The sequence below is a fragment of the Leptidea sinapis genome, chromosome Z (genome assembly GCF_905404315.1).
Source record: "Leptidea sinapis chromosome Z, ilLepSina1.1, whole genome shotgun sequence".
NCBI classification, from domain to species: Eukaryota; Metazoa; Arthropoda; class Insecta; order Lepidoptera; family Pieridae; genus Leptidea; species Leptidea sinapis.
Window position 1 is genome coordinate 17,984,240 of NC_066312.1, and position 115,563 is coordinate 18,099,802.

General features: G+C 33.1%; 3 protein-coding genes and 1 long non-coding RNA gene across 5 annotated transcripts; all 4 read left to right on the forward strand.

Annotated features, from left to right (window-relative positions):
* Positions 1-4,566: 4,566 nt before the first annotated feature.
* On the forward strand, positions 4,567-15,796 carry LOC126978844 (paramyosin, long form). Its single transcript, XM_050827942.1, has 16 exons — positions 4,567-4,732; positions 4,807-4,863; positions 6,056-6,142; positions 6,765-6,931; positions 7,097-7,334; positions 7,420-7,539; positions 7,635-7,901; positions 7,993-8,239; positions 9,113-9,240; positions 10,335-10,447; positions 11,727-11,916; positions 12,222-12,356; positions 12,483-12,677; positions 12,981-13,076; positions 14,698-14,979; positions 15,097-15,796. The coding sequence occupies exons 1-16, from the start codon at positions 4,622-4,624 to the stop codon at positions 15,292-15,294; spliced, it is 2,631 nt and encodes an 876-aa protein (XP_050683899.1). The 5' UTR covers positions 4,567-4,621; the 3' UTR covers positions 15,295-15,796.
* LOC126978861 (paramyosin, short form-like) lies at positions 10,461-11,714 on the forward strand. The gene has a single exon (XM_050827975.1). It carries the CDS (start codon positions 10,800-10,802, stop codon positions 11,667-11,669), a length of 870 nt encoding a protein of 289 aa, XP_050683932.1. The 5' UTR covers positions 10,461-10,799; the 3' UTR covers positions 11,670-11,714.
* A 5,808-nt stretch (positions 15,797-21,604) lies between the features above and the next one.
* LOC126978836 (FH1/FH2 domain-containing protein 3) lies at positions 21,605-111,425 on the forward strand. Of its 2 annotated transcripts, XM_050827924.1 has the most exons (21): positions 21,605-21,751; positions 37,139-37,206; positions 38,637-41,605; positions 42,357-42,390; positions 93,717-93,826; positions 95,964-96,022; positions 96,383-96,567; positions 97,765-98,246; positions 98,330-98,430; positions 101,764-102,123; positions 102,277-102,555; positions 102,661-103,179; positions 103,693-103,901; positions 104,098-104,220; positions 104,293-104,550; positions 106,206-106,423; positions 106,590-106,782; positions 107,415-107,545; positions 108,576-108,691; positions 109,092-109,146; positions 110,446-111,425. In XM_050827924.1, exons 2-21 carry the CDS (start codon positions 37,189-37,191, stop codon positions 110,471-110,473), a joined length of 6,447 nt encoding a protein of 2,148 aa, XP_050683881.1. In that variant the 5' UTR covers positions 21,605-21,751; positions 37,139-37,188; the 3' UTR covers positions 110,474-111,425. The 2 variants fall into 2 exon arrangements, with proteins under 2 accessions (XP_050683881.1, XP_050683882.1); XM_050827925.1 differs by lacking the exon at positions 101,764-102,123.
* Positions 44,284-46,515, forward strand: LOC126978870 (uncharacterized). Its single transcript, XR_007732721.1, has 2 exons — positions 44,284-44,661; positions 45,174-46,515. It is a non-coding gene; the product is annotated as an uncharacterized LOC126978870 (long non-coding RNA).
* Positions 111,426-115,563: the final 4,138 nt, after the last annotated feature.

Genomic DNA, 115,563 nt, shown 5'->3' on the forward strand with positions numbered 1-115,563 from the left:
GTTACTATAGCATTGAAACAAACAAAAATATCTCATAAAGCAGAACAGAGAGCCACAAACAATGATGATTTTGATCTTCTTTGAAATCAATTTGGATTTAGGGCTAAAAACTAAGGAAAAAACGTCGAGAATATTTGCATGAAAAAATGGTTACTATGGTTAATTGTTTTTTTCTTATGCCTCTATGGTCCGATAGACAGATGGCTATTTACGACAAGTAATTCTGTACCTGCTTCTGAACAAACTCCTTCCCAATCCATTACGCAACCACCACCGTAACCCGCCGATTCACACATAGTTAAGAAGCGTTCTCCTTGTCTCCGCTCTACCCTTTCTTGACCTTGGATATCTTATCCTGTTGGTCGATTGGTGCATTGTGTAGCTGGCATGTTCTTGATTCGACTCCATGACACTTGCAATTCAGGGGCACATACCGAATTCCAAGCGAATTAATTTCGTTCCTGCATTTGTCTAACTGTACGCTCGCTGACGACCACACCGTGGTTTCAATAGCGTCCAGAAAACGGTCTATCCAAACGGTAAGTCTACCACTTCTTGATCTACGCGTTTGAAGACTGCTACCGCGAAACCTTTAACGATCATGCTATAACGTCGTACGAAACACATTAAGGGGTAAAGTCACTTCACGTTGGTTTACAAAATTTCCTGTTTGAAAACAACTTTCTACATGAATGTACATGAAGGGTTAAAATAGACCGAAGATTAATAATATGAGTACGAGTATCTAGACGTTCACTCCGGCTCTGTAAATATAACATGACATTTAAATCATTGCTCCTAAATCTTGGATGCACTAATATTATTATAATTTACAACCCTAAAAAGTCTAATATTTTATTTCACAAATATTTATTCGTTTTCACATTCACTTTCGAATATTCAGTTAAAATTTTTAAATTATTTTTCACACTAGCACTGGATTAAACGATAATTGCGTAATATAATTATAATCACACACGGTATGAATATAATTTGAACTTGACTTTAACTTGACGTGAAAATATAGAATATTTAGTTGTTGACTAACAGAAGAATTATGACATACGAGACAGCAACCAGTTTTACTTAAGATAATTGTTAATTTTATTCATTAATTAATATAGAAATTTATAAAGTACAGTCTAAAATAATTAAGATAAGTAAGTAAAAACAATTTTTAATAAGATTGAACGGCTGTTGTCAAGTCAAAGTCAAAGTCAAATAAACTTTATTCAAATAGGCTTAAACTAAGCGCTTCTGCATCGTCACTATTTCTTTTAAATTACTGAATTTACAATATATCCGTAAAAAGTTGAGTTCGTGAGAAGAACATATAAGAAACTCTTTTAATAGAATAGAGTATTTTATTCTGTTGAGCGGTATTTTACAATGCCTGTAATATACATAACAAATTAGTTTGTAAGATGCTGCATCCAATATATGAGTCGTGTTTGAATAATATATTATTTCATGAAAAGTAATAAAGAATTAAATGTATAAATGTAAATTATCGTATATTAATGGATGCATCAAAATTTAGAGTTTGAACTCAAGGATGCTTCGTGAACATGATGGTCGTGATTACTGTCACAATTAGTAATTGCATCCAACAAATACAATGATTCATTACCTATAACAGGTCGACCTGGCTGCTGGCACCACATGCAACACCCGTTCACGAGTTGACGCATGTTCCCTTAGCACATATTTGAGGGAAGGAGACGACCCGTCACACGACGCCGCCGCAAGCAATGCCATTCAGAGTAAATGTTTTTGTATTTTACTGAGTCTCGTTTTTGGAATAGCGATTTTATTTTTATTTCTTGAATTGATAGTATATATATAGTATATCTTTATTTTGAATGTATTCATTATTTGCTCTGATCGCCATTTTTTTTACTCTTCTCCAAAAAGCAGGATTGTCATTAATCTAGCACCTCCATTAATGTAATGTAATGTAATTTAAGTTAAGATTGTTTGTATATCTATGGGTGAAATGCCTGAAAATAAATGTTTTATTTTTATTATTATTAAATTTTGACAAGCCACATCCTAAATATTTGTAAACCTTTGTATGCACTGTTTGTATGAAATATTTAAAATACGTTGTGCGTAAAAAATTGAAAACATCTATAACCCAAATACTCAATAAAAAATAAGATGTATATAGTAAAAACATCAAATAGCTCATTAGTGTGATTGGCACGAATAGATGTTCCATCGACTAAATTGATTCATGTATTGCTTTGCTTAAAATTCTTTTAAAATCATAAAAATAGTTAGGTTACATTTGCACAAAAAAGATTGAATGACAATTGGTGGACTGTCAGTGTCTAATAGAATGATAAAACAGTTAACAATAATATTAGCGCTAAGCTAGTACACGATGTCAAATAGAATGTTATTTACTTCGTCCTAAAAAAATGCCTTCTTTTCACCTAGATTATGAGTAAAGTGTTAGAGCTTTAGTTGCAGATGCTTTGTTTTATTGTCTACAAGGTGGGGCAGATCATTTATGTATATAAGGAAAAGGAACGGTCCAAGAATAGACCCTTGTGGTGACCCCCATACCTAGAGGAGTCCCAGAAATCTCCCGCTATCTACATCAACTTTCTGAAATTAAATATCACGTCAAGCAATTCCTTTTATGCCAGTTGCGCAAGTCACTTTCGGACATAAGATGTTAACTCGAAATACAATAATGTTTGCAGATTTGCTTGACGACAGAATATGGCAACGCTGTGGTGCTCACCTATCCGGCATCATGTGCAGGGAACCTTCCACTATAATTTATAAAGTTTAATTATATAGAAAATAATATTTTTTATATAGAAACTAGCAGAGTATCAATTACGATTAATTTTACGATAAAATATTTTTTATTACCTACTTATTTTCTTTAAAAGCGTGACTTATACTTTTGTCTAACTATTATTTAAAATGTTTATATTTTAGATAGATAATACTTATAATATTGTATTATTATTTAGAGTCTTTAAACCAGCGACGAAATCGACCTAAACCTAAACAAGCAGTATTTTATGTTAATTAAATAGTATCTTTATGATGTAAAGAGAATATTGTATGTAATGCGCCTTATAGTCTTTCGCCATCTCTCTGTTAGAGGTCTTCGAGTACACTCATGCATGGGGCCGCCCACAGCAGATTGATCTGGTCGGTCCATCGCATAGGACCTGACCTTCGACGCGGTCTAATGCCTCGTCTCGATACATGCACTATGGCAGATAAACGCTATTTAATACTAAGTTCCTGAGTACCAAAACGTTTGTGCGATAATCGATCCTCGATAGACGAAGCAACAAGCGTCTCTCTTCTTCTTTTCAACCCTTTTGCAATGTGCACGTTTCTGCGGGATACACAAAAATATAGGTTAGAATTGCGTTCGCTTAAGCCTGATCCTTGTAGCTTTTGTAATGTTTCTGATTCTCCATATTTTGCTCATTTTGTCCAGTACAGTTGTTATAGCTATACCTCTAAGTATTTCATCAATGAGTGCATTGTTCGAGAAAAATGTACCAAGATATAAGTAAGATTGGATTACTAAGCATTTCGCAATTTGAGTGACTGCTCGTAAATTTGTAAATACTGCGGTCAAAAGTCATCATCTTGATTTTCCTGCGATTAATGTCCAACCCGAACTCGAAGCTTAAAAATAATAGGAGTTTTGTAAGGTAATATGTATTTTTAATAATATTTATTAATTTATATTTAGTGAGAATAAAATATATAACAGTTATGCTATCACAGCTCAATACCGCTTGAACCAATGTATCATAAAATCTTTTTCTACCTTAAGAAGTATCGATCGATAGGAGATTATTCGGAAATTAATATTACAACAATTACTACCCGTCTTGTATTATGTTCAGCCATTGTTGCTCCTGCCTACACTTGATTGTCTGAAGATCTAATTAATTTTAGCACCTTGAGCAATAGGTAATAAATCATTAAGTTTAAATATAGCTTTGATGAATGTTTGTAAACATCGTTCACCGTTGAAATGATATCAATTTAAGAGTTAAGAAAGTTCATTGTTAAGTTCAGCCAATTGGTGGCATTTTGTGTGGGAGGGTATGGCGCCTGGCAGCAATCGTCAAGAATTCTTCAGCAGATGCTTATAGTTACGACCCAGCATGTGAATGAAAATATCAAGGAATAACTTGTCAGCGTTAACGGTGCAGTCCTGATAGAACCACTTATTAGTAGAACTGAGTAAAATAAATGAAAAAGAAATTAGTTTGTTAGGAGACGGCTTCTAATTAATGAGCAAAAGAAATAAAGACGAAGGTACTACAGCAGTCTAGGTGCTGGGCTGAAAAATTTTGGCAAAACAAATAAAAATAAGGTGTTAGGGCGGGCGTGTCTATAAAAGGCTGAGAGAGGGGGGTGTGCGGGGGTGGTAACACGATCCGCGAGCTCCAGCCGGCGTAGTGGACTGGAAGAGCAGCGGTGGCGCCGCGGTCGGGAGGAGAGGGGGAAGGTTACGGGGGGAGTGCGGGAGTGTTGTGCGCGGACGCAGCCCGGTCCCGCTCTCACTAGTCGAACGGTGCCCGACCGGTAACCTAGCGCCGACTGCCGACCGACAGACGAACCAGCGACAATGTCCTCCGTGGCGAAAACCTCCAAGTACACCTACCGCAGCAGCGGCGGTGGTACCACCGACGTCAACATCGAGTACAGCGCCGACCTGAGTGCTCTTTCCAGGCTGGAGGTAGCACCCGATCAATCAGTGCAGTGCTTGTGAAGTGTTTTGGGATACATGATAGAATATGTTATATTTTTCAGGACAAGATTCGTCTCCTCCAAGATGACCTGGAATCCGAAAGGGAGCTACGTCAGAGGGTAAGTGATCGTTGGCGCGAAATGTGATATGCGCGAGTGGCGTAGCCTTTACGGGCGCGACGCGACGCGCAGGTGTGGGCGGCCTGAGCGCTCGTTACCTCTATTAATACCGCGGCCGCCCTGCATTTTTCCGCCTAAGCTAGCTCTTACGTAAAAAATCTGTTTCTGGGCTTAAATTTGTAAGACTCAATGCTTTTCTAAAATTTTGTAATTTATATGAAAGTATTCGTATATATTTATAAAGTAATAAATTATTTAATAATAATAATATTTAACCATAATATTGGAATTTAATGATCAAGACTAATTTATGACTATGATAAATAAAAAAAATCATTTTGATTTTTCATCATTATAAGTAACTATTAAATTATTTATGAAGTTTATAATATTGTATTTTAAAATTTAAAAAATAAAGAATGCCAATGTGGTGGGTAGTTAAAAAAATAATTTATATAATAATAGATTTTTCTAAATTAGATTATAATTGACAAACTCTTAATATTAACATTTTTATAGGTATATTTATCTATTTAACTCAAAGTTTTGAGATTTTGGACATTAAAATAAATAAATAAAATTTTGATTACATTTATTTATATTATGAATATAAATTATTTTCATGATTTTATTAGGATACGAGTAACATAATTTACATTCCTATTAAGACAAGCTTTTATTAATGATTTATTCTGAAATATGTACAGTACTGAGCTGTGAGGTGTCTTGTTTCTATTTCGGTAATTGCAACTGTCGGTTCGGACGAGAAAAGCTCTCGTAAGCATGTGCTCCTCCCGTCGTTCTCGCTGTCAACTGAATACCATTACCGCCAGCTGTTATCCTACAGCTCAAAGATATATTTAGAAGTCCGGCAAAACATTCGCTTTAATCCCAACTTCTTGTTGCTGATCTTACTTTTGAAACTGGGCCAAGAGTTGTTAACCCGCTGAAAATGCCACAAATTATAAATATAATAATAGATTCTTATGCTGGTAGTAAAAATATCCACCTGAGTCACAGAACCAACCTTAAATTAGCAGAGAACAATCATTGATTTAAAACATTTTCGTATACGAATCAAAGTTAGTTTTTATAAAGAAGTTAACTTCGAGAATTTTAATTAAATAAAATTAGCTTAGGTTAAATATTTTTATAATTATGTAGTAGCTGCAATGATTTCTTAATATTTCAGATCGAAAGAGAGAAGGCAGATTTGAGCGTGCAGGTTATTCAGCTGTCGGAGAGGCTAGAGGAAGCTGAAGGTGGAGCTGAGAGCCAGGTAAATGATTATATACAAATTCATCTAAATATTTTTTTATAGTAAGATTTCCGATAATCATCAGAATAATAGCAGGATTACAAGATATAAGGTTAAATGAATAAATATAGCAGCAGAATAGAATATATAGACAAAAGAAGAGGAAGAAATAATTATAAAGGAATATAACATTGAAGATTAAGAATCACCAAGAAGATCATGTAGATTAGATTTTGTGAAATACGAAACTTTAAACAAGAAGATATATGGAGAAGCAAGAACAACTACATTAAAGTCGTAAAAGAAAAATGGAGAAAAAAGAACAATAATATGCAAACCGAACTATGTTTTTTTTAATGCATTATTATTTTAAATATACTTGCTTTGCGATTGTTTTGAGAAACATGCGAATTTATGTGAGCTATGTAAATTGTATTTTTTTCAGATAATTAAGAGAACAAAAAAGGATTCTGAAAAATTGTTAGGATTAAGTATGCTTAAATTACATGTAGATTCTATTTAAAAAAAAACTCAAACTTAGTTATTTGTCACATTGCTTTAATTTTTTTACATTCAAATTTATACCCCTAATTGATCAATAGTTGTGGGGGCATAATTTGAACTCCATTATTATATTTTGCAGTTCGAGATCAACAGAAAACGTGACACTGAGCTAAACAAGCTGCGTAAGCTTCTTGAAGATGTTCATCTCGAATCCGAAGAAACCGCTCATTTACTCAAGAAGAAACATCAAGAAATTGTTGTTGACTTCCAGGAGCAAATCGACAAGCTTACTCACAGCAAAACCAGGTGAGGAATTATTTTTAACAGGCTATATGACGTTTCTGATATGCAAAACTGCGAAATTTTTAGTAGAATTTAAGGCTTTGCGTTATTTTATCACCATTCATAAATATATTCATTGAAACTATTTTTGTTAGTGACGTCTGTTGCATTATATTCTTTTGTCAACAGGGCCGAGAAAGAAAAGTCAAAATTCCAAGCTGAGGTTTACGAACTGTTGGCCCAAGTGGAGAATATAAGCAAGGAAAAAATCACAATCTCGAAGACTTGCGAGAGACTCGAAATCACAATTAGCGAGCTTCATGTTAAGATCGAGGAATTGAACCGTACGATCGTGGACATAACATCGCACAAACAGCGCCTGTCCCAGGAGAACATCGAGCTCGTGAAGGAAGTTCAAGACCTTAAGGTATGTCACAACTTTAATACATGTGTTATAATACCATACCATTTATGTAATATATAACGTAATATTACAATTGACCTATTTACAGGTGAACATTGAGAATGTGGTGTATCTGAAGAGCCAGCTTGTAAGTCAACTTGAGGATGCACGCCGCAGGCTTGAGGATGATGAGAGAAGGCGCTCTCTTCTCGAAGCCAGCCTCCACCAGGTATGGTATATTTTAATATAATATAATAATATATTAATAAAAAATGTACTTTGTATTTTCATTCATATTAATACCACAATCTATTTTAAATCTAGGTTGAAATTGACTTGGAATCTGTTCGCGTTCAACTTGAAGAGGAATCTGAGGCTCGCTTGGACCTTGAACGTCAACTGGTCAAGGCTAATGGTGAGATCAACCACTGGCGGTCCAAGTTCGAAGCTGAGGCCGCCGCAAGAGCCGAAGAGATCGAAGAAATCCGTCGCAAATACTCTGCACGTATCCAAGAGCAAGAAGAGCAGATCGAAACTCTCATCGCGAAGATCAGCAGTGTTGAAAAGCAAAAGTCTCGTCTGCAAAGCGAGGTGAGTTAAAATACAAAAAATAAAAAAACAATAACCAAGTTAAAGTATACTTCACCAAAGTTGTTTAATTTGTTAAAAATGTTTAATATAGGTTGAAGTACTCATCATCGACTTGGAGAAGGCCAACGGAACAGCTCGGGAGCTTCAAAAGAGGACCGATCAACTGGAACGTGTCAACATTGAGATCAAGTCTCGCCTCGAGGAAACTGTGCAATTGTACGAGCAGAGCCAACGTGACTTACGCAACAAACAGACGGAGATCCAGCGTATTACTCATGAACTCGACAAGACACGCGAACAGAAGGATGCCCTTGGTCGCGAAAACAAGAAACTGGGTGGTATGTATACGTATATAGCATAAAAAGAGTTATATGGAATAGATTCTCGTCGCAACCAAGTACTTACTACAAGCTACAGATATACAAGTATTAAAATTCACACATTCATGCAGATAACTAAATTCGAAAAGAAAATCAATCCAAAACACCATCAAGTTTTAATGAAACGCGTGTGAATCTTTAAATAACTAATCTCTGTCAAAGTGTTAGTAAAGTAAATTTTAGATACTATGCCCTTCCGTATGTTCATTGGACACGTTTACCCTCGTAACAGCCTTTGATTTATTCTCCGTAAGAGATGTGAAAATAACGTGTTAGTAATAAATGATTTAAAAATTAGAAATAAATATTATACTTTAAGCCAGTGGAAGGCTTCTTTGCGCAGGATGCCGGCTAGATTATGCGTACTGTAACGGTGCCTTTTTCTGCCGTGAAATAGTAATGTGTAAGCATTAATGTATTTCGGTGTGAAGGGCGCCGTAGCTAGTGAAATTACTGGCCAACTGAGACTTAACATCTTATGTCTCAAGGTAACGAGCGCAATTGTAGTGACGCTCTGAATTTTTGGGTTTTCAAGAATCCTAAGCGGCAATGCATTGTTATGGGGCAGGCGCATCAGCTGAACGTCTCGTCCCTCATTAACATAAAAAAAACATATTAGGTAACTACTGCACACATTTAAAATGATTTTGACAAGAATAAGACAAGCGGTAACGTTCTATACACATAATTTAAAAACCTTCAATAAAAACACTATGTTTGGCGATTGTTCAATACTCTTTGTTAGTAAATACTAATCACCTGTCTTCATATAGAATTCTTATAAATCGTTAGGTAACATACAAAAAATATTGACATGTGTATATATTCCAGACGAATTGCACGACGCCCGCGCTAATCTCACTGAGTTGAACCGCCGTCTTCACGAGCTCGAAATCGAGTTGCGCCGTCTTGAGAACGAGCGAGAAGAACTCACCGCAGCCTACAAGGAAGCTGAGGCTGTATGTACATTAAACATTACACACATTGCTTATATATATTTTCTTTTCATTATTAAATGCCCACATTCCCTTTGTTATTAATTTAAAATTAATTACACTAACTAATAGCGCACGCAATTCTTAAGCTGTGACAACCAGTCTTCAAAAGTGCATGTACACAAATAATTGCAATTTATCTTAATATATATAAATCTCGTGTCACAATGGTTGTCCTCAATGGACTCCTAAACTAATGAACGGATTTTAATGGGGATTATTTCATGGAGTGCAGTTTGGTCTATTTTGAGAGATAGGATAGTTTTTATTTCGATTTGGGACCCATAAATATTTTTATTTTCAATATTTGTTTTGTATGTACATATTTTCTATGAGAGAATTCAGTGACGCACGGTTTGACAGTTCTGCTGTGAAACAATTTCATTTTAACAACAGGGAGCATTTTTTACGAAATAATTCTTGATGTTTTGAAATATTATTGGCAAATTCCTATAAAATAGTATTTTTTTATTATTATTATCTACAGAACAACGTCTGTCTGGGCAGCTAGTAATCTTATATTTTTAATCGATTTTTCCTGGAGATTACATGGTACAGATTCTATGCGGCAAATCTAGTTCTTTACTTTCTCAGTCAAATACTTATATTTGACAGCGAAGTTGATCATTAAAAGACAAAAACGAAATGTAAATATGTTTTAAAGCAAATAATATGGTATCTCGGTGGAGCGTTACCATAAGTATTTTAATTATGGTAAATTAATGTCAGAATATTCCAATATATTGGCACGCCTAATCGTATTTACTGGACTAAAATGATAGTAACCTTTGATTGACACTACACTCGTAGCAAAATATTATAATATACAAAGAAGATGGCTATACCATGTCAAGTTGGAGTTTAATATGAAAGCTATTGTGGAACAATAAAAAACTATATTAAAAATAACTGTTCTATTTCCTTTTTGTTTTAGTCTTACTGTTCGATTTTTCATAGTTAGTTGTTAGTAAGACAGTCACTTGGAACTATTTCATTCTAATAAATATTTAACTTCCTTTCAAAATTGAATAGATTAATTGATACATTCTAAATTATAGGGTCGCAAAGCTGAGGAGCAACGCTCACAAAGGCTGACCGCTGAGTTTGGTCAATTCCGCCATGATGCTGAACGACGTCTACAAGAGAAGGAAGAAGAGATCGAATCTATCCGGTAAGTAGGACTAAAACTCGATGTTCCCTCAATTATTTCGTTTATAATTACCTAAAACACGTACGTAGCAATAGTTATATATCATAAATATATAATATAGATGCTGTACTGATGCAAAGATCTTCCGCATTAATTCTGATTAGCGTCACATTGCAATAAGAATATTTTAGCGTATGCAGAATTACATTGGCATGATTCCCAATTATATTTAAAGGCCCTTCGATTGGTCAACATTAATGCATTGCAAATAGGAACATTGGCAACAGCTGATACGAATCATAAAAGTCGACTTGAACTTTGTCTACAAGGCGGACGTATTGCTTATTAATTTTTATTAAGTTTTAAATTAATAATGGCGCCAATCAAAATAACAGAAAAGAAGTGGAATAAACCTCCAACTGCAATTTATGAAAATAATTACGGATATGGAATCAATTTCTATCAACCAATGATCGATTACATAGACGCCAAAGAACGAGGCGAAACTGTAAAACCACCTCATCTGCCGTGGAATAATGAGAGAGGTTTGGAGAAATACAGATTTAATGAACCAATCAAATCGTATTCGGAGCAAGATTTAAAAAAAATGTCTCGTGAAATTTCTGCTCAAGCAAAAAAGGACCGTAGTTATTTAAGTGTTGGTGCTAGATCACCTTTTTCGGTGATTGCGACGGCAGCTGCTACAAATTTAACAAAACATATTGAAACTGAGAGTGTCTCAATAAAATCAAGAAAAAAGAAAGTGGAGAAGGACTATTTAAAATCAGAAAAACAAAATAAAATGTATAAAGAAGTGGAACGGGAACTGGCAAGGCTTGGAGCAAATGTAGAATTAGAAGCTGAACTCAAGTCCAATTCCAAACTTTATCGGGGTAAATCCGCTAGGGCAATAGCTCAAACTTTACTTGATCAAAGTAGGCTCAGTACTAACAAAGGCAAAGTTCAAATGAAAAACATTCATAATGATGAAACTATTAAGTACATCGATCAAAACAAAACATCCAAATACGGCGATGACAAAACTGCGACGGATTATAAAATTACATCAATTAAAACAATAAATGACTCATCGCCAAAAATTTGCGTCGTACAAATCGAAACAGAGATCCCTCCCATCAACAATGATTACATCGAGAAAATTAACGAATTGAAAGAAACTATAAAACTATTTGACAAAATCGATACAACTATTTTAATTAATAGAAGGTACAATAAGATCTAAGTAATCTTAAAATTGGGAGTACTAGAAACATATTATTAATATTATTTATTTTAACAGCAAACAAACCAGCATTGAAATTGAGCAGCTTAACGCTCGCGTTGTGGAAGCTGAGACCAAGCTCAAAACTGAAGTTACTCGCATCAAGAAGAAGCTGCAGATTCAAATCACCGAACTTGAGCTCTCACTTGATGTTGCCAACAAAACCAACATTGATTTGCAGAAAACTATCAAGAAGCAGTCTCTGCAGGTAAACATAATCTAAATTCATCCAAATCTGTTCCTAATATGTTGTACAATAGATAAATACGTAGTTTATACTATTAATAGAACTATACTATTCAAACAAACGAATATTTTTTTTAATTATATAATATAAAGTCGTTCCCTTTGCAAACAGTCCATAAAAACATGTCATACGAAACGATGTGCAGGTTTTGTAGGTAGGAAAGTCATTTTACCTTCCTTTCTTATAAAATTTGTTCCAGAACCTAGTGCTACAACTTGAACGTGTATTTGAGCAGTATGGTGTAATATTTATGTTTTTTTGTACAGCTTACTGAAATCCAGACGCACTACGATGAAGTCCAAAGGCAACTCCAAGTGACCCTTGACCAGTTTGGTGTTGCTCAACGCAGAATTCAATCTTTGACCGGTGAAATCGAAGAAATTCGCGGCAACTACGAACAGGTCCTAATTCATATTCTAAAATAAATATTTTAAATAAGATCAGACTAATTTACTATCGTAGGTATAATTGTGTTTATAGTTTTTCAGCTTTATATTATTAGGCTATAACGTCAATTAATTCAACAGGCTCTTCGTGCCAAGCGCTCTGTCGAACAATCCTTCGAAGAAGCCCAGACACGTATCAATGAATTGACTGTGATCAATGTCAACTTGTCAAGCAGCAAAGCCAAGATTGAGCAAGAGCTCGCCGCTGTAGCTGCTGACTATGATGAGATCACCAAAGAGTTACGTGTTGCTGACGAAAGATACCAACGTGTTCAGGTAAATTCTTGAATTCTTTAATTTGGGAAGTTTGCAGCTTGATTTTCAATACGATTATCCATAAGTTAGTTAGAGGCCAATTACAAGGACCACATATTATGGAATTAAATATTTCTAGATGTAATCCACTCTTTAATATCACTTTTTGAAAAACTATGACAATAGATTTGGATTCCAAACGAAAATATTACTTTTATTTGAACGGAATTGTAATCCGACAGAAATATTTTCTATATCGGTTTCCGTCATTAGAAAAGCAATTTCATTCATATTCTTTAAATGAAATATTCGATCATTTTTAAGGTTGAACTGAAACACACCGTGGAACACTTGCACGAAGAACAAGAAAGAATCGTCAAGATTGAAGCTATCAAGAAGTCTTTGGAAATTGAAGTTAAGGTAATAGAATTGTTTTTTTAAAGTAAAAAAATGTGTTTGTTACATAGAATAATGAGAGTGAGTCGCTAAGCTATTTTAAATTATTTTATCCCTTAGTAGCTCCACATGACGCATACCAATTACTACCGAATAGTACAACTGATTAGAACTTAGAACAGTGTCGTATTTTACGATGTAAACTTTCACCCAGCAATACTTTTCTGTAACATGTATAATGATGATACCAAACATTGTGAAGGTGTTCTGAATAGAGCTATAATACATAAAAGACAGAAAGAGTTAAATATAAAAGTAACGACTTTTAAAATTAAATACCTAATGTTATTTAAATACCAAACAATATGCTGGTCTCCGGTATTATTATTGTGATTACCACCGACTTTAAAATGTTGTAGTGAAAAATTATCTTATACTTTTTAGGTGCCTTGTTTTATAGTTTTTATTTTTTAATTCGGTCTTTTTTACAAAAAAATACTTACCACTTGTAAGGGGTGGGAGGGCTCACGTGATGGAAACCTTTGAGATAACTGCCCTTTAACATGGGAGTATCCTTTAAGCGTTAAGGACCCGAAGTTGTATCAGTTCTGCAGTTGGTAATTGCTTACACAAAGTAGCTATAGGAACAATGCTCACAAAATTTACGGTTGTAGAGTGGTAGCCGTTATTATGACACGAATGGAATTTTGCATTTTGATGTAATGTCCGGTGGCAAAATTAGGCTGCTGGTAATTAGTTTGATAAAACTAAACCACTGCTTTGAGAACTCTCCCGATTAAGTTATCAGCATCTGCAATTGTGGAAAATAATGTCCTCAAATAAAAAAAAATGCATATACATCGCACGACACGCCACAAATTGGGATATCATTCCCACCATCTGGATGTGTAGTGGTCCTCCACTGTGCGCTTTTCAAGGAGCTTTCTTCCACGTACTACAAAGCTGTGGAATGAGCGGGTACCTTGAAAACTTGAAAGTGCATACACCTTCTTTAAAGGCCGACACCACTCCTGTCATTCCTCTGGTGTTGGAAGAGAATGTGGGCGGCGGTGATCACTTCACACCAGGTGACCCATGCGCTTGTTTCTCCTCCTTTTTCCATACAATAGAAAAAAACGAGACACGCGAAAAAGTGGTAATTGTTATCAACTACGTTATCATTACAAATTATGGGAAAGTTATTTATATGTATGTAGAAAAAGTACTCAACCTCCGGCTTCATCAACAGATGGGTTCAATAGCACTAATTTCATCCTGTTTGAATTTGGTTTGTTAAACTCGCTTTACTATTTTTTCTTCACCCGTTAAATTCTTAGTTACCTTATAAAGTTGAGGTGGCCATTTGTGATCTTCATAATCAGTTTCACCTCATCAATTAATGCTTTCTGGAGTATTTATTTATTCGGGAGTATATCCTTTCAGCAAAAAAAAAATACTTAGACAAACATAAACCTGAAAATTAAAAGCTGAAGTTCACTTTCTTCAATTGCCAGTAAAGCCTAAAATTCAATCTATGGGCTACCTACCGATATAAAATACAAAAATTAATTTAAAATGAATATCAAAAATTAAATAAATATACTTAGGAGTTTTCAGCTTTTGACCACCATTACTATGTTCACAGAATATCTCAGTGCGCTTAGAAGAAGTTGAAGCCAATGCCATTGTTGGAGGCAAGCGTATCATCAGCAAACTTGAGGCTCGCATCAAGGATATGGAACTGGAACTTGACGAGGAGAAGAGGAGACATGCTGAAAGCATCAAGATCTTACGCAAGAAGGAGCGCCAAGTGAAAGAAATCATGATCCAATGCGAGGAAGATCAGAAAAACATTATCCTCCTCCAAGACTCTCTTGAGAAGTGCTCCCAGAAAGCCAACATCTACAAGAGGCAATTGGCTGAGCAGGTAATGTATATAAAAACACACAGCGTTCATATCGAGTTTCAATATAAAATAATATTTCGCAAGGGTTGTTTTATGTACCTATACAACATATCTTAACATTTGTTAATGCCTTTTCAGGAGGGCTTCTCTCAACAGAGCGTAACCAGAGTACGAAGATTCCAACGTGAACTCGAGGCAGCTGAAGACCGCGCCGACACTGCCGAAAGCAATCTCTCTCTGATTCGTGCCAAGCACCGCACATTCGTGACCACCTCGACTGTGCCTGGGTCTCAGGTGTACTTGGTGCAAGAGTCTCGTGCTCTTAGCACAGAATGAGCGACCTTTAATTAGCCCCACCTCACCAGCATTTCTCAACACCAGCAAGGGGCGCAATTCCGGTCGGGTTAAGCCTAGTCGTTCGATAAGTGATGTTTAAGTTCCGATAGATTGTACAGGTGCACACCAATCTAAGGTGCTCACCTAGTTACTCTCGGAAGTCCGGGATGCACTCTCGTTGGATGGCTCGCCCTAAAGCTATCAGCTGCCGTGTCTCCACATTGCCAATGCCATTCATCGACTGTTCATCCCATTGCCATTTTTATTGTATTTATAAACATTTCAAATAAAGGAACCAAAAATAAAATAATGCTTTTCATTAAATTTCAATGTTGCTTAACTATACGCCACCATGGTACTTACCTTGATATAACTTATATATATTTTAATGATTTTTATTTATTACTTTGTGCAATACACCTGCGTTTGTATTTGTAATTACTGTTAAAAATAAATGCTATTTATGTTAAATTTTAAAGAATAAAAAAATAATAAAAGTATACTTATACTTGTTTTATTTGGATATTTCATTTATATAGATGATTGGCAAAACGGGGTGTAAATTAACTTGGATGTGAATAGATGCATACATGGATAATGGACGATAGAAAGCAGTTAATAATCAATGAAATATAGTATAGAAATCGTGATTTAAATTTTTTTTTCTAACATGGACTGGACTTTGGGTTTTGGATGGACTGTATGTTTAGAAAAAAGGGTTTGGTAAAGCCATATGTACAATTATTATAAAAGATACAAAATTAACTAATTACTATTGACTTTGGGTACAAATATCCCGCTGTACCAGCTACACAAGAAGTGACAACTATTAAATTCTATAATAGATTTAGTACTTAATAAATGTCTGTTCGATTTTATTTTATGTCATTTATTCATTATTAATTATACTTACAAACATTACTTCTTGATGCATAATATAACTTGTACAATGTAAGTCTCAGAAGTAAAACAAAGAGGCACCTGCAATGTTATCACTAGGAAACCCTGTGCAGAGTTAACTAGTCATTACCGTCTGCTATGCAATTTAATTTAATGTTAATATGAATGTGATAAAACTAAAACTACACACTTTTTATGTTAATTTAATATATAGCTACCTTATAATAAAAAAAACTTTAAAAAATTAAATGAGTCATAGATAAAGCAAATAGTAATGAATACATATAGGTACATAATTAAATAAACATATTAAGTAATATCAATTTTTATTTGACAATACTCTATTTCATCATAGCTTAATTGTAAAACCCACTCTCGTACTGTAGATCTTACTTTGTCAGAAAAGATATCCGCAATTTTTTATTATTTGCTAGGTTATATATTACTTTTTATTATTACCGAAGTTTTACCTTTGAAGAGAAGAACTGTGTCATCGGCATATGATATTTTATTTTACAATTTGGAATATTCAGGGAGGGAAGGTCATTTATATAAATTAAAAATAAGGTTGGACCCAAAATACTACCTTGCGGTACGCAAAATTCTACTTGGTTTATGTTACTGTACTTGTGATCAATTTTAACACTTCGCTTTCAGTTTTTAAAATAGCTGTGAAAGAATAAAAGTGCATTACGTCGAATCCCTAGACATTCAAGTTTTGTCAAACTGTACCAAATGCGCGAAATTTAATTAGAAAATTTATTAAAAAATACCATCCCTAAAACATAAATCTCCTTGGATAGTATTTACACAGAAATATGCTAAGGCATATTAATTACAGAAACATTAGGTACCTTATTCGTAAACTATTGGCTCTTGCCTGTCATATATATCTTAATATATAAAAATTACGTGTCACGTTGTTTGTCCGGGATGGACTCATATACTAATGAACGGATTTACATGGGGATTACTTCATGGACTTTAGCCCACCTTGAGAGATATTAGAGTTTTTATTTCGATATAAGACCCATAATTATTTTTATTTTCAATATTTGTTATGTATGGACATATTTTCTGTGAGAGAATTTATTGACGCATGTTTGACAGTTCTGCTGTGAAAAAATTTCATTTTAACAACAGGAAGCATATTTTACGAAATAATTCTTTTTGTAATTTCTTATTTAATATAATTGAAAAAGTCATTAAAAGCAGTATTTAATTTACAGAACAACGTCTGTCGGGTTTGTAATTATATATAATAATGTGAGGTACCTCACGTAAGCCACACTAGCGACTTTGTGAATATTATAAATATTTAATTAATTTTAAAATAGAAAATGTTGAGTTTCTTGCGTACTCTTCACAACAAAAGCAGCTTAAGAATCGATGGTAATGTATTTAAAAATATTTCACTTTGTCTTAACACCAAGATCAAATGTAAACTTGTAAGTTGAAGTAGGGAGGCGTTACTTTTTCGAAGTAAATTCTTTTCGAAAATGAAAAAATCAAGAATAAAAGAATAATCGGGAGAAAAATTTAAAGAAATAGACATTTTAACTGTTTCCTCTCAATATATTCCTGATAATATTGTACATAAGAACAAAAGTAAATTTGCTAGAAACTGTCATAATCATAATGATGACACCAGGAATAAGCAAACTTATTATGCCAAGTACTTGGCTTCCATTGTAGTGGTAGATTTTGACATTCAATAAAAAACAATTATTCTACAAAATATAATGTTATTAAAAAAATAACGTGCTGTCGCTGTAGTAGTATCCTACTTGGCGTTATCTCTAGATGGCCCCAAAATATAAACAAATAGAAAAGTGTTTCCCCTCGTATTTCGATTAGCAATGTCGGCTTTTCACAGTTTGCTGAATATAAAGCGTCAGGTACTTGTAACTTACACAGTACAACACGCAGATTAGACCTTGAATTGAGGAAAATTGGTAGCGGAAAAGGTGGTTATGGTAATGGTTTGTAAAGCGAAATTTGTTTGTCAAATTGTAAGTAAATCGTTCTTCTCTGAGGAAATCTGCCTTCCGAATGAGCTGTGTGAAAAAATGACATATTTCAAGTGTAATGTAATTTACCTACGAAACATATTAAATATATTTGATTTGATTTAATAATATGTATGTATCTTTTGCAGTGAGCTGAAATATCTCAATTGGTTGAAGAACTTGACTTCCCAAAGAGATGCTGCGTTTATGCATTAAGGGACTGTAAAGGGGATGTGTAACGGGGATGTGTATTCATCTTCACAATTACTGAATCTACACGCTTTGCAATATCTGAGGCCTAGGATTGAGAGGCGTCTCTTTTAATCTGCAGCGCCCCGTAAGTGTCTTGGTAAGATTGTATAAGTTCTCCCTACTTTGCCCTAGTGCCTCATGCTCAGGCATTTTATTGAAAGCTTTGATTTTTTGAGGGATTATTGATTTTTTCAGGGTTTTGGAAAGAATTAAGCCCGGAGTGTTACTCCAGAGTTTATTATACTCTTATGAAAATGACATATCAAGGGTTGATTTACAAAAACTCCTTGGGACACTACAGAAGGGTTCAGGGCCAAATTTAGTGCTTTTAGCACCAATTCTTGCAAGTTCGTCGGCGCTGTCATTGCCTTCGATCCCTGCATGTCCTGAAACCCATCGAGCTACAGTCAAACTACACCAGCTGCAACTACTTAAGGGTAATCTCTATTTATTTCTTTTTCCAGAGTATTCAATATAATCCGGCAGTTGTCTACACGTCTTGAGACTGTTCTGTTTGTGTATATAGTTAACAGAGTCGCCTGACTATATGTGTAGATGTAAATACACTTGCCTGCGTAACTTTTGTTCAGGAGGCTTTCCACACATTCTTTTATGGCATATACCTCCGACTGAAAAACGTAGGCAAAGTTTCCCAAGTTGGCAGATTTACCATATTTTGTGTGACTTGGAACCATCCGTATACCATTTAAGGCTTATGTTTTTCTAAGTAATCATAATCATAAATTTTTCCTCTCTTGAGGGATTCAGTACTAAAGCTGCTGATGAAGTCGAATTTTGGCAACATGGCATCGCTTACCATGTTTAGTACAGGACTGCTGAGTTCTGATTTCTGCAGTGAGTCAGTTCGTCCGCGTTTGAGTCATTGTTCTATGCATGCTGGGTCTCGCCTAGTTTTGTAGATACAAGTTTAGGGGAGGCAGGTTCAGAAGTGCATTTACAGCTGCTCTCGGCGTGGACGTCATAGCTCCTATTGTTAAAGCTCATTCAGTTGTTTGATTTCTATCTTGCTTGGCTATTACGTTCTTTTGTATATTTTTTTTCTGAACTAGAACACAGCGCCATACGTTATAAGTGGTCTTACAAATGCCTACATATATCCAAAGGGCCAGTTTGGGTTTCCGGCCCCATTTTTGGCCGTCAAGAGGACTACACATACTTAAGGCAAATTTTGCCTTTTGCATAAATAATACCGTCCCCTTGGATATTCCAGGTTAGTCGCGGGGATGTGAGGTCATCCAACTTCCAGTTCCTAGTAAAGGGCACAAAAACGATCTATATTATATTATTTCAATATTTCTTTCAGATATTATTCATTTAAACAACTGAAAAACAAAAAAATCTGAATGAAACTTGACTTGCAAATTATTTTCAAGAATGACCGTTTTCTTAGCTCTCCTAATATATATAACAACTAGGAACTTATTTCAAATAAACTGAAAAAAAAATGATCACATAGGAAGCAGGTGGACATGCTTATTCGAACTAAACTTTAAAATTTGCATAAAATTAATTAAAACAATACCCAATATAAATAAAAATAAAAATACAAATGTAAAATAAAATTTAGAACCAGCAACAGTTTAGTTGTAATATCAATTAACAATTGATAGTAAGTAACCGTTATAAAATTTTGTAATTAAGCCTAATTTAAAGTTCTAGCTCGAAGTGATTATTCCGGATCAAATTTGCTGCGTTTATAATTCCTGGTTTGAGTTCTTCCGCGTACGAAACAGGCAAGACGTCGTAATCTAGGGATTACATTTGACCTCAGACATAGAAATCAATCGGTGTTAAGCCCGAACTTCTCGCAGGCCAAACAATAGGTCTTGAATGATTAGGGAAATAGCTATCGAGCCATCGCCTAACATTGACACCAAAATGTGCAGGACATCCATCTTGCTGGTATATCATGTTTTGCCTTCGAGGAGAATAATTTTTCCATAAAAAGACAGTCCACTGAGCAGCCCTGTTATATTTTAGTTGCAATTTTTTCTCATGATGAAATTACTCCAAACCTATATCTCGCGAAGTTCACGACTTTGCATCTTTATAAATTTTAGTTTAGTTCATCAGCGTTCGTCCAGAGATCCGTAATTTTGAGTGACTTGCCTTTGACATTGTCCAACCATTTCTTTAAAACTATAGTGGTACTAGTGGACCCGACAGACGTTGTCCTGTACACACGTCTTAAATTTGAAAAATCGGTCCAGCCGTTAGGAGGAGTTCACTAAAATACACATGAGCAGGAGAATTATGTAATATGGACGGAATTGAGAATCTAAACCAATCTCAAATTCATTGAAACAAACAAAAAAATCATCAAAATCGTTCCAGTCGTTTTGGAGGTAGTTTAATTGTGAATCTAAACCATTCTCTAATCCGACTGAACACACACAACAATCTCAAATTCACTGGAACACACAAAAATATCATCAAAATCGGTCCAGCCGTTTAGGAGGTAGTTCAATTGCAAATCTAAACCATCCTCGAATCCATCTGAAGACACACAGAAAGTTTCATCAAAATCGGTCCAGCCGCCTAGGAGGAGTTCAGTGACATACACACGCACACAAGAATTATATATATAAAGATAAATGAACATGCTTCTAAGTACATTTATACTACGAAAGCACCTTTCTTCCAATGTACTTCTTCATATTGATCCTTCATTAAAAGTGATTTTATTTTGTGAATTAGAACTAGAACTAGAACTAGAATTAGAAATAGCTAGCTACATATAATAGTGCTTTAATACATAATAAAATCAACAAAATCAAGAACAAAGAACAAGTTTTTTAGTCTCTTTGGGCTAAATAATGATAAAGTTTTGATGGTACAGCTGTAAACATTCCGAATTCCAAGAAAATTACAATGTCCAGTCTATTGCCGATACGTCTGGTTATTCGGTCACAACGTGGCATATATCTAAATAGTAGGAACTATTATTACTAAATAAAAATTGTTAATATATTACTAGGAGTGGTACACCAAATCGCTTCCCAACAAATGCGGTGCTATAATCAAGTATTATTGAGTAAAAGAATTAATGAAATGGAATTTAGGAATAACGACAAATACTCCTCTGTTGTACACGATTTTAACACTAATAGAACTAACGCTGCGCCAACCGAATGTTTTAGTGTGTCGCTGGCCATCGTGTCCTATTTACCTCACGTATCACCCAACTGAAGCGAGTGCCGAAAGCGAGACGAAAAAGCTTCTTCCCGCCCAGTCAGCTGCCGCCCGCCTTACGCCGCACGCGCATCTAAACTCAGGTCAGTTCATTGCATTCTAACATATTTTGAAAACAAACTCTAATATTTTGTTTTATCATGTAACACGTCACGCCTTTTAGTTTTAAAACACTGCTCGCGTATGTTTTAGTCAGTAAAATAGATAGCTTCGATCGTGGAATGGAAGCTTAAAGAATTTCTTTTCAGTTAGGAGTTTTTACACAGTGTTTTCAGTGTATACTTTATAACCCGGTATATATTTAGTTTATAATATAAGTGTTAAGAAAATATGTAAAACTAGTGTGTTAAGGCGTGTTTTGTTTATACCGTTCCAACTCAAATATTCATACTTATACAAAATTACATTGCGTAAAAGAAATGTCTTAAGACAGAAGTTTGAAAATAATTTATGGTTAGTAAGAAACACTTGCCTTTTAATGTCGCTGTGATGTTAAATTTATGAGATCAGTAACATAAATAATATTGAAAAAGATAGGATGTCAGAAATAAGAATGAAATAAACAGAGTAGTTTTGCATTATGCATGAAAACAGTCTGTTTTAAAATAGATCGACTCAAGTGCCTGTATATTGAATTTTTATACTTATTTCTTCCTCGTTTTATAGTTGTTACAAGAATTGTTTTTTAAATATTCTCATAAATTAACTTCTACTAAAATATAGCTGCCCCTGTTTGCAAACCTAATCTGAGATGAAACAATTCTTACACATTATGTTAAAGTTTTAAATTTTTTAAGTTTCTTAAGCATGACGTGTTAAACCTAAAATATGAAGGTATTCAGTTATATTGATAACAAGTTGTTACTGGAAGAGATAATTCTTTCGTAGTTATATTTTGAATGTAGCATAAAATACAATTTGACTTTTAAGCTTACGAAATATTTTATTCTCCTATTACCGACTTCGCATTTCAATCTATCCGAAAGCCAGTGTAAAAAGTTAGTAGATGTTAATTATGGTAAAGTACAATATTAAAAGGACTTAATTTGACTTAACTCTTCAAATAATATAACCGATATAATAATGAATAGTAATTAATGTTAGCTGTATTTAAAAGTTACATTTTAATATTATTTTTTAACCCGACGATTCCTGAAAGCGTAAGCGAAATTTTTAAATTTATTTTATGTAAATAAATGTGTAAAACTTGGGATAATCAAAGCAATACTATGTTATAATTTTATTTATAAAATATATTATAAAGAAAATTTTATAACAAATTAAAAAACCAGAAAAGCATTTATTTGATTAATTCTTTTTAATGAGTATTTGAAAGCATCTTCAAAAGTATTATTATATTAGAACCTGGGTAATAGATCTCGGCCCGGTGTGAATACTCGGAAAACAAGAGTTTTGAGCACAGATGAGACATACGTAGATAAGTTTTAGGCCCATATTCTCCTTACATTATTACAAACTACTCACATAATTACTTACATCGAAAACGTAAAAGCTTATTATCTATACAAAATATGTATTTGAATTTTTCGGTTAAATACAGAAGGATACTTGTTTTTTCTATTATTTATAATTTACAAATATATATTTCTTTAATAAAAATTCTGAGCATTCTGTAACAGAACTGCATCCGCAGCTTTAGCTGGATTATATATTTCCGGGATAATGTACATAGAAAACATACTTTAAAAATAATTATAATAATAACAATATTGAGTTCAAACTAATATTTTTTATATTGTTACAAATTATGTGATTTGTTTGACGTTAACGTTATAAGTCCATACTTTTTCAATAAAGAATCGTATCGGATGACTCCTTGTGTGTTTTTTTAACATTTATTAAATAGAAAACGATAAATGCAATACTTGCACAGTGTGTTACAATTTATTATCGTCTTTGACGACTCTTTTATAATGTGAATGTATAATGATGTATGAATAAGTGATGTGTCTGCGACATTATTCACTCCCATTCGAAATGATAATATTCGTATCCACAAAAGCTTTAAAGAAACTACTTAACATACTCAAGAAACTATGTCTATCTTACATAGTTTCGTAATAAGAATATCTTATGCATACAAATTAAATAAACACGTATTTTAATTAAATCAGAACATTAATTCGTTTCGCGCGTGTTTTTATGTTCTTATGCGAATTGGCAAAATTTGTGTGTTACAAAAAGTATGTCAAGTTCAATAGTAAAACGTAATTATTAACACAAATTTGTTCAGCCATTTTATGTGGCCGTTTTTCGTTCATTAGGTTTTCCGCTGAATTTATTGTCTTTCGCAAACACGCGGAAACCGGATTCTGTTCCAAACATTTTTATCATTAGTATTGTATTCTTGGCGAGCTGAAACAGTAAATATTGCATAACAATTAGTCACAGGGTGATTCTTAAATCTATGTATTTTTTATTTGACACTGAATAATGAAATCTACGTTCAATGCGTTCAAAAGAAATAACGTGATTCATCAAAAACTTTCAACTATATTTTTAATTAATGTTTATTGTTGAAATTTCTGTGTAATATGTATGCATTTTACATAAGATATAGTAGCTCTACTGAATCTGAGATATAAAAAGAATACTTAAAAAACAATCTAAATCTAAAATTGGCTTGAGAGATGAAGATATATTTTATTTATCTGCAAGTATAATAAAAATATGAATGTAAATGCCTACTGCAATAAGCTACTTACAATTTTACTTGTTTTAAGAATCATACACCAGAATAACATATTCAATAAAATTATTTTTTAAGTTTTGTCGGTTTTATATATAATAATAGACGCAAATTATTTAGTTAATTTAGATGTAATCTGAGTAAGAGTAGGTATAGTCCTATTATAAATATTTATACACACTAGGCCGAGTTTTGGATTTTGTGAAGGTAACGTAAACAGTTAAAGATATAATGTGTTAGTTTAATAAACACAATATTATTAGGAACAATGATATGATTTAAACATAACTTACAATATACTAGTCTGCATGTTACACTAGGATATATATTACACTAGGATATATATTACACTAGTGTATATATTACACTAGTTTATGTATTACAGTAGTGTATGTATTCTCTGCATACAAGTACCATACATAACAGAATAGGTATGTTTTCTTTTTGTTATCACTGTAATATAATTATTTGAATTTTTTTTAGATATTAACAGATATTGGTTTAGCCTTTCTATAAATGTCTACCATATCTATCTTTGGATATAATTAGTAAATAATCAATATATCTATATGACATATTATGCTAGATATATATACTAGCTAACCCGACAGACGTTGTTCTGTGCAAAATAACAAAAGGATTTAATTATTTATTTCAAATAACGCTGGGGGTAAGGTTACATTAAAATGTTTGTTATAAAGGTAGCTGTTAAGGTTTTTTTAATTTTTATATATTGAAATTACATCAAACCCAATCGATTATTTTATAGATTCATATAATAAAATCGTAAGTTTGATGATAATTGTCTGTACATCAAATTATTAAAAGAACAATTAACATACAATATACTTACTTATCTAAGCAGGTTGAATAAAATAGTTTTAAATTGGATTTTTATCTGCTTTTTTGCTTTCTTTGTGGAGTCTAGTCTCAGTAATGGTTGAATCTACTTGAATATGGTTGTTTCATAAGATTTTCTTACATAGAAATCGTTGTACAAATAAAAAGGTTATGTAATTGAAACAACATGCCAAATCCACGCGGGTCTACTCATGGTCGCCCGCTTATCTTTTTTCATATACTATGCGAACCCCAATCTAACTTTATCAGTGCAACGCCTAATCTCTGTTCTTTCATATACTTCCTCTCATGAATAACACAAAACTTTGATACGGTTTTGACATACTGTTTTTTCAATATGGATATTGCGAGATAAAGGTACCTCTTTGGTTATTACTCGTATTTTTATATTTTCTGCAAATCAACATAGGCGGCAAAGCCGATGGTGCGTGATTATCTACGCCCATAAATAGATTTTTATAGAACACTAAAATATTACGTGTTTGTTGTTAAATGCTGTAAATCCAGTGTCCACAATAAATGAATGTATGTGACTTTGTAATAGTGAAAACCCCTTTTTAATTAGTTAAGCAATCAATAATTTACATTTTTATTTTGTCTAATACCTAATAGCTATTAGACCTATGCTGCCTTTCACTATTTTATACATATCTAAGAACTAATATAATATCCGAATATTTTAATATCCGTTAATATCCGAGGCAAATGATGCTTTATAAATTTCAATAAACACTCTAAGAGAAAGTCGGACGGATAGGGACAAACTGGGGATATATAAAAATAATTTGTCAGGATATCCCATTGCATTGAATGCGCTTTAGTTATTTTTAACTGCCCTAACACCTATACAAATACAAACATGTACGATGAACGGGACGAATTTATTTTCAACTATCCGATATTGGTATTAAGGTTTATATTAAGTTGTTTGCATGACTTTCGCATGAATGCAATGGTACTGTCATTTTCTGTCAGACAAGTCGTGCAGAATGCATTGGACTTGTGATGACCGGTGACTTGATAAATAAATGAATCAAAGTTATATTTAATACTTGAGTCCGCTTTCGAAAAGCATAAAACTTTGTTGTGGATATTTTAGTTTTATCTTCTTCATTCTTACTATCTTTTTTATTTCACATTCAGTTAGTAGTAAATTTGCAGTTGGGGTTTGCATTTGATGTGATATCTGAGTGGTATGAATGGGGGATTCGATCCATTCCAAATTCCTCAAAATCTACTTTTAATACAGATTCATTTGCTGGCAACCGATTCTTTAGTTCTTATTTTTCTCAACTACAAATATGAAATTTTCTTCTTCTTTCTCCTAATTTTTTTACTCTTGACTTGGGTCGGTTCTATGTAACGGATTTTGCACCATATCAGTGGTTAAATGGGCTTCTTTTAAGTTTTTTTGGACTGGTGGTCTAATCTCTATAAAGTTTTACCATATGATTATCTGAGCACAAGTTTCCAAACCACTTTAAGCGTTTCTCTTTGACCTTCTCGACTATGGGTGCAACTCGAAAATTCCCTCTGATGTTACTCCTTTTAGTTTTGTTTATCTAACAGTCTGAAACCCGCAGGCGCATTTGTGCTATTGTGTTCACATAGTGCTTGTAGGTTCAACAGTCTTGATTTCAGACACAAGTTTGTTCCGGTTCCCAACGCTATCCCTGGAGACGTAAACACTGTAAGAAGCAAATGCTGTGCTGTCGTCTATAGAGCAATAAATGCCATTTGCAAGATATCATTGAATTGCAGATGAAATAGTGTAGAGGATTAAGAGGTTTTAAGTTGGAACATGCACCATCGATAACAACCTTGCTCCAACCAACAACAACGACCCATTTGCATATATTCTTGGGCACTTCATCTTTTTTTTCGCCTACAAATTTTGAAGCTGTTTGTCTCGACTGCCTCTATTTTCGTAAAGTTTCCTGGAGCTCATCTGGATATCGTACGACTACAGTATGTTTCAAGACAGGGGCATAAGCAGGGGCTCAGTAAAGCATTGAACATCAGTCTATAACAACGTCTTACCTAAATTCCGTGGTCTTATTTTTATAATAACTCTCACTCATTGATGATGATCTATGCATCAATATTTCTAACCAAAATCATAACATCTATGATAACTTTATATCATATAATATATAAGCAGTAATATGTAAGTAGTACTGTATTTCGGTCTGAAGGGCGCCTTAGCTAGTGAAATTACTGGGAAAATGAGACTTAAGGTTTTTCAATAATCCTGAGCAGAACTGCATTGAAATGGTCAGGGCGTATCAATTCCCAACGGAACGTCCTGCTCGTCTCGTCCCTTATTTTAAAAAAAGACCAAATTAAATAGCACTTTAAATAATCGAATAGTTGTACAAATGTGCTCTACTCTTTGTGGTTTTTGCTGCCTCTTTCTCATATATTATACATGCACTGGTACGAATCGACCAGCGATACTTATGTCACGCATAGAGATCATAGCTTCAACAAACACTTTGAAGTAGTTACGCATTAACTGTAGGGAAATAGCAGTCAATACCGCAAGAGTCGTAAAATATTTAAAGCCGGTCACACATAAATAACAATTATTGATAAAACAAAATATTTTATTAGATCGTGCTTTACAGGTTAATTTTAATTTCCGAAAACAAACAATTTACCAGTGGGAGGCTCCTTTTGCATAGGAACGTCAACAGCGCATATTTCTGCCGTGTAGCAGTAATGTTCCAACATTACTATGTTTTCGTCTGAAGGGCGCCGAAGCTAGTGAAATTACTGGCCAAATGAAACTTAACATCTTATGATGTCTCAAGGTGACGAGCGCAATTGTAGTGCCGCTCAGAATTTTTGGGTTTTTCAAGAATCCTGAGCGGCACTGCGTTGTAATGGGTAGGGCGTATCAATTACCATCAGCTGAACGTCCTGCTCCACCTTCCACCTTATTTTCATTTAAAAAACAAGTGTTTCAATGTAATAATTCCTACCGTTGGCAAAGAGCGGGTAAGTAGTCGGTAGGTAAAAGGCTGAATTGAATGTTTGTCAATGATTTGCTATTTTCGTGAGATAATTTACTTATATTATTTTGCTCATAAATGTGTTCAATAATGGTAACTGATAAACCAGTTTTAAATAACGGTAATTTTAAAATAACGGCGCATATAAGATCGACATTGCTTGCGTAAATATCGTTTTTGTGGCAATCTGACCAATAAACCAGATTCTGTTAACAATTTAATTAATCAATTCCCTGAAATAATTGTAGCTTTAGTTACGTACTTTGTTATAAGTAAGGCGATCAAAGATTTTTATCAAGATGGACCCAGCTGTTTCGGAGATTAACCATAACAGGTTAATGCTCATTGGTAGGTTGCGGTTTTCAAAGAACTTTCTTCCGCGTACAACCAAGCTTTAGAACGAGCTTCCTGGTGCGGTCGATACGAGATGAGTACCTCAAAAAAGCGCGTACATCTTCCTTAAAGGCTGGCGTCGGCTCCTGTGATGCCTCTGGTGTTGCAAGAGACAGAGATCACTTATCACCAGGTGAACCGTTATGTAATAATAATATGCTCGTTACTCTACTTTTCCATAAAAAAAAACATATAATTAAAAATGTATATACGTGGGTAACACTGAAAATGTTTAGAACGGGCCAGTTAGAAACATTGCTAATGAAAACTTTTTTTGAATTTCAATTTTAGAACTCTTTGGTAACCTAATGTAGTATAATAGATTCATTTGTCATTTGTTTTGTGAATTGGCGGCAAATCTAAAACTCTTGTTACACGTGAAAAAGAACCTAACGCCAGAAAATATTTCATATTAATATATGTGGGTGATTCCTTTCGAGGATCGGCCATCTAAGATAAAGAAAGGGAGAAGTCAGAGAAAAGAGATGATTGCCTCATTCTATGGTCGGAAAGGTCATTTCGCGACAGTTGTGCTAGAACATGGAAGGACAGTTACTGCAGACTGGTATGTGTATCGCTGTTTGCCTGTTGTCTTGGAAAAAAATTGACAGCAGCACTTTTAAGCAGGATCCTTCTTCACCGCGACAATGCTTCAGCGTACTCCGCAAAACGGACTGTTGAATATTTGGCTATGGCAGGTGTCGAGATAATGAGTCATCCGCCACACAGTCCTGACCTGGCGCCCTGCTACTATTATTTATTCCTAAGAAATAAGATAAAATCAGATGTAATCGCTTTACGAGCCCTGAAGGTGCGGTGAAAGCGTACAAAATTGCCATAGAAGAGACCCCTAAGGAAGAATGGGCCCACTGCTCTTCTCAGTGGTTCCATCGAACGCGACAATGTGTAGAGAGGAACGGAGATTACTTCGAAAAACAATAAAAGTATTGGCAGCTCTCTACATAAAGCCATGTTTCATTTTCTAAACATTTTCAGTGTTTTCTAAGTATAGAATAATATGACGTATAGATTCGTAACTATATTATTCAAATAGTTTTTCCCAATATTGAAATTTTAATGATGAAAGAAACGAGAAAAATGTTTACCTGATTGTAAGTAATACTCTGGCCAACACATTACATTGCAGTGCCGGTTAAGATTTTCGAAATAACTTCCCCAAATTCTAAACGGCGCCCTTTCAGTTGAAACACAATAATGCTTACACCTTGCTTGCGCTTACATATTACTGCTTGACTGCAGATAAAACGACAGCTGTGATACCCAGCTATCTGGCATCCACTACAAAGAAGACTCTCATTCTCGTTGCTGATTATGATAAATGTATCTTCTAGATTTATTAGAATAAAATACTTTTATTAATATCTATATTTTATTACTGATGAGGAAGGTGAGGGTCGCTCAGAGGGCAATGAAGACGGCTATGCTCGGAGTTTCCCTGCGAGATCCGTAAGAGAACCAAAGTCACTGACATAGCCCAGTAGTTGCGAAACTGAAGTAAAGATCAATCAAAGATTGACCAATGATCCGGTCAAGATCGCCGGAATAGGTTGGACGAGGGCAGTGCACAACCGATCTTTGGGGAACGCCTATGTCTATGTGTGTGATGATGACTTTCCACAAAATGTCTTATTTTACTGCATAATGCTTATGTTAGCTTATTTTAATTAAAAATACAATTTTAATATTTTATATAATGTAGTAGTAATAATGTCATTGTTGTGCTATTGTTAAATTCTTAAGACAAATATATGTATTCTTAAGTATTATAATTAAAATAACTTTTAATACTAGATGAAAAGAAACCATAACTCTAGCGCATGCCCAAGCTTCTACAAGAACTATATATAAATCCAGTTATGTACAAAAATATGGCTTGGCATGTAATGACCTCTCGAGATTTGGCAACAAAGTTTACATGAAGTGTATTTATTGGTGGATAATCAGTTATTTTCGTAATGACGATCTAGTTTCTCTAATGTTTTGGGTTACTATTTCGGATAGTTCTTCGACATTAGCCACGAGTTTCAGATTGATTTTAGTTAATTTAACTTAGAATAAAAACTTGTAGCATTAGAGAATTCCTGTGTCCTTTATGCGGCAATAGCTTGGTCGTTTTTTTTTTCGTTGATAGATTTGTGTGGTTTCGTTACAAAGTTCATGTAGTCACTTTCTAGATTGCTTTCTGGCATAATAAAACATATTTTAGTTACCAATATGTATGTTCTGTCTACAATTTCTAATGCTAAAACAAAATAATAATGCGGTAAATATTCATTTTATGAATGAGTGATTAGATTCTACTGTTCTACTATTAGTTCGAGAAAGGTAAATTAATCCGTTATAATTAGTAACAACATGTAAATGGACAAATAATATTGTAATATCAGTTAGCCCATCACATTGTTTCGGGTTTAAGCTGGGTGCATGTATATTGAGCCGCACATTCGAATTGTAGAGTCTTACCTGGATTAATAAACAAAATACTTTTTATTACCTAGTATGTAAAGACCATGTATTTGAACTTGCAAGCATAAGTAGCAAAAGATTCAACCTAAGTCTAATCAGTAAACACAACATGTCTTTGAAGTAACCCGAGTTTTCTACTACACGAAAGCTTATTTTACTAACAGTCGTATATTATTTGAGTACGGTACTAGCACATTTGGAGTTTTACTCTTATCTCGGTCTTGGTGCACTCCAATATCAAATCGATTCAATTGAACGCGCTCATTTGACCACTTGCAACTTGCAGCAGAGCTGTTCGAGCTGTCGGTGATGATTTGGCTTGGCGCTCACTGATGATTTGGCGTTCCGCAGGGACGTTCCTTTATTGTGTGTCGCTTTTATCAATGGGAGTATTCCAAATAGTGCTTGATCTGATTCCTGCTGCCGAATTCCACCTTCGCATGGCACGCCACAGACTTGGATATTTTCCTCACCATCCGGATGCTTGGCGTTCCTTTTCAATGTGGTTTTCAAGTACTTTCAACCATACTATGAAATGACCACAGAACAGTTTAAATCTCTTTAAACTGTTCTGTGGAAATGACTTTTCTTACACCGTGTTATGGACGTTACGCAATGGGAGGTTTTTGATTTACCAGTGGGAGGCTCCTTTGCACAGAATGCCGGCTAGATTATGGGTACCACAACGGCGCTTATTTCTGCCGTGAAGCAGTAATGTATAATATATAATAAATATTATATCTCAAGGTGACGAGCGCAGTTGTATTGCCGCTTAGAACTATTAGGTTTTTCAATAATCTTGTGCGGCGCTGCATTGCAATGAGCATTGGGCGTATCAATTACCTTTGAGCAGGACGGCCTACTCGTCTCGTCCCTTATTTTTGTAAATAAATATCGCCTTTCTTCAAACAAAAGCGTGTAGACCTACCTAAGCGCTAATGTGATTCATCTGGTGTTGCAGGAGAATATGTGTGGCGGTGATCACTTAACATTAGGTGCCCTATACGCTCGCAAATAATACTCCTCCCCTTCTACAACAAAAAATTATTGCGTATTGATACCTGAATTGATATCGGAAAACAACACATGTCGACTTTTACAGCCCGACACGTGTGCTGGCTATATAGACCTTATACTGCTGTAATAGACATCATTTTTGTAAAACGCCAAAGCTGAACAAATTTAATTACAAAGTAATTGACTGATTCCTAGAATATTGGTATCGCATCACACTAACGACAGCCGGGAAGCCGAATGCGCCCCCATTTTGGCCGAGGCAACAACCCGAGAGCAACCCGAGTCTTTGACACTTAAACAGAGAGTAGGCCATTTATTTTCGTAATGTACACTCGACAAAAATACATCTAACAGATCACACTATTTTGATTGTTAGACGCGTTACACGTATCAAATTCGTCTTGTTTTACCGATAAAATGGAACAATAATGCAAAAAAATTGACCGAATTGTACAGATTGGTATATCTAAATCAATATTCGTTATATATAGTATATTCATATGATGAATAGTACTGATATTAGGTACATATTTAAATTTCATTTCAGTCTAATAGACAAGTTAATATATAATTTTAAATAGTAGTAACAAGATAATAAATTTATAATTAAGATTAATATTAATTTTTTATTCTAAAAAACTTTTAAACGCTTGAGTACTGTATGAGCAACCAGAATAACGTAAACATGTTTTTTTTGTCTATAACCAAAGATCGGTGTTTAATACAAATGTAATTATTTACCTCCTGTAAATCTCTACTTGTGATAAAGGAAACGATTAAACTAACTGAGTATGAGTAAATAATTGTGATGTGACTAGTTGACGTCTATTTTAAGTTCACGTCAAATTAATTGTGTCATTAATATTGTCGGAAATGTTGTTATTTGTAACAGGATAGACTATTGTACTACTTACTAAAGCACCGTTAGCTTATACTTAGAAATAAGTACAAAACGCTGTTTAATTTACTTGATATTGGGTGGCGAAAAGTACCCACATTTATAATAGCTTTTGTAAAACATAATTTGGAATTTTTATTGCAGTGATAATAGCTTTCGAAGCGCTCAGCATTTAAAATTGTGGGTATTGATGCCCGATCGGTTAAAGTTGAAGACAGACTTTATTATGTAGTACCTACATATAATCATATACATCACAAAAATGGCTCAATTGATGTAAAATTAAATGAACCTTGCTAAAACAAGCTTAAATTACGGATACATGTGTAAGTCTAGTCTGAAAAAGAACTCGTGCATCCAAAATTTGGCCGTTGACTTGATCGATATGGGTCACTCCGGAAACTAAATTGAAACTGCTCTAATCGTTACATTAATAATAGCACCAGATCATAGTACAGCTATAGTAACTAACATTTTATAGCGGTTTCACATGCGCGTCCTAAATTTTTATACTATGTTGAAATAATATTATATATATTTTTCTTAATGAAGTATCGTGTGATTTAACTTAGTTTTTCATACTATGTTATAAATAGCTTTTTATTATTTAGTAGTTGTGGAAAGCTGAGTACATCAGTCATCTGCACGTAAACATAATAACGTAAGTGTATGGTGAAAATAATATTTAACAACAAAATGCATATATTACCCTTTTTAATAACTGAACAAAAGTATCTATGTCCAAGTGACTCCTTGATGTTTAATACATTATTGGGCTAAGAAGACATAGTTCGTACACTACCTTTATACAATAACCTAACCCAAACTATGTTCCTACAGCAAATCTCTCAGGCCCATCGCTGCTATGATACCACTACTATCCTTAGGGAAGGAGGCTCTTATAAACTCTACCTACATTCAGTGGAGCATATTATATTTTCCATATTATATTCTCCCCGTTATGGATAAAATCGACGCTATTATTGAAAGAGTTGAGCAAAATCGCAATATCAGTAACAACATAGTTAAAGAACTGGGAATTGGCCACAGAATAGTTTTGGTCCTTTTGTAAACAGCTAGGTAAAAGATCGATATTTGGGTGTCACACCAGTTCACAAAATTAAATCCGAACCGTGAACCCTTATGTGATTCCTTTTGAAAATACTAATAACTGGTGAAAACTAGCTCATGTATGACAAGAACGTCCGAAAAAGGTCATGATATATGTATTGCGAGATCGGAAGGGAATTGTTTATTATAAGCTTCTACCGCCAGTCAGAACCATCGATGTCTACTGCCAACAACTAATAAAATTAAAGTTTGGTGCGATAACTTCAGAACAGCGTACTACACGGTAGCCTCATGCCGTTGCCATATGGCAACGTGAGCAAACTAGAGGAAGCAAGAGGAGCAAGAATTTGAGAGAAAGGGACCGGAATTGATAGATGAATAGAAAGGTCTTCCATCTCCTTTATGCCAGATCATTCACATCTTCAGCTATTCACCGAAGATTAAGAGTGTGAAATGAGCAACCGCACCACCATGGGCCAAAAAATACATCATTGGCTTTAAAGTGGGAGTATGCTCTATCCTTCAAGGTCCTAAGTTGTACCGGTTCAGGAAAGCATCGGCTGGTAATTTATTCAAAAAAGTGGCTGTGAAACGCAGAATATTTCTTGCAAAACATGCGGTTATAGAATGTCAGATGCCGATATGATGCGGGTGGATTTTGCATTTTGACTTAAGGATGGTACGACGGACGTAGGTACTATATATAATATATTAGTATTGTATCCGGGCCTAGTTATATAGTTCATATTTCTGATACTATTGATACCCCACAGAATGGTTGAGACTTGAGATCCTGTGGAGTCTTCTTCATATATGTTGTGATATATATAATATTGTGTCCAAGTTCCAAACCTAGGTTGACCCTATTGCATTGAACTAAAGATTTGAGTGCCAAATTATTTTGTAGCTAGTAATGTTAGAATCTAGGGTCAATAAAACTACCTGGTTGCCCTACAGGATTAGATTTGTCCTATTCTTTTTGATTTTTTTATGTTGTCGTACAGAGCTGAGACTTTCTTTATTTTACGATACACTTTCCACCTTAACTAACTTGTTGTGATAGCCTAATTATCTCATCTTATCGTGGAAGAATCTCTAATTCTTCCTCAACTTTACTCACTAAAGATAATATGTAAGAAACATAATAATCATTGAGTACGATCAAATATTGATGTTGACATTGCTCCTATTTTAAAAAGATACGTTACTATATTTTTAACAATGAAATAGAATGTTCTAGAATATTATGTATAATATTATGTACACTTTTTCGGAATTTTCAATTATTAATTAACTTTAAATTAGTTAACTATTTTGTGTTTTCGGACGCAATTACGATATTTTTCGTAAAACTTCTCCGAGTTTTGTTTTGGCAAGTAAAAAGCTATCGCATGGTGCCAGTTTGAGTCAGTATCGTGAATTACTAATCTCCCCAAGACAAATATTGGATAGGCCGTCTAGTAGATTGCGACAGAGTGTGATTGAAAAAGTTCTATAAGTATAAGTTTTATAAAATAACTAGAAAATACTTAACAATTTACAACAACAGTCTTTCTATCCTCTGTCATAGAAAATATTATCTTATAAATGATTTTGATGATTTTCCTTTCCGCTTTATTTAAATATTTTTATATACGTCAGAACTTCTAAATTAATCATAATAATAATCATTATTTAAATTGTTCACTCTTACTTTTTTTATATTAAATGAAAATATCTCAATAATGTTTTTAAGATAAGGGCCTGTGTGTACGAATTAAACTTAAAAGACTTAATTGAAATCTATTCAGTAGTTTTTCCGTGATGCGCATACAAATGTAAACCTTTAACGCTTTATTTATAATCTAGATTTGATTAAATTTTCAACAGGAATTTATCTTATGGTCTAATTACAGAGAGATCTAATTATATGAGAATATAAGAATATTCAAAACTTAAAATATTAAGCTCGTAACAAGTTGTATGAAAATTATTATTAATGTATGTAAAAAGTATTATAATGGATTTCAGTATAGAATGTACAGTATATATTTAAACAACCTGCATTAATTGGACAAAATTGGAAATAACACAAATTGTCTTCTATTTAAAAGTAATTTTGAAATATAATTCCTTACATTTCTGACGTAAAAATACAATGGAGTTTCTTTCTCTTATGATATCTGCAGCCCAATATAGATTGCCGGGGGTACTTTCAGAAATATTTTTAATGTTCCAAAGTATTGATAAATTTAATATACAGTAATTTTTGATACATTTTTTTATATCTGTTTAAGATTATTTAGATTCCAGATTGTATGTCAGTCGTCAATCAATCCTGCATGTTAATCTAAATTTCCAAATCCATAAAGCATAGAAATTTTTTAAAATGGGAGATTCATAATATAAATACCCAGCTATAAATACTGATACGCCAACCCATATATGACTTGGAGAAGAGAGCTCCAAAAAGTTTTATAAATCAGTTATAGAAATGACTAAAGCAGGAAATGGATATTTATATAGATATTTAGATAGAAATATGGATATTTATATATCGATTTGAGATTGGCATTGAATGTAGATATCGGCCGTTACCTTTTTTTTTAAGATTTAAGTTTAAATGCAAATATTTTTATTCAAAATAGAGTATCACTTATTGGACGTCCAAAATCACCCGTTCCAAAATATTATATTAGATTTGTAAGTTTTACTTTTCTGTGAATGAAGTCTCTAAGTCAAATTTCAATAAGCAATTTACTACTTTAAATAAAGTATTATTTTAAAGCTACATAATATACTCACAATGGTAGTCAGACGTTTCTTGCTGACATCTTCTTTATTTAAAAAAAATATTCAATATTTATTTATTTAAAAAAAATAATCAAACAACCTAACACAAAAAATTATTTGTTCGATATTTTTATTCCTATGCAATACCTATATTGACGTAAAAGCAATTAAAAATATCGATACTTTAAATCGAATATTTAATGTTAGATACATTAAAGTAAGTTTAATATAATTTTAATCTTTATAGTTTTCAGATCATATGCAGCTGCTTTCGAAGGCGTATGAACATTAGAAAAAATGTCGTTTAGAAACTATGTAAGTAGTAATTTTATGACTTATATGACTTATTCAGAGGTATTTATTTAATTTTCATTCAAAAAATAAAACTAACACATCTTCCCAGAGAACTGTTAGATGCTAGCTAGGTGCGGGGTTTTATTACAATTAATAATTATATTACTTCACACTAATAATTATTCCCATTCAAATTAGATTACAAGTAATTGATAACTAATATTATTTAGTTCATTTTGGTGTCTTAACATGAAATGATTACTAATACAATTTAATAAAACGGAATCAGATGAGATTTACATTGCATTACTTACTTGGACATAATTCTTTCAAATAAATACTAATAATAATAATTTTTTTGTATACTACAAAAAATATCGTTCTATTCACTTGACTTGCTGTCAAATAATAATCATAAGAATTGCAATTATAGTCAATATTCCTTTTTTAACGGTTAAAAATAATATTATGTAAAATAAATTATTATAAAATATAACAGGAGCTTTTAATTATATTTTAAAATATTTAAATCAGATAACATTATGTAATAATTGTTATTTGTTATTATAGACTGATTATTAAACACAATATTATTTTGCTATGAAGATATCATGTTTAAGTATTTGCATTTCTGTCAAGGTGGAACCGAATAAATCTGTAACGTATTTTTTTCACAATAACACCCGTGTGATGCCGACATAGGTACTAGAATGCATTACCCCTTAAAATGCAAACATTTTAAATAAATTCTAAATTAAGAGTTAGTTTAAAAGTAGGTAAGACCTTAATTCAATGCATTACTTTAATAATAATTACATTGTACATCAATGAAAAATAATACATTTGCAGTATTATATCTATAAAATAGAAAACTTAGAGACATTGTAAAATATTTTTAACATTATGTTAAGCGAAGCGGATTCCTCTAGTAAAGCTTCAATTAATCAGTCTACTCTCAGTGAAGGGTTCAATAATAACCCTCTTGTACGATATCCTCGTATATATGCATTCTTGGCTGCTATTTATACATTAGTTAAAGCGAACAACTTCATATAGTATTATGGGAGTGTTGAGTGAAGATTATGTATTTACTACGATAACTTGGAGTGTTAGTTTAGCTCCGCGATTTAGTAATAGATTTTATGATGTGTGTAACAAGAACTCTTCTTATTTTAAACATACTGTTATGTAAAAGTTTAGTCCATGACTCGATGTTATATCGGTTTTAGTTGATAAAATATAATAGCTTATATTAATTTTTTTTTTGGTTAATTTGAGGTGTGATTAATTTATTGTTTTATTAGTTTATTAATTGTAATCTATATGTAAATTGATCGATTTAATTGAGTTATACTAATTAAAAAGATGAGTATGAAACTAGATAAAGTTTCTAAAATATTAATACTTACTCTTACAAATTTACTCACCTGAGCTTATATTTCATATTTCAGTATGACTCTACGACGTACAAAAGAAACAGAGACGCACCGAAGTCCAGTAGCAACATATCAACAGAACGACCTACGACTGTCACTGCCAAATATACTACAACTTCCAATTATAAATCGTCAAGCATTCCGGTGCTCTCTGACCGCGGATCTAGAGAAGAGACACCCATAAGCACAATTGCGAACAGATATGCTAATTACAATAAAACTGCTAATGATAAAACGACCACAACAAAATTCGAAAAGAAAGATTATTCAAAACTAGCGATTCCAACAATTACAACAAATAGAAGTAGAGATGTAAGCCCTGTATCAACTTCATCTAAATATAGTCTTTCAAGACATTCTCGTCACTCAAGCCCTGAGAGAAAACTAACGAAATCCTTTAAAGATAAAAGTCATGATAATTTAAACATTGGTGAACGTGACAAAGACATTCCAACAAAGACTGAAAAGTCTTCAGGCTATAACAGCCTGTCGAACTTCAAGCTTTACCCCCGTCCTGGAAACTACACTCGCCCTTCATCTAGGACAGAGCCTAAATCAGATATTAGTAATTACCCTCGTGCTTCTACCAGATCAGACATTAAGCCCGAAGTAACTGTTAACAGATATGCCATAGCTAATCGTCTGGCTACAACATCTTATTTAAGGAGTCCCACGCCTATTAAAAGATCATCACTGTCGCCTGGTAGCCACATAGACATAAAAAAAACTGTAAGTGATAAGCCAGTAACTCCAATTATAGTTGAAGAAAAACCTCAGTTATCTACAATAACAGACGTATACAAATCAGACAAAGATAATATTAGTAATAATGATGACGATGATGGTGCCGAGACAATAACAGTAGTAACTCGGCACACTTCACCTACACCTCCAGGTTCGTCATCGTACGTAAGAATAAGAAGAGCGGATTTGGCAAAAACAATAGAGAGAATTATAACGAAAAAGAAAATACCGCCGGAAACAGCTGATAAGGGAATTCAGTCTGATAGATTAGATGATACCACAAGGTCGAGTAGATTTGGAAGTACAAGTAGAACCAGCGTTACTAATTGGACTTATTACTCTCCGAGTGTCAATAATTACACAGGTTACGCAGGTCGATATTCTACACAATATTCTAGTTTAAGAGAAAATTCATATAGAGATAGAGATCGAACGAGTCGAAGTCGAAGTAAAGAACCGGCAAATCAAGAAGACCACAATTCAAATTCTCATTCAGAGAATAATATAGAATCGACAAGAAGTAAAGCATTGGCAGACAGTAGCCAGGATGTCATTAAAATATATGACAATAATAAAGATGCTGAGACGTCTGAAATCATTATAAATGTTAATTTAAAACTGAAGAAGGCAAAGAGCCCCTCTGCTGCCTCATTGTCTGACCTTGTTTCACCTGAAATAATAATATCCAACAGTCAACTTCCCCCTCAAGCACCAAAACCAGAATACCAAGTGAAGACTAAAAAAATAAAAATGCGTAAATCTAGTACAGAAGAATCTTCAGACTCGAATATTTCCAAAAAAAGTGTTAAGAAAAGAAGTAAGTCCGTAAGTTCCACTGATTCAGAAAAAAGCAATGATAAGAATATTCATTCAAATAATTGTAAATCAGGGATCTCTAAAAATTTAAAAAAGAGTGTTTCAAGTACCAAGCTAAATTTCCCTTTAAAGACTGGTCAACAAAATACCCCAGAACGTAAGAGTTCTGATTCCAGTTTGACTTTGTCGTCATCAATAAGTGAGGACGAAAATACATGTAATTCAAAAATAAACGATACATTTAAGTCTGTTGACACATCTCAAACGGTAGACATATCAACAAAAACTGACTCGTCCACTACACTACAACGAAATGAAAGTTATACAGAGGAAGCAAAATCATTTCTTATTCGAGCATTAGCACCAGTTACTAATCATTTTAAACTAAGACATCAAGAAGTTGTTGGACAAGACGTGTCCAGTAAGGACAGTTACTCTACGAAAAAACATTGTAAGACCGATGACATTGTTGCTTCGAATGACGACAACTATGTAAAATTAAAAGCCATTAGACATGTTGAATCTGGCGAGAGATCTAAATGGCTTGAGTCGGTTAAAAATAATCAAGCCGAAAGTCCACAAAAACAGCTAAGGAAATCAGATAGTAATGATTCGAGACGTTCTTCTAAAAAATCTTTCTTTGTAGATGAAGAAACTCCTTGGTGGCTTGATAGTAATGCAAACATACCTGAAGGAATCGAAAGATTAACTCCACCTCGAAAATCATCAAGTGATGATGATAGGAATGAACAGTGTACCTATTTTAAAGTACGGCATATTGAGTCTGGAGACCAAAGGGACTGGAGGTTAACAAGTATTGATAATGTATCAAAAAGCAAATCTGATTTGCCAAATAGTATTTGCAACTCTAGTTCAGATCCCCGCTCGTTTCCAATACGGCGGATCCGTCATGTCGAGTCAGGAGAGCGACCTTGGTGGCTTTCAAGCAGCAAGAACATTCCAGATGGTATTGAGATACTACCGCCTCCACCGTCGCAAGATGAATCTGACTCTTCTGACTCTGATATAGTCGAAGTATACTTGCCGTCAGCACAAATACCACCATTTCCACTACATTTGCCTGATGACGAACCTCTTGGCGATAGAAGAAGTCCAGAAGGCCTAGAAACGCCAATTGAAAATTATAACGGTCGAAGTTCACCTTACGAGAATAATAATCATAACAGGCAACGTTCCCGTAATATGACGTCTCGGAAAGGTGCACAAGTGTATATATCACGTTATACTGATATTGATGACATACTTGGAATTTCGGGGCAGATATACAGCCCTTTTACGGATTCAGTATTAACGAGACAAGCCAGCAATTCTGACGATGATGAATGTGAAGAAATCGACGCCACCCAAGTAAAAATCCATGACAGCACAGCGCAGATGCCTGTTATTAGAAAAATGAATACCAGGTAAATTATAACAATAATATTTAATGAAGTACTATAAAAATGTTCTGATTCCCGTCCATTACATCAGTGATTCACCGCCGATTAAGTTAATTATATAAATAATAAATACAGAATGAAAAAGAGTAAGACGTGATAATTTTTTTCTAAATTCCATACATTTACAATAGCGACATGCTGCTTAATATAGAGATAGAAATGCAGTTAGCAGTTTGGTAGATACCTCATGAATACTCTTGAAATACGTACTTATTTTAAATTAGATATCAAAAGATACCTTGTTGTAAGTTTTTAATTTGCGATGATATTATCATGCGATAAGTGTGGTGTCATGTTTCCATTATAAATGTATGGAAGTGGAAATTATCATACATGGTGAGGATGGTATTTCAGTTTGTCAGGTCGAACAGCTTTTGCATGGAGTACAAAGATACGCAATGAAGCGACATCTCTGCGTTACGCTTAACGTTGATCGTTAAGCAGTGTTCCTTATTCTACTTAGACGTGTGAAAAACCACTATAGTCTACATAATATAATAAAATCATATTTTGTATAATTTATGCCTAAAGTGTTCATAAAATCTTCATAATATGTGCTTGTCTTTAAGGATGATATAGTTGATGGCAGAATATAGTAAAAAAAGTTACTGACATATTGTTTTGTCCTAAGTTTGGGTGGAGCGCTACTCCTTAACACCTTTACTATTCTCTACAAATTTAATTCAATTAATAATTACATTTTGTATTATTTCAGAATCGAGCTAGACGACTATGAAAATGAAGATCAGGTAAGCGCTATATATGAATAAAAAGTTTAAATTTATCACGATTCAGTCTTAGCTGTAAGCGCAATAGCAAACAATTGCTATACAGATATTATAGATGTGTACATAAATCGTGGTATGCTATCCGTACTACGAAAACATAATTATTCTATGGATCTCAAACTGTCTTATTAATAAACGCAGTGTAAAGTTACTTCAAGTTTAAAATTAATTCTCCCAATCATGTAATCTTTAGTGACAAAGATACGATAAAGACAAAAAGTTTTAAACTTGGAGTAATTTTACACTGCGTTTATTAATAAGACAGATAGTGTGAAAAAAAAACATTATATTTGATGTTATTATGTTATTGGTCATACCTACATATATTTTGAATATATTAAATGCAATAAATATACCTAAGCACATACATACTTTGCTTAGTAATAATATATAAACTAATAGTATATTTAATACAAATACGCAAATAAATAGAGACCAAACATAATAGAAATAGTAAAAAAACTGAAAATATCTATTTTTTATTAATTCTCAATTTTCTTTTTGTCGAAGCGCTCTATAGCTACTACACTTCTTCATATAAATTAATTATTTAAATAAATTTGACGCCTTTGACGGAACATAGGCAAATTTTCTTAAATAACAGACCGTTTATTGTCGCACGTAAATTTTTTATGACGCCAGGTTCGAATCCCGGTAGTTACAAACGTTTGCATGATGAATAATAATGATTGTTTCCAAGACAGCAGGCTAAGAAAAAAAACAAGATTTGCAAAGAGTTCTTTTCTTAAAAACTTTTCATTTGTGCATTGGTATTGTTTTATAAATTGGCGCCGAATTTTTAAAGTAATTACACTCACGATTGTAGTTAAATTTTTAATGATTTGAAATAGTTTAATCAAGATGAACATGTAAGGACAGGCATATTTTTCAAAAATAAGCAATTGAAGAATACGCCGATATAGTGTTTTGTTACGGCTTTTACAACGGTAACAGTGAAGCTCCTTGTCAAGCTTAAAAAAAGCACGATAACTCAAAAATGGTTCACTTATACCTCCTAATACAATATATATAATATTCTTAAGAACAGTTAAAAATGTATCGTTATCTGATATCGTTAACTAACACGTCTAATATGTCTAGCAAATAATAATGCGTCCATTATTATTTTAATGACATAGGAAATTGAAAACGGTATGCTGACAACTTCGTCGTTGTTGTAAGCGACCAAATTTGGTGATCACTTTGCATAGTGTCATAATGACTTCGCAACGTAGCAAATTTAATGCACAAATTATTATAAGACCGGAGCCACCTGTATAAGCTAAAAAAGGGTACGTCTAGTAACAGGTTCTTCAAGATTAACAGCACCTTTATTCATTGAACGAAAAACTAGCCCATCTCACGATATCTGTAAATAGAACACCGTTGTAATGAGCTTATTTTGTCTGTTAAAATAATTGTTACTAAAAAAGCATGTCCTTATATTTACAAAAATACGCCTTAAGGCTTCCACGCAAGACCCATTGGGATCAGTGAACTGAGGAGAGCGCTGTATCCTTGAATTAGTCCCCTATGGGAATAAAGAGATAGAAAGAGATGCAACGATTTATGAAGTTCTTCGTTTCTATACATTGACATTGTAACACAGTGACGTCAGATTAACGTGAATTGGATTATTATGTTGAGCACCCCGAACCTTGAACTTACAAGTAATATAATGACATTAAATGGTATTAGTTAATAATACTTAGGTAACATACAATTGCAATCACTTACTGAGTAGATAATAATCAAAATCTGTTAACAAGTGATAATTTAAATTTAAAAAACGTAAGTTAGAAATGCTTACAGGTAAAGCTGCAGGTCCTTATACTTTCAATTAGACTCTAGGTAATTTCCATTTGTCTCTTTCTACCTGCCCATTCAGTCATTGCAATATAATTTTTGTTTCGATGGAACACAGTCGTCTTTAAGAGTCTAGCCAAGTTGAGGTCGGATAAGCGAGACTTTACCTGTTCAACGTAGCCGTGTTATATCAACGTGAATTTCGTATCATGAGTTAGTTGTCTGGAAACAAACTCTTTGAGAGTTCAGTTATACTTGTGGCTTTGTGATGGCCACTAGCTAGTCTCGAGCTCGAATGACATCTCGCTATGACGAGCGAATTTAAAAAGATGTAACAATACAGTGGTTTAAGTGAAAAATACAGTGTTACGATCTCAACAAAATGTGTTTAATATAGTATTGATCATCAATATAACATTTGTTAAGGTAGAGTTTAGGTTTTTGATTCTCTGTTTTAAATGTTTTATTTATTTACTTTGATGATAGAATTTTATTATTTACTAATATATTTGCGAAAATGTTACTACAATTATACGGTCTTATGAGCGATTAATATAAAAGTAACCCTATTACATATTCCCTTTATAGTAATAATGATTATTTTGCTAATTCTCAATCGTTTTAAGTAGTTTATTAAATTTTTAATTATTTTGTTTTTATTGTTAGCGTAACTAGTTTTCACACTCTCTTTTTTTTTATAAAGTTGTCATAAAATTTTGTAGGATTTGTTATAATTATTTATCTTAAACAATTTTTTTTTCAAAGAAAGTTCGTATAATCCTTAAATAAGTTCATACCAATGTAGAAAATTACAAGTTACATATTACCTTTATAAAGAAAAGATGTGAATAATAACTTTGTAAACAAAATTGTAAGTTTAACTTTCTTTACTACTCTTTATTTTTATTCTAATTTTTTTCTACATTTACATAATACAGCTGGTAGAGCAACAGGTGGAAAGTTAGGACCAGCTATAATCAATATCCGGAGCGCTATTCATGTGCAAACTTTTGTATTTTGTACGTCATAGTTAACATCCGTATCCTGTAAAGGACTAATAAGATAAGGCATCGGTTTTTACACTTAGCTTGTTCTGTGAACAAAGGACTGGGTTTACTCAAAATGTATTCATTATATTTTTATACATTTAAATTTTACTTATTACCTGCCTAAAGTATCTTCGAATATTTTAAACATGCTTATACTTTTGCATACATGAGGAATAAATACGATATCTAAGGTTGCATCGTAACCTTACCAAGGTATTAGAAACTGTTCTATGGATACTCAAGCGACAATTAACTCTGCGTAAAAGACATTTGAATGCTAGGTATAAGAACAAGAATTATTCACCTGTATAATATGTGTAAAAGTAGATTCAATGTATGTTTACATCTACCAATGAAATGTAATGAGCCCGCAAGGCCCCGGCTTTTTGTTTGTATAATTCAATGGCTTCGCATCGCTATTTAACAAAGAACGCTGTTATCGTAAAAAATATTCGGTATCTTCTATATTATATATTTATTACGGTTGCAAATTACGGTGTCAAAGTTAATAATAGAATACTACTTTACTTTAGTTATTTCCATAGTATTATGTCCTATGGTATATGTATTGCTATAATATAATACAATATTTGTGCTGCAGAAGAGGGCTATTCGCGCTATTTATAACCTAGGTCCTAAAGAATCATTGAGAGCAAAATTCAAAGAAATTAACATCTTGACTGTTGCTTCTCAATATATTCTTGATAATGTAATGTTTGTTCATAGGCACATAGTGGATTTGCCAAAAACTGTCATAACCATAATGTCAACACCAGGAACAGACATACACTTATGATGCCTACTACTCGACTAAGTCGACTTAGTAAGTCTTTTGTTGGGCGATGTATAAGCTTTTACAACAAGATCCCAGAAAATGTTCAAAACAAAATTATTACAATTCCTTTGAATAACAAAAGAATTGTTAAAAAACGTTTGTGTGGGAAAGGTTACTATAACATAAATTACACGATTCATTCTATAACATGAATATTATATTTCTTAATGATACCACAGATTGGGAATGGAGTGACCGCCCTCAGGCTATTAAATAATAAGTTTAATTGTATAATATTATTTTGTAAACATATTTATTCGATGAAAAAAAAGCCCGCTGAGTTTGTTGCGCCCATTCTTCTCAGGTCTGAGGCATTCATTTTGGAATGGGTGGTAGTTTTTGACTTTCGGTCAGTGATGTCACATCCTATTTTGAATAAAAATATTTGAATTTGAATAGTTTTCATTATTATTATAATCGTTATTTTTAACGTTTAGCTTCAATCTTAATTAATAGGAAATGGCCTCTAGTATCAATTATGTAACATGTAAATTTTGAAGAACTTAATCACAAGATCTGGTGGTTTTGATTTCTTTTGAATAGGACTTAACTGATTTATTGGTTTTGGTAAGCATTTGCAGTTATATATAACTTCATAATTATACCTATGAGTATGAACATATATTTTGTCACTTGAATAATATCTCCTGCTGGTTACTCACTTCTTATTTTAAGTACTAATAGTGCCCGTCATATAATGCTTTTTTTATTCTGATTATTGGGCTTAGAATCAGGCTCACAATCCTGCTTGGAAAACATATCAGTAGGTATTCTTTATCATTTCCGTGCAATTATACTTTTTACTATCAATTATATTAAATATTGTAAAAATAAAATAAGCCTATAGTATTACTATTAGCTGAATTTTACTTATAAATAAGACTGTCTCTCGACAAAGGCCTCTCATCTAGTCTGGTCCTGGTATCCATTTAAGATTATCCTCCCACCTTCTAGATTTGTACTTGACAAAAAGTATTATTTTGTACTAGATAATCTTATAGGGGAGGCTTAGCTATGTGTATTTGTTTCAAGTATTTATTTGGGTGTGTATATGTATTTAAGACTGTTAAATGTAGAGCACTCCAGGAGGTGGAGGTAATTGAAAACCGACTCCAACTACATAATTAAAACAGTCCACAACTGATGAAGATATTTAAATATGTTATTGTCATTTATATTTAAGCCTTATTGATAGAAAAATAGAGAATTTTCATATCTAGAAGGCTTACAAACATTATGTATGTAAAAGACCCTAGAGATGATCCTACCCATGAAAATTTACATAATGACGGAACGGACGGATTTTTTAAAATCAGTTAAATAAACTGTTTAGTCGGTTCGTCATTGTTGTTATTCGTTACGTTAATGACAGTTTTTATCGTGCGACCGCGAGCATAAATATTATTATAAAACGAACAACACCGAATTAATCAATTCCGAATACCTACACAGTTTATCGGCGTTTAAACGTTTTAAAATGGAATTGGTGATATCACCAAACTGAAGTATCGTGTCTGTAACCTTGAACACGTCCTTTACAAAAAAGGTGTTAATAGTTAACTTTAAATAAGCATTTAGACATACATTTTATGTGGTGTTACGTCATAAGTCATAACAAAAGAAGGTAATGAAAGACAATTCATTTTAATCTTATTTCTGACCTACTTCCACGAAGAGGAGAATATTTATTTAATATTGCCAAATCTACTTAATTATTTTAGTTTATGATATAGATCAAATTAATATGTTTGCTAATACATATATACATATAATACGCAATTCAGTTATCTGTTTATAAAATCAAAATTATCTCTTAACTCATATTTTTGATGTGAACGCTACTTTAGCGGCGTTCTTTACAGTCGTTGAAATTATTTATGAAAGTTGATTTTTCTGAGAGATAAACTTTTTAATGTAGAATAATTGTAAAAGTTCGAAACTGTTAATTTTTTTATTTTTATTCGATCATTGCTTTCTTACTTAGTAATAATTTAAACATATGCCAATATTTAGTGTGAGTTTCTACCATTTTTAATCAAAGGGGTCTTAAATCCACTACTATGATTTTTTTATTTAGTAGTATAGATATAAATGTTCCAGAATAGATACCCATCGATATCATATATACATCAGAAAGCTCTAATATAGATAATCTAGATTGGAGCTTTCTGATGTCCGACCGACTAGTGAATTGACGCAGGTTTATTTTACATTTAGACTTATTTATCTTGTAAATGTCAATAGTATGATAAATCATCTAATATATAACATTCTCGTGTCGCGGTGTTTGTAGTTAAACTCCTCCGAGACGGCTTGACTGATTCTCATGAAATTTTGCGTGCTTATTGGGTAGGTCTGAGAATCAAACAAAAATTTCATCCCTCTAAATGTTAAGGGTAAACTCGTAATTTTTTTTTATGTTTTAGAAAAAATATTTATTCATTATATTTTTATGATACATCATTAAAACATGATTACAACCCTAAATTTTCAACCCTCTACGATCAACACCTATTTTTCTACAGAGATTTTAAATTATTCTATTACATCCACAGATACGCACTAGAGTTGGCAAGATGGCAATCGAATTTAATGATTATTTTATTTATATGTATCTATGTATGATAAATTATAATATATTATTTAGTAGGTCTGCGAATCGGTCGTAATCTATTTTTTATATCCCAAAGATTTTAATTATTGAATATATTTTATTACTTTATATGGCAATACAACGTTTGCTGGGTCAGCTAGTATTATTATAAATTTGTAAGCTTTATCACACCTTGTAACTATCAACATATCAATTTTTTACGTGACATTTTTAACGTTTTGTCTATTGTCTGAACTATTTCCACGGTTAACTGATCTCTATGAAAATTCGTATTCTGCCTTATATGAACATACATATGTATATATATTTCGTTGGCAGGTCAAGGTTAAAGTTACATAAACTTAATCAACAAGCTTAAACTAATCGCTTCTGAATCGTCACTATAATATTTCTTTTAAATGACTAAATCTACCACACTATGTTCAGAAAAAATAGTGCTCGTGAGAAGAACAAGATAAGAAACTGAACGGCTACTCTTTTTACTCAATGGATTATTTTAGAATGGCTGTAATATACAGAACAAATTAGTATATTAGTTGCTACATCCAATACATGAATCGTGTTTAAAATTAAAAGCGTTTTAAATATCAAATATTTCATAAAAAGTATGAAAGAATAGGTGAGCCGGGTTCATATAGTGCATTTATAATATGCAGTACCTATTAACAGTTTAAGCAACAAATAAGGCAACGAGATAAGTTAAGATGTAGTAAATTGGAAATATTGAGACTGCAAGATGCCGGAACCAGTCTCCCGAATGGAACGGAATTACAAGTTTTTTCGCATGTGAAACCGGTCCAAAGAAAATAAAATGTTGTCAAATGTTGCCGTATTTTGCGGGGCTGCCTGTTTATATTCTCGATCATAATTATTTCTCTTCGCATCAGTAGGAATTATTTATAGCGACCGCGGCTTTTGTGCCTATTTTATTTTTTCTTCCATTGTACTTTAAAACTATGGGACAGAAAAAACTCGCAAGTCGGACATATAATGAGGACTTAATTGTCACTTATTTATGGAACATCACTTTTTACGAGCCCGTTGATCGAGTGGAATAAATGGCCGCCTCTCCAGTAACGTGTTGCTGGTTTGATCCACAGCTGGAACCAAGTCTTAAAGATCGGTTTGTGTCTGTAATTGTGTTTGGAAGGTATAGGAGGTTTTTTAAATCCCTTACTAACTGGCTTATTCCACAAGAGTTCAAACCAGAAGAGCGTACCATAAAAGGTAGAGTTTTGTTTCGTGTTGGGACTGATAAATATTACCAAACTTTTATCTAAACTGTCGACTGTCTCTATGATGGTAAAAACCGTTTAAACCCAGTTTTCAAATAAAACCTTTACGAAAACCTTAAATGAACAAAATCCATGAAATGTTGGTTATAGGTTAGAACAAAACCGATAAAGAGTACTCAAAATCTATGGAACATATGTTCAAAATTATATTCAAGTATTTTCTAGACAGTACGATTATACAATTACTTTCTTTGTACTCATTCATCGATATTGGTCAAGCTGTTTTTGAGTTGTGGAAGACGCGGACTGAAATGAAGTTGAGTTGGCTCAACAAATTTAAAGTCATAAATATGTAGAGCCGAATGATTTTTAAAGTTGTATTGACGTAATTCTATCGCCATCCTTCATGATAAACTTTTAAATGAAAAAATATCCAGAAATACCTGTTGATTTAAATAAAATAATAAGAATTAGCGCGGGCAATGAAGTTATTGTAAATACAAACGAACAATTAGAGAAGTTTAGTAAGTGAGACTTCTTATCATTATTTATGACATGAACTTCCAACGGAGTTATTAAGAGCATCCTCTCCTAAGGAAATTGTCGGCTTCATAGAAGCAATGGGTCAGAGCGATGGTTTTGAAACATGACAATAAAAAAGACGTGGAGCAAAAACAACTAGATAGAATAATTTTGACATTTACCCAGGCCAAAGAATAACTTTTTATACGCTTTCTATTAGCTTCACCTGTATGTATGTTTGTTTGTTTGTAACCGACTCATTCGGGCGCTATTTTGACCCACTTTAAACGGTCAGATTTCGTTCAAACTTTGTAGATTTATTAAGGACCGATGACAATACATGAATTTGATAAAGTTATTACATTTTTCAAATTTCAAAATTAAATTTTTGTTACATTATATCATTTTCATCTATCGTCTATAAGGCAGGAATTGGTGCTAATTTTAAATTTCAAAATAAATTTTCTATTTTTTATTTCGGTTTTCTTTTCTTTTTTAGTTTTTTTAACTACTATTATTAACTGTAAAGAAATTATGTATACAGTGTAATCTGATGCATAATTAAATAAGAAAAAGTGTCATTGTATACAAAACCATTCGTGGAAATACCTTCGTTGTTTTTCAGCTTTGCAATTGTAATCGAGTGAGGCTTGTTTTTACCAATGAATTAACAATAGAGAAAGTTTTGCTAATCAGCGATTTAGATTTCACATGATTTGTGTAGAAAGTCTTAAGGATGAAACGACCACGGTTTGATTAATATTTACTAGTCTAATATCAAAGTTATGCGGACTGCCATAAATACCCGGTTTTATGAATAAATAGCTCCTGCCCGTGACTTCGCCCGCTTTAAATTCGCTGGAACTCATAAAAATTTCTCGTTAAAATATGTAGTACATTGTGTGTGCTATATTTTATAATTTGTTCAATAGTTACGGCGTTACAGATTAACATACAAACAAGCTTTCAAACACATTGATGTTTTAGTTAGCGGACCCGACAGGGGTTGTCCTGTACAGTGTACACACGTGTTAGATTTGAAAAATCAGTCCAGACGTTTAGACGGAGGAGATCCCTAATATACGTAGGAGATTTTTTATGTCGACTGTATTGAGACTCTAAATCAATCTCAAATTCACTAGAACACTCAAAAAAAATCATCAAAATCGGTCCAGCCATTTAAGAGTCGTTCAATTGTGAATCTAAACCATCCTCAAATCCACTTGAACCCACACAGAAAATTTCATTCTAATCGGTCCAGCCATTTAGGAGGAGTTTACTGTCAACACACGTACAGAAGAACTATACAATATATAAAGATAAACAATATTTATTCAAATAAAACAAATATTATATTTACAATACTATCTATGATTAACAAGTTTTTAATTATTTAAATTATTTTTGCACTGCTATCGCAACTACCAATCAACCGAAGCTCAATAAAAAAAAAAGCTAACAGTGTCCGATTCTTATCTTAATTGATGGTATAAGAAGTAAATTCGAACATCATATAATACATTCCAATTTGCGCAATCATTTTCTCGTACTACACACAAAATTTCATTAAAATCGGTCGGTTAAAATGCGTTTAATTATAACTGAATTAAAACAAATTATTTGGTGAAAGTAATCTCAAATTAATCCCAACGTTTTATTGAGTTTCCAATATATATATATATATATATATATATATATATATATATATATATATATATATTGATATACAACAAATTTTATTACCATAAATGTAGTTTGTTTGAACTAAACAGTAACATGGGTCATATAATTTAATTTGATTTATATCATTTAGGTCTTGCCAAAAAAATATAGGATTACTCGCATATCAAATGTAGAGCGAGTAAAAAATAAAAATAAAAAACAACAGTATTTCGCAGAAAGTCCACTATAACTTTTATGGTATCCTTAATCCCTAACCAGAACTTCGAAACAGATGTTGCGAAGCAATTAACAAAAGTTGTTTATATTTTGTAACTTGTCAAACGAATAAATAACTCTTAATAATTTAATGTTTAATTTTCTCTATTTTTAGTTATAGCTAAATAGATACGCGTTGAGATCATACTGAACATTAACACGAGATATTTTAAATCTAATACATAATTTTAAGATTCATAGGATGTATAATACAATGTCAAAAATAAAAAAGAGGCCAAGTGCGAGTCGAACTCGACCATGAAGGGTTCCGTATCAGAAAGTTACATAATATAAAAGTTATTGTAACTTCTATCGATGTTTTAATAATAGTGAATTTTGTAAACATTAGTATGAGGTACTTAAATGATGAGATTTAGATCTAACTATATGCGAGCCCATATATTGAGTGAAAGGTAAATTTAAAAAATTAAGGTTTACGATTTACGACGTATTAAAAACAAGTACTTATTAGATCGCTTTCAAAACAATTTTCGGTGGTAGTTTGCATGGTAATATACATCATATATATTTTTTAGTTTTATCATTATTTTATTTTAGAAGTGACAGGGGTTGGGACTCATTTTACCACGTTGGAAGTATCTCACGTGCAATCTGTTTGGTTTAGAAATAATTATATTTGGGACTTCAATATCATTTTTGAAGACCTGTCTATAGATATGCCACACGTATGGGTTTGATTTAAATAATTTTTGAGTTTCGTTTAGAAAACATGGTGAACCCCCAAAATTTTTTGTTATTTTTTCTATTCTTGTAAATCATAATGCGGCTTACAGAATACATCTATTTACCAAGTTTCAACGGTATAGTTCTTATAGTTTCGGAAAAAAGTGGCTGTGACATTCGAACGGACAGACAGACATGACGAATCCATAAGGGTTCCGTTTTTTGCTATTTGGCTACGGAATTCTAAAAAGAAAAAATTATAGGATGATGAATATAAAATTGAACACAACATATTAAGAGCAGTGATTCGAGTAAAAGCAGGATTCCCTTTAGAAGTGAGAACTTATTTAAGTGCGTTGAACACTTTCGATAGGTGTCAAGGTCACATCGGTTCTATGCTTACCTGCTTAGGTAAGGGCCCGGCCACAACACTGCGTTACGGCATCGAATTGAAATTATCGATAAATTGGCAAAAAAAATTGTCAAAAAAGGGGTGCATCCAGTACCTTGTTTTCTTTCTCGTTCTCTGAATGCGTCTTAACGCAAGCAGAAGTGGAACACGCGCAGTGCGGTCCATATCTCACTAGAAACTGAAACGTTGGTGAGCGTCTTATCGTATGATTTTGTACGCATTTCTGTAAGATGTTGTTTTTGCGATACGACTCCGCAACGCAGTGTTGTGGTCTGGCCCTTACATTTAATCTTTAAACTATTTACATTTATAAATTAAAATAGCATGTAGTACTGATAGTTACCAGAATTAATTTCTCTTCTATCGTATTATATTCGTATGTGTATCGTAATTTTCGCTTTATGTAAATCAGGCGTCTTCAAATGGATGTAAATAGCGATCAATTATTCAGTTACGTTATTAAATTTAGCTAAATATTAGAAATATTATATTGGCATCGATCCTCGAAACGTGTGAAACTTATCACCTAAATCGGATGTCTGAAAGTGGTTGAAAATTGCGTCCAAAGATTAGTTACATATATACTAGGTAATTATCTGATTAGTAACCAGTCTTGACTCAAAAAGTATGTGTAATTTCGGTTTTAAATTACTCTCAGTGAAACAGTCCCTTAAGTCATACGGCAACTTACTTATCTGACGAGTATTTACTTTTACACGCTTTTTATTAGCATCACCTGTATGTATGTTTGTTTGTAACCGACTCATTTGGGTACGATTTAGACCCACTTTAAACGGACAGATTTCATTCAAACTTCGTAGATTTATCGAGGACCGATGACAATACATTAATATGATAAAATTATTCAATTTTTCAATTTGCAAAATAAATATTTGTTAATTTATATAAATTTCATCCATCGTCTATAAGAGAGGAATTGATGTTAATTTTCAAAATAAATTTTCTGTATTTAGTTCAGTTTTCTACAAAAAGCGTCTTTTTTAACTACTATTTATTATATTTGATCTTGCACGAATTAATAAATGTCTAAAGACTATAGAATACTTATATTATACAACCAGACCGGAATACGTAAGGGTTCCGTAGAACTCCCTATAACTGAAACATAGCTACAATACATTTTAGCAAAAGAGGTCTTAGTCGCAGAAATAAAAATCATTTTTTTTTGTAAACTTCTTTAGCCAGCATTGTAATGCAATGTACCTACCTGAGTTATAAGGATCAACGTCACTTGTATAACGGTTCAAATGCTGTCAGATATAATTTTAGGGACTTTTAAACATAATTAGATAGCTATGATTAAAAACGAACTGCATTGCAATTTTATTCAGAAAAATCCAATTGTATCCCTCCAATTTTGAATGTAGCTGTTATATTTATGTTGGCCGTTGTAATATAGGCGAAGTGAATGTAAAGTACATAAAGATATTCCTTACTGAGTTGTTAAAAATGTTATAATGGATCAAATTACCTAAAGATCAAAACCTGTTCTCTTGCAACACCTCATTTCCTCACCTCCATCCGATATACCTGATTTTACACATGATTACTTATGACAGGAAGACAAGTAACGAAAATGTAATCCATTATATTTTTTAAACATTATTATTTACAAGTATAATGCCCTCACACACTCTCAACACATTGTTTTAGGTGTCAACCCACATCGTGAATCTTAGGCAATCGCTAACCATTCAAACTTTTGCTTAGCTAATATATAATAAACAATTGACGACGGATTTATGTTCTGTAACCTTAATTATGTCCTATTTTTAGTCTAACTTGCTATTAATAATTATGCATCTGCTGTACTCAATAGCACTTGTGTTTCTTTCATTAAATATACATAAATTGCACGGAATGCCAGAGGTCGTGGGTTCGAGTCCCGCATCGTTCATAAAATTTTGTTTTCAAATTTTATTTGTGTATTAATCCTAGAAGCGAAGGTTATCACTTTAAAAATATAACAAATTGTTAAGATGCTGTAAATGTTGTTTTATGAGAGTAGCAGTCCTTTATATTCAAAATAAGCCATGTAGCCTACTTGGTAATTTGCACGAACCCAATCCCCAACCCATTTCAAAATAAGTCTTAAAAATGAATATATACCGAAGTATTTAAATAGATTTAATAGGTTTAGATGCGATTGGTCTAGGCTAGTCAAGGTCGTACATTAACTGTCGTGTATCTAAATTGACTAAATGGACAGACAGACGTTGAACCCTCGCTCAGTTCGACTCGCGTTATATTTTGTAATCAAATTATTATAGCCGAGCACTGCCCGTGACTTTGCGCCAACTATATTATATTTACGTAGCAAAGTTAGCATTCGATAGGATATTGAGGGAGTATTATTCAAATTCCAAAATAAAAGTGCGCCTTGCTCCTAAACTTACTCGTCATAACATGATCTTTTTGCCAGTGAAAGTTCTGTCGGTCCAGCCCTTTAAAGATAAGCTAAAAACATAGAAATCTAAACAAGAAATTAATAGAAATGCGGAAGGACTGGCGAATATATTACAATACAGACATTACATTGGTACGTACGCTTGAAACGCTCCGGATATTGCGGGACTTGGGCAATGTATTGCAAAATGAAAGCGAATAACATACGAATCTTATAGTGACAAATGATCGCTATATAATTTATTTGGAAAAAACAGCAGTTGGGTCAAAATAGACTTCCTCAATGAAATGTAATATTTTTATCTACATACTTGTAGCCCGTAGAGGACTTCACAGCTCCGATAAGTAATTATTAACTATTAGTATTAGTAACTATTTAACTACCTTCGCTGGTGGTCTATAAGTCACCTGTTAGGGGCATGTCTCACTTCTAGTACCGGTAAAGTGAAGGGGCCGGTAAATGTTCAAATTTACTCACTAAAAAGCTTTTATTTTAATATGATAGAAAAATATAATACATATCTTATATCCTTATATGAGCAATTCTTGTATATATATATAATCAGAATATCTATATATATACCTCGGAAACGGCTCCAACGATTTTCATAAAATTTAATAAATAGATTTCGGGGGCGATAAATCGATCTAGCTAGGTTTCAATTTTAAAAAATGTAGTGTTATCCGTGTTTTAATGAGAAACAGCTACAATAACATTAGAATACAAAGGTAAATTTCGCCACTAAATACAAGATAGCCAATTGGGTGATCCGGAAAGCAGAAGACCCCGGTTCGAATCCAGATGTCGTATTAGTTTTTTTTTGTTCAAGTTTTGTACATTCTTGAAAATCTGAGCAAGGCTCGGTCGTCCGTATATTACAAAATATATACAAACTATTTCAATATATCTATTTTTTTAAATAAGAGAAGGCAAATGGGCAAGAGGTTCACGTGATGCGATAGTGTGAGGGAACCGCCCATGAACATCCGCAACACAGGGCCCAAGAGATGCGTTGTCAGTCTTTAAAGTTAGGAGTATGCTCTACGGTTGAACTTATAACTATAACTATAACTTATAACTGTTCCAGTGTATTATTACGATGATGAACTGATATCATAACATTATTGTCTTCACTTGAAGAGACAATGAACATATCGCTAACTAAGGTTTTTACATAAACTATTTGTCGAACTCATATCTACGTGTTTATTAGCTGTATATAAACTACACATTCTCTGAAAATGCCTTGGTTATGTTGTGATACTGGACCAACAGTGCGTCATTAAAGAGCTATATGAAAATCTAGTTCTTTCTCTCTCTCTCTTCATTTGTTTTTTTTTTATTTGGATAATATATATTGGACAAACAATCATACTGGTTACAATTACATTGTAGGTACAAACATACAAACTACACGTCAGCCTTGGTCTTTTTTAGAGACGCTGTCAAAACGTCTCCTAACGAATTTCTTCTTCCAATTTCTTAAATTGAATTTAAATGTGTAATATAAATTAGTAGTAAACATCAATTCGTGAATTCAACGAAAATTATCAAATTAAAATAGTTTATGAGTTTAAAAAAATACTTTGTTAAATTTTTGTTTTATGTTGCACATTAATATATACAATACGGTAAGGGACCGTAAATAAATGTTTAAATTTAGAATAACAAATATTTTACATTCAATTTAGTGCGACCATATTTCATCTCAAGGGTCACATATTTATAACTTTAACGTGTATACCTAAATCAAAAAACAGTATATCATTAGCGTACCATTTATGAGACCAATCCCTAAATTGAGATTGTTTTTGATTTTTTTTGGTGATGAAACCTTCGTTTCGTCTATACATCTATACCTAAGTACATATAAAATTGAAAAGCTTTTGTACAATATTAAGAAAAACAACTTTTAACGTTTTAACTTGTTAAACTTTAAGGATTGTTAAAGAATGTTCAACCGTACTTAAAATGCTAATAAAATATTTCTTTTTCTATTTGTTCTGGCTTAGCTTCGATTCGGTTGGAATTATACATAGGCTTAATATAATTATAAAGCAACCACTTTTTATGAAGAGAATTAGTCGCGCGATAAATAATTAGAATAGGCTATCGACTTACGAGATTGTTAACAAAATCATATTCAATAGATAAATTATAAATATTTTACACTATTTCACACACAGTTACCTAACCTCAAAGTTGAATAATTACTATAAAAAAGGTGCTAAACATTGATTTAATATAATAATCATATTATAAATACACAAAAATCTATAATAAACAATCAAAATCATCATAAGATTTATTTCAGCTACCGGAGTTCGAACCCGGTACCTCTAGCTTAATAAATCAGGGTCAGTGGCCACTTGGCCATTATCATCATCAGCCGCAAGACGTCCACTACTGGACAAAGGCCTCACCCAAAGATCTCTACAACGATCGGTCCTGTTCTGCCCTTATCCAACGTATTCCGACGATCTGGACCAGATCGTCGGTCCATTTTATGAGGGGCCTACCAAAACTGTGTCTTCCGATATGTGGTCGCCATTCAAGGCCTTTCTGTCCGTTGAACTATGTCCCTGCCCACTGCCACTTCAGTTTCGCAGTTATTTGGGCTATGTATGATTTTGCTTGACTTTGACACTGGGCCATATAGGACATCAATTCAATAGTTAGGTTATCACGTAGGTAATAAAATACGCGAACAAAGTCGATGGTGCCAGCCCGAATAACTAAAAATCTAAACAAAAGCGTTGCTTTATTGGTGTAAATATATATAACGTGTACTTAGTAAATAATCAGAACTCATGAATCTTGTTGCTCAATAGGTCAGTGCTAGGCATATTGAATTATTCTACATCTTGTGATTCCTCTTGTGTTACAAGAGAATATGGGCTGCGGTGATCACTTGCCCGGCTCATTCGTCCTCCGCTTCAATTTTTTCTGATAGAAAACTCAATTTCCTACATGTATATCTCTTTGCTGTTTTACCTAATATAAGCTATATGTCAGTTAAAATACGATCGTAATTAATCAGCCGTTTCAGAAATTTTAAATTACGAAAGTCGACATTGTTGTGAAGTTTATAGAATAGCGTGTATTATTATATTATAATTTAATTTATTTGTTTGTGATTATAATTAAAAATAAACATGAAAAGCTCCTTAAATACATCTAAGAAAATTGAATTCAAATCAGTTGAACCATTTCTGAGATTAGCACTGTGAAGTGCACAAACAGAAACAAAATTATTAACAATTTTTTGGCCTTAAAACGGCATGCTTGCAAATTACTGATTTCATCTCTTATGTAACATTGTTTTGTTTTACTGCGTATCCTTCTAATAGGCAAGCAATCTTTCGAAGGACAGCTTTCGCATACAAAAAGGGTAATATTGACCATGCACGAAAAGCAAATGCCTGCTATCCTTTTCTAGCTACAAGATATTGTAACAAGACACAGAACATACAAAACGCTTAGGCAGATTATTTAAGTTAATACTTAACATACGTGGGAAAATAGTCTACAAGAATGTGTGGGTGTGCATTTTAGAAATTTGTTGACGTTTAGTGACAACGGTCCATATTTTTTTAAATAATCCTTATATTATAATTACATCTATTGTCCGAATTCTTAATATTAAACACTTGTCCCTTGAAGTTGTAAAAATCATACGACAAACCACACGACAGAAGAAAAAATTTCACCAAAATGGGTTTATTATTAGTTTATGAATGAACAAAAATAATTTCCCGCATTTATAACGTTCTCATTTATGTCATTTGGTCTTAAGTGTACACCGGTTTTTTTTCTTTAATTACCAGTTAAAATATACTTAGAGCTATATCCATAATTATGTGTTTAAAAGTAGAGAGTGGTGATCACGAAGTAGCTATCTACTTCTACTTCTTGCTTGCACTATGGTACTATGTACCATAGCAAAACCCATTCATACTCCATGCCTTACGAGGCCTTAGTATTGAGGGATAGTTAGATAGAGATGGATAGATAAAGTTAGACTAGTTAATGTGACGGTTAAAAGTTAGAAATATACACAAAGTTAAAAGTTATACAAAATAAACGAGACAACCAGGTACACCAGTGCTATTACCATAAACTTAGTATACCAGCGTAATAGACGAACCCTGTGTGAAAGTGAGAAAAATTATCCTACAACAAGAACCTAGGTGTGAGAAAGATATGGAATTGATGGACCGTAACACCGTTTTGAAACAATTTAGTGTCCAATAGTCTCCTGTCATATTGGACTGCGTTTTACGAATTTTAGTGTTTTTATTGAAATTGTTCTGTGTTTTAACGGATATTAATTAGAAAATATAATAGTATGGTGTTCTATGTTAGATAGTGTTGTTATATAAAGCAATAATACAAATAAAGAAACATTTCACAGGTAAACACTGATGCTTCCATACCACTTTCGTGGTGTTCATTTTCGTAGAACAGGTTCACTAAAATATTTTGTATTACATTTTATATACGCAGTAAATACTCTATTTTCTAACTATTGTATTAATTAAAAAAAATGTATTTTATACGTGAACATTACACCGTTTATCACACATAAATTTTTTAAATTTAGTCTCGCTGTAATGAGTAGAGTTTGTCTATTATGATAGAATACTAAGTTTATGCTTATTACACATACACTAGCGGTGATATGTAAATGGGCTGGATATATTGGACGGTATACTGACAGAAACTGGTCCGCATAGGAACAGGAGTCAACATCAGGATAAAATAATGTAGGCAAACCGGCAAAACGGTTTATAAATAGTTAGACTCGATCAGAATTTCGTAACAAACAAACATATTTTAATAATTTATACAAAATAATAATTTCGCTCAGCAGATAATGACTCTTACTCACTCGAGGGGTAGATAAATATTATATCATTCTTGATTTGTGATAAAAAACTTTTTTCATTGATTTTAAATTATTGGCGATGCGGAGTGAATAAATGCCTCGTAATTCAAAAATTCGCAATAGGCTTTGTTATACAAATCGATAGAAAACTGTGAATTTCACGATCAAATATGAACCCAATTATCTAACTGATTTTGCTATCTATGGAGTAAAATACAAAACCTCTTATTTCTTAGTTATCTTGTCGTAAATAATGGTAATCGTAATATATATAAATCTATTTTAATCTTTTGCCATGCTCTGAAACATTTAACGTGTGTTCGTTTGATAAAATTACCTGTGTTTTTTTTTTCAATAAATTTAAATTTAACTAAGTACACTTTTTAAAATAATATAAATAATACCAAACTTAAGTTTATTGGCAAGTACTTGCGCTTAAAAACATTGAATTATGTGTACCTACTTATCTGTATTTACTTTGAACTAATCTATAGAAGATAATATAAAATAAAAGATTACCTAAACTATCCTAAATTGCAAGCACATTGGTGGGCTCGTGGCAAACAATCTTAAATCGCGCCAACTGTCTGATTCACAACATGTAATTTGTAGATGAGGCCCTTACTGTTACAGTAATCTGGAGTGAAAATAGTGGATCGTTCTGCGAGTAATAAAATAGTAATAAATCAAAACTCAATTATCCGGGGATTCCGTAATTACATAGATATATGGGCAAAAACGTTATAACGTCGTTATGCATATTGCAACATAAAGTATTATTATAATTAACGTTGGCAATAATTTAGAGCATGTTCGTGATATTCTTCGCTCGATAACCATCTGAGTAGCATCCGTTTTGTTTGAGTAAATATTGCAAAATAACGACTCATTTAAAGTTAACTTAATAATTTATTCGTAACTATCGTTAGATGCACGTCGTAGATATAGTGGTTACCTAATTATTCTTTGAACTATCGATTCCATGTCAATCATTTCATTAATTAGACTCTACTCACATGGCTCCTTCAGGCTACTGGTGACATAAAAAACTTAAATTAATTAAACTAACGAAAAATATATCCTACTTGATACAATTTATTGAATAGAAATACTTATAAGTAGATTGACAGATTTGTGCCAATCGATTGTGGAAAATTAAGTCCATATATATGTTAACGCGCAAACCCTCAACTAGTTCAGCCTAGGTTCAACTGGTTTATCATAAGGTCGATAGGAGAAATTAGTTTAACCTAGTCTTTTTGGTATATCCTATCGCCTAAAAGCTAACCTAACCTAACCTAGTCTTTTTGGTATATCCTATCGCCTAAAAGATGAACAGATTTGGCCTAATAAAATCTAGTTTGTCCTATACGTTCTGTACAAAACCAATGCTCGTTTTATTAATGAAGTAATAAACGCTATATATTCGCAGTTAAATTTTGAAGAGTTCCTCCAATTACTGATCAGATTCTGATAATATGATGTAACCAATTCAGAAGTGTTACAATAACTATTTTGCATTAAAAAGTTTATCTCAAAATAAAAATCAACTTTCATCCATAATTTCAACGATTGTCTTACGAATTTTCGATCAGGTCACGTGTACTGACCCGAGTTAAACATTTTATACCTATCCCAAGAAAATTTTGAAGTAATAACTTCTTTTGGGAGGGTTACCGCTTTGTAACGTAACGCCTTACGGCGCTAGTCTGTCTCGCTTCCCTTTCTCTCACGCAAATGGCAGCGGTAGGTAGGATACTCCTCTCTCACTCTAACCAATTGTTACTTTTATAGGATTTAATAATGATTCAAGAATTTTAACTTTAAGTATATCATAAAAAGAGTTAAATATAATATTTTGTAATCAATAAAATATTTTATTAATAAATAACGTTTCCTTACATTGTCATATTAATATACATAAAATTTTGATAATTACCTAGGCTTTACTTAAGTTAAACAATTTCGTGAGTCATTATTAAATTATTAATTAATACGACAACTCACGTATTTGTCGGTGTAGGTACCGACTAGTTTCGGACCTTTCGGAGGTACTTAATCAGGGGTAAGTGTGGTGAGTTCGCGATAACGTCCCACCTCTTAATGACTACACTCACCCCTGACAAAGGACCTCCGAAAGGTCCGAAACTAGTCGGTACCTACACCGACAAAAACGTGAGTAGTCATATTAATAAATAAATTAAACAATTTCAATACTAAATAGTTCAATTAAGATTATTTTAAATTATCACTAATCACTAATCATCACTACTATTACTATTATCACTAATCACTATCACTTATCTGTCTGGAGTCCCGAGATACACACGTTTTTTTAATTTGTTTACTTGCAGGTAGAGAGTAGGTACCTCTCTCACATCTTTTAATATTCTTATTCTGAAACAATGGCACAATTCCCAAGTGACACATGTTTTGTTTAATGGGAAATCCCCAAGAGAAAGATATTATTGATATAATAATAATGTCATCAGCTGCAACAGCGTGTCTAATTTTTATAAATATCTATATTACATAATGCAGTTGTAGTTCTTTAATATTATGACTTTAGTATCGTATACCGTTACGTAAAGAGATTATATTGTATGCAATGTATTGTCTATGCTTGTTATGTGTTATGTAAAACAAAGGATGAAGCAAAACATTTTAGTCACGCGAGTTACATGTTTCAGCTGGTCGAAAGTTGAATGTCAATATCCCGACCATTATTTTGACCCAGTTATGCCAAAATATACCAATTATCAAAAGATCTTAGATTAAGGTTTGGTCTCCGCTGAGCTCCAACTAGATACCGCAGGCGTAGTCGAGTGGGCGTACTCGAGTCAGTCTCGAACAATGTGTGACGTCGACGTGCCACATGTTCTGTTAAACTTTGCTAATAAACGAAACTAAAATGCCAGGTTGCGTTTTTTTTATGGAATAGGAGGACAAACGAGCGTACGGGTCACCTGGTGTTAAGTGATCACCGCCGCCCACATTCTCTTGCAACACCAGAGATATCACAAGAGCGTTGCCGGCCTTAAAGGAAGGTGTACGCGCTTTTTTTGAAGGTACCCATGTCGTATTGTCCCGGAAACACCGCACAAGGAAGCTCATTCCATAGCTTTGTAGTACGAGGGAGAAAGCTCCTTGAAAACCGCACTGTGGAGGACCGCCACACATCCAGATGGTGGGTGGTAAAACTTTGTAAAAATTTTTACTACTAGAAATAAGAAAGACACTGGGATTATAATATATCCCCAGTAAGTATTTTGTGTTTTTAATTTAAATGTAAAATAACACGAAGCGTACGAGTATGTTACAAAATTTTAAAGATGCCATTCAGTGTCAAGATGCCCCACGCACACAAACATCTAATAGTTGCCGTAATAAAAAGCTATTGCTCTTAGGTAGTGCGGTATCTAGTTGGAGCACAGCGGAGGCCAATGCATAAGATCAAACATAATATTGTAAATGAAATAATTAAGATATGCATCAAAAAGTAAAGCTCGTGAGAAGAACATACAAGAAATTCAACGACCACTCATTTCCACCAGATAGAGTTTTTTGAGTATTATCTTATACCAGTGTAATTATCCAATATATGAATTGTGTAATAAAAAGTATTAAAGAATGAACTATGCAAATATAAATTAAATTGTCATACGAACCCAATATAATCGCATAAATCTCGAAACTTGTAATCCACAAATTACTTGAAATCTCACTATAATCTGTACTATTATAATAATTACGACTAGCTTTTGAATGATGGTTTTGAAGACTCAACATTAATCTCATAAGGGTTATGGCGTTTTTAATGCTCTTCTTGATTGGGTACTAGACAGTTTCAGGTAAAAGATGATGCTTGATTGGGGGCGCTAGTGGCGTTCGGATGTTGATAATTTTTTTTATATTCTGAGAAAACAACGAATTTTAAAGTTTTTTGCAAGAAAGGTGCAGGTGAAGTTGTTACATATTTATGAGGTATGTTTCGTCTTGACAGACACGCAAATATGGTAATGATGAATATTAAATAAAAATTAATAATTAGTATTTAAGTTAATTAGCATAACGTTAATAACATAATGATAATATTATTCGTAACGTACGCTCTTTACTTGTGACATCCCTCGGCCACTAGTTACCTACCATGAGAAATTCATATCCAAAATACTTATAATCCTACTAATATTATAAATGTGAAAGTTTGTATGTCTGGATGTATGTTTGAACTTCTTTAACGCAAAATCTACTGATTAGATTTTGATGAAACTTTACAATAATATAGCTTACACACCAGAATAACAAATAGGCTATAATTTATAAAACTGTATTGTGAATTATACAAAATATTTATATTTTTCTTTTAAGAAGTGTGATTGTTACTAATAAATACAACTAGCGCCATCTCTTATCAACTAGCAAGCACAAGATCAATACAATTTATATGGCAAAACAACGTTTGCCGGGTCAGCAAGTAATTAATAAATTTAAGAGTTAATTGAAATATTTCACTTAAAGCTTAGTTGTATTGATATTAAGTTCAGTTTTCTGCTACACGTCATCTTACAAGTCGTGACAGGCTGTATTTAATGTGTACCATCCAGTTATCATGTTATGTCCCATCAACCGTGTAATGTGTCACGCGTTTGTACTCGACATTCTTCAACAATTTCCCATCGGCCCCCGTTTGTCATTGTCATTCATAATGGCCCAATATCTTAGCATATTATTGTACCATGAAAAGAATAATAACTTATCTCATATAGCAGTCGTGTAAAACGTGTCACTCTACGGGACTTAAATGCATGCGTAATATAGCTTTCGATATGTTTTTTATGTGACGAGGTGGTACAATCTGTGTGATGTTAAATCTCACTATTTCAATTATATAACTTGCACACTATTGCTTGGTATCGTTGTATATGAGGCAAATTAAGCCCATCACTTGTTGGACGCTAAACCTACAACCCATCCTAAAAGGACAGATAGATAAACTCTTCAGTTTGTTAGTTGTTTACATATAAGTTTAGATTACATTGATTCACATATTGTGTTGTATCATACAAAATTTGATGTGCTGCTGACTCGTTTTTAATTTATTTATAACATTTTAGTATGAGCAATGGGAAATTGCTTAAACCTTGCTCGACGTCGAGAAGTGGCGTGCCACCCGCATTTCACGGTTTGGCCATTCGTGAACGGCTCGCTACCTCGACGGAATTTTTGAATTCAAGTCTTGTTGGTCGTACAAGAATAAACTTTAAATATGTTTGAACAAAATTCTTGTGTGGCTAAGAATATTTCTCATATGAATGACGTCCACTTCGAACTAAACACATGTACATCCACTGTACATCTAAACATAGATTAAAATCAAACTTAATATTGTTATATATATTATAAAAATTAGATTAATATTCATTCATGTTTATTAAAAATTATACGAGTACAGACAAAAAAATAAACTTTGAGATCTTTTGTCTGTTTGTCGGTTGGTCTGTGCGTTTGTAGATCTCAGGAAAGGCTCAATGCGGTTTTATGTGATGTATTATGTGCTGTATAAAAAAATTACAACAAAACAAACGATTTCAAAAACACTATTCAAAAACAATAGATATAAATGCACAAAAAATTATAAAAATAATGATTTTTTATACAATCTAATTCTAGTTATGATCATTGTTTTTTTTTGGAATCGGTGTCCTCCCGCCGCAGCCCCGCTATCGCCTCTCGCCTCCTCACGTCGCGCGTGCGACTCAAGCACATCTCACCTATAACTATGTATGTAGTTACAAACCTACCTTGAATGACACCGACTCCAAAAGTAGCAATTATCGTAACTAGAATTAGATTTATTAATGAGATTGTATAAAAATTATAAATATATCCATTGTTTTTGTAGTTGGTTGTTTTATATATTTATATTCGATACATAATATAATTATATTCGACTACGACAATTACTTGACCATAACGACGTTACGGTAGGTGACTCAAATATCCGGATAGCATAAAAAATATTCGGCCGAGTAGCGTTGATTTGTTCCTAAGAATTGAAGAGTTCTGTTACTTTCTCATGGATCCCATGATCAGAACCTAACCAAACTCTAACCAAAATACCTTTGAAGTATAAGAATCATCGAAATCGGTTGGGGCGATATTGAGTTATTCGTAAATTTGTCGTGCACATACTTATAGCAATGTTAAGATTTTATGGTTCTATCATGGATGCTATTGTCAGATTTGGACCAATTGCAATAGGACACGGGAAGCACCTGCTTTCTAATCAAAAAATGTATTATAAAAATCGTTTCACCTCGCCGAAATTTCTGAGGAAACAAACATAAAAACAAACCGACGAACAACCTCCTTTTTTGAAGGGAAAAAGATTTCAATTTTATATTATTTTTTTATTTGTATATGCTTTTGTTTATATGAAGCGAAGGGCACCGGTCACCAGCTATTTAATACATATAGTTATAATTCTATGTAAATTACTCTGGTACATTTTGCTGTAACTGATTGCACTCCCAGACAAGAACGAACTTTACATGGTGTGGGAGCCCAGTCTCATTCAATACCCAAAAATATTATAAATAAATCAAATAAAAAAATAAATTCAAAAGATAAACCGTTTGTAAATTAAACAATCTTTTGTGGGTACAATTTTGGTCGCTTAGGTGTTACTGCTTGTGGTGGCGACGTGGGACTGGTCGTTCCCGCCCTAAAATATGGTCGAGGGTGGCGATGGCTGGCCCATGCGTCATGCTCTTTAACGGTCGCTACTTGTGGTATTCTGTTACCAGAAAGTCGGCTTCATGTTTTTAAGATTAAAGCTTCTATATTTTTATAATTGCTAATGAAATACTCGCAAAATACCTTTATTTATTTGCGTTGTCTGTGGGATTATGTATCTACTGTACTCAATTGTTTTTACGTATTAATTTACGTTTACTTTTTTGACTTACTACTTACTTGAGTTGTTGACTTTTGAGTATTTTTGTTCCGTCACTTACATATATTGTAACTGAAATGATTTGCAAAAAGATGAAACTGTAAATATTGATTTAAAAAAGTGAGTTTCTTGCAACTTCTTCTCATTTAAGCTCAAACCCAACCGAATTGGCGATTAGGGTTGGTATTATATTTACATAAATAGAAACTTTGTACATTCATAAGTGTCATTTCCTTGACGTACATGAATGAAGGGAATTTGATTTGATTTGACATCATTAAGTGCTTGTCTTGCACTTAATAATGTCAAATCAAAGTTAAAGGAAAGAGGTTTTCAATATGTGTACTTCGTAAAATTGCTTTGAACCGACATCCAGGACCAGCTCAACATAATAATGCATTGTCATCTAATTTGAATCAACACCTTAAATTCCAACTCAATCGGTTGAACGTTCAATATCAGTTGCAAGCAGGGGCGTAGCTACCACCGTATCTGCCTTATCAATTATACGGGGCCCCCGGGCAACGGTAAGACGACGTGCGTAAGCAAAAATAAAAACTTTTGCTGCTTGCCGAAAAAAAGGCAAGAAGAATGAATATTTAATTTGAATTGTTAATTATGATGAATAAATATTTCTTTTCATTTCTTTACCCTTCATTAGGGCCCCCAAGCAAATTTTTATACGGGGCCCCAGCCAAGGCACGCTACGTCACTCGTTGCAAGATTTGGTACAATAGTAAACGTCATGTTAAATAAATGCTCATGTTATAACAAGAAATGTAATGTTTACATTGTATTGCCGTTTATAATACACTTAATATTTATTAAAAAAAATATGAATAAATATCGTTTTTAATATAAGAATAGTGACTATTTTCGATATCCCTTATAATTGGAGAGTTTTGTACAAAGAGTAAGTAAGTATACAGAGTGAAAATGAAAAGTAATTTCATTCGATTATTGGTTTACCTACCGATAATATATTATAGTTTTCCCCTATGTCAAAAATTATATTCTATAGTATTTTTTACTTTATGGTACATTATATTCTACAGTGCTATGTAAATATAACCATAAGCCAATTTTTATGTTCTCTACAAAAAGATTAAACCGACATTGATAAAACTTTCAAAAAAAAATCACAACAGCGCAGCGACCAGCGAGTGATCCTCTAAGAGCCAAAGAGGATGTAAATACTACGTAATAAGAGGCGGGGCTGCCTAAGAAAATTTTTTAATTTAGTTACTTATGAAACATGCAGTCATTTGACATAAGTTTCAACTAGCAGTAATTACAGTAATGCGATTGGCGACAAACTATAATCTGACTAAATATAAAAGCGAACAGTTGCATTTAAAATGTAGTGCATTTCGGCTATCTCCGTTTTCTACAAGATAATAGCCGTCATCTGTCAATCTGTCCATGACTGCACGTTTTGATACAATCGTATTACATCATATGTTTTTCTTAGAGAGTTTCGCTAGGCTGATCTAAGAGCTTGATAGCGATCGGATCGGATGGGCAACAATGAAGCGTTACATAGTTAAATTAATTATTTCCAAAAATTTGAAAGTAATACGTTTCTACTACAAGGCCACATTTTCTCTGGACCTCGCTGGAATGTGAAGCTCCACCCCGTTCCCCTATCACCCCTTCGCGCTTGTCCTGTTGCGTCAGTACGATTTGCAGTTTCATTACCGTTAGGTAATTGTTCTGATATTTTAGTGTTATTAAAGCTTTGTTTTTTAAATTAACATTCTTACGTTTTGATTTTTGTTGTTAATAGTTCTGTAGTTTCTGTTATTCTATGTCTATGTCTGTCGCTATAATAGTACTGCTAGAAAAATAGATACATATTTATTTAATCCAGATTTTGTAATTGACTTTCATCATTATAATAATTACAATCTCCATCATAACACAATATCTGAACATCAATCTGTAATACCGACAAATTAAATAGCTGTTTATTTATTAATAATAATATCCTCATGATGCTTGTTTTGCACACCGTAACAAAGCGACGATGTGACGTCATCGACGTCAGGTCCAAAGATAATGTAACCGGGAAGTAGCTTCCAAACATTTACTATTACATTTTGTGCCCTGACATATTAATCTTAGGCCAAACCTAATACTTCTTTAAAATATACTAAACTATTTAGTTTTGCTTGTTTTCTCAATAGGTACATCATCGGCAGAGGACTGTGATATCCCACAGTACAAATGCCATTCTCAAGTCTCATAAAGAAAACGAAGTTCCAAACACAAGTAGGAGGTACAATAAATACTGATATAACGGATTTTGTCGTCTTGCTGATTATTATTGGTATAGCAGCAACAGTTGCGCATATTCTGTCAAAATTTCACCTGTCTATTGTAGTTTATGAGATACAGCCTACAGACAAACAAGTATAGTAATTAGATCGAAATCCTTCGGGTATACAACGCTAATAAGGCCTAACGGCTCTAAGAGCACTCTATAGGACACAATATTCATGATGAAAAAAAATCCTGAATGACTCTGTTTTAATTCCTCATGTTTCTATATTAATTTTGTTATGAGCTAGCTTCATCCTAGCTAATTATTTTGGAATAAAATTTACGTCATTTTATAGGGAATCTTATTTTCTAGACACTAAAGCAGTGATATAGTTGATAAAAAAAAACAAATTCTAATAATTTTTAATCAAACAAAAACTACAAAATTCGCCATATCCTGCGCTGGGATGCTCAGTTACGCGTTCTCATCTATATGAAACGAAATTGCATTTTTGTTTTGCCATATGAATCCTTCTTAAACCTAAATGAAAATATTTTATGAAATTAATTGTATTATGCTATTGTGATTTAGTGAAGCTATTCAATTACTAAGCAGATTTATATTTAAGTCACGTATTAGGTATGCTTTGGATCGCACTTTCGAGTGTTTGCGACAAGGATTCTGCAGGCATCGAACTTATTACTTCCGCTATTGGATAACGGCGGGCAATGACGCCATCTATTTAAGTTTGGTTACCAATTCTAATCTTTTTATTAAAAGGGACAGAACTGCTCAATCATTGCTTACATCACTAATGATATTTTTCTTTTAAATGGGCTTCGTATCAAATAATAGTCTTGGAAGGAAACTCGAACCTCGGACCGAACTACTCGCTAGACTGGATGGAGAGAAGATCACTAACAATCTAATGTATCTGATATTCCAATGGACTCTAGGTTTGAAGAGACTTCGCACTCGCAGGCGAGTGCGGTGTTATATGTAGATATGTGAGTTTGTGATTATTAGTGAATGTGTGTATTTATGTGTGAGTGTATTGGTGTGTGAGTATTTGTGTCTAGTGTTATTGCAGGTGTGTGTTTTGTAATGTGTGTGTGAGTGTGAGTAGCGTTAAACGATTACAGGACGAGGTCTATCTAGTCGGGCTCCTAACAAAGGGTGTGGATTATATTGCTAGCGGTTTGCTGTACATGGCCGCGCATAGTCTCCGAGGGTGATGTGGTTAGTTTACTGTCGGTGTCGGTGATGGTGTTGGTGTCGCGTTTGTGATGGTAATATAGTCGTCCGGGTCGACTATGAAATAGTTGAAACTTTGGGTGCTCGGTTGCCTTATCAAAGTAGCGACGCGATATCTTCTTGAAGTGTTGAAATATTGTCAGCAGCTCAATGCCGCGATGGACATCTACGTTTCGAACGAACCATGGCGCTTCGGTGGCCGTGCGCTATCTATTCTGATTTATAGTTGGCATGGAAGAGTTATGAAAGCTGACTCCAGACCTCGTATATTACCCAAGTTTATCATTTTTGATTCATAAAATCAAATATAAAATAGTATGCCATGGCATATATAATATTATTACAATTAATTTAATGATCTCCGCTCAGGCCTAATATTATCAACATTTACTACTTTCTCATCGATTTCATTGTTCTCAACAAAAACAATGCAGCAGTGAAAACTATTTCGTTTCAAATAGAGCACTGTTCATAAAAAATGTAAGTCAAATAAGTGAAAATGAATAGAGAAATGTAAGCACGTTAGGTAATAAATTGCTCGAAGGTTTCGCGGTCAGGTAACAAATAAGATTCTTGTTGAAATTTGAGTTGTATTGCGAGCACCGTAACCACATACATTGAGTTGTAGATGCGTGAGAGAACTACTGGTTTTACGTGGATCGAGGTTCCTATTGAGATGTCTCTGGGAAATTGTTTATATTTGTTCAGTCCAGAAAATATCTAGTATTACACACCAGCACATTTATATATTTATTATCGACGTCTTAAGAATAAGCAAGTTACCTCGCAGGATGGGAACATTCACGTTCTTTGATTCGCATTTCATTCATTTTCGTATTTCGTATTCATTTTAGTTATACATAATATTTGTTTCTCTTTTTAACCCAATATATTTGTTTTGGGTTATTTACTAAGTCTAGCTTTGATGGTACTTTGAGTAAAAGATTCCGCCCTTTCTTTCCTCATATATTTATCATTTCTTTTAGTATAAATATAAATTTACATCTCCAATTATGTCATGCATGGGTTGTTGCTCTCTGGTTTTTTTTAATATTTCTCAGTTTTATAATTCTTACCATAGCATATTGGCAAATTAATATTTTATTTGTTACACTTTCGGAGTATCTTTGGCAGGCTTTCATTTAGCATGCAAGAATGAAATAAACCATTATCATCTGTTTTTGATTTTATTTTCTAGTGTTCTTGTATTTTTTTGTGCTTACCATAGATTATGTATAATGCGAGTGTTGTCTCGCCAAAAATTTGTAACACGTGTCGAATTGATTTTGAAACACGTGTCGAATTGTTTTAAAAACAAATATTGGCGGAATTAACACTAAAGAAAACTTAAATCATTTGTATAATCAAAATTTAATCAAAAGTCGTTAAATGTAGCTCATATGAATTTGAGCGCTTTTGCACTACGTCCGATCCGTACCCGTGAAAAACGGTCCGTTGTAGTCGTAGAATTATTTCTAACAGTTGACGGAAGCCGGATCTAGTGCGTAAACTATCATAAAAATAGTACTGCGACTACCTCGGACCGTATTTGCAAGGGTACTGATCGGATTCAGATCGGACGTAGTACGAAAACGCTCTTGCACTAGAATGTCAATTTAACCATATACCAATAATTAGTTTCTTGACTAATCTCAATAAATCTGCAGAAATGCAATTTTTTTCTCACTGCTTGAGGGCAACTTGCGTTTAATTACGTTCATCGTACAATGCAATATCAATGTTGTCGACCTTTTAACCTGGTTGGTTAGGTTACCGACCCTGATCTCTAAGCTAGAGTTCCCCGGTTCGAATTCGGAATTTTTCTTAGATCATTTATACGTCTAGAAAGACTATGACTGCTGTGAAAACGTCGAAAAAAATTGAGCTTAGAACTAACCTCTATTTAAAGCAATTCACGCACACTAACACAAAATGCCATACAAATCGCGAGTGTAAGACCTAGCTTGTCACGCACACTAAACTAATATTCCTGTATGATATTAGCAGAGATTTTATAGATATTTCTTGTTATAACACAAATTATATTAAAACAAAAATAACGAAAATATTCTAAACACCGGAATATTAGATCTATATTTACATTTAAATGAGCATGAGATCGCCTTTGCTGATTATTCTGATGTTACAACGTACAACAGGGTTGCGTAAGCATTGAGTTCTTAGTTTGAGATTTCGCTCGTCGATAAGTTATGTGGAATCCGCACATTAGCTGTTTTGTACACAAACTATCGAAACCCCAAAGTAAATTTTACATATTATATTGCAATTAAAATTATTTGTAAAACGATGAAGCTGAACAATGAAAATGAGTTACGTGACTCTTCTTCTCATTAGTACTATTTCCTAAGTGGTGGTAATTGGAAAAAAGTATAACTTGTAACATTCAACAACAGTGTCATTTTCTTGATCAATTGTTAACAATTATATGTATTGTGAATATATAGGTATTTCTAAGTCAAAAAAATATAGGTTCCGGATAAGTAGTCACCAATAAATCAATCAATACTAGAAAAACCTTCTCTGAAACACGCTGCATCTTATAGTATGAGTATTATGCCGATCGGTTCAGTAGTTTTCGCAGTATGACTGAAAGGAAAAACCGGCTCTCAATTGCACGCCTTGAACGCGAAGTAGCGAGGTTGTGCTTTATAACCGACCTGTGAAGGTCAAAAGATTTCCACTCTTTAATCTGCATATTTTTTTTCTTTTACTCTTACACATTATAAAAAGCACATCAATATAAAGCTGAGACACTAATGAATAAACCCTGATACTTTTTTATATAAAAAAAGTTCACTAAAAAAAATTATCGTGGACGTCCATTAGTCTGTGGTTCAAAAAAACGGCGTGGTACGGAAATCTCGAGAACGACATGACGAAATAACATAATTTTTTTTTCTCACCATTTTCAGAATCAAGCAGAGAAGGTTTCTTTCGAAAATCACTACTTTAGGCCTTCTCATTTTTTTAAAAAAACGCTCGTGATTCGATTTTCCAATTTTTTTATTAGTACAGATGGATATCTATTATATAGAGGATTAAAATATATTATAAAGTTAGGATTTGTTAAAATATGTTATTTGAAATATCTCCAGTCCAAAAATGTACTATATTAAATTGCTTAGGTAAATAGTAAATACCTAACAATATTTTTTAAAGTGTGTGTAACAAGATAGAGCTAAATTAGTCTCAATTATAAACCCTACTATTATATAAATATAGTACTCTTAACTTTTTTAAGATTAGGTAATATCGTAATACCTCAGTAACAAAAAAACAGTAGTTACGGTTTTGGCTAAGCCTATAAGATAGGTATATATAGATATTGGTAGGTATTAAAGTTGGTAGTGGATCAAATCAAAGACAATTTTTGTTACTTACCATTTTGTACTTGGTGCTTGGGGTGCTCAAACTTTACCCAACAATTTTGGTTCGATTTTCTTCTGGTCTACGTATAATTAAAAAAAAATGCCGGGTTAGCTGTTGCAATTGCAATATGAATTTTTTATGACAGTATATACTTATGAAATGAATATAATATTATGTATAGACTTACAATATACTAGTGTATGGAGAAACAAAGAGTGCAGGAGAGAAGATAATCTCTAACAGAAATACAGCAAGATAGAAGGGAAAGCGAATCTATTGTAAGCTATTTTGATTGACAAGTCGTCAACTGTCAGCCAAGCTTGAAATTTGCTCCTTAGTAGTTTGAATATTCACTCACCTACTCAATACATACCACTGGACTGGCAGCTGTCAAAGTGCCTGTTTGATTCGCCATTTTGGCGCTGTTGCTCATGTAGCGAGAGTCTGCGGTACTTACCTATACTAGTGATGACAACCTCAGCAAACATCGATAAATGTTGGGGAACTATAAACAAAAAAAATTGTACTTTATTACGTTGAATCTTGAAGTGTAACACGGAAAACGAACGAAATTAATTCAAAATGCAGAAACACTTCAGAGTATTGTACGTTCCCTCGCAGCCATTTTATTTATTATTATACGTCAAAATTAGTTCTCTGGATGCTTGCGAGTGGCGCTTCAAATAGGCACAAAAATTTGATGTCAAACATATGGAACAGCCTGTGCAGTGGTATTTATACAGGTCGAACTATCAGGTCGTCTATACGCTAGTATATTATAAGTATATGATAATATGATTGAATGCTACAGAAGTAAAAATACAAAATAGGACCCAAAGTGTTCGTCACGCCTTTATGAATGTTCAAACATGTCAAATTTACCTTCAGATTGTTTTACCTAAACTAACTAAACTTTATTAATGTTATCGCTGTAAAATAAGCATTATTGAAAGGATAGCAAATTTTATTTTCGATATAAAAATATAAAATAAAAATAATATACATATATAATATAATAAATAATAATGTTGGAATCATTTTACGTTAATAAGTTTTTAAACATTATCTCTGCTATTTTGCATGTTACCATGTAACAGTAGTAATATTAATATTTGAATATGCGATAACAGTCACCCGAATTAATTTTACACAACTATTGCTTTTATTCAAATATTTGCTACATATTTAGCAATTTCTGTATATTTAGGAATTTGTGCAAACGTTATTTAAACAAAAATGCATGTTTCCAAATTTTTAGATCCTTCGTAACAATTTTGTTTCCGTTCTCCCACTGGTATTTAAAGTTATTTTTCCTTTTTCCCGTTTGGGAAAAACTGTCAGAGTGATTTTTTACGATGCTCGCGCACACCGTCACGCATATTCGACTCCCTGACGTTAGCTGGTCAACTAGAACATTTGTATCATAATTCAGCTACCAATCCTCTTGTAACTCATATTTCCACATACTGAACCACAACCAATGGGCGAGGATTAATTTTATTTCAATTTATATATAAGTTTAAAAAAAATCTCGTAAGTATAAAAATAATTCCATCATCAGCCGGAAGACGTCCACTGGTGGACAAAGGCCCCCAAGATTTCCACGATGACCCTTATCCAACGTATTCGGGCGCGATTGACCAGATCGTCGATCCATCTTCCAGGGGGGCCTACCGACACCGCGTCTTCCGGTACGTGGTCGCCATTCGAGGACTTTACTGCCCCAACAGCCAATAATAATTTAATGATATTTAATTACACGTTAATTAACTAAATTATGCGGTATAATAATATTTTAATTGGTGGTATTTAATACCATATTTATTACTATATTGCTTTTTCTTCAAACGTTAAATAGCACGAGGCAATATTTGTTTTATGCGCTATAGTGGAATAACTTCTTGCGTACGTAAATATGTTTTTTTAAACGTTAAAATAATAGTTTAAAATAACAACATTTCTACAACGTTATTATAGTTCACTAGTTCAATAATATGAGGATAACGAAAGCGTTCACTTGCATTAATAGAGTCGGCAGGGGTCGCAGGTTCAAATACCGGTCGTCAAGTAGTGCTCTGTCACGACTTGAAAATACCTGTGACTATATCTATTAATATATAACATTGCACAATACTCACGCCTTTCCTCATAAAGATATTAAAACAAGATATTTAAGATAAATAGTTTAATTGGTTTATAAAAAATAAACAATTTAATAATGAGGCACGTAGACTTTTCTGCGTTGTGAATCAAATTTCATTACTAATTGATTACAAATTTTAATGTTACTTGAACGTATATGAGAATAGTTCAGTGTAATTTCAGAACAACAAAACTAACGGCCGTTTTCAATAACGTATCTCTAGTTACGCATACATTGCTATAATATATATATATATAATAGTTATGTCCAATATTAATAGTTATAGTCCAATACTATCTGTCGATAGGTTATTGAAATGTAAGTAAGCGTAAAAATATAGATTTGTCTACCTCTAGTATGTTAAACTAAGGATAGATAGGATATTGAAAACGGCCGTAAGGCCATTGACGTTATATCCAACCTCAAACCATATGCACAATTAATGATGATAATCATGTTTGTATTGATTGTAATAATTGTAATTAAGTCCCATCTAGTTCGAATTTTAAATTACCCGAGCGAACTATGTACTAAATACAAATTTATATGGTGTTATCTTCGATAATGACAAATTTTCATACAAATTTCCACCCCCCAATTTTTCCCCTCCAAGCCTTTTATTCGCGATAAAAGGTAACCTATGCTCTTTTCCAATCTCTTGTCCATCTCTGTACTAAATTCCATGAAAATCGGTTCAGTGGTTTAGGCGTGAAAGCGTAACAAACAAACTTACATTCACATTTATAATATTAAGTAGGGATAATATACATGACTTAGAAACAAATATTAATATGCATCATACAATCGTTTCACGTAAAGGAATCTAATCCGGGACCTCTAGCTTAGTATAAAGGGTCACTTACCATAGTGCAGGGTAAGAGGTTATCAATTATTGTAAGCGTTGCTTGATCTACTCATCTAAGTTAATATTCACTTACCTTACCCTACTTACACAATAATACTGTCTGTGCATTATATTTTAATTCTTGTAATGTATGTGTAACATGTTTATCCAGGTGTTGCTAATAATGTTATAGAATCACAATACCAAAAGATGCTACCTGTCAGCATTCCTTGAAAAATTTACGCTACCAAATATGGAGACTTAGTACTAAAATACAGACTTTGCAAAACAGCAAGCATGTTGCATCTGTTTAATTATTGGAAAGAATCGTCACGTCCCAGAAGATGTTAAGGCTTGTCTGTAAATTAATATATCTACTTAATTATTTTGTTTAAAAAAGACACTTGAAATTTTACGACTGAACAGTAGATTGACTAAACGATCAGACATCCTGAGTCTATATTTTATAGCAATAGGACATTACATTGTAGGTACAATATTGTACTATTTGTATTTTTTTTACCATAATACTGGGCAGTTTCTTCTCTCTCAGAGCGCTATTTGTTTCCGAGGCGTTGATAGTGCTTAAATTGACACCAAAAAGAATTTGAAATGAATCAGTTCTCAGAGAATATATGCCTTTTAGGTCCAGTAATTGAAATTTAGTTTCTATAAATAGTCTTTATGACTATAATAAAAAAACATGTGATTAATAAAATCATTTAATTTTTATTGCCATACTCAATTTGTTGTCCGTGTGTTTTAAGTCCTCAGTCTCTCGGAGACTACACAGAAATGAAGTTGAAATTAAAGCTGTAACATTGTTAGAAGATCTTACAGTACTCGTAGTGTACGATATACGTAAAATAAAATAATAAAATAAAATAAAGAGTATCAAAATATACTTACAAATAAAATGGTTAGAGAACATCCCTCCAATGTAGAATTACATTTGGATTATTTTAACTCTACATTGGATAGTGCATTTCAGGTTCATGTATTTAAAATTAAAGTTATTATAATAACTTATTTTCATACCTTTATATATTTATTGTGTGTGTGGATTGATATACTGGAGGAAGTCAATTACACGTAGTGTTATTGTTTATTTATTTACATAATTATTTTTTACTTTTTTTTTCTCATTATCTTTTAATTTATTTTATTTTATTTATTTATTCAATGAACAAAATTATCTTAATATTTATAATAATAGAGACATACTCGCAAAACCTCTAAGGTTTATGTGCGAGCGGTAAGTTCGCATTACAATAATTATTTTAATTACTTAAGACTTAATATAACATATAGTAGTAATATTAAAAATAAACATCATAGGTATTCCTGGTTATTAGCTTCTAGATAGTATTTTTTTAGTTTTATTTTGAAATTTTCCTTTTGCAGATATATATCTATTAGATCATCAGGTAATGTATTTAATATCCTTGGTAATACATAGTTACAGGTTCTTTTACCATATACATTGTTATATTTAGAAAAAAAACTTATTAAGGTAGGCTAGCTTCCACATATTTTGTTTTCTTTCATATTTCTTAAGATTAACTTACTTTTGTAAAGCATTGAGTATTTTTGTTGCATCACTTTAAACATATTTGTATGTTTGAAAAGATTTGTAAAACGTTGAAGCTGAAAATGTTGATTTAAAATAGTGCCAATGAGCTTCTTGCCACTTCTTCTCATTAAAACTCAAACTTTTCCGAAGTGAAGTGAGTGAAGTCTTTTTGAATGAATGATAGATTTTGACGTTCAATTAATTGTTTCAAATCCTGTTTCCAACGTAAATATTCAAATTTAATTTAATTCAATCTGTTTCCAAATAATGTGACTTGATATTCGCCAGCGAGTTTGTCACGGAAGAATGCATCTTCCATTTTCATCACTTTCCCGAACTTATCTTGAAACGTTACTACAGTATTTAACCGAAAAATTTATAAAGCTTTGAATGAGCTTACAGTACTGCTAATTGTTGATTACTAAGTAACCAAACGAGAAATATTGTACCTTAGTTACCGCGTCTTATTTTCTAGTAATAGAAAGTACTATGGCCCACAATCACGGACTAGATTTTTTCTAAATAATAGCATTCATTTACGTACTTTTCTTCTAGATTCCACATAGTTTTTATAGAAAATTAAAAAAAAAACCATATTGACCGTAAATACTCATAACTTTTATTTTGCTCAATCAAAAGTTATTGAATGTTTATTTATTTTTTTTAGTTTAAAATGTAAGCGCTCTTTTTAATTATTCTTTTCTTTAAGTAAAAATGCATTTCTCAGTTGTATAATAAAATATTTTCGTACTCACCTATTTAATATCTTCCACCATTGTAATTGAAAAATCGTGTACAGTTTTTAAGGGACTGGCAGTGCTCTTGTGATTCCTCTGGTATTGCAGGAGAATGTAGGCGGCGGTGATCACTTAACACCAGGTGACCCCTACTCTCGTTTGTCTTCTCTTCCATTCAAAAATTAAAATAGTTTATAATTTTTAAATGAATTGTTCTATTAAAATATCTGATCAATGCAGTTACCGTAGATTACTTATGTAATTATATTTAATTTATCTTATATCTTTAGAAAGCTTATAATGATTATTATTTTTAATCCTTGGTGTCCCCAATCAAAGCGTGATGAATCGTAGGAACAGGGCGGTCGTCGGAATCGACGCTCGCGCACAGTTCGTTGACCTCACGACCAACCATTTCCCGACTGCAACTTGGGAATTCTTCGTTTCTACATCGTTATCTTTTTGCGTGACATCTTCAATTTTTTTCTTCAATTGAAAGGTGAAAAGATGCCAGGGAAAGGCATTTCATTTCATTTTGTTTTAAAACTCATTAATACAAAATGCATTCGCTTTACGCGTACTATTAATGTTTCAACTGATCAGAATACATAAGACAAAGGGGCAGTCAACCAGTACTGAAATTTTAAAGAAATAAACGAATATATGAGATTAAAAATCTATACTGTCGCTTAACAAGAAAATTTTTGAAACAAATTTTCAGTCGATTTAATGCAATTTCTATCAGACATGGTGAGATAGATAATTAGTGTCTAAATCGCTCCCAAAAATATCTTTTTATTTCAGAAACAACTATTAAATAACTGCGTATAAATAACTAATACACTAACACAAACAATAAATTATCATTTAAAAAAAACACCGCGGAACATGTAGTTTCGATGTAGAAGTTTAAATATTCGCGTTGTCAATATTAGATTATATTAAGTTGGCGCTTCTAGACTGCTAAATAGCAACATGCATTATTAAATAATAGTAATAAATAATACGATTTGAATTGACATCACCAGCTTTCAAGTAAGGACTCACTTTCAAGTATATTTAATGACTATTTACAAAAAACATTTATTTTGTTACAATTATCAATGTAATTAGACAAATATAAAACATTTAATGGGAATCCTTTTAGAAACACTTAGTTTCCGAGTAACGGACTCGGTAACTAAGTGCTGTCATAACCCATTCCTGTCTGAGGAATGCATGGGGAAATCATGTTGAGAAAAAAGCCTAATATTTTATTTAAACATCAGTAATTCTATACCGAGTATTAGATTAGGACACAACAAAGTCTGTTTGTTGACGTATGAAATGAAACCCTTATTCGCTTATTCATATCTATGGCAATTTGCACTTTTAAATCATTCAATATTAATTTATTAGTGCAAGTGAGGCTTAAACAGTTCTCCCTTTATTTTAAGTTTTTTGAATGGGTACATCTGGTTGCCTTCTCTCGAGGTTTGACTAAACCGAGTACACACGAAACATTAATACAACAATCCTCTTGGACTAACAAAAATAACAAATCCATTGATATCATACACATTTCGCAAGCATCTCGTTCTAAGCTCGTGCGCACGCTATTTCGTAATAATTTTGGTCCGTTAACCTTTTATTAAATACCCATTGTCCAGTTACTCCATCAGCGACAGACGATGACTCTTAATCTTTTAGCTCAAATATACTGTCTTTTCTCATGAACTTGCTGTTAAAAGTGAAATTATTCTATCAATTCAAATTCAAATATTTTTATTCAGAATAGGATGTGACATGGCTTGTTGAAAGTCAAAAACTACCACTCATTCAAAAAATAATGCCTCAGACCAGAGAAGAATGGGAGCAACAAACTCATCGTGTTCTTTTTTTTTCATAAAAAAATATGTTCACAAAGTAATATTGTACTTTTAACTTTTTTTTTATTAGGCTGGGGGAGGTCGCTCCATTCCTAATCTGTGGCATCATTAAGAAAGTCATTTATTTTATAGTAACCAAATATATATTTTATAGTCATTTATTTTTTACCACACAAACGTTTCTAAACTATTATTTTGAATATCTTAATACTTTTGTTTTGAACATTTTCTCCGATCTTGTTGTAAAAGCATGTACATCGCTCCACAAAAGACTTACTAACTCGACTGAGCCGAGTAGTAGGCATTATGAGTTTATGTCTGTTCCTGGTGTTAACGTTATGGTTATGACAGTTTCTAGCAAATAAATTCATGTGCCTATGGACATACATTACATTATCAAGAATATATCATCATTTAATTCAACGTTGCCAACGTCTACTGTTTGTTCACCAAATGCCGTTAGTAATTATATTTAAACAAAGAAAAAGTAGTTACAAAATTTGCTTATTTGTGTTGTTATGAAATGGCAAAATGATGTGGCCGCATAACTGTCTAACTCAACGGTGGAATTTCCATAAAATTACAAATTCCAATTTCAATTGTTTCTTCGGTTTTTGTTAAATAAGTTACATATTTAATCTTTCTTATGAATCATCCTGTCTGCTTTTTCTGTTCATCGCTGAGAGACAAATAGCCACGACGACTAACATTTTTTTACAACATAGAATGACAATAAAATGATGTAATATTTCGTACATCTTAGAGAGATCTCATAACAGTATATTAAGTTCAAGGTCAGTTATATTGTGTATAGTCTTAAATTGAATGAAATAACAATTGATTGTGGCTGAGCCAATTATTAATAAACTTTACGAGAGCTAGAATTATAAACCTTGAGGCCTTGTTAAAACTGTCATTTGCCTACTTATATAGTGGTTTGGTGAACTACAAGTGTCAGTTTTAATTTTTTTTTATTGCTAACAGTTTTGTAGTGTGTAGAAATACAACAATTTTTGTTATAATTATGTGTTCGTTTGTATTATCAGGTTTTTTTAAGAACTGATAATAAAACATGTGTTTTTGTACCATTGCGATTGTAATATACACATATTATTTTATATGCTGAAATAAATTCAAAATCATATGTTGTATGTTCAAGTAGTTATTCTAACACGCAACTATGCGGTTATGAATTTACATATAATTCAATATAGATTCTTGTTTATACTTCAGGTAAAATGACTTAACTTAAATCGATTAACAAAATTGTTTTACATCGACTTTCCATATATATTAATAAAATTAATATCTATTTATTTTGTTATACTAACGGTTTTAATTCACATAAATGTTGACACAGAATTTTTATCATGAAACCAATTAAAACTTTTGTCTGTCTGTCTGTCTATAGTGGCGTGAATTAATTTGACGAGACTTTCACTGGACGTAAGCTCATATCATTTAAAAATATAAAATTAATCAAACCAAAAAATTAATGGTCATATTATCAAAAAGAAATACATGAGAAATAGCGGTCGGCCGCTTGTAAATAAATATTATTGAAGAATCTGTAATAACACTCATTAAGAGATTGTAAGTCTTTTGTCTTCGGTAACTGTGTAATTAACACTCAAATACAATTGTTTTCTTGAAATAACGGCTATTAAGCGAACGATTAGTGTAGTGTGTACCTAGCAGTCAACAGAGACTTGTCAATATAAGTGTTTATTTGCTGACGGTACCTACCGTAGACTTAGAATTTACTAGCTTATAGACGTATTGGACTGCCCAATAATGCGTGAGCAATTTTTATATGTCAATATGTGCGTTAACTAATGGTTTAATATTCAAAATACATAAATATCTAATGTTAAGCTTGGCTGACAGTTTACGACTTGTCAAACAAAATCGGTTACACTAACCGTTTCTATATTTTTGTATCTCCGTTAGAGATGTTGTTGTCTTTCGCACGCTTTATTTGTGTATACGATAGTCTTTTGTATGTCTATGGTGACTACTAATAATTGTCGTACAAAATTGAGAGTTGTAACAAAGAATAATGGACCCATCAAATGATATAACGAAAGGCACTGCGCCAATTCAATTAAAAAAAATTGGATAATGCTATATATCATATATATCTACATCGTATTTACGTCACTATGACGTTGCTGAGATTGCGGTCATTCCCCATCTAATCATGCGGGGCTTATATAAAATATCTGTTTCACTTTATCGGGCCGCACGCTACTTTGCCCACGTAGGTTTTATTTACGTGTTTATCTTATGTGTTACCTACGTAAAAATAAATCCGTTCAATTAAATTTAAGTAAGCTAAGGTATACTCCATAAAACATTAACTGTCAGTGGAATTTTCGTCTGTCTATCCAGCCAATTTAGTTTGAACAAATAGACGGACAAAAAATAAATATGGCTTTATGATATACGATACAATATATTATACCAGTGGGAGGCAGCTTTGCACAGGATGCCAGCTAGATTATGGGTACCACAACGGCGCCTAATTCTGCCGTGATGCAGTAATTTGTACAGTGTTTCGGTCTGAAGGGCGCCGTGCTAGTGAAATGACTGGGCAAATGAGATTTATCATCCTATGTCTCAATGTGACGAGCGCAGTTGTAGTGCCGCTCAGAATATTTAGGTTTTTTAAGAATCCTGAGCAGTACTGCATTGTAATTGGTAGGGCGTATCAATTGCCATCAGCTGAACGTCCTACTCGTCTCCTACCTTATTGTCATAAAAATATATATATTTATTAACATCCACATGAATTAGGAAAAATTGTTACTTTCGTATAATTTTTATAATACCCATATCATCTTTAATAAACAATAGTCGTTCTAAATAGATTTGTACCAAGAGGGTATTGCGAAATTAATTAAAAAAATATTATGTAAATATAATTCCTAATAACCTTTGCTGTTTTAATATTTATTAATAGGCATTGGTAATTCTTATCATAATTTAGACTTTCTCTATCATTAATAGTTTGCTCGAAGGGACTAAGTTAGATATCATTATAGTTAGTATGAACTGTTGCTTGTTTTGTGTAAGAAGCTTAATTAGTGATTGTCACGTCCACAGATACAATATCATGACACGCATTTGTATATTAAAAAATTAATCAAATATGCAATCTTATCTCGGCATTGATTCATATGCCACGTGTTTTCCAACGTAAAGACTTCAGTGCGTTCGCAGTCGCCTTTCAGTACAATACCGGCCGAATTTCAGACAGAATAAAACAGAGAATGAAAAACAAAACTTAGTGATATATCATTGATTAATAGATTATTTATTAGTGTTTGCAATGTGATAGTGGAAAACTGTGATAGTGTTTGAAGAAAATGATTGAATTAGTCAAAATGCCTGAGAGTAGAGTAAACGGGGCAGTGAGAGACATAGGCGGAAACACTTTCGTGTGTCGTGTACAATATTTGGATGATCTGGACCCTTTCAACGAGTACAACGTCAGAGAACCCACAAGACCTCTATACCATACGTTTAATGTAACGATACCTTTATCATATCAAATCGCTGCAGTGCATCGCTTGCTTCAAGCCCCACATAGGGTAAGTACTCTAAATATGTATATAATAATAAAAATCTGGGACGGTAAGCTTGCTAAGATATTTTAATAATTGAATTCCTTAGAACATGGTTTGAAAACAATATCTCAAAACTGAAAAGTTATTCTGCAATGATATTGCTTATTTTAAATCGTAACTAATATGTATAGCTATGAAGTTTTAGTAATTGAAACAATTAACGAAAATAGATTAAATCTACGAAATTGTAACAAGTGATAAATAAAAGTAAACAAAAATTAGTAAGGCAAGTTAGTCATCGCTGTGTTTAGCTAAAATTATCTGTTCTAAATATTTGTGTTCAGGTGAGAGTCGGTTCAGATTTAACGTTTGCAATAATCGCATCCGTACTGTAACTATAAAGATAAAAATACATTGACTTTACATGATTTAAAATTTTTTCGTTGTGTGTTTAGGTTTGTAGAGTTTAATTCTTTTATTAAGGAATCGTATAAAAAGGTTACTTATACATACGTTTTCTGATTAAATGGGGGATTTACTGAAAAGAAGTCAGATCAGGGTAATTTAGAATAATTAAAAGAGATGGTAAAAAAGGTTTGATGCGATTGAAAGAGGCTGGGGCCGCATGTCTTGGCCGTATTGTATATATTATGTAAAATCTGTTTCTAAATACAATTATTTTTTGAAAACAAGAACTTCTTGTTAGTTACAGTTATTTATATACTATTATAGTTATATATTATATTATTATTGCATTTATTATTTTATTGTAAAAGTTGTTGCTTTATTAATATATATAAAACAAAGAAATAGTCATAAAAAAATATTTAACAAAACAATGCAATATTTACAATACTAGATATGATAACATGAAGTAAAAACATTATGGGGATGTGTACCAAGGAATAGGTAGAATTTCCGCGTTGGATGGCTAGGCTGATTCCTTGGCTGATATAGCTGCCAGAGCTTTGGTTTCCAGTAGCCCTTTTGAGGCGCGTTGATCGTACTTTGTACATTTTCCGCACATCTGGGACCCACGGACCAAGTGTCTCCCTCAGAAAGACAACAAACGGCACAAATATGTAAGACTCACTGAGATCGACACATTTGCGAATTTGCTGTCCTCGGCAGTCGAAGCGACATCCCCAGTACTAACCCAAGTCGCTTGGACATGAGAGGAAACCAGAGTGTCGAACGAAGTCGTGGCCCACACCAGACCCTTCCCTGTGCCCGAGCCACAAGGGTTATTTCATAATTTAGAAAAGTAGTTGTATTTAATATTATAAGCCTCGCCTTGATAAAGTTTTTACATCTATCGTGTGTTCTTAAACACACACAGTTTATTTATGAGCTTCTTAATCTGGACCATTTCCTCTTAAGCGTTACTCGTGTCATTCACGAGTCAATCAAATATTTAATTTGCCTAAAGGCTGGGCGTACCCACCTACGTATATATAAACTACTAGCTGTTACCCGTGACTACGCCCGTTTTTACCAGTGTAACCATATTAGTTGGTGTTCTAATGCTGCCACATGCAATAAACAAAACAACCTTTTTTCTATTATTTATTTTACTCTCTCTCAGAGCGCCATTTGTTTCCGAAATGGTAGTAGTATCTAGTATATTCGAAATGACATCAAAAAGAATTCTAAAGGAATCAATTTTGAGAAAATAAATGCCTTTTAATCTCTCATCGTTATGGCAGCGTTCGTAAGAATCATTTTCGTTCTACATTATTTTCTCCGACTTACTTTGCAAATCTGAAGTAAAACTCTTTTCATTTTTCGGGTAATATAATGTACCTTACGATAGTCACAAATAATATGACTTTCTATTGGTAACATAATTTTCAAAATCGGTTCAAGTAGATCTAGTTATTATCCCAACAACCTCATAACCCTACAAACTTTACCCCTTCTATAATATTATTATAACTGTGGCAATCGTTATATAATATGAATCTTGCAACAAAGAATAATATTCAGATTAGAATTTTAATTTATTCAAGCCATTCGCGAAGGCCACACCTATTTAGAAATTGTTTCAAAAAGCAGACGCTTAAGCACTAAATTGTTTACACTTACAACGTAATCTAAATATTATATGAAGGTCGAAATCATTGAATCATACTGAATTGGTGAATATATTTTAATGTTGTTAAGACATATTTTAATTGCTGCAAACACTATTTTCTTATAAGAGCGCAAGTGTTACACGTTTAAAATACTTTTTAAAGGATTAAAATGAGCGTAATTTGTAGCTGTATTTTAATATCAAATTTTTGCGTATTAGTTACATTTTTATGTGAATTAAAAGTTGAAACAAAAGTTACATCTTTAAAAAACGATCCTACAAAGGAGTTTTAACCTAACTATAATTAAAACGGCTTACTATTTCTAACCTAGGATTAAGTTAAATGAAAACCTATCCTTTCATCTTTCTAATTTGAAATAAGGCGTGAGAAAATTACTATATACGTAATCTTGAAATATTAACAAAGAGACAGACCTTCACTTCAAGCCACCGCCTGAAACCAGCATCATTATCAGCTCGAAGAAGTCCACTGCTGGACAAAGGCCTCCTCCAAAGATTTCCACGACGATCTGTCCGTCGAACTATGTGCCCTGCGCACTGCCACTTCAGAAACCATATAAGGCCTAAATTCGGTCGCACGTGGAGTATTGTTCTAACGAGACAGAAGAACATCTCTACAACAAGATATAAAAGAAAAGCGAATCTATTATTACTGTTACCGATTTTAATTGACGAGTCGTAAACAGTCAGCCACGCTTGGCATTACCTCTTTATGAGGCTGTCAGGTCTATACGCTAGTATATGGGTAGGTATACACCAGTTCGTTTTTCAAATTTTGTAAATTGAATCAAAAAATGTATGTATGCAACCGTGCTTAGTACAGTATTGTAAAAATCAATATCGCTAGATTTTATGCTTTCATTATAGTATCGACGTCAATAGGAATACCTAAACTCCTGTCACTGCCATCAGTCTAAGCATTAAGTACCGTTGCGCATTAAAAGCACATCGTATCTGGGTTTAGAGTTAAGAAATAGTTGAGATCGTTGAGTTATGATAATAATTACTGTAACTGGTACAATGACGCGCTTCGCTTCAAAGCATTCATGTCGATTTCAATTTAGATACAAATAACGTATCTAATAAAATATGCTTTGAAGAGCTTTTGCCAAATTTGTTCATTAGTTCACCTTTAAAAGCTCTCTCTCATTAATAAATGATACAGTATTTATAACAGTAAACAGTCTTTAAACCTTTCATCGAGATAATAGTTAATATATATTAATAGTCAGCGCAAAAAATTTGCATTAAATTAATACAAAAATTATAGACATAGTTGAACGCGTCATGACTACGCAAGCCTCGAAATGGCATTTATGCGTTTCGAATCTGATTATTAAGGAATCTTTAAAGCGAAAAATTAAAAAAATAATGTTCTATTACGTGGCAATCACCAAAATACATGACTTTCCGCAGATTCATACCACAGGTCATTCATAATCTATTATTAGTACGATGCCTGTCAGCGCGAAACATTCACTGTGTGATTATTTTGCGAAATGACTCAGCCACAATATCTGACTTCTTCGACTGTTTGACACACATAACTAGAGACCCATTTTACTCATTCAAAATATATATTACTAGCTGACCCGACAGACGTTGTTCTGTAAATAATAAATAATGTTTTTATGAATTTGTCAATAATATATCATAACATTAACAATAAGAATTAATTCGTAAAATATGCACCCTGCTGGCGTAATGAAATTGTTTCACAGCAGAACTGTCAAACCGTGCGTCAATAAATTCTCTCATAGAAATTATGCATGGACGCATCAAAGGAAAAACAAATTGGTTGTTTTTATTTAATTCCGAGCATTTTCCTATTTATTCTCCTTTTAAACCTTCTCTGGACTTCCACAAATAATTCAAGACCTAAATTTTCCAAATCTGTCCAGCCGTTCTCGAGTTTTAGCGAGACTAACGAACAGTAATTCATTTATATATATATATATAAATATAGATAAGTTCAAATAAATTTAAAACAGATTCGCTAATATTTCTTACCTGATCTTATTATTTGTTTCCTGATTTTCCATTATAAGCCTACTTAAGTTCCAGTGGTTTTTATGGGATTTTACATGCGTATTCTGGCAGCTTAAATGAAAAAACTGCTTTATAGTGCATTTTACAGTTTGTTTTTACGTGAAGGAAAGTTTCTTACAACCCAACAACGAACGGAAGCCATATCTATTTTAAAGGATTTACCAAAAAGCAAACGAGGGATGGATGGATAATCTATACATATAAATAAAATTGGAGTGTCTGTTTGTAATAGTGAAATAAACGTTTTTACTACATGTATATGAATTATATATTCATATATACAGGGTGTCCCATAGTTATGGGACATGAAGGGAAAGTACCTTAAATATCGAAGATAGGCTATTTTACTGAAAGAAGACTTAATGTTATTTTTAAAAGCTAGTACTTCTGCATTCAAAGATTTTCTAAAAATTACTTGCCTCGTCTGGGAATCAAACCGACTGAAATGTAAAAAAAAAACACCCCTACTTTTATAATGCCAATCGAAAGAATGGCCAAACACTAATAACTCTGATGAGTAATAAAAAAAATAATAAGTCTCTGATGTAATAAGGAGTAACTTTGGCTACGTTCATTTCAGAAAAAATGCTTTTATTTCAAATAAATAAATTAATGTTGCAATGTCCAAGAAACGGTCTAACTCCAAAAATAATTTAAATGGCAAAACAACGTTTGCCGGGTCAGCTAGTAATTAATATATACTGTTTAAATAAAATTTCACTCGATTTCAAGGTACTGGTTGTGCCTTTAGCGCAAATAGACTACTTCTTGTTAAAAACCGGTTCGACTTAAAAACTTACTTCGTTAAAAATGGGTCAATCTTTTGACAATTGTAGTTCACCCTCAACCCGCGAAAATTGGTCCATCGTGATTTAATTTCTGTAATAATTATATATATTAATAATTTCTTTAATTCTTCTTGAGTTTCATGCCCAGAGGTTAATCAAGATTACCCGACAGTGGTATATTTTTTTATAATATACGTATACAAACACATACATTTACGATATTTTAATATATCCATATTCATCACTAACGTTTGCAGCTGCAACCATCGACTCCCGACATGAGAATTTCAATTAATTATTGTATTTTTGTAATATCATCATCTAACACACGCTTACTTATTTTAATACGATGTTATAGTATTTTATACAACAGTTGTATAAAGAGGGTCAAAAAACACGAGGGCCTTGTTGTAAATCGCAATGAATGACGCCACAAGCGTTTTTTAACCTAGTTATACAACGTGTCGCATTCAATAATTTTTTTACTAAACAGATATTAAACAAACAAATATATCAAGTTGTCGAGTTGCCGCTTAAATGGACGAGTAACGTAGCGTATATACATACATATCTCTGGTAAATGGTTTGATTTTTCCTTCAACGAATGGCAAAGGTACCTACCATACAGCCAATGCGGAAAATGTAAGATATTACAAAATATACGTAGCAGCATCTTGGCAAATTATATTAACAAGTTTTTTTCTTAAGACAAATTAAAAAGTTTAATTTAAATATTTAAATATGAAAATATTATGTATTTAATATAGTATATATAACCTTATACCCTAGATTTAGTTATCTGTGGCACAACTGTGCTTTTTTGGCAACATTATCGTACAGTTAAAAATGCTTTTTTAGACCATAGAGTATAGACTTATTAAAAGATTCAATAAAGTACATATTATGTTCTTATATTATTGATTGTGTATATTGTATAAATGACAGATAAAAGTAGAGCAGTAGAAAAAGCGATATTGCAATCGGTTTGGGCTATTTAATATAAAATTCCAGTAAGTTGGTTCTATTTAAAGTGACGCTCCAGTTTTCACAGCTCGCGTTGGACATCTGCCAATAAGTCCCAGGTACTGGATTTGAGCCACTCGAATTAATTCTCGCACCTGGGTTGTGTGGGTAAGGAACATACTCGAATGTTTTTTATGACAGTAAGGGACGAGACGAGCAGGACGTCCAGCTGCTCGTCATAGATACGCCCTGCCCATTGCAATGCAGTGCCGCTCAGTATTCTTGCAAAACCCAAAAAGTCTGAGCGCCACTACAATTGCGCTCGTCACCTTGAGATATAAGATGTTAAGTCTCATTTGCCCAGTAACTTCACTAGCCTATACATTATTGCTTCACGGCAGAAATAGGCACCGTTGTGGTACCCATAATCTAGCCGGCATTCTGTACAAAGGAGCCTCCCACTGATGAAATGAAGGTTTTCCCACAGGGAAAACCTTCCAAGCGTGTTACGAGCTATTAGAGCCCTTTAGGTTCTATGTTTTTTGAGGTACGTATGAAGTATCAACGTGTAAACACCGTTCCTTAAGAACAATACTGTAGAGTAACGCAACGCATTCTGATTGTAACAACAATAGCGCTAGTCCTGTTATGTATCAGTGTAAGTGCCGTTTACATATTTTATAACAGCCACATGAACCATTCCTCTCAAGTACCAAGTCTCAGTGTGACGGACGCAGAGTGATTTCATAGACAGTACGCTCAGTTATTCCCAAAAATAATTTCTTTGTACGCTGTCTTAGGCGCTATGACGTGCAGCAACTTAGAGCATAGACTACCAGAGTGAGATAGAAAAAGAAAGTTAATCTTAAGCTTGGCATTAGATCCTTAGTATTTTAAATAATAAACTACTAGCTTTGAAAGATTAAAATTGGTTATGTACTTAGTATATTGACACTAAATATGTTAAGGTCACGTATTATATATAAAATAATCCAATTCATTACAAATACTTTTAAGAAACTTTTAAAAACACACATTTTAAAGGAATTTTTGTAAACACTGTCAATTGTTTGTATTGTGTCATTTAGTATTTTTTTTTTTGTGTAATTAAATAAAATAAATATTAAAAATTATAAGATATATGGTTCCCCGTAAGTAGGTAGTTTCAATCACTTAGATAGTAGATGGTATTTTGGTCATTATTTTTAATTTATGTTCTATTATTAAGTATAAGTAGCATATATGTTTTTTTTTTGCCTGTTACTAGTACATTAATACATAGGCATATAATCAAATTTTTATACTGTGATAATCATAATATTATCTCCAGGAACAAACATAAACTTGTTATGCTTACTACTCAGTAAGTCTTTTAAAGAAAACTATAACGTAAATGACATTCTTACTGATTGGAGGGACTGCCCTCAGGCTTTTTAAATAATATATTGTAACGAAATTTCATATAAAAAAAAGTAAAATCCCGCTCATTTTCTTATATTCGAATGTATGGTGGTTTTTGACGTTCAATAAGTGTTTTATAATCCCATTTTCAATGAAAATATTTGAATTTGATTGATATTAATGAGTGAGTGAACAGGTAAGACACGTTCCAACATACAAACAAATAAATGAATAATCAATAGGAAAAGGGATAACAGGGATTGTATGCACGTAACTGTTTGCGCCTTTTAAAATGTTTCAAAATGTTACGTTTTCCACGCAAGAATTTTGCTCGTAAATATGGTCAGGCGCTTCATTATGCTTTGAAAACGATGATGCGCGAACGGCGACGTTGCCAGAGCGTACATATGCACATACAGAATGTCTGCCTACATTTTCCTATCATCACGCGTGTGGTACTATTAGTTTTCAATATGTGTAATATTAGTTCCAGGCGTTGTCTGTCTTTTACTACTTTGTTACGTAGATGGCAGACGGGCGGCCGTTTGATAGTAATTAGTTGTCGCTATATTATATTGACTTAAGGATTATCAGCTAACTGCCTTAAGCCTAGGTGAGGCTTAAAATAAACGAGTTTTTATCACATCAATGATAATTACGATATATAACTTATTGTGTTATTTTAATTTTTAAAGTTCTCGACAAAAGTTTTTTAACTGTGAATTTCTCATTCTATTCTTATCACAATAATTTGCACCTAAAGAAGCGGAATTTAAAAATAAAGTTATACTGGGTTAGTTTTTAGTTAGTTATTTTTTTATCATGTAAGAATGCAAATTTTATATTGTATTTTATTCGACATCGCCTGTCAACGAAAAGTCGGACTGATTAAAGAAAATGTTATACCAAATTATAAAAAGTCTAATTTTGTTATGTAATTTATTATTTTAATTGAACATCTTTATTGTTTTATTGTTACAGTTAGATGATGCTACGCTGCAAGTTTTCAAGGACGGCGACTATGGGCCTTATTTGGACATTGATTCCACTCTTGCTGAACAAGATGAGGAGCTGGAAGGCTTACAAGACAAGTAAGTTATTTGGTACTGAGCTATCAAAATAAAATCACAATTAATTCCAATATAGAAATAAAAAATCCCATAAATTTAAGTCAACTATTTCACAAATTCATATATATTTTTTCATAATTATATTCAATAAATTAAGGTAATAATTATGAAGATCATATATCCCAGGTCCCAGTTTTAAGGTGGATTTGGGTATTCAACAATTAAATAGTGACTCAATCAATTAAATAGACTTTCCTGTGGTTCCTAAATGATAAGGCAACAAAACCATTGCCTGCTTATAGACCCGCCCGTGTATGCATGCCTGGTAGCATTATATGCAATGGTAGTTAAAACATAGACAAATGCTCCAATTAGTTACTATTTGACACATAATGTAAACAAACAGATTTGCTCAAAATGGTCATTGTGTCTATAAAAACAAATGTCATTTTCAATATAACTCTATTGGAATTGTTTAAACCTAAATAGCTATTGATACTAACCACCTAGAAAGCCAAACATAAAGGCCTTTCCAACGATATATTATGGGGGACATGCTCGTAGTTTCCCTGCGGGAGATCGAATGAGAAATGAGGAGATCCGTAAGAGAAGTAAAAAAACTGAAGTGGCAGTAGGCAGGTCACATATTTCGACGGACAGATGGCAGATAAGTCAGACGCAGTGCTGGTAGGCACAAGATAGACCTACGATCTGGTCAAGATGGCCGAAATATCTTGGATGAGGGCAGCGCAAGTCGTGGAGATCTTTGGAGGAGGCCTTTGTCCAGCAGTGGACGTCTTCCGGCTGATATGATGACGATGATTATGGGGATCTGTACCAATATGGTTGCTGATGCAGAAAATTTGTAAAGTTTATACACCAGAGGGAGGCTAGGTTGTGGTAACCACACGGAGACCTTTTCTGCCGTGAAGCAGTAATGTGCAATCATTGTTTATTGTGTGTCGGTTGGAAGAGTGCCGTAGCTAGTGAAATTACCAAACTAATTATACTTATCACCTTACGTCTCAAGTGACGGGCACAGTTGCGATACTGTACAGAATTTTGTATTCAATCAAGAATGCTGAGTAGCACTGCATTCCAATTTGTGTGCCCATCTCATCTCGTCACTTCTCATACAAAAAAAAAACATTCAAGCACCAATAGCAAGCTTTTTCTATACGGCTTTACAAATTGATTGACCTTAAGTAGTAGATTTCTATCAGGGGGTTGCTTCATTGCACAGGATGCCGGATTAGATTAATGGTGTACAACGGCGCCTTTTTCTGCTGTGAAGTGAATGTGTAAGCATTATTGTGCTTCGGTCTGAAGGGCACCGTAACTACTGAAATTTCTGGGCAAATGAGACATGGCATTTACATTACCATCAGCTGAACATCGAACTCGTCTCGTCCGTTATTGTCATAAAAAACCAACAACACCTGTTCGCGATTTCATCTGTAATAAGGCTTCTTTTGTAACAAAAACCTTGGCTACTCGACAGAAACTTACCAGTTGTTTTTTTTAAATATCTATACCCTGATCAAAACATGTGGTAAGAGAAGTTAATTTTATATAGCTCTGCTTCAATTTAAAAAGTGGCATACGAGCTATATGATACCATGTTACAAAACCATTCGAAAACTCATAATTACTTCATTACTCATTGAAGAATCTCTCATGTTTCTAATAAGCTTTTGGTTTCAATTAAGTTTACCGTAAATGGTGATACTTAAACGGTGTATTTAAAGTGTTCTTTTAATTATGTCTAAGCACGATAGCAGATTTAGGAGACATTTAACAGCTGTTAAAGGTTATATTTGATTTAATATTGACCGTTTATTTGCATAATGTTGCGGAACGGTACAGCAAAAAATTTTGATTTGATTGTATTTGCAATTAGAATTCTCGATTTGTACAAAGCCCTTGTGTTTTTGAGTTATTTTTGAATTCCAATTGCAATCCCTAGTTCCTACACGGTCTTGATCGCCCCCTTCTACTAGGGAAGTGTAAAATTATCTGATACTATGAAAAATACGGGACGTCGTTCATTAGTGTGAGCTATTGCAGTCAGTACAGTATAGTATTCAGCTGATATAAATTCATAATTTCACATTCAGTATGGAAAATCATGTTATTTAATTATATTTTTTTTTTTCAGTCGTAAGAACGCCCTCGTATTACGCACCCAGCTTTCTGTCCGAGTTCACGCGATAATTGGTAAGCTTATAACTATTTATTATTACTGAATCCTACATCATTTATAGTAAGGCAAATTAATCTCAATAATTTAAATAATCCATAATATTTAAATGTTATTTTGTCTAATTGTTTACAATGCTCACTTCATAGTATTTAATGCATGTCTCTTATAAATTATATAATTCTATTACAAGCATATTATAAAACCCTGTTTAATAATAATATAAATTTCTAGGATTATAAATAAATTCTGATCAAAAAGAGTGAAAAATTAGACAGTCTCGTAAAAATGAAGCATCAAAGTTTGGTAGTCATACTTATGGAATGCATATTTTAAAATGAGATAAATAAATTAAGATAAATTTATATTTATTTCAGAACGGCTTATTAATTCACAAGGAAAAGATCTCAGGAGAGCCCTGTTCGCTGTTAAACAAATGATGCAGTCGGATAAAGACCTGGTACATGAGTTTGTGGCTAACAATGGGCTCGATTGCCTCATGCAAGTCAGCGCTAAAGAAGATCAAACATACCTCGACTACGTATTGAGAACAGTGGGACAGGTACTTCCTCTTTTCAAATGACAATTAAATCAAACATCAGTTTGTTTAGTTTAACGGAAATGGGGGCGCTTCTACCGTTCTGACATTACATCCACTTGATATAAAACTTTATGGAGTAAATTTCTCGAAAAAAACTCTTAAAATTTCTGCTTTACATAATATTGATACCATTATTTAATAATTGTTATAGATCAGTTTGTTTTTCTGCAACAACTTATTTTGTTGGCTATTATTTGATTAAAACTTGAGAGCTAAAGTCGTTATGGATGTTTCTATCGCTTGCATTTTCTTGGAAAATATGGCTATATAGTACATCTTTGGCTCCACCATAAATTGGCTCTGCAACAACCGTAGCAAGAGTCACACAACTTGAAGCGTCTTAAGAGGAAACATTAGCTGAAGTCTTTTTCAGATTTAAGAATTCAAAAATAACATACCGTCTCGCTACCGCAGGCGAGACAATCATCATTGCATTATAGACAACTGTAGCTCTCACTAAAAATCGCGAGTTAAAATCTCAACACCACAATTACCATACAATATATATAATACATACAATTACACAATTACCACAATTACCTTCTCCAATTATGAACCTAAAATTTAAATGAAATTTTGGAAACCGAATGAGAAGGAAATATTTGTATACTAGATCTCTGAATGCGACATACGTACAATTAAGCCGTTTAAAGCACTTTTTGAATTACAAGAGTGAGACAAATAACGATATTATTGATCTAATTTGATAATAATTTTAAGAAAAAAGTCGAGAATGTTTGTATTGAAAAATGGCGTCTAATGTTTCGTGTTAAGACGTTCTCTCATTATGAGTGACCACACATTAGAAATTCACAAGTTGGTATAAGCCTGTCAATCAGTCACAAACAGTTACAGATTCATAGTTTTTCTTGTTTTATTGAACAGTTGCCATCCTGTGTAATGCATTGACCACATACTATAACAATTTTTTATTAATCGGTAAAAAAGTGAAAACACACGTTCTGTAGAAAAAAGTTGTAAAGAATGTAGGCAAAATATTGATTTGGTACTTTCAAAAATCCTATTCCTGTAACCGATTGCGAATAACTGATAGGCTTATATCGACTAGCGAACTATTAATGTGTGGTAACCGTAACGGAATATCCCCGTGATTTGTGCTTTCTCTGATATTTTCTTCATTAAATTTGTTGTCTACAGATTCTAATTTACGTAGATGGGATGCATGGCGTAATGAATCATAAAGGTTGTATCCAGTGGTTATACTCTCGCATTGCTAGTAATTTTCGAATGATCGTAAAAACGACATTAAAGTTGCTGTCTATCTTTGTGGAATATACTGAAACGAACAGCCTCCTTCTCGTCGATGCTATAAATTTTGTGGACAAGTCTCATAACCGGCCACCATGGTACAACGTCATGAAAATTTTACAAGATTTCGATGCGTCAGATACTGAACTATTAATATGTGCAATGAATCTCATTAATCTATGTTTAATAAATATACAAGACAGAGATGTGTATTATGACCAGGTTGATGTTTTACAAGAACAAGGTATAGATGATATTATTCAAATGTACATGTCAAAACAAGGAACTGACTTAGATCTTTTAAGACAATTACAAATATTTGATGCTGTGCTGTTATATGAAGATGGTGATGAAAGTGGTACTGCAATTAAGTGAGTTGACGGCATATATGAAATAAACACGATATTTGATTACAATAATTACAGTTAGATTATACTTTACTTTATTGTTACAGACAATTAGATGAGTCTATAATTAAATCAATGAGAAGGCGAAGTTTAAGTATAACCAATACAGACAGACGAAAATCAAAAAAGTATCAAGTAAAGGAGAAAGGTAAGCTAGAAATGTAATAGTGATGTTTGGAAGAATTGTATGCATGTAGTTTTCTATATTTCTATAGTTTTGTGTGAATTTTGAATAGAAAATAGAACTTTAATATTTTGTACTAACTTTAACTTTATGATCACTCTCATTAATAGGCTTCTACAAGCGAGGCTACAATAATACACTCTAACCGGACAGATGAAATATATTACAAACAGAAGTAAATAGAGTATTTTGAGCATGGGTACCTTCAAAAAGAGCGCGTACACATTCCTAAACAATTCCTCTGGTGTTCCAAGATGTGGGCGGCGGTTATTACTTAACACCAGGTGACCCGTATGCTCTTTTATCCTCCTTTTCCATAAAAAACAACAGTCGATTCTTTCCTAATTTATCGCATAAGTTTCATCCTCAAAGAGTTTCACATTAATCAAATACTTCTAATAATAATCAATGAGTTTACAATACATGTAGCTCATTGAATTCATCCGAATAAATTCGAAACAAAAGCTTACTACAACGAAACTTAAACAAAGAGTAGTACCTGAAAGTCGCGACCGATCAACCAGCATATGAATAAACCTGATTAATTTTTTTGCAAACCACCAATTAGTGTACATACACGCAGCTACGATGAAGAAATGTAAACCACGTCCAACAAACCAGATAAATTAATACCACGACTATTCCGCCATGATTGAACGATTAAGAATAAGTGACCAAATTCTTTCCACTGGTATAATATAATCGATTCACTGAAAGGACAAAACCGTACAATATTCTATATTAGTTTAATGAGATTCCATTCATTGTAATATGATCAGGCGCCTCACCACTCAACCTCAACCTAAAGTTATAAAAAACGTTACATTTTATCCCATTAAATTATATATATGAATTGGACTCTTGACAGAAAGACAAACTCTTCACGTAGTGATCTCAAAGCGTATTTTTTAATTTATCCCTATTACTATTTCCCGCTGTACGCCCGTTTGTCCAAGAAAATCGGTGTGTGCTTTGTACCACACAATAGAAATAAAAATTGAACATAACATTTTCATCTTTATGGTCTCTTGTTTTTTTTTAAACAAACTAAATCGTGTGTTTAAGGCGGACTCGCACTTGTCCGATTTTCTATTTTAAATCGAGGTTCATAAGCCTTACAATATATAAATAGGAAGTGCATTAACTAGAGCAGGGTTCATTCATTGATTCATTTTATCTAAACTCTCACAGCAATCATCCAGTCCCCTCGGCACATTCTAAACACTAGAATACAATGATTATCAAAACTATTTCATTAACTATCAAAATTTTGCTCGGGTGTTTGTTAATTTAAGATTCAGATAGTCATTATCTGAGTTGCTTTATTTTGATTCTTTTTAAATAATGTATTAGCAATGTTTTAATGTTTAAGAATAAATTATAGCTGTTGAATTTGAAAATTAATTTTCTCGCGTAATTCTAATTCATTTTGAGCAATAAAAATAGCGGACGCTTTTGCTTAATTTTTATGGTATATGACATGAAACAGAAACTAAAATTGACTAATAATACAATCAAAAATTAACAATACAAACAATAATATATATACTAGCTGTTCTCTGCGTAGACGTAGGTCTATCCCGACATGTTAATATACTTATTACATGACTTTGTTTGTCCAGTATAATGACATTTACCATAATTATTGCGGTGTTTGTTTATATTTGGTTGAAGACTGCTGGGTTGCGTGAAGTCGCAACCAATGCTAATCTACCTCCTTATCAATATTGATAAGATGTAATAGATAAGTAGAGGGCACTTTTGTAATTGAGCCTCCTACAAAATGATAAATAGAATTGAGTAATACTTTAAAATATGGAATTTTAAATAATCCATTTGACAGCAATGAAACTCGGAACTAAATTGTTGAGTATATATACAGGGGTGATAATTTAAAAAAAATACTAAGTATAACTATTAAGTACGATAAAAATATATTCAAGGGTATTTAGTGAAAGACTCCTGGATAAATTATAAGTACTTAGTTTTGTTATGATAATTTTAAAGGCAATTTACAATTACTACAAGTAACAGCCCTATTATTAATTAATAACTTATAAACAATACCTACTTTAAGAATTATATTTATTAAGTTTAAATTGGCATTTTGTCTGATATATTAAGTAAGAAGGGAAAACGAAAATGTAGGTACAAAACAATTATCAATAACCTAACATAAAAATATATGGTTATGATGAGTTGAGCAACAGGTACGTTTTTGTAGTGGGTAAAGTAAAATTCAATGGAGATTGCTAAGTACCTTTTCAATAGCCTCACACTGTCGGCTACACCCGTGACATTTACTGTACTTATGTACACCAATCGATTTTAAAGTAGTTAAAGACGGTCAAGTGAGAAATGTGATTAGATTTATTATTAGAAAATACAATTGGGTATTAATTAAATGAAATCATTATTATTATATCACGTTGCTGCCAGGCGTTCCACAAACGCGTGTTTCCCAAGAAACTTATGCTTGACACAAAGTGATGAACGATTAATTTTAACAGCTAATGACTTGCTTATTCTGTCCAGATGTCGGGTTTTCTTTTATTGTTTATGATATATACCAGTAGTATTTATCACCGAAACGGTGTGTTAACTGTTAACATGTTCATATTATTTACTTGTTAGGTACACTGGGGAGGCACACAGTTGATTGAATTTTCGCCATTAATTCCATTATATTAAAGTTAAAATTATGAAGGGGACTTTATTCTACATTTTTTACTCTTTTGAAACCTTGTGAAACTTCGAGTTAACGTAAGTTCAATTTGTAAGAATTTTATTTAATGCATCTTCATTGGTGGATCAATTAAACCTACTTAAACACTGTAAAGTGACGTATATATATATATTTCCCATATCCATATAATATACCTATGAAACTAGACCCTATACACGACTTCGTTCGCGTTGACATCACATTTTTTCAAAATTCCATTGCCTCTTTGCCAATTACTTTTGTTTACATTTTTTCCTAATATGTTAAGATTCACTTTAAAAAAAAGAATAGATAAAGAAGGAAAGCTACAGCGGGCTACTATATTACTTATATGTCCTTATCACACTACTCACTTTGTATCTTATCTATAGGAAGAGTGATCATATTTAAGGTCCAAACCATTTAAGGTCCAATATACATAACCAACAATGATTATGTATATTGATGGTTTATAATATTATCTTCTGTAACTTAAGAGTTGCTATTTTTGGTGAACCCATTTGCCGTAGAAAGTAATTTTACTTTGCCGTTTGCTTTTATTTAATTTATGTGCTTTTACTAACTATCAACAGCGAATCAATCAAGTGTAAATAGCATGGAAACTGAAAATACTGTAACTAACGATATGAAACCAACACAAGAAAGAAAGATACTACCGTCAATCAGAAACAACAGTGAGTGCATAGAAATAAAAACATCTATAAGAAAACGTCGCGATCGATTTGCTCGACAACATCACCATATAAATCAACAAGAAGAACTACTTAACAACTTGAGTAATATTTATAATGGCTCATTGGGCACCAAAGCTGAAGAAAATCGTAATGGCCATAAATACGATATAAATGTCACAGAAACAAATAGATTCACAGAAGATGCATCCTATAACAAAACGACAAAGTTTAACAATTTGCCGGATGTTTTAATAAATGGTTTGTTCATTTGCTAACCCACTAAACTTTATATTGATTTTTCAAATCTTGCTTACTAAGTATCATTTATAGAGAATATAAAATATAGAAAAAAATACAAACATTGGTTATATGTCTTTCTTGTGTTTAATTTTTTTTATGTTTATTAAACAGGAAACCAAAGATATACAAATGGTCTTACACAAAGGATGCAGAATGGTACGTTAGGTCATAGTGTTAACACAAATGATAATTTAGCAGCTGTACGTCAAAAACAAATTGACGTGACACCTGAGAAGGACGACAGAGTATTTCTTGTCAATCGGGAGAATAGATTTAAAGATATTTCCCAAAGATTAACAAGCTCTTCAAATCATGTCTCCGAAGAAAAATCTAAATTGGCTGGGATAGTATCAAAAGCAAAAGAAGAACTTGCAAAATCACAATCGAAAGGTAATATTTTGATGAACAATACACAAAACGATATAGTAGTAATATATATATATAGTAGCAATAGTATGCTAATGAGCCTATAATTAGTGTCATCTGGTTTTTCAGAAATAATCAAAAGTTCAACAATCGAGAAATCTTCCAAGTTGCACGAGATTAAAGTATCTGAAAATGACCTCCACTGGGAAGAACTACGGAAAACTTGCCTAAATCGAGAATTCCAACTGTGTGATCTAGATTTCTCAGATTTATTACAAGATTCTGATGATGACGTTATGTCATCTTCAGTAAATACAGCGAACGGTCCACCGCCTCCTCCACCCTTTATGTTACCATCAGTTGGTCCTCCACCGCTCCCAGGATATTTCTTCCTAGCACCACCAGCCAACGGTTCGCAAAATCAGTCAAACCTTGCGGAGGCGTCAATGGAGACTGATACTTCAACTATAAAGAAGAACAAGAAAACAGTTAAATTATTTTGGCGGGAAATTCAAGATAACCCAATACCACCGACAGTAAGGCCCCGAGTGGGTGGATTTATTTGGGATGATTTACCTCAGGTCAATATTGATTCAGCTATGTTGGAGCACTTATTTGAATCGAGAACAAATGATTTAATAATTAAGGTAAAAACATGTATACGATTAAATTAATGCTACTTTTTGTTAATTCGAATAATCACAGTAACTTTCAAATTGAGAGCAGAGTGCAATTACCAAACAAAAAAAATATTTAGCCATATTTATAAAAAAAATATATTTAATTTTGTTTTACATTAAATAACTTCTAATATATGCTTTTGTTGTTTTCATGTCCTGGCTGATGATCCTGATAGGAGGTATGTGGTAGAACTTTATTATTTTAAGTTTATTATTTTTATTATAATAATATTTAAGTAATGCATATTTTACAAGCAGACTTGAAAAAGTTTTCTTCGTCTGAAAACCCAGATTGGTCACATCATAAATAAAATCTATCAAAAATTATCCTGACTTCAAACTTGCATGAACTTTAAAAAAATAATATCAAAGTTTTTCTACAACATTTTCAAGTCAGTGGTAATATCTAACTTAGACATTATACATAATTATTGAATATCGTAATTTTTATGTTTAATTTAACATTCACAAATTATTCTTCAGAAACTGATGGAACCAAAGAGAAATCTAATATTAGATACAAAAAGATCTAACGCTATCAATATTGCGATGAAGAAGCTTCCCACGCCCCAAACAATAAAAGCAGCGATACTGAAAATGGATGCTACGGTCATTGGAAGAGAAGGCATTGAAAAATTACTGACAATGCTACCGACGGAAGAAGAAAAAGTAAAGATTCAGGAAGCGCAGGTAATAACAACACAAAAATGAAAATTATAATACATATGTTTACTAGTCACATTTATTTTATTATAATCAATGACGTTCTATTGATTATAATGCAAAATATTATGCTCTTATTTTGGGACAATAGTAACTTTACATTATTTGTGTTCAATCTGTATCCAAATCCGTAGCTTTATTAATGTATGCCACTATTTTACAGTATGCCAATCCCGATTTACCACTTGGTAGCGCTGAGCAGTTTTTACTTACACTAGCATCAATTAACGAACTTTCATCGAGGCTGAAATTGTGGGTCTTCAAGTTAGACTTCGATAATTTAGAGGTAATTATATTATTATTCAAAATTTAATTGATATATTTTATCATTATTTGATTTGATTATTTAAATTTTTAGAAAGAAATAGCCGAACCCCTTATGGATCTGAAGCAAGGTATTGAATTATTGAAAGACAACCGAACTTTTAAAGTTATACTGTCCACGTTGAGGTCAGTGGGAAGTTTTTTAAATGGAAGTCAAGTGAAAGGTTTCAGACTGGAATACTTATCTAAAGTGATGGAGGTGAAAGATACCGTTCATAAACATCCATTACTGTATCATATTTGTGAAATGATAATTGAAAAATTCTCCGATACTACGGACTTTTTCAGCGAGGTAAAAACTGCATGTTTTTAGCTATAAATAAGTTTGTTAAATGATTAAGCGGATGCCACACGATTACCAAACTTAATTTCGATTCTGTATGTCCCAGGTATATTGCTAAAGCCGTGCTATTACAAAATGATATTATAATTAAACGGTAGATTGTCAATCGACTTTATTTTGACAGTGACATTGTTTTGTCACGGGCACACTATAGTGATATTGTAAGGCGATTTAAGCAAAATTTTGCACACTGCGTGCAATTTGATCCAACTTGAGAGTGAATTTCAATATTTTTAGTTTATTTCTGTATGAATTCTTATATGAGACAAATTTTTGACGCATTCTTTGACAGTTCTGCTGAGAAATGATTTCATTACAAGAACAGAGAAAAACTAAATAATTATTGTAGATTCAACAAAAAGATTTAAATCTCTGATATTATTAAAAATACGTTTGGTTAGGTGAAGCGAAGTGCACTGACCAACAGCTAGTAATATATAGAAACTATTCTATTCGTAAAAATTATCTAACTGATGGTTAAATACGCATCAAAATCCGTTTAAGTTAAGGTTAAGGAGGAGTTATTTAATTCAGGCAGAAAGCTATTTTATAGATACTTACTTAATAATGATAATGATATTCTGGCAACTCAAACTGTACTAATCATAGTAATCATGTGTATGCACGGCCCGTCATGCTCACTAAAATGGCGTTGCTTGCGGTGGCGTCAAGTGCCGGACCGTCTCCTTCCCTCAAATATGTACGAAGGGCTATGGCTGGTCCATGCATCAACTCGTGAACTCTTGTGGTGCTAGGTCAACCTGTTATAGTTAAAAAAATAGTGTATTTGTTGGATGCAATTACTAATTATGACAATAATCACGACCATCATGTTCACGACGCATCCTTACAAAAAATGAATTCAAGCTTTTAGGATTGATACATCCAATATACAATAATTTATTTTAAAACAGTTTATTCTTTATTATTTTTATTAAATATTTTGTATTTAAAACATTCTATACAGCCATTGTAAAATACTCTTTTGATTGAAAAAAGGGGTCGTTCAGCTTCTTGTATGTCCTCCTCAGGAGCTATATTTTTTCCGAACTTATGGTAGATTCAATTTAAAAGAAATATTTATACTGACCATTCAAAAGCACTTAGTTCAAGCCTAATTAAATAAAGCTTATTTGACTTTGACAGTGATGACATACGGAACACAGACGTGTTCGCTAACTATGGGCCTTATGAGGAAGCTCGCTGTTGCTCAGCGGGCAATGGAGAGGGCTATGCTCGGAGTTTCCCTGCGAGATCGAATTAGAAATGAGGAGATCCGTAGGAGAACCAAAGTCAAAACATAGCCCAAATGATTGCGAAACTGAAGTGGCAGTGGGCAGGGCACATAGCTCGGCGGACAGATGGCCGTTGGGGCAGTAAGGTCCTCCAATGGCGACCACGTACCGGAAGGTGTAGTGTTGGTAGGCCCCCCACAAGATGGACCGACGATCTGGTCAAGATCGCCGGAGTAGGATGGATGAGGGCAGCGCAGGACCGTTCGTCATAGCGATATTTGGGGGAGGCCTTTGTCCAGCAGTGGACGTCTTCCGGCTGAAATAAAGATGATGATATTTGACTTTGACTATATATAAATACAATTTTAGGTTGGTCCAGTCATCCGAGCATCGAAAGTAGACTTCGATGTTTTGAGCAACAATCTACTTAAGTTAGAAACAGATTGCAAGGCTTCCTGGGATCACTTAAAGAAGGTTGCGAAACACGACGGCTCACAAATATATAAGACAAAAATTAACGATTTCATAACAGATGCAGCTGAAAGGATAATATTACTTAGCGTTATTAAGAAAAGGGTGATGAGCAGGTATGTGGGCTCTTGAATGTGGAATTATACTGATATTTTTTATTTGTATGCTATGTTTGCAATGCGAGATTTGCAACTGCGATTTGGGAAGTATATATGATAAAGTGGTGCATTCGAAAAGTGTTGCTTGTAATACAACACCTAACCTTTCTCCTTTTTGTTTCAGATATAATAAATTCTTGTTATACCTCGGTGTACCACCAGCCGATATTGTGAAGACTAGGCCTTCGGATTTCCTCAAAATAATCTCTGAGTTCGCTTTGGAATACAGAACGACCAGAGAAAGAGTCATACAGCAGCTGCAGAAGAGAGCAAACCATCGAGAAAGAAATAAGACAAGAGGAAAGATGATCATTGATGTGGGTAGCATTTTGTAATTCGTTTCACCATTCATCAGCTGAAATATTATAATTTAAACCCATTCTTCGTAGTTATTTCACAATTTTTTCAATATGACAATAAAGCACGAGTGGAGCAGTACGTTCAGCTGATGATAATTGATACGCCCTACCTATTATAATGCAGTGCCGCTCAGGATTCTTGAAAAGCAAAACTTCTTAGCGGAACTACAATTGCACTCGTCTTCTTGAGATATAAGATTTTAAGTCTCGTTTGCCGAGTAATTTCACTAGCTACGGCGCCCTTCAGATCGAAACACAGTAATGTTTATACATTACTACTTCGCAGTAGAAATAGGCGCCGTAGTGGTACCCATAATCTAGCCGGCATCTATAAGGTCGTTTAGAATCTTATTATTCCTCAATAGTTACAACAGAGTATGGGCTGCGCTGATCACATACCACCAGGTGATCTATATGTACTCTCGTTTGTCCTCTTCCATAAAAAAAGAGGTTGGAAATTTAGAAAATGTTACAATTTAAAGAGTGGCTCACCAACTAAAATTTTAATATTTGTATTATGACAAACTCCCGAGCAACAGCTCTATATAATTCCTATGATAAGCAAAACTTAAATAAAATAATGTATCCAGATCGAAAAGTATTCAACGAAGAGTGGTGAACAAACAAAAGATAATGCACTTAAGCAACTGCTCCAGGATACCAACATACTCACAGATGGAAGACGCAGAAAATTCACGAGTCCTAGGAATAAAGAAGTTAAGTGAGTATTATTTTCAAGAATCATATTTCTTTAAGACTTCTTATCGTCGTGTTATTTACTTTTGGTATATAAGAGGTATTCAGGATGGATTTTTGAGAAGGGCGGTAATGCCCAAGTCGGAAACTACGAGTCATGCCATCGACTTATAAGAAACCAATAACTGCATATTTAGTTTTGATAATTTCTTGAACTTTTGACGGAAATCGACCCGAATGATTTATCAAATAAAAATACAACCTATTATTATTTATTACTGGACCTATGGACTCCGTGGCTGTTAAAGGATCAATCTTTGCTAAGATATGTATTACAAAAAATTAAAGCTGATATTAAAGGAAACTGTTTATTAACTTAATACCTAAAGTAATACATATATAACGTATACGTATATATAAATAATATATAAGTAAATACATAATTTTGTATTCAAAGCAGATGTTCGAAGTGAAGTCCTTGTTGTGCGATACAATGACCTTTTATTAATGTCATACTAAATGTAAGGGAGCGTATATTATCAAAATTTTAGATACTTCTCGTTTGATTTAAAAAAAAATTGTTGATTTTATTTTAATTGTATATGAATAGATAACGTCCTTTCGATATCAGTTTAATTTTTTTTTTTTTAATATATGTAATAGTTACGGAATAATCGCCTGGACACACTTAACGATTACAGCCGGTAAATAATTATAATAATAATAATTTCGTTTATTTCAAAGATAACATATACATTTTTAGTGGTTGAGACTTCCCAGTGAGTTGTCTTAGGACACTGTGTGGACAGTGTATTGGGAATATCTCGCAAATTCCTTAGCAGATACATTTTATTTAATAAACAATATAGAAATAACCAGAAATGATTAAAAACCAAATTTTACTATTATCGCACAGTGAAAACAAGTCTGAAAACTGTGTGTGTGTGTGTTATTATTATATATTATATATATAAGTGGACGACTAGCAACAGCCATAATAAATTTGATTTTGAAATATACAGATTATTGGAAACACTTTAATTCTTTTTTCGCAGTGGTGACATGTCTGCTGATGAAGAAATAATTGAAAGTTTAGTTCGGTCTGCGACATCGAAACTTAGTTCCAAAGCAAGAAGCAGAAGAGAAAATAGGCTCAGTGACAAGAAAAATTGTAAGAGCACATTGTGAAAATATATTTTTAATTTATATAGTCGTAGTATAACATAGCAGTAGTATATAATTAGTATACATGATAATAATTTAGCATAATAACGATATTTTTCATTTTAAAACCTAAAATTAATTTAAAATTTTAACTAACTTTAACTTAACTTAATTTAACATCGTGGATTTGTAGTATTTTTAGACCTTAGTGTATATATTAAAAATTAATTAAACTAGTCGTGATGATTATGCAAAAGCCTTAATTATGTTCTGTAAAAACTTTTATTTGAAAATATTATATTCACTAGCCATAGCGAATTTGATACTGCATTGCAATAGATAAAATTTCCTGTAAAACAAATATATTATATAAATTAAAAAAATGTTTAATCATTTTTTATTTCCAGTTAACAGAACCTTAGATGGTCACCAGTCCTGGCCTGGAAGAGAAGGCAATAATGGGTAAGTATCTTTTGCAAATTTTGCGCTCGAATCAGAAATGCATACAATTTTTTTTATATCTCATCATCCAACGTACAGTTGACTATATTACTGAGGATTAGCCATTCCGAAAACAGAACCATCCATTCTTAAATGAACCAGGATAGACATCAAACTTTTTGCAAGAATATACAAGAACTGAAGTTTAATTTAAGCCACCAACTGTATTACTATATTGCGACTTCATCATCATCAACATATCAACCCGAAGACGTCCACTGCTGGACAAAGGCTTCCCCCAAAGATCTCCACGATGACTAGTCCTGCGCTACCCTCATCCAACGCATTCCACACACACACATACTCACGCCTTGTTCCCGTCGGGGTAGGCAGAGACAATAGAATGCCATTTGCTTCGATCCTTACAAACCTCACGCGCTTACTCTACATTCATTACTCTTTTCATACATACTCGCCGGTTGCGGGTGCTTCGGACCTCTCCTTTTCTCAAAACATCCCCAATTTGATCGACGAATGTTCTACGAGGTCTCCCGCGACCGACTTGCCCACACACACTTCCACAGCGCGCTCGTATTACCGCATTCGGAATTCTATCAGTCAGTCTTACCCCACATATACTACGCAGTGATCGCATCTCATCTGCGTTAATTCTGCTTTTATGCTTGCCATACCCAACTTTCAATTCCATACATTAACGTGGCGACAAGCACTCCATTATGTACAGCCATTCGCGCTTCTATTGGCACAGTCTGACCGTTTATAAAGGCATGCAGCGCTCCATTCACACAATTTGCCGCAGTCACTCTCCTTTCAATATCACTTTCATATCCTCCTACCTTCCAACGCATTCCTACTACTACTAATTCTAGTATCGAGGACTATTTGCTATTCGAGGACTTTACTGCCCCGACGGCCATCTGTCCGTCGAACTATGTGTCCTGCCCACTGCTACTTCAGTTTCACAATCATTTGGGCTATGTTAGTGACTTTGGTTCTCTTACGGATCATTTCTGATTCGATCTCGCAGGGAAACTCCGAGCATAGCTCTACGACTTCAAATTTTCTTTATTAAAACATTCAGTACCTACCTATATTAGCTACGGAATGTTTAGAGACCAGTTACTAGAATATGGGTAATTTGTTTCAAGTATACAGGGTAATTTTTTCAAGTTCTTAACGAAACACACTATTCCTCATAATTTAGGACTTGGATTGCCATGCCCACTTCATCAAACCATTATTTCTATACTAATAGCTCAAATAATGGTAATTTTACTAATTATTTTTCCATGTTTTCAGGTCCAGTATAAATATACAACAAAGATAGACGGGAAACTAGAATGTTGCGAATCTCAATGACGTTGATCGTTATAATATTATATCTTTGTGATTTTTATGTACCTTTGGTACACGTCATTATATGTTTATTAATTTAGAATTAGATAGAAAATGTTCTAATTTAGGATTAAGATTATCAGAAAGACTGTCAGGACAGAATGATGAGAGAAATTCGATCAAATCAGCGCTAACCCGCACTAGTACGCGACTGTGTTATTCAGACGCTGGCTGTAATTCACGGATGCAGCCTCCAGCGTGATCCTATTTTTACTATTAAGTGTGCTACTACCCAATTCAAATAACAAGGGCTTCCTTTTACTTCACTGTCACGCGCTTGTTAACGTCGTCCAATTAACTTGTGTGATATATCCTTTTGTGATATACCTTATAAAGGATTTAACTTAATAAACGTCATTTTGTAAAATTGTATTAATCTACCACTCAAATTAACTGCGCGCATATTACTTACCAAAAGGTCTGTTTTCTACAGCTTTTTCCCTTCTTTCATTCTTCTTCTACCACATTGTTACAGCATTCATGTCCGCTGTGTGTAGGAAACATTTCAAATTTCAATCATTTGATGTGTATTCTTGAAGATATTTTTGCCGCGCATAAATGCGTGTAAGTCTTGGTTACCCACGCCAACACAAGTTGTCGGATAGAAAATGCCTGGGGATGGTCTGAGATCAATTTTTTTTTGTGGATTGCCCAACTCATGTACAAATAGGAAAACTTCGATTGCGATTACAATAATGTATTTTATGAGCATTGAATGCCATTTAGTGATTTCAAATTATAATTGTGTTTCTATTAATTAATTGTGTTACTCTAATTATACTACCAGATTCTTGAGATTCAAGATAGTACCAATATACAGTTAATGCTTGTTTGTATAATGTAATAAATAACTATGGATTAAATATTAAAAGATGCAAGATTAAGACGATGTTTTATTTGTTTATAATTTACAAAATTATAATGAACTAATAGAAATTTTGGCATTCTTCTCCCATTTTAGCGTAAACTGTTGGAATAAAAGGAACCGCTCAACTTCAAGAAAAAAATTAAATAAATCTATTCGTGTCAGGGATGCGGATACCAGTGTCACATAACATCTATTACTTAAAATATAATATTAAAGTAATAGATATTATTATTTAATAATTTAAAAATACTAAATTTTCAGTTTTCTACCGCCGTGTAATACCTAATGTGCAAGGGGGGTAGTTAATTATAGTTATTTATGCAACTGTTGTGTAATAAGGGGTATTAAAACACGAATGTGGATTTATCTCACGAGGTGAAGCCGAGTGTGATAGTAGTATCACATGAGTGTTTTAATAGGTATTAATTTATCAACAGTTGCATACAAGACTTTATCTACACCCATAATGTGAATCCTCTAAAAGATTCTGAAACAGTTAGCTTACTGCTAACATTAAAACAGCCAGTCCTAGTAGTAACCTAATATCAACCATAACTGATTATATACAAATAAACTAAGTATTAATGAAATAATTATTTATTTTAGTAGTAATTTACCTTTGGAAAGTGCAATAATTAAAATTCACTTGAATACGCATCGAGCAATAAGAATGTGGCTGTCTGTTAAAACTCTTTGAGCATGAAGGGAATGAAAAAAAAATAGGAGTGTTGTTATGAAATTCAGTACAACATTACAACACTTTTTTAGATGATGTAATGGTTATTAAAACATTGGGTGTTTTAATGTTGGCAATAAGCTGTTTCAGAATCTTTAATAGAGTATTTAAAGCATGGGTGTAGACACAGTATCTCGCTCATCTTGTTACTTCTTATCATAAAGAAAATATGAAGCAGTAATGTGTAAGCATTACTGTGTTTCGGTCTGAAGGGCGCCGTAGCTAGTGAAATTACTGGGCAAATGAGACTTAACATCTTATGTCTCAAGGTGACGAGCGCAGTTGTAGTGCCGCTCAGAAGTTTTGGGGTTTTTCAAGACTCCTGAGCAGCACTGCATTGTAATGTAATGGGCAGGGCGTATCAATTACCATCATTTGAACGTCCTGCTCGTCTCGTCCCTTATTTTCATAAAAAAAAAAACTAGGTTTTTATTTTACTCTGTTTATATTTCGATCGCTCCTTTACCAGGTCTCTGCCTTTGGATTCCACCACCCTACCACGCGCCACTGACTTACACAAAATTTTTACTACATGGCGGTAGGTGTGACTTCACAGTGCGGTCTTCAAGATACTTTTCTTTACATACAGCTAAAATGTGCATAATTCCATACGCGGTGGTACCATGTGATACAACAAGTGTATCTTAAAACGAGGCAAACATACACCTAATTGGCCGGCAACGAGAGATCGTGGGTTGGAATCCCGCATCGTTCATAAAATTTTGTTTTCAAATTTTATTTGTGTATTTATACCAGAAGTGAGGGTACTTTAAAAACATAATAAATTGTTTAGAGCGAGAAATTATAGTTACGGTTTTTTGTGAATTCAATAAAGCTTTTGATACTTTAGAAATGGAAATGGATTGGACGAGTGTGGTGTGCGACAGCGAATGAACAACTGGTTGAATTCCATGAAGTCATATAAAGGTAGGCAATACGCTCAGTTAGGAGGTGAAGGTGCAGTATGGAGTACCTCAGGGCACGGGATGTGAGCCAGTATGCTATCTCATATATGTTAATAGTTTATGTGATGTAATACGCCACTGTTCAGCACCCGTGTTCGCGGATGACCTATGTATACTTCGTGACGGCATCGACCTCGATGAGACGTGTCGCTTAGTTCAATAGGATATTGACACTCTTATCAAATGGTCGCATGACACTGGTATTAAACGCAAATTAAACAAAACTTATAGTTATTGGCTCATCTTATCTTCATTCTACAAGTTCGACTCGACTCCTCCCTTGTATGCAAACAGTTTTGCCTGCTTTCATAATAATATAAATAATTGCCTGTGTAATCCTATAGAAAAAGTTTTTTGTGTAACATATGTTGGTGTTTCTCCTGGTTCCATAATAATGACTTTATTCATAGGAAATTGAGAGTTCTACTTGAAAATAGGTTAGTACGCTAAAGACCTTAGCGTTGGTGAAATTCATAGTTGATTATGCGCTTGATAGCTATGGGCTTACTATAAAATATTTCTTGATACTAAAAAAGTTAAAATTTAATTGCAAAAATGATCATAGCAAATTATTTAAAATATGTAAAACATTGCCAGTAAACTTAAATAACTAAAACCGTGTGGTGCCGTGGGACACCGGATAGGAACGAAGTTCCTTATTATAAAAATATTAATTTTAAGTTCTATTCGAGGTATAATGAAAAAAATTATTTGGATACATATTTTTTATTATAAAAATAAAAAAAAAACTACTTTACAAAGTTATCAACTTTATTTTATTTACAATGATTTATAATAAATATTTAATAATAATAAACAAACAAACAGCTATTTATATGAATAATAATAATTAAGCCGAATTATGTTTTAATGAATTATTTATTAGGGGATTATAATCCAAGAAAAACATCCGTAACGTAAGATTTTTCTTCTTGTATATTGTTTGTATGATGGCGATACAGTGTCAAATGTATAGTCTGCGTGATGACTGTTATATAATAACGTCTGGTAGTCAAAAGTGGAACCATCCGATCATTGTTACTACGCTAGTTAAACGTATGGATGATATGTATATGTGTATATGCTTACCCCCTTATTCATAATAGTCTGCTAACTTAAAGCATTGCTAATTCTCACTCTGTCTTCTTCTATTGACCTAAGTCAGAATGAGAAAAACACTCCTTAGCGGCTGTTTAAAGTTAGCGGAACATTATGAATAAGAGGGTTACTCTTTGCAGCATACATACATATACACACCCAAACTAACGTTTCTTGATCTATCAAATATAAAATAATAATAATAAATTAAATTAAATAATTGCATCATATATCAAATTACAAACCAGCCGTGTCTTATCCAAATCGTGAGGGTCATTGAGGTCATTATTACGATACTGACTTTCACATTTACAAAAAATATGCAGGCCCTAAACAAAGTGACGATAATCTGATTATTATTCAAAAAGAAAGTTTGAATTAAATAATAGGTAAAAAGGTAAAATGGTGGCAATCATATTTTGTTTTTACCGTGTTGTTACCTTTTTGTTAATAGAGCATTCGGACATAATTTACAGTAGTATCGTAGTAATATAGTAAGTAAGTATACCGAAAATATCGACGTCAGCCTGTATGAGATTAGTGTTGCCCTAAAACAGCTTAAAAACATCAAGGCGTCGGGTGATGATGGAATTACAGCCGAGCTTCTGAGAGCTGGTGCTGAAGATCCTCCAGAATCCTAATCCTATTCAATTCCGTCATCCTCGAGGGTAAAACGGTAATGCTTTATCGCCCATATCACTTCTGAGCGATGTATATAAGCTGTGTTCTAGGGTTATCACAAATCGTCTCGTGCGCAGGTTCGACGACTTCCAGCCTTCCGAACAAGCCGGATTGCTTTAGTACCATAGACCACATACATACGCTGCGGCAGGTTATATTGAAGTAGTATAACCAGCTTTGCGTTCGTGGATTATGAGAAAGCTTTCGATTCGATCGTGATCTGGGCGGTGCTTCAGTCTCTACAGAGGTGCCACATTGATTATCTATATATCGATGCGTTTAAGTATTTGTATGGTAACGCCACCATGTCAGTCTGTCTCCAGGATCAGATGTTATATCGCCGAATCTGTTCACCGCCGCATTGGAAGATGTCTTTAAGCTACTGAACTGGAACGAGCTGAGCATCATTATCAGCGGCGAATACATCGCTCACCTTCGATTCGCAGATGATATCGTAATCATGGCAGAGACCATGGAAGACTTAAACCATATGCTCGATGGCCTCAATAGAGCTTCTCAAGGAGTAGTTCTAAAAATTAACATGAACATGGAAGAACAGTAAGATGATGCCCATGTCGCACCTACTCCCGTAACAGTTGGGAACTGTACTCTTGAAATTGTTGACAAGTACGTCAACCTTGGACAAATAATCCAGTTGGGCAGGTCCAATTTTG

Coding starts and splice junctions, on each gene's coding strand:
- LOC126978836 (XM_050827924.1), top strand. Junction 96,023..96,382: donor CCGAGTTCACGCGATAATTG/GTAAGCTTATAA, acceptor TATTTATTTCAG/AACGGCTTATTAATTCACAA. Junction 106,424..106,589: donor AAGAAAAGGGTGATGAGCAG/GTATGTGGGCTC, acceptor TTTTTGTTTCAG/ATATAATAAATTCTTGTTAT.
- LOC126978844 (XM_050827942.1), top strand. CDS start 4,622: ATGTCCTCCGTGGCGAAAACCTCCAAGTACACCTACCGCAGCAGCGGC. Junction 8,240..9,112: donor CGAAAACAAGAAACTGGGTG/GTATGTATACGT, acceptor TATATATTCCAG/ACGAATTGCACGACGCCCGC. Junction 12,357..12,482: donor TTCGCGGCAACTACGAACAG/GTCCTAATTCAT, acceptor TTAATTCAACAG/GCTCTTCGTGCCAAGCGCTC.
- LOC126978861 (XM_050827975.1), top strand. CDS start 10,800: ATGGCGCCAATCAAAATAACAGAAAAGAAGTGGAATAAACCTCCAACT.